A 144,179-nucleotide genomic window follows, 5' to 3' on the forward strand; every position below is an offset into this window, starting at 1 on the left:
AGATCTGGGTCGGAGTGGAACCGTCAGGAGCCAGGCTGATCTCCACGTCTCCTCTGCCCGGAGAAAAACAAGAAAAGGCGACTCAGATTCACATTCAAACCTCATGAACTGAAACTACTTTCCACAAATGTTCACACAAAGTGTCGCAGCTTTCAGCTCAGGAATATCTGAGGAATCTTAACTAAACTGAAATATTTCCTGGTTCAGGATTTCTCTTCTGCACGTCACAATTACCCCAGTGAAAACCTTTTCCAGTGAAAACCTTTTCCAGTGAAAACCTTTTCCAGTGAACTGACACATCAACACCAGCAGCAGGTTTTCGTTTTTCTCACTCTGCCAGTTACTGATTTGGGACTTTTCTTCAACATCCTGGAAACAGAACTGCAGTGAAGAACAGAAACAAATGATTCATCAGAGCAGTAGATGGCTGTTCAAGAAGTCCAAATGGAAACCTGGACCTGGTCGTCCGCTTCCTGCTGGGTCTGTCGCTGCAGACCAATCAGAGACTCGTACACACAGACAGGAAGCAGCTCAGACCAATGAGGAGACAGTTCAGTACATAAAGAAGAACATCAGCGACAATCTGCCTGTAGAGAAGATCATCAACCTTTTCCACTGTCTGAATGAACTGAACCATCGTTCTCTAGTGGAGGAGATCCAACAGTCTCTGAGTTCAGGACGTCTGTCCTCTGGTAAACTGTCTCCTGCTCAGTGGTCGGCTCTGGTCTTCATCTTACCGTCATCAGAAAAAGATCTGGATGAGTTTTGATCTGGAAAAGGATTCTCCTTCAGAGGAGACTCTTCTCAGACTGAGAGGTCAAAGCTGCTAACAAAGTCATACAAGTACAAACAGAGCCAGATACATCTGGTTCATCAGGCTCAGCTTGCTTTATTTGTTCAATCATTTGTTTTTGGAGCGATTTCAGTTCTTAGATTCTTTATACTTTAGTTTTGAAGTCGTTCTTTAAACTTGAACATGTGAGTATTTGAGGCTGGAAGCTCTCAGCCCTGAACTCCATCACCTTACAGAGCTACAACCATCTGGAGGCGGGAATGAAGACGCTCTCCTTTGGGAGAGACGGTGAAAATGGCAGACTGGAAACTGAAAAATGATTTAAATATAGTTATTCAAAGAGAAACTCTTCTTTAAGTCCAACAGACCTAAAGCTGTTGGCCTGAACAGCAAAGTGCCAAAGTTTGAACCGATTCTGTTTTTACTGGATGCTGCAGCAAGTATGAAGTCAATCGACATCCTGAGGAGTTGAGGACACATGAAATCACTTCCTGTCTCCTCCGGTGGGTTTCAGGTGAGGTACCGCTCACCTGAACAGCGCCCTCTGCTGCACTGGTGCTGCTTCTCTTCTGGCTGTTGCATCCAGTGGAGACCACAGCTCACCTGGAAAGAGATGAACAAGTCATTATTGATAATTATATATGGCAGATGAAATGCAGCAATACTGTGAAAAGTTCATTACTAAATAACTAAAAACTCTCCAGAGTTTCTCCTCCTGCATCTTATGAATCGTAGCTTCAGAACCTTGAGCTGCTTTTAGCCTCTATTTAGCTCAGAGTTTTGAGCCGAGGCTCCAGAAATCAGGTCATTGTCGTGTTACTTCATGTCTCTGTTAGGAAGGACTCAGTTTTTCTAAAACTTGTTGAATTCCAGCGTGTAAATGAGTCTTTGTCTGTGAAATGTTTGCTACCTTCAGGGTGAGTCCTTTGCGGCAGCCATCTTGGGATTCTGCTAAAGAAGAGGCCCGCCTCAAACACAGCTCTTTAATAGAACCGGCTGCACTTTGATTGGCCGGGCAAATTGAGAGGCGGGGCTTCACTGGTTAATTGATGGACTGCTGGATGTAAGGGCGGCCATTTTGAAAGCTGCTTTGGTGCAAATGACTCAATAAATAAACTTTGTTGGCAGAACAGCAAAAGTTTGACTGGATTCTTCTTTCCACACCTTTTAGTGTAAAGTCACATTCTTTAACAAATTATCACAAACTCTTGTCTCATAATTCAAACTGTTGACCTTTGTTATTCCAACTGTAATTTTCTGTTTTCTCTCCAGAGAATCTCTAAAAATTGAGACTTTAGAGAGAATCTAAAATCTCTCTAATTCTATATTAGAGAGATTTAATCTTTAATTTTTAGATTAAATCTAAAAAACATCGACATGACGGCACCAGGTCCAGTTCTGGTTCTGCCCTCTGACCTCTTGGCCTCAACCGGCCTGCACAGGTAGAGATAGGCCAGGTTCTGGAGCCACAGTGATGCTGATCGTGATACGAACTGGATTCTGATCCGAATCCTGAGACGGATTCAAGCTGCAGCTTCAACATCAGAACCAGATGAAGTTTCTTCTTCACTAAAGAACATTTCAGTTTGAGTCTCTGAATGAAGGAACTGATTTCATGAACACAAGAGAGTCAGAGGAAACCGGGTCAGAGAGGGAACCGGGTCAGAGAGGAACCGGTCAGAGAGGGAACCGGGTCAGAGATGGAACCGGGTCAGAGAACCGGGTCAGAGAGAACCGGTCAGAGATCGGCTTTTAATATTATTAAAATACTTTTATGAATTGATAATTATTTCAGTTTGAGGTGAGTAAAATTTAATTTGCTGCTTTTGAATAAAGCAGCAAACAAATGAATGAAAGCTAACAAAGGAACTCGTTTCTATGGCTCTTAATGTGAAAGTACGCACCGGAAGTGAATGTAGTTTGTAAACGCTCTAACTTTATCAAGTAGGTGTAATTATCATCTGTGTCCGCTAGAGGGCAGAAACCGCCCTGCTCTGATATTAATAGTTCAGTTCGCGGCTCTGCAGCTAAAATATCAACATTATTCTGACTGTTTGCAGGATAATTAAACTTTTCATAAATATTTTCCTACCTTCAGACCGGAAGCTCAGCATCTTATCGCCTAAACCAGAGTTTGTTTCAGCTCTGTTTGAGCTGAAGCTCCAGTTTTAAGAACCACAGCTCCTCTGAAGCCGCTGCTAGTCAGTTAGCATCGTTAGCTCCGCTCAGAGTCTCTGCGGGATGTTTTCGTCTCTGTGGAGATGCTTCTAGTTCACACTGACAGATAAAACACTGATTTCCAGAAACCAGCTGCAGCTCTTCAAACTCACCTCTATATTCAGAGCGGGGTATTTACGCCCTCTGGTGGCCATAGTGGGAACTACAGCCCTGATAATGCCGCATTATTTATGTTTAATATCCATTAATGTGGAGTTTAGAGAAAAACTAAAAGACATCCTGAGTCATTATCACAGATTTCTGACTCGTATATTATTCAGACATATTTTGATTCACTGTTTGGAGTTAACTTTGATCTGACGTTATAAAATTTTACATTAAAACAAACATCCGGTTTAACAATTTATACGAATAATGTCTGTAGTTATGATAGTTCACCACCAGAGGGCAGTAAGAACTCAATCAATCATCATAAAATTAATACTTTAACCTTTTCACTAGTTTCTAATAACAGTTATATTAACTTAATCCTGTGAATGATAATTTATATATTTCATACATGTATTATTAGAGATGGAGATTAATTATTAGAATAATTTAGACACAAAGTGAACAACAACTACTTATAAAGTAATATTTTATTTTACAATAGATGGAAATTTAGTTTGAAAAAATCCTACATTTTATTGTGTAACAATCCCAGAAATATTAACTGTTGTTAATTTTGAGAATGAAAGTGTGAAAAAGCTTCAAATATCAAGAAAAAACAACCAGCTGACATAAGAATAACTGTTCTTTATTATTTTAAAAACTGTTTAAAATTAAAAATAAAGCTGCTGTATTAAACTCTTTACAAGACGTTTTATTTCTGATCAGACTGAATAAAATCCTGCAGTGACTCTTATTTAACAACAGTAATGTAAGCTGACTTGATCTGACTTTATAACAGTGAAAATTAAAACAAAGAGAAACTGGTTGAACAATTTCTATTGATGATGTAAATAATGAATAAATCCAGAACGACGGCAGGATGACCGATGGAGAATGTCCTGATATGTGAGGAAAATTAACTGTTTCATCTCATGAACATATAAACTTTTTCGCAGAGGTGGAGTCGCTCGTCCCGTCTGTATCAGCGCTGAATTTTCCTGCGTACCTGAACACATCTTCAGTAAAACCAGCCTCACTGAAGCCAATAGACCAGAGCTACGTTGCAGAAAAACTCTGAAGTTCTTGCTGGTTTTGGCCTCTAAACTGAGACGCGCTCTCATAAGAAGTGAAATGTTGCACTAGGTGCAGGAGATGACCTTTAACCCCTGGTCCCAGGTTTTAGGCGGTGTTGAGGTGAAGAGCGAGGCTCCTGATCTGCTGTGAGTGACGTGACGCTCGGTGGAAGTTCTGCATCCTGTTGCAGCTTCATGTTGGAGACGTGAGGTTTTGCTTCTCCTGTCAGGGATTTGATGGGAAACGAGTCACAACATTCAGATGATTTCGTCACTTTGACGATGCAAACTCTGGTTCCTCAGTGTTTGGTCTGTCAGAACGCTGGCTCAGGTTTCTCCTCTAGTTTTTCTTTAAACTTGTTCCACTTTAAATCCACACAAATAAACCACAGAAAGTTATTTTCTCATCTTCTGATGCAAATTTGCATCCATCAACAAAAGCTGGAAAATAAAACTTCTCCTTGAACAACAGCTGTGCAAACTGATCCCATCACATCTGTGAGCAACATGGAGTCGATCTCTGGTTCACCTTTGACCTTTTCTTCCTTCTTGTTGCATCAGAAACTTAAAGTGAATAAAGACGTTTGAGTGAAACCAGGTTTCAGGTGGACTGAAGTCGTCTTCACTGTGAACTTCATCAACTTTCTGCTTCACAACAAAACCTTTCAAATCCAAACACACATCCAAGCAGCCGAGTCCAAATGATCCACGTTCAAATATTGTTTCTTTTCTCTGCAGGATCTGGTCAGGACGTCTGGATCTCAAGTGGATTTAATGCCACAGATCCAGAGGAAGTTTTACTGTTTGGCTCTGAATCTATAGAGCTGCTATCATGTCTGATTTTAGATCAACTTTTTTCACCTCAACAGAATAAAATGACATTTTGTCCCATTAACAAACTCTTTAAAGCTTTTTAATGAAATTTATGATTCATGTTTTTGCTCAATTCAACTTTTCTAACAAACTCAGAGTATTTTTCTCTCTTTTGTTCCTGCAGATCATCAAACAGATCAGATGAAAAATAAAACTGAAAATCTTCAACAATAGACGTCTGGAAAATATTTGAAATAGAAAATGTTCTGAGGTCAGAGGTCATCATTATGATCCAGAGTCTCTTTAGACTCAAACTGCTGCAGCTTCAACCTGTGAGGATCAGCAGGACACAGAGACGTTCTCTACTTTACAGAGATCATCAATATGTCTTCCCACCTGCAGAGAGAAGAAGGAAGGAGAGCAGATCAGTGAGTGTTTCCAGTAGCAGTCAGTGACGCAGCACATCCAGTAGATGGTTTCCAGTCAGACTGATCTCAGAGCTGTGACCAAGATGAACCTGATCAGTTGTTTCCTGTTGAACTGAGAGAACAAGCAGGTCTGAGATCAGATCTGCTGCTGTTTGATGAATGAGGACCACTGTCTCTAGACATGTTGGACGCTGGAGTCCAGCTGGACGTCCTGGAGACATGGACACAGCAACAACACAGCAAGCTGCTGCTCCTCTGATTGGCTGATTGCTGTGTCCAATCAGGAAGCCTGAACCATTCTCCTCCCACTGAGAAGCTGCAGCTTTACTGGGAACACTGGATCTTTGCTTTGATGCTGACTGGGTTTAGTTCAATATGCTGACAGCAGCTGGACTCACTGCAAACATTTACTTACAATAAAGTCTCTACAAGATCCTTCAGCTGCTGAACATCTGATTCCTCCAGGTTGTTTCCTTGCAGGTCCAGTCTTGTCAGACGGGTCGGGTTGGACTTCAGAGTCGAGGCCAAATAATCACAGCTGATCTTTGACAAACTGCAGTCATGCAACCTGCATAAAAAATAAAAGATGTGAACCAACAGGATGCAGGTTAACCAGTCCAACAGAACCAGTTAAAGATTCTCATGAATATTAATGCCAACAAGCTGCTGCTCCAATAAAGACCTGCTGACTTCAGAACCAGAACCAGAACCAGAACCTGGTACTGGGTCATGATGTGTTGGAGGATTTTAGTCAGTAAAATCATTCCAGGTTCTGATCAAAGTGTTGAAGCATCAATCATTGATTATTGATTTGTTCCTGTCAGATTCCAGGAATTCCTTTTCTAGACTGGATGACCTTTGACCTGCTTGACCTGAGGGGATTTCTACACACTGGGGTCCGAATGCTGTCCTGTTCTGACCTCAGATCAGCAGGTCCAACTCAGTTACACAGAGAAACTAAATTAAACTCTGGATCCAGGAACAAACTCAGAAAATATTGATTAGATCAGAAGAAATGAACTTTGATTGATGATCAATTATATTGAATTATTCACAGAAATATCAATAATTATATCATTACATACACCAATGTCTCCAGTCTGCAGCCTTCAGTCTGTAGAAAACCACAGAGATCCTTCAGTCCAGAACCTTCCAGGTTGGTTCTGTTCAGGCCCAGTTTGTCAGATGGGTCGGGTTGGACTTCAGAGCTGAGAACAGAGACGTCCAGCTGGTCTCTGAGAAACTGCAGAACCACAATCTGAATAAAGAATAAAAGATGTGAACCAACAGGATGCAGTTAAAACTGAAATATGAACAAATCAATAATAAAATGTATAAATTAATTTCCCTGAATGTAAAAGAAACATGATGAACTGATTCTAACATCTGATCCAGTCAAACTGGTTTAAAGAGTCCAAACCAGCAGAACCAGAACATTTCAACAAAGAAAGTCAAAGTTTGTCTCAAAGTTTCTGAGGATCTTAAACTCAGTGGATGTTTTTCTCTCCATGTTTCCTTCCAGGCTCTGGATTCTCCGACTGCTCTGTCCATCATTGATCTGCTGATATTTTATGGCTCCAGTTTTTCTTCATTAATCTATTAATGATGTTTTTCTTGCTGCTTGTATTTGAACTGCAGCTCATTGCTCAGTATGACAGATGGAAACGGGTTGATTTCAATCCTTTTATCATATCATCACATTCTGAAAGTTGATCATTTTGTGCTGATTCAGTTTCTGAACCATCAACTAGAAAATATTGATCCTTTTCTCTGTGAGGTCATTGTGGGTCATTTGGTTCTGGTTCTGAATCGTTCATCAGAGACGCTGCAGAAATGGGAATATTGATCAGGATATCAGCATCTTTAATCTGGTCTAGTTAAAGCACTGCAACACCTGGACTCTGTAAACCTGGACTGGATCATCATCAACTAATAGCAGAAGATTTAAAGCTAATGTGGGATTTATGGATCTTCAATAAAGGGACATTTCATGTTGACCTTTGACCTGCTTGACCTGAGGGGGATTTCTACACACTGGGGTCCGAATGCTGTCCTGTTCTGACCTCAGATCAGCAGGTCCAACTCAGTTACACAGAGAAACTAAATTAAACTCTGGATCCAGGAACAAACTCAGAAAATATTGATTAGATCAGAAGAAATGAACTTTGATTGATGATCAATTATATAGAATTATTCACAGAAATATCAATAATTATATCATTAAAATACCTCAATGTCTCCAGTCTGCAGCCTTCAGTCTGTAGAAAACCACAGAAATCCTTCAGTCCAGAACCTTCCAGGTTGGTTTTCCAGGTCCAGTTCTGTCAGATGGGTCAGGTTGGACTTCAGAGCTGAGAACAGAGACGTCCAGCTGGTCTCTGATAAACTGCAGTCCCACAATCTGAATAAAAAATAAAAGATGTGAACCAACAGGATGCAGTTAAAACTGAAATATGAACAAATCAATAATAAAATGTATAAATTAATTTCCCTGAATGTAAAAGAAACATGATGAACTGATTCTAACATCTGATCCAGTCAAACTGGTTTAAAGAGTCCAAACCAGCAGAACCAGAACATTTGATCAACAAAGAAACTCAAAGTTTTCTATCAGTCTGGATGAGTTGAGCTATTTCTGCTGGTTCCTGATCATCAGACCGACTTGGTAACTGGATCAGAACCAGTCAGGTTCTTCATTAATGGCCTTTGGGTTCCTATTAAAGCTGCTGAAAGCCAATGGAGGCCATTATTTCCTCAGGAGACGGTTCCTCTCTGACCCGGCCCAACAGAACCACAGCCTCAGGACAAAGCTGAGGAACCTGCTGCTGCTGCAAACCTCACTTTCATTCATTGCATCTAGATTTGCTTTTCTACAATCAGTGGTTTCTTAGACGTTCATTAATGAGGATTTGAACTCGTCAGTGTTTGTGGCTCTGGAGGATCAACATTTCATTCTGATGTAAAGAATCAGAAATAAAAGCATCTGAATCTTTACCAAACTGAAACATCTCCATCATTCATTCACAGCATTTCAATTATTTTACTCATTTTGTTCATCAAAAACATTTTAAAGAGAAAAACTGAAAAACAAAGTTCAATAATCTCAAAGTCTGAAATAAGAAAATAATTAATAAGGTCAAAAGTTTTAGAGATTTTATTCTGATGATTAAACAGGTTGTTTTAAAATAATATATATTAACATTAAATTGATTAACTATTGATTAAAGTATCAATAAATGATTTTATTGCATAAATAGAGAAAACAAACCTCAGTTTCTTCACTTTACTGACTGAATTCTCCAGGATCTCAACCAGATGCTTCATATCAGATTCTCCATCATAACTTATGAAGATCTCACTGATTTCCAGTTCAGTCAGATCTGGGTTGGACTTCAGAGCCGAGGCCAAAACTTCACATTCAGCCTTTAGGAGCGAACAGCCACCAAGTCTGTGATTAGAGAAGAAATAAATTCAGTTCTAATGAAATCAATCTGGATCATAAACAGACTAAAATATGATAACAGTGATGTCATCATCTGATCATCATCTGATCAATATCTGATCATCATCTGATCATCATCTGATCAATATCTACTGAGTTTAACCCCACAGAGAATCTGTGCAGTTCCTGGTTCTGGTCCAGGTTCTGGTTCTGGTTCTGGTTCTGGTTCTGGTCCAGGTTCTGGTTCTGGTTCTGGTTCTGGTCCAGGTTCTGGTTCTGGTCCAGGTTCTGGTTCTGGTTCTGGTTCTGGTCCAGGTTCTGGTTCTGGTTCTGGTCCAGGTTCTGGTTCTGGTTCTGGTCCAGGCTTCATGTCCTCACCTTCAGCTGCAGTCAGATGTTGAAGATCTTCATCATCAGTGAAGGAAAGTTCAGTTTCTCTGCAGCAGCTGATGAAGAGGCTGACTGAGCTGAATGAAGGAAACGACTGGAGATGATGGAGAGGAGGAGGAACTGCTCACAGCTCTGACTTGGACTAGACCGTTTAGATCAAGCAGGAAGTGAGTTATAAATGAAGTGAGCAGAACAGGAAGTCCAGCTGCTGTGGACCTCTGGCATCTCTGGGTTTGTTGAGCCAATATCTGCTGCATCATCATGAATAATAGTAATATATTGTATAGAAACATGTTTCCCAGCAGCAGGTTATTAAATGCTGCCACAGAGGAAACTGGGAGCAGAACAAACACATGATGCTCCAGTTCTGTCTCTGTTCATCTGCTGGATTTGATGCTTTAACAAAGTAGAAAGTGGACAGTCGTCAACCTGCTGCAGCTAAAAGCTTCACGTTGTTCTGGTCGTCCTGCAGAGCAGCAGCAGAACCGGTTCTGCTGCTCCTTCCGGTCTGAACCGTCTGGACTGGGTCAGAACCGGGTCCAGGTGACCCAGGATCTGCAGATGATCCTCATTAATATGTCTGCACACATTGAGATGAGACAGACTGATAAACTCTCAGTCCATCAGTCTGATCTACTATAGTGATGATATGGATCATGGTGGACAGAACCAGAACCAGAGTGTTTGGGTCCATTTTTCATGATGAAGCAGTGAAATTTCTCCAGTAACTAGAAGATGTTGGGATCCATTTTCTGCTGCATGGATCATAGAGAATCTCCTGATTCAATGTGTTGACAGTAAGTAATGATTATTAGGAACATTTTGGACTCAAAGTATCAGATATTGATATGAAACTGGAACTTTCACTAAAATCATTTTCTGGTCTCCAGCAAAATTAAAACGTCTCAGACAGCAGAGGCGGAGACAGAGGGGTGGCAGGGATTGCATTTGCCACCCCCAACAGAGGCCTTGCCACCCCTACTGCCACCCCACCGGAAATGGTCATTTTAAAATATACTTATGAGATCGGCAAAGACCCGGGCCGGACCAGGGACGGACCAGCGCCAGACCAGGACCGGACCCGGGCCAGACCAGGACCGGACCCAGGCCAGACCCGAGCCAGACCAGCGCAAGACCAGGGACAGACCCGTGCCAGGAAAGGCCGGACCAGCGCCGGACCAGCGCCTGACCAGCGCCAGACCAGGGCCGGACCAGGGCCAGCCCAGGGCCAGATCCGGGCCGGACAAGGGCAAGACCAGGGATAGACCCTGGCCAGGAAAGGGCCGGACTCGGGCCGAACCTGGGCCGGATCCGGGCCGGACCAGGGCCGGGCCACGGCAAAACCAGGGCCAGGAAAGGGCCGGATCCGGGCCGGAGCCAGGCCAGACCAGCGCAAGACCAGGGACAGACCCGGGCCAGGAAAGGGCCGGATCCGGGCCAGACCAGGGCCTGGAAAGGGCCTGATCCGGGCCGGACCACGGCCGGACCCGGGCCGGACCAGGGCCGGACCAGCGCCGGACCAGCGCCAGACCAGGACCGGACCCGGGTCAGACCAGGTCCGGACCCGGGCCAGACCAGGCCGGACCAGGGCCAGCCCAGGGCCAGATCCGGGCCGGACCAGCGCAAGACCAGGGATAGACCCGGGCCAGGAAAGGGCCGGACTCGGGCCGAACCTGGGCCGGATCCGGGCCGGACCAGGGCCGGCCACGGCAAAACCAGGCCAGGAAAGGGCCGGATCCGGGCCGGACCCGGGCCAGACCAGCGCAAGACCAGGGCCAGCCCAGGGCCAGATCCGGGCCGGACAAGGGCAAGACCAGGGATAGACCCTGGCCAGGAAAGGGCCGGACTCGGGCCGAACCTGGGCCGGATCCGGGCCGGACCAGGGCCGGGCCACGGCAAAACCAGGGCCAGGAAAGGGCCGGATCCGGGCCGGAGCCGGGCCAGACCAGCGCAAGACCAGGGACAGACCCGGGCCAGGAAAGGGCCGGATCCGGGCCAGACCAGGGCCTGGAAAGGGCCTGATCCGGGCCGGACCACGGCCGGACCCGGGCCGGACCAGGGCCGGACCAGCGCCGGACCAGCGCCAGACCAGGACCGGACCCGGGCCAGACCAGGACCGGACCCGGGCCAGACCAGGGCCGGACCAGGGCCAGCCCAGGGCCAGATCCGGGCCGGACCAGCGCAAGACCAGGGATAGACCCGGGCCAGGAAAGGGCCGGACTCGGGCCGAACCTGGGCCGGATCCGGGCCGGACCAGGGCCGTGCCACGGCAAAACCAGGGCCAGGAAAGGGCCGGATCCGGGCCGGACCCGGGCCAGACCAGCGCAAGACCAGGGCCAGACCAGGGCCGGACCCGAGCCGGATCAGGGCCGGACCAGGGCCAGGCCACGGCAAAACCAGGGACGGACCGGGCCAGGAAAGGGCCGGACCCGGGCTAGACCAGCGCAAGACCAGGGACAGACCCGGGCCAGGAAAGAGCCGGACCCCGGCCAGACCAGGACCGGACCAGGGCCAGGCCAGTGCCAGATCCGGGCCGGACCAGCGCAAGACCAGGGATAGACCCGGGCCAGGAAAGGCCGGACTCGGGCCGAACCTGGGCGGGATCCGGGCCGGACCAGGGCCGGGCCACGGCAAAACCAGGGCCAGGAAAGGGCCGGACCCGAGTCAGACCAGCGCAAGACCAGGGACAGACCCGGGCCAGGAAAGGGCCGGATCCGGGCCAGACCAGCGCCGGACCAGCGCCAGACCAGGACCGGACCCGGGCCAGACCAGGACCGGACCCGGGCCAGACCAGGGCCAGATCCGGGCCGGACCAGCGCAAGACCAGGGATAGACCCAGGCCAGGAAAGGGCCGGACTCTGGCCGAACCTGGGCCGGATCCGGGCCGGACCAGGCCGGGCCACGGCAAAACCAGGGCCAGGAAGGGCCGGATCCTGGCCGGACCCGAGCCAGACCAGCGCAAGACCAGGGACAGACCCGGGCCAGGAAAGGGCCGGATCCGGGCCAGACCAGGGCCTGGAAAGGGCCGGACCAGCGCAAGACCATCATTTGTATATGGACCCCTGTGATAAAGCCTTGCTCACCCTTTGGCCACCCCTTGAAAAAAAGTCGAGCTCCGCCACTGCAGACAGAAACAGTTTATTTAAAATCCTGTTTTATGAATCATGTTTGGTGGATGAATCATAAATGTGACAGATGAGAGACGTCTGATCATGCAGAGTGTTTCTGACTCCATTTGGGTCATCCAAAGAAACCCTGTGGAGAATCAACAATAATTATAGTTTATTAATGACACTAAATTTAACAGATTTCAGGAAAAACGACTCAAAGATGATTTGAACCAGAACAACACAGAGGATTTTTCTCCCTGGATTTTATGGGACGAAGCAAAAACTTTAATTATCTGGTTCTCTAACGAGAAAGAGAGAAATGTTTAAAAGATTAGAAAACTAAAATCTCTACAAATACAACGTATGGAAAATAATAATAATAACAAATCAGAGAAACAAGGAGAAACTGTTTCTATGAAACCAGATGGAGGAAAAGGATAAATTTATTCAACTCAACTATTATGGAAATAGATCAAAGCAAAGAAACTGATAGCAAACTAATAGATTTATCAATAATTAAAATCCAACAGATAAAGACACCGATCTCTAAAACACATGAGAATCTGTTGAATGATCCTCCACTCAGTTCTGCTCTCAGCCTCATGCAGTTTTTGCTGCTGCTCTGGATTCACCATCGATAGGAACAGATCAAAATCATCCACTAACAACTAATCACTGATCAATAAAGTCATTAAAGACTGAAAGGGAATCAGACGGCAGGTGAGGAGGCGACCCGGCAGAGCGCTGCTGAAGGATTGATTAGATCAGAACTTTGTGGAGGGAAACGCCGCCATCTTGGATCAGAGCAGAGATGTCAGTGATTCCTAAACCTGGTAAAGATGAACTGGATGTGGTTCATAAACACCATCAGTTTGAAACATTGATTACAGGATCACTGCAGCAACACTGGATAAATATTATAATCCCAGGAATTACAGACACAGATCAGATTTAATCTGGTTTTATCATCAACATTCAAACCCATGACAACGTGGGCTCCTGACCTCACAGGTCAAAGGTTAAACAGAATCAATAAAGTCATTTAGATGCTGAAAAGGCTTTTGATTCAATGTGTTGGAAATATCTTTATTGAGCTCTGGACAGATTTGGCTTTAATAATCAGATTATAGGTTGTTTCAGTCTGTATGAATCACATTCTGCCAGGATTAAGATTAATGTGGATTATCAGATTCAGGAAAGGGTCTGTGGCCGAGGCTGAACCCTCATCGCCACGTTGCTGCTTTTATTGATCCATCAGAGAACAACAACATTATGGGAGGAACTATTAAGGAACAAGACCAGACGATGAGCTGCTAACGCTAACTGCTAACGCTAACTGCTAATGCTAACTGCTAACGCTAACTGACCCAGAGTTAGCCGACCTGATAGCACAGGATGCTACGTCAACGATGGATTATAGTCAGAATGGTTGATTTCTGGTCCATAATCAATGATCAATCAGCAAACAATCATCCAATTCTAGTCAGAACCAAAGTTGAAAATGTGTCAACGAATCATTTGAGGTTGAAATTGATGAATCAAACGCCGATAACTGATCAATATCTGTTATCGGCAGATATTGATCGAGTCAATATCTGATCTATATTAAATCAATAAATGCTTTCCCAACTCCCTCTTCAGTACTTTGGTTCTTGGTTTGGTGAAACTGAACTGGATCTTTATCAGCATTTGGACATTTTTAATGAATTTAATCAACTTATTTTTCAGTGTTTGTGATTAATGGAGGTTTGAACCAGTTTTGATGAACTTTAACCCTGTATATATTGTCAATAATTGTTTCCAACTGCAGTTCAAATCACCTTTTGCTCTATTTTTCTGTCTCTGGTGTTAAATCAATCCTGATTTGATCTTTAGGTTTTCTGATAAACACTTTATTTTAAAAAATTGACTCATTTTTACCACGAGCTGCAGCATCATAAATGCTGCAGCATAGTGCAGCATTTATGATGCTGCACTATGCTGCAGCATTTATGATGCTACAGCATAGTGCAGCATCATAAAGCTGCAGCTTGATAGCTAAATGTAACTGTATGTGTCGACTAGCATAAGATAAATATTCATGAATATTCCTCATTAACTTAGCAGTGAGTGTACATCAATCAATCAGATTGATTGTTTGATTGATTGATTGAGTGTACATGGGGAACCGAACGCTTTGTGTTTGTTCTCAGACCTGTAACCAGTTCCCTACTTAATATTTCTGCTTGTTACAAAACGTCTCTCTTGCTCTGCAGAACCTGGTTTCTTTAGCAGAATGCTCTCAGAGTCAAGATAAGCAACCAGCAGCTTCTGCATGCTGAGTTTTTAAATTAACACCACAAAGGAGCAGCAGACACGAACAGACAGTCAGTTTGACACAAACTTATTTTAATCTCATCAGAGAACATGTGAAATTTCCTCCCCAGAATGTTTTAATGTTTTCCTGGGCGAATAACATGCAACACTGATGATGATGATGATGATGATCAGAACATTCACATTAGACTGGAAGGAAATAATTAAGGAAATTCATCCAGTGGAGAGACTGACTGTCATGAAGACTTTCTGCTGATCAATAAAAATATTGGAAGAGAAGAAACCTGAACCTGGAACCAACAGGAGGATCAATGTAATCATCTAGTTTTTATTGTGAAAGTTCTCACTTTGGGTTTTATTGTTTTATTATTTGATTGTCTTTGTTCAACAAGATACTTTGCAGCTTTTGTTAGTGGAGGTTTGAATGTTCAAAGTATTTATTTCTGAAACTGTAAAAACAACAAAATATAAAGTTTATGAAAAATAATCCAGAGGATGAAGGAAGTAGATAAGAGCAAAAACATCCAGAATCAACTTGAAGACAGAAGAAGAAACAGGAGGACAATAGAGCTGAATCAGCATCACACAATGAAAACATCTGGACTCACCGAGCCTTTCTGCAGTTCCTCACAGCTGGAAGCAGTCTCTGTCGTCCATCTGATGATGTGTTGTACTTCTCCAGGTCCAACTCATCCAGAACCTCTGACATCTGCAGCATGAAGGCCAGAGCTGAACAGTCAGTCTCTGAGAGCTTCTTCCCTGAATCCAGCAGCCGTTGGATCTCCTGATAAAATGAGACGTCGTTCATCTCCACCAGACAGTAGAAGATGTTGATGCTTCTGGCAGGAGAGATTCTATCAGAGTTCATCTCCTTCAGGTTGGTGATGATTCTCTGGATGGTTTCTGGACTGGTCTCTGTCTGACCCAGCAGATCTTCTAAGACTCTCTGGTTGGACTCCACAGTGAGACCATGAAGGAAGCGGACAAACAGGTCCAGGTGGCCATTTTGACTCCTGAGGGATTTCTCCATGACTTTCTTCATGAACTCATCTAGAGATGTTTCTCTGTATTCGTCTCCCAGGAACGTCTTGATCTCCTCTGACTTCCTGCTGGTGAAGCAGTGGAGCATGTAGACTGCAGCCAGAAACTCCTGGATGCTCAGATGAACAAAGGAGTAGACGGAGACGTCGCGTGTCCCTCTCTCTCTTTTAAACATCTCAGTGAAAACTCCTGAGAACAACGCAGCATCTTGGATGTTGATGCCGCACTGTGTGAGATCTTTGTCATAGAAGATCAGGTTTCCCTTCAGCAGCTGATCAAAAGCCAGTTTTCCTAGAGACTCAATCAGCTTCCTGTTCTCTGGACTCCATAGATTTGCTCTTTTTTCCTCCATCAAACTTTTCCTCCTTGATGTTGAGTAGAACCAGCAGGAACTCTATGTACATCTCAGTCAGAGTCTTGGGTAGTTTCTCTCTCTCTCTGGTCTCCATCACATCCTCCAGAACTTTAGCAGTGATCCAGCAGAAGACGGGGATGTGACACATGATGTGGAGACTTTTGGATTTCTGGATGTGGGAGATGATCCTGCTGGCCTTCTCTTCATCATCTCTGAATCTCTTCCTGAAGTATTCCTCCTTCTGGGGTCAGTGAACCCTCTGACCTCTGTCACCATGTCAACACTGAGCAGGGATCTGATTGGCTGCTGCAGGTCGTGTGGTTATCCAGGAGAGCAGAGGGAAGCAGTTCCTTCCTGATGAGGTTTGTCAGCAGAACATCCACTGAGCTGGACTCTGTAACATCAGTCAGGATCAGATTGTTGTTGAAATCCAGATTAAATCGACTTTCATCCAGACCATCAAAGATGAACAGAACCTGGAACGATTCAAAGTTTCTGATTCCTTTGGTTTTAGTGAATCGTTCATGAATCAGTTCTAATAAGCTGAACTTTTCTCTCTCAGTAAATTCAGTTCTTTGAAGGTGAATGGAAATATGAACTCAATGTTCTGGTTGGTTTTGCCTTCAGCCCAGTCCAGAGTGAACTTCTGTGTTAACAGTGTTTTTCCCAATGCCAGCCACGCCATGGTCATCACTGTTCTGATTGGTTGATCTCCTCCAGGTGGGACTTTAAAGATGTCTTCTCTTCTGACTGTTTCTTGTTTCCTGGATGCTGTTTCAATCTGTCTGACCTCATGTTCCTGGTTGACCTCTCTAGTTGACCCCTCTGTGATGTAGAGCTCAGTGTAGATCTGGTTCAGATCGGTTTTATTTCCAAGTTCAGCGACGCCTTCAGAGAGACTCTGGATCTTCATCTTCAGATGGTTTTTAAGTTCCTGTTGACACCGAACATCAAAATCTAAAAAATAAACAAGAGCAGACACTTCAGCTAAACATAATGAAAATAGTTATTTTGATATTCTCAAAGGACATTAATATATTTAACTTTTTCTCTGTGGTGAAAAATTTTGAAATCAGGAACTATTAGAAGAGATCAGATTTATTTATCATTTATAGTTTAATCAAAACCAGTAGAGGTTGTAATAGCAGCTTTAATGAACTTTGTCTCTCACCTGGACCAAAGGAGGCAGAGGACAAACCCAGCTGGTTGGACAGAGTTGGATCCATGTGAAGATGTTTGATCATCAACCTGCAGGCTCTCTGTCCTTTCTTTCTCACAGCATCTATGGTGTCGCGGGCCTTGTCTGCTCTGGTTCGGTTCATCTGCAGTATACCCTCATCCTCCAAATCACCAAACCCTCATCTGATAGAAGCTCATCAAGGAGCCGTTTCAGGATTTCCTCAGAAACTTTCTTCACAAACTCAGAGCGAACCTTGAAAAGTTTTTTTCTCTGCAGGCAGAAACAGAAACAGGATTAATTTACATCTGAGAGACAAACCTGATGAAGATCAACTCTTCCTGTTGCTCCATCCAGAGATTCTCCTCAGAGTCTGTTGATCAGCTCCTCAGGTCTGAACCTGCTGTTGTGTTTCTGCCTCATATCTGAGAGACGACACTGATTCTGTCTACATGAGAACAAATGAAGCTTCTGTTCATCATTTGTTTCCTCACTGCAGGAAGAACAATAAAACAAACACCTTCTAAATATAGAGCTGAACTATTTCAGGAAACAGGAAACTCTGATGTTATTGATGAAAATATCGACTGATTAACATTTTCATCATTTTTCTGTCTTTTACTTTCAACAAGTTTTTAATCTCCATCTCTAAGCTTCAGCATCTCTGTCACCAAATGTTGGGATAATAGAAACAGCAAGTCTTTGATAATAAATTAGTAATAAATGATGTGATTACTGGATAAATTAATTAGTGTATATAGTAAATATTCCTGAAGATGTTCTTCACTTTGGTTCCTTTTAGTTCTGTTTCCATCTGAGTTCAGTTTTTATCTTCAGGTTTCACAGAAACTCAGTTTCCAGCAGATCTTCACTGAACAGGAAGCATGAAAACAATAAATACTCTGAGGCTGAGGTTCATCACATGGCAGCAACACGGGCTGTGATTGGTCCGTTTGTTCCTTCATGATGGTTCATTTCTGCTTCTGATCACTTACCAAAATCCACTTCCTGCTGGACTTCCTGCTGGACTTCCTGCTGGACTTCCTGCTGGACTTCCTGCTGGACTTCCTGCTGCTGCGCCATCTTTTATCTGGAAAAATGAAGGATTTATTATGTTTCAGACTTTATCTCATAAATAATCTACTGTGATTTAAATGATAAACTAGATGGAAAAATACCAGATTAGAGATAAAAATATTCATTTAAATCACACAATAACACACCACTGAAAAACACAATTTCTTTAATCCTTAAAACTAAAATTTGTCTTTTTGAAACTGACTTGATTCTTCCAGAACATCTGAAATCAACACTATTGAACCAAATGTTTGTATTTAAGGATGGAAAGCGACTGTGAGTCATTCTAGGATCAGATTTCCTTCAGACTGAAATGAAAACATCTTTAAATCCTGTTTGTTGCCATTGAACAGTAATGTGTTGCTGCCATCACCAGCTGATTAAATGTCCTCCAGAAATGCGTCTGGCCTCCTGCTCAGGCGTTTAGTTTTCAGGTGACCAGTTGTCCTCACCGTCTCTGCCGTCTTCCTCTGAGTGATGATGAGAAGCAGCAGAAATAAAGACACAGAGGGATGAGAGGGACGAATCTGGACTGACAGAGTTTCATCCTGTTGAAACAAACCAAGTTCTGACTGGTTCTGCTGAAGCTGCTGACTGGGACCAAAACTGGAGAACTTAGTGGAATTAAAACCTCTACAACCCTAAAGGCGACCCAATCAAACGACTCACTGTACATATTTGAAACTTGCTACACAAAGCCTTCAACACAGGAAATAAACTATTGGAGGGAGGGTCAAAGGTCATTTTGACATGTCACATGATGAATTTAGTCCAAGGAATTTAGAGTATTGGCTTCTTACAGCAGGTATTGTTGTTGCGCAACCTCGGCCCCCCTCCTTCACTCTCTCTCTCTCAGTCACTACTTCCTCTTCAGAGAGGGGAGATGTGCTACCAGCTCTCTGTCTAACAGGTGAATTGAGTTTCCTAAATCTGTCCAGAACTGAAGTAAACTCTGTTTTAGCTGCATCCAGAAAGGATTCGCCTGGTTACTGACGGCCTCCATCCAGATGTCTCGTCCTCTTCCCCCTGTGAATCAGCCAGACTGAGCAGCAACTGGTTCCACAGAGCACATCTGTTAACGGTCGCTCCTTCTCTTTGTTACAACTTGCACTTGTTATGAATCAGGTGGTTTAGTGACTCTGACGAGTCCCAAGGATGTTGTTTTAGATTTGGGCTAAAGCAACCCTATAAAACATGACCTAGTTTTCTTCCCCAGAATCAAACATCACAGCTATTTTCTACCATCAAAGAACTTTGAGGTGACTCATTAATTGAATGTCCACATCTTTTACATTTTCTTTAGGCTAAATATTTTATTAGTAAAGCACTTTGCAAGAGTCAGTACAGCTTAATTCAGTAGCAGAAATAATCAAATAAGTAAAATCAATCATCTAGTTTGTCTTTCCCTAACGCTGATACTAAGAACTAAAAAGGGAATCTGTTGTGGACAGGCGTAGAGGGGATCACGTGATGTCGTTAGTGATTATAGATCAGCTGTTGCTCACCTGGGTGAAGTAGTGAGTGGGTGATGGAGGAAGGTTTACTTTTTGCTGACCGCTTCAATTTAGCACATTTTGTCTTTATTCACTGTTTTTTCTACGGATCCGTTTTTTTTTTTTTTTTAACTTTATTTTTATTTATTTTTAACAACACATGTCCACAGTTGCATTCGTCTGTCTCTTACTGACATTTATCTTCTGCATTATAACTTGACAAAAGATGAGACATCAAATGATCTAACATAGGCAATAAGGAATACATACCAGTACAAACATCACACAAGAAAACAAATAAAAATAAAAAATAATACAAGACACACAATTAAATCCCCTCTGACATAAGATGGTCCTCACATTCTTAAACACCATGGTATTCTAACTGACCCATGGGTACATAAAGGTACCAACAAGCAATCCTGTAAGGGCGTCATTGAATTAGTAACGGTAAGACCGGGCTCCACCTTATATCAAAAACTGTTTTTTGAAGCCTTAAGGAATATGTGATTCCTTCCATCAGATAAATGTCCCAGATTTTTTGTATCCATGTGTTATATGTAGGAGGCCCTGGTTTCAGCCACCTGATAGTTATACATTTCAAGGCTGCTGTGAGCAAGATACTTAGAAGATATCTATCACCCTTCCTGTCCATTCCATCGGGTATTACTCCCAGAACTGCCACCAAGGGAGTTTTTGGAACATTTCTCCTGAAAATAACACTGAGAGCTTCAAAAGTGTCCTTCCAGAAATCACTTAGTTTAGGACAAGACCAGAAGCTACGGATCCGTTTTTATGCTGTGTGGACACTGACGCTTTGGATATTGGCAAAATAAATCAACTTAAATGCAACTTGGATTGCGTTTTTGATCAGCTGGCGCGTCAACAAAGATTCCCTATTCAGCCGCTCAGCGACCCTGGTTTGACAGTCGCTGATAGAACCTCTGAGAGAGATGGACGATCACACAAAGTGACCTCTCAGGTTCTGGTTCCCCAGAACCAGAACCAACAGAGGAGAAGCAGCTTCAGCATCTATGCACCACAAATCTGGAACAAACTTCCAGAAAACTGTAAAAACAGCTGAAACCCTGACATCCTTTAAATCTCAACTAAAAACTCACCTGTTTAGAATTGAATTTGAAATGTAATCAATACTCACTGATTATTGGCTGAAAGTGCTGCAAGTGTATCCAATACTGACTGCATTGTCTGCATAAAGTAGGTTCATGTTTATTAACAGAGATTTTGAAGGGCCCAGTAGATCAAAGTCCATTGGCTGAGTTAAATATTATAAATGTTTTATTTGCATGTTATGGCATTGACTTAATGTAGTTTTTGATATTGATTCTATGTTGCATCACTTTGTGTTTTTTGTGTTTATTATGTCAGGAAAATCTGAGATCATCCCACTTCCCCATGCTGGAGATTTCAGTTAATAGTAATGTTATGTTCTTTGGGCACTCTCTAATTATTTTTATTTTCTTAAATAATTTTGTATTGATTTAAGTTGAGTGGTTTGTGTTTAATATATTTTAGGGTAGTGATTCTTTTTGTAATTAGTTTGGCTTTAATTGGTGGGCGAGGACGGCCTATATATAGGCTGGGTTGTAATGGTTGCCGCCCAGCCGCTCTCTCTCTCTCTCGCTCATCCACCTCCATCTCCACCTCCAAGAGGAATGCGCCGGAGGAGGCTCCTCCAACTTTGTCGGCCTTTGGACCCTTGTGATGCCTCCTGCCTGCCATGGGGATTTTTTTGGTTGTTTTTTGGTCTGTTTTGGCCTGTGAGTCCGGTTGTCCTGTTTTCGGTCATTTTGTGTTAATAGCTTATATATTTTTTTCCCTATTTTCTTTAGTCTGGTACTAGCAGGGGCTTCGGCGGCCTGTATAGGGTTGGCCCCCTGCTGTACCTTTTGTTTCTTTGGACCGGCTCACCAGGTCCACCTTTCTGTTGAACTTTTTTCTCTTACTTTTTTGTTACGTTTTGGACACGGGAAGAGGGGTTCTTTCCTTCCTTTACAGAAAAAAACAAGTAGAAAAGGACAAGGAAGTCTAAAAGAAAATAAAAAAAATGAATAAAGGAATATTTTTCTTGGAATCCTTTTGTCTACGTGTCCTTTTAAATATGGCGTCCTGGCGGACGTAACAAGTAACAACAAATAAAGTTACCTTTAAAAATCAGTCACACAAGCGACATCTGGACCCAACAGTAGAGCCAGACTGCAATAAAATAAATCTGGTTGTGTGTGTTGTTTTTGTCTCCTGCAAACTTTGCTTTAATTATAATTATCTTTTTTATCTAATCTTAAGAAATCATAGAGAGAGATGAGACAGGAAGAGCAGGTTTCCTGGAAACTGAGGAAGGAAGTTTCCAGCCTGCAGATTTATAAAAAATCTGAGATTATTCCTTATTAAAAAGCATAAAAGTTTGAAAGGATGAAATCTAAACATTTTGAGTAATTAGATAAGATTTAAAGTAAAGTACTTATATTAATATTGTTTACTTATAACAATACTTACTGACACTTGTGGAAAAACGTACAAAGTAAGACAAGTAACTGTAACTTTGGTATTAAATAATTACAATAATAGATTATTCTTGGTTTCTTTTCAGAACATGTATAATAACCACATTATAATTATAATAAGAGTAATAAGTTGTGATTATCATAAAATTATAAATTAATGCTAAATTAAAGGAACTAAAAGGATTATAACATTGAACTTGAAATGGTGTAAAATGTGTAACTGCTATTAAAGATCACTGATGATGTGTTGGAGGTAGATAGAAGGTGAAAGGTCAAGGTCAAAGAGGACTAACAGGAGAGCAGAGATGACCAACGCCTCATTTGAAGATAGATGATTGAACAACTTAAACGTCTCAGAGACATGGGAGCATCGTTGAGCAACCCTGAGACATTAGCCAAGACATCAGGACAAAATGTCTCCAAGACAGTGATGGATATGAGGTCATCTGTCCATCAGCCAATGAAACAAGCACAGCAACAGTGTTAGCCAATGCTAATGCACCAAAATGGTGGATAAACCAATAAAGGGTGAGAGCAAAAAGAGGAACCTTTGGTTGGATCAGGGTTGCTCAACTTATTACTCTTGTATTATAATGTGAGTTATTACAGAAGTTACAGTTACTTGTCTTACTTGTACGTTTTTCCACAAGTGTCAGTAAGTATTGTTATAAGTAAACCAATATTAATATAAGTACTTTACTCTAAATCTTATCTAATTACTCAAAATGTTTACATTTCATCCTTTCAAACTTTTATGCTTTTTAATAAGGAATAATCTCAGATATTTTTATAAATCTGCAGGCTGGAAACTTCCTTCCTCAGTTTCCAGGAAACCTGCTCTTCCTGTCTCATCTCTCTCTATGATTTCTTATGATTAGATAAAAAAGATAATTATAATTAAAACAACACACACAACCAGATTTATTTTATTGCAGTCTGGGTCTACTGTTGGGTCTAGATGTCACTTGTGTGACTGATTTTAAAGGTAACTTTATTTATTGTTACTGTTAAATTAAACTCTCCAGCATGGGGAAGTGGGATGATCTCAGATTTTCTTGACAGTATTCTTGTAAACCTTGGAGAATTAAAAGTTATCAAAATTGAATGTTTTGATCCAGGCCTCAAACTTTGATGTTTCACCAATAAAATTATGTCAGAGTCAAACAGTTTGACTTTAACTTGATTGTGCAGGAGGAATTAAGACTTCAGGTTGTTTTTCCCCATAAACAGAGACGTAGACCAGAACTCATTTCTTCAGAGGAACCAACTTCACACGGATCTGAATGATTGGTAGAAGAAAAGAGCAAGAACTGAAGCTCTGCATATCTGAATCCTGAGACAAGATCAGACATGCAGGTAATCAACGTCTTCAGTTTCTCACTCTGGAGAATCACAGATGGATTAAAGTGAGATGCTGAAACCTGCTGAGGCTTGAAATATTCCTCCACTCCTCAGTGGAACAAGAAGAGCTTCATAAAAACAGAAAACAAACCGTCTCTGGAGTCTGACAATAATGAGAGGATTAATATGTGAACATCTGCTGTACAGAGATGATAGATGATTGTAATAAGATCAATATTCATTCAACAAACACCATCATGTAATCTGAGATTATTTGGTTTGGTTGGGACAGATTGAGATTCCTGATAATTAGTTTCATCTCTCAGGATGATTCATCTCAGAACACAAACATTCAAAGTCAATGATTCTCATGTTTAGGTTCTGATTATAATCACTTAAATAAGTTTCAACAAACTGCTTCTGTAAACTCTGAGTTAACTTAGCCTGAAACTGAGATCCTGGTTCTAAAACTTTTTACCTAAAGATCAACAAACTGCACTAATCAACAACCACAGGAAGTGGATTTGTGATGTCACCAGGTTCAGATGTCATTAGACTGTTGTTCCTCTGGAGGGCGCTGTTGATTCTTTACAGCTTGATCAGCTTTCAACTGAACCACCTGCAGCCTGGACTGAAATGATTGATCAATAATTTGGTGAAAATCTGAAAACTGTTCATCAGATTTTATCTAATTAAGCAACAACTTAAATAATATCATTAATATTAAACTTTGTTTTGGTTTCACATGAATATCAGGAAACTGGGAAATGAAAATATGATGATGTTTAAAGGGTGTAAAAACTTTCAGATGGTTTTGGATTTAAAGTCAGACTTTAATCTCAGTTTCTGCTTTAAAAGTTTAGATAAATTATCCAATCTTATTAAAGCAACTATAAAACTTTTATTGTGATTGTTTCACTGATAAACAGTGAATGATCTCCTGATCTTATGATTCCTGACTCACCTCAGGCTCCGCCCCTTCTCACTACTGGACAATAAAAAACTGTGGAAAGATGTTGATCGTGTTGGAGTCACTCTAGGTGGCGCCGTTTTGTCTCTTTCACAATCAAGTTTGCTACATTTTTACAGAGAAGGGAAACAACTGAACCACTAGGGTCAAAGGTCAAAATCCTGCCACCAGACTCAGTTTATTTATATAAAATATAAAAATCCAAACATTTAACAATGAATCAAAAACAGAGTAAAAAAAAACTCTAAAGATTCACAGATAGCCGAACTTCTGTAAATTTCTCTCATTCACCAAAATTTAAAACAATTTAAAACTTTGTTAAAAACAACAAAATTATTTAATATCACTGTCATTGAAGTATGAAGTGACTGAAATATAAAATACACAACAGGTTTCCTTTTAAGTGTTAGCAGTGATATAGATTATTAGAAATCGCTGTGATTCAACCAATAGTTTAGCAGATTTGTGATTTAATATTAATCAATCATTTAAAAATCAAAATGAGAGAAAATGAATGACGATCAGAGTGGAGGACAGTTTTCTTCTGCTTAAACCTCTGAGCTCTCCAGGACAAATCTGACATTTTTTATTTGTTTTACATTAAAAAACAACAAACAAGACATTTGATCCAAAATGGCCGACTTCCTGCTGGGAGTGTAAACGGGTCCAATAGTCATTTTTCTCAGTTCTGATGGTTTGATGTTTTAACTCAGTTCAGGTCTAAATAACAGCAGTGGATGTTTTTAATACTCTAGGGGGCGCTGTGTTGATATTTCACCATAATCACTTCTTACTGATCAATAATTGATTGAATGTGATCAGCTGTCCTCTGGCTCCTCTCTGATCAATAAATTATTGACTTCATATCGAAATATTTTCATCCACCAACCAGGAACCAGATATCTCAGCTGAACCAGAACCAAACCAGAACCAGCAGCTCAGAGAGAGAAACCAGTCAGGACTGGAAACCAGAAGATTGTGGAGTTAAAACTCACCTGATCAGATCTTTGCTTCTCCTTCTGTTCACACAAACCCAGTGGGAGCAACTGGAGAACCGCACCCGATTCTCCAGAACTTTAATGGGACCACCTGAGGCTCCGCCCCCTGACAGCAGAGGTGTGTTCACCTGTTGAATAACAAGAAACCAGGAAATAAATGTTAAACAACAAGTTCACGTTTCAGTTTAAAGCTTCTTTAAGTTTGAAACATATTCAGGATTTTAATCAATATTTTATTAAATTAATGGAGATTTTCAGATTCATCTATAAAGAAATTTAACAAATAAAAGTAATAATAGTTGCTGCTTGTTATGATCTGAGCCAACAGAACCAAGAACCTTGAAATGTTGATGTTTCTCCATCTGACATGTTCATATTAAATACAGATTTTATTCATTTATTTAATCTTGTTTAATGTTGATATGAAGGAAACTTTCCATGATGATTCTCACCTGATCCTCCTTCACTGCTGAACATAAACTTCTTTAATCTTTGTCTCTTTTAGCCTGGAGGCTTTAAGTTGTTCAAATAGTTTGTCTCAAACGTTTCCAACGAAAATTAAAACCTCCTGAACAGGTTTTAAGTTGCTGCAGCCGTTCACTGGAAGATGTTTATGAGTTTCTGTCTCTGCTGTGCAGGAATGTTTCCTCCTTCCTCAGTTTGCTCATTTAGTTTTAAAATAATTTTCTTTCTATTGGTGCCTGGTTCTGGTTCTGGTTCTGATCAGGACAGATTGATGGTTTTCCAGCCTGTTGGCTCTGCAGCCTCCAGTTCTTCATGAACAACATTTAAAAATGAACATTACTGTGTAAAAGTTTTAAAGACGTCAGTTTGTTTTGTTTTCTTTCCCTCCAAAGATTCAATTTTGGTGTAAAAACGTCTTTTGACTGTGATCAGCTTTACAGGAACATTATTATCTCCTCTGCATCTCCACTGTATTGATCCAGATATTAATCAATGATCTGGGCAGAAGAAAAAGACCCAGAAAGGAGGAAATAGTTTTTATCATCCAGTAACTTGTGGATGTTTGTTGTTAAAGTTTCAGTCAGTCGGATCCATCCAGTCGTCTTTCACTACATGACCGACTTCAGTTCCTGATCCTGTTTAAAATAGTTTTTGTTTACTTTTAGAAATAAAAAAAACAAACATTTCAGAATAACTCAAACCCTGGCAGGAAGGTCAAAGGTCACCATAGACATTAATTAGCATTAGCATTAGCTAACATCATTCAACTGCTACACATTTAATTATCTTTTTAGCTCTGATGCTAAATTTTGGCCAGAAAGTTCATTTAAAAGTCAAATAATAATAATAATAATAATAATAATAATAATAAATAAAGAATCTGAAACATAGTCCACAACATTTTTTAAAGTTTAACATTTTCCTAAATGGCAAAGATTTCACAACTTTTTCAGTTTCTAATCTTTTTATTTTTCATTTTATCTTTGGTCTTTCCATGATGATTCTCACCTGATCCTCCTTCACTACTGAACATAAACTTCTTTAATCTTTGGCCTCTCTTAGATGGAGGCTTTAAGTTGTTCAACTAGTTTGTCTCAAACGTTTCCAACGAAAATTAAAAACCTGCAGAGTACAAACAGGTTTTAACTTGCTGCAGCCGTTCACTGGAAGATGTTTACCAGTTTCTGTCTCTGCTGTGCAGGAATGTTTCCTCGTTGCCAACATGCCTGAAAAAAAAAGGTTCAACCTCCAAACATTAAGATCCGTCCAGCAGGAACCTTTTCTGATGTGTCATAAATGGAAGGTGAAGGTTTCAGATCAATGTTAATCAAACTAGTAAATATCATTTAACACAAAATTCCTGATGCAGGAATTTCCTGGGAACACTTCAGGGTGGGGTCATAAGGTCGTCCATCAGCGGCCCGCTGCGTTTTTGGTTAAAATATTACAAAGTTTTGAGTGTCATAATTCAGAGGAGGGTTGTGAAGCCCTCCTCTGATTGTTTTACTGATAAAAAGTGAATAATCTGTTTCTCCTGATCTTATTGTTCCTGACTCACCTCAGGCTCCGCCCTTCTCACTACAGTACAACAGTATCAGCCCGGCAGGCTGATGAAGCAGAGGAAACCCTGACTTCTAGTTCTAGTTGGTCTCTTGCTGCTCTTGTTCTGGTCCCCTCACTGGGAGCCAGTGACTAATAACTTCAGCAAAACACATGAGCTTCTTTTCAGTCAATTATTTCTTAATATTGATGAATCATGCAGATTATTTCACTTATAACATTTATATAACATTTACCCAAATTATGAGTGAAACAATCTTCCAATTAAATAAGTAACTAATTCTACTGGCAAATTGAATAAATTATAGGTAAATCTTTATTATTGCAAACCTTCATTCTGTCCACCAGGAGGCAGAAATGAGTAACAGATGTTTATTTAAGACTCATTTAATATCAGATAAAAGCTTTACATTTAATAACATTCTAAAAACAGCAGAAATTCTCAGAAAACATAAAAAAACAACAAAAAGTTAATAAAAATGAGTCATAGGAGACAAGAATATGATTAAAACCAGCAGAATAACAATTAAATGATCATAATGTCCATCATATTAATGTTAACCTAAATATCTATTTTCATTTGATTTTATCTCTGATTTGACTAAATGTGTTTAAATTGTCCTTCTTGTGTTTCCATCCAGTTCAAACTGACTTCAGGTTCTTCAGACTTCACACAGTCAGACATTAGAAGCAGAAACTATTGAGCAGGTTTCCTCTGTTTCTCATCCTCATACAAATATTTACACAACAGTGAAACTTCTCGGCATAGAATGCTAATTAATGAGTGGAATTATTGATTTCCCTTTAAACTAATCAAAACTATTGATCACATTGATGAGCTCTAAATAAAAAACTGTCATATTTCAGAATTTTAAAGCTCCAAATCTGGTGGGAAAAGCCTTAAATTCCAGATGTTGAGGAGCCGTCGGGTCCAATCAGAGTAAAACTTGGTGCTGATCTGCAGGATTCTTCAGAACCGACCCGGTTAGCGGGCCGGAAGCGGCTGCATCTGCAGGGAGTCGTAGGTGTCTCTGGTGACCGAGCTCAGACCCTGAAAGCAGCCCATCATTAATCAATCAGCTGATCAGAGCAGATGTTGGACGGGTCGGTCCGGTCCGGTCCGGTCGGTACTCACCTGGTAAACCTGCTCGTTCTTCCGCTGACGCTGCAAAAACAAGAGTTTTTAATGCAACCGGTTCCAGAACCTGACAGAACCTCATCGTGTTCAGACGCTCACCTCTCTCCTCACAGGAAGCTCTTTATACGTCGGTTCTGATCGTTTCTGCAGGCCCTGAAACCCAAACAGAACCAGTTAGATAAACATCCAGAGGTCACTGCGGTTCTGTTCTGGACGGTTCGTCTGGTACCGTGTAGGTGGAGTCATCCGGCGCTCGGCGGTTCTGAGAGACACAATGAGAAGAAACAAGATGAAGCATCTGAACAGAACCAGAACCTTCAGAACCGGACATCTGGACTCACCCGTCCTCGCTCCGGGTCGGTCATCAGCGGCTCGTAGTGTCGCCCGTCGCTCTGCTGAGAGACTGAACACAAAAACACATGAAGACGAATTCAAGAGAAAATCTGAGCTGCGACACGACGAGACGACGGGACTCACAGCGTAGGTTCCATCGTCTGAGCCCTTCGCTTTGGTTCTGAAGAACTGGAACACAGAAGGTCCAGAATAAGTTCTGAAAACTCACAAACCGTCTGAAAGAACGAATTTATAAAAATATGTTTGTGATGACAGTTTGTTATGAAGCTGATCGACTGTGAAAATATCGACCTGCAGCAAAAACCACCAATCAGAGCCAGGAGGAGGGGCTTAGTGCTGTCAATCATCCTCATGTATTCACTGCTGAATGTGTTAAAGGCAGAAAAATGACTTAATGTTTCAGGAAAACTGTTTATTGTTTTCCTTTTTCTACCAAACAAACAGGTTTTAATCTCAACCAGAATTTTATTGAAGGATAGTTTTTGATATTTTATTTCACTTGTTTTATTGATTTTAGATATTTAAAATGTTTTCCAGTTCTAGAGCTAAATGGTCATTAAAATGTAAAGTTTACTGATCTGTCTTCTTGATTATGATAATCTTGGTCTTAAATAATAATGTGTTCCTGGTTTGACCCGTCATGGAAACATGTTCTGCCTGGTTCTGCCTGGTTCTGTTGGGTTTGGACCCACCTTCTCCTTGATGAACATGCCGGTCATGATGAGGCCGTAGAGACCCAGAAACCCGTCCAGGTCTGGCTGCAGCTGCTAGAATATGTGTGTGTGTATGTGTGTGTGTGTGTGTGTGTGTGTGTGTGTGTGTGTGTGTGTGTGTGTGGTGTGTGTGTGTGTGTGTGTGTGTGTGTGTGTGTAGAGGGGATGTTGATTTAATGCTTAGGAACATTTTCCATCAGCAACAAACTCAGCAAGATTTAAAGAACAATGGCTACAGAGGAGGAGGAGGAGGAGTCTCTGTGGTTACTAACCAACAGCGGATGAGGAAGAGTGAGGATGGGGACACAATGCAGACTCAGCAGATTGTAACGTTTTCCACGTACCGTTCCTCCAGCGGTTCAGTTCAGCCTCCAGCCTCTGGATGGCGCTCTTCAGGCTCTTGTTCTTCTCCTTCTCGTATTTCTTCTTCCACTCCTCTGCGGTCAGCTCCAGGTTCACACACACCGTGTTCTTGATGGTCTTCGCCCTGAACCAGACAAGATGGCCACCATCAGTCCATCACAACATCTGCACATCAGGAGGGTTCAAATGTATTTGGGACAAAATAACTGAAAGCCAAAAAAATGACATTTTTAACAAATAAATCACAAAAATTGTTGTGATTCTTTTAATATACTCAACAATAAACAAAGCATAAATATTTAAATTTAAAAAGTAAAATTACTCAGAGGGTTTTTTGTAAATTGAAAAAAACTGAAAAAGTATTTATCTACTCTTGCTAATAAAAATAAAATGTCCTGGAAGCTTGAATCCAGCAACTAAAAGCAGATTTTAGTTCATAGATGTGAAGTTTTGTGTAAAAGACAATGAGTGCATGTTCTAGATACCATGACAATAGAAGGGAACCAAAAGCTAGAAACAGATGATCACTGTGTGATGCATCTAACATGATTTTCATTTAAAAGTTGTAGTTTTGTCCTGATTTATTTTCTTTTTGTGCTTTGAGTCCCGCACTAAATCAGTCCTCGGGCCGTAAATGGCCGCGTCCCTCACTTTGAACACCTGAGTTAGTTTGCAGAACTGACATCAACTTTCACCTGCACACGACCCAAAGATCTGAAACACTGCAGGCGAACATACATGACATCTGACACGCATGGTGGTGGCAGTATCATGATGTGGAGCTGATTACACTCTCAATTCATTGCAGAGAGAGGACACAATAAAAAAGGGAGCATCACTTTTAAATTCCCCAACTTTACTTCAAATCAACATCTACAGATGGGGTGTCCAAACTGCGGCCTGAGGGCCATTTGAGGCCCCTGAAATGATATTTGTCGGCCTCCAGACAACAAGTCAAGAAGAGCCTCCAGCACAAGCAACAAGAATGCAGCGAATGGTTTCTGGATGGTAAGACAACAACAAACACTTGTCTTTTCCAGCAGCCATTGTATCAAACATACTGAAGCTCAGCTTGGGTTGCTAGGTAACTGTTTGCTAATTTGTGACGTTACATTCTGGAGGTTTTTAGTAAACCAAAGAAAACAACAACAAAATAACATTAACATTTAGTTTTTCGCAGCGTTTGGACTGTTCTTAGAAGCAGCCGAGATCCAAACCTGAATGTGTTTCCTTTAGCTGTCGCTCCAGAGAAGAAGCCAGGAGTACCTCTGTCCAAACATGAGCGTGGACTTGGTCTCGGCCTCGTTGTAGACGGACGGCGAGCAGCAGATGATGATGGTGGTGCGGCAGTTTCCTCCCAGGGAGTCCTGCAGGATCCGGGTCATCTTGCTGTCTCTGTACGGCACGTGGGTTTTCTGGGGGAACCGGGATCAGATCAACCATCTCCAACTCGCTCCATCAGAACCTCAGGGAGAACCAACTCACCGTTCCCTCAGCCAGAGCCGAGATGACGTTCCCCAACGCCGACAGAGATTTGTTGATGCACCGCCCCCTCTGCTCCGGTCTTGCTGACCTGTCAAACAATCGGACTTTATGAATCTCACAGCTCAGCAGAGGAATGCGACCTCATTAATCTCAGACTGACCTTCTCGCTGCCGGCCAGATCCACCAGGTAAAGCTTCCCTGACAGTTTCTTCTCCGTTTCCACGTTTTCCTGCTTGATGTTGATCAGAAAGATGCTGTGGCTGCGAGAGCTGTGCTCATTCATGTCTGCAGCAGAAAACAGAAAAATCATTCATTAAAAAAATATATATCAGTCATAAATCATCTTCTGCTCATTTTATGTAAAGAAAGTCCCTTTTAAATAAGCCAACGCCACATAGGCAATGATGACAGAAGATAAAAAAGTCAATCAAATGTTGTTTTAATCCATTTTCTGCAGCAGTTGCACATATAATCATTTTACCAGATTGTGTTTTTTGGTGAGAAAAACTCAATTTCCCAAAAGATCGTCTGATTTTACTCCATCCAACAACATAATAAAGATATTTAGTAGGAAAAATAAACCCTAACAGGAAATATTTTACCAGCAAAAATATGTTTTTGAACAAGATTTTTGATATCTTTATGGAAATATAATTTTTAACCAAATATTTTTTTGCAAATGCATTTTAAATGCTCTCGGGCTTACTGCACCCTACTGGCCAACAGTAGGTAGTTCAGGGTTATTTTTGTACTTTTTGATGTGAAATTTCATTTTGCCACAGAAAATCCACAGTATAGCAGCTGAAACTGAGAGAAAATGTGTTATTTGTCTAAATGATATCAATAAAGTCATGCAGCAACAAAACACAGATCAAAAATTTCATGATTGCAGAATTAACTTCAGTATAAAACAAAAAATGGTAAATCTGCAGCAGGCACAAAACATGTCTTAGACTTGTTCTACATATTTTCTGTTTTTGTAAAAAGTTATAATTGAATAAATGTGATAAATAAATATGTTTACGTACTTGTCACTGCCACGTGCCGATTGGCCTTTCCCTCGTCGATGACGTCCATCACTTCCTCAGGACTGGACACGAAGCGCTCAGTGCAGCCCTGAAACAGAGAGCAGCCGTTACAGCTGGAACAACATCATTTACAGATAAAAACATCGAAAATATGTTTGTGTCAAACCAGATCTAACCCTCATTGAAGAAGTTGAAACTCGTCTTACTGACCTTCACATAGGGCACTCTGTTCTTGTCTTCATGCAGCGAGGTTCGTCTTCGACACTGAAAGCAAGACAAAGATCTCAAAACTCAGCTGGTGCTAGAATTGAGAAAGATCCTCAGTAAAATGTGGTTTTCTGAAGGTCAGAACGTGGAAGTGGGAGAACAGACTCACCGTCCAGCAGGTCTCTGATTTTACCCAGGTAGATTTCAAAATAAGAAACCTGCAGAGAGAACACACAAATTTAGAGTCTGGTCACTGCTTACTGAGAATTTAAACATTTTGTATTTATTATTACTCTAATCATAAATGTAAGGTCTACTAACCTGGTAGTCACGTACGACAAGGGAATCAGTGACTATAAATCTTTATGATCAATTAGCGTATCAGAAACTAGGTTCATCTCAGGAGGAAAAAGTGAAACAAAGAGTTGAACAAAACACATATTTATTACACATTTTGGCAATAACACGAACAGAACAAAATAGTCAATGTTTTCCTCTAGGAGTCCTAAGTCAAGTCAGTCAAGTTCAGGGTTTCTTTTCCTTTGATTCGGTTTCAGTTCAGTTTTCAGATCTGAATGTCATGTTGTAGCTAACCCTAACCCAATCCCACCCATCTAGTGGAACAGAAGGTTCTTCTTTGGCATCGTAGTGGACACAATGTGAATCTGATCTTGTGGATCCTGGCTCGCTGTTTTTCATGTGTTGTTCCTCAACACAAAAAACCTAACAACCTGCATGTAGCAGAAATATCTTTCACTATAGTGTTATTATGCAACTCTAAGTCACCTCAGTGAAATTTTATCTCCTCTCCGTGTAGATAAAATTATTTGTACTTGTGATAAATAACTTTTGTCTTTTAACTCAACAAACATCACAAAAATAATATTCACTGAATTGATATCAATATCTTATTTTTTAGCACTCTTAAATTCCTTACAGCGAAATAAATTAAATACCTCATCAGTGTCACCATTTCAAAAGAAAAGGTGCAATATTAGCAGAATATTAGCGAGAAACATTTCTAATTCACTTACAAACATCATGTAGAAACATGCATTCTGACCCATAAACAAGTATCGCCGATTGTTTTTTTCCTTTCAACTTTAAACTATAAAATTTCATGACAATCCAACCTTTAATACAAAACAGCAAAACATTAGCTTGTGGCTAATCGATAGCTAACGAGCTAATTGTAGCACAGAACTCACCGGAGATTCGCAGCAAGAAAAAGAAATACATTAAATCTCAAAATCTAATTCTACATTAGATAGATTTAATCTAAAAATTCTTTAATTTTTAGATTAAATCTAAAAAACATCGACATGACGGCACCAGGTCCAGTTGTGTTTCTGCCCTCTGACCTCTTGGCCTCAACCGGCCTGTAGGTAGAGATAGGCCAGGTTCTGGAGCCACAGTGATGCTGATCGATGATACGAACTGGATTCTGATCCGAATCCTGAGACGGATTCAAGCTGCAGCTTCAACATCAGAACCAGATGAAGTTTCTTCTTCACTAAAGAACATTTCAGTTTGAGACTCTGAATGAAGGAACTGATTTCATGAACACAAGAGAGTCAGAGGAAACCGGGTCAGAGAGAACCGGGTCAGAGAGGGAACCGGGTCAGAGAGGGAACCGGGTCAGAGATGGAACCGGGTCAGAGATGGAACCGGGTCAGAGAGGGAACCGGGTCAGAGATGGAACCGGGTCAGAGAGGGAACCGGGTCAGAGATGGAACCGGGTCAGAGAGGGAACCGGGTCAGAGATGAAACCGGGTCAGAGATGGAGCCGGGTCAGAGAGGGAACCGGGTCAGAGATGAAACCGGGTCAGAGATGGAGCCGGGTCAGAGAGGGAACCGGGTCAGAGATTGATTGTTAATGTTATTTAAATACTTTTATGAATTGATAATCATTTCAGTTTGAGATGAGTAAAATTTAATTTGCTGCTTTGAATAACAGTTTATTGTTTCAGAGAGAAAAACAACAGAAGTAAAATGTATTATTTCAAATGAAAGCTAACAGAGGAACTCGTTTCTATGGCTCTTAATGTGAAAGTACTCACCGGAAGTGAATGTAGTTTGTAAACGCTCTAACTTTATCAAGTAGGTGTAATTATCATCTGTGTCCACTAGAGGGCAGAAACCGCCCTGCTCTGATATTAATAGTTCAGTTCGCGGCTCGGCAGCTAAAATATCAACATTATTCTGACTGTTTGCAGGATAATTTAACTTTTCATAAATATTTTCCTACCTTCTGACCGGAAGCTCAGCATCTTATCGCCTAAACCAGAGTTTGTTTCAGCTCTGTTTGAGCTGAAGCTCCAGTTTTAAGAACCACAGCTCCTCTGAAGCCGCTGCTAGTCTGTTAGCATCGTTAGCTCCGCTCAGAGTCTCTGCGGGATGTTTTCGTCTCTGTGGAGATGCTTCTAGTTCACACTGCAGCTCTTCAAACTCACCTCTATATTCAGAGCGGGGTATTTACGCCCTCTGGTGCCCATAGTGGGAACTACAGCCCTGATAATGCTGCATTATTTATGTTTAATATCCATTAATGTGGAGTTTAGAGAAAACTAAAAGACATCCTGAGTCATTATCACAGATTTCTGACTCGTATATTATTCAGACATATTTTGATTCACTGTTTGGAGTTAACTTTGATCTGACGTTATAAAATTTTACATTAAACAAACATCCGGTTTAACAATTTATATGAATAATGTCTGTAGTTATAGTTCACCACCAGAGGGCAGTAAGAACTCAATCATCATCATAAAATTAATACTTTAAACTTTTCATTAGTTTCTAATGACAACAGTTATATTAACTTAATCCTGTGAATAATAATTTATATATTTCATACATGTATGTTATTAGAGATAGAGATTAATTAGAATAATTTAGACACAAAGTGAACAACTACTTATAAAGTAATATTTTATTTACAATAGATGGAAATTTAGTTGAAAAATCCTACATTTTATTGTGTAACAATCCCAGAAATATTAACTGTTGCTAATTTTGAGAATGAAAGTATGAAAAAGCTTCAAATATCAAGAAAAAAACAACCAGCTGACATAAGAACAACTGTTCTTTATTATTTTAAAAACTGTTTAAAATTATAAAATAAAGCTGCTGTATTAAACTCTTTACAAGACGTTTTATTTCTAATCAAAACTGAATAAAATCCTGCAGTGACTCTTATTTAACAACACTAATGTAAGCTGACTTGATCTGACTTTATAACAGTGAAAATTAAAACAAAGAGAAACATCTGGTTGAACAATTTCTATTGATGATGTAAATAATGATAAATCCAGAACGACGGCAGGATGACCGATGGAGAATGTCCTGATATGTGAGGAAAATTAACTCTTTCATCTCATGAACATATAAACTTTTATCCAAGCATCATCAGAGGTGGAGTCGCTCGTCCCGTCTGTCTCAGCGCTGAATTTTCCTGCGTACCTGAACACATCTTCAGTAAAACCAGCCTCACTGAAGCCAGTAGACCAGAGCTACGTTGCAGGAAAACTCTGAGGCTTCTTGCTGGTTTTGGCCTCTAAACTGAGACGCGCTCTCATAAGAAGGAAATGTTGCACTAGGTGCAGGAGATGACCTTTAACCCCTGGTCCCAGGTTTTAGGCGGTGTTGAGGTGAAGAGCGAGGCTCCTGATCTGCTGTGAGTGACGTGACGCTCGGTGGAAGTTCTGCATCCTGTTGCAGCTTCATGTTGGAGACGTGAGGTTTGCTTCTCCTGTCAGGGATTTGATGGGAAACGAGTCACAACATTCAGATGATTTCATCACTTGACGATGCAAACTCTGGTTCCTCAGTGTTGGTCTGTCAGAACGCTGGCTCAGGTTTCTCCTCTAGTTTTTCTTTAAACTTGTTCCACTTTAAATCCACACAAATAAACCACAGAAAGTTATTTTCTCATCTTCTGATGCAAATTTGCATCCATCAACAAAAGCAGGAAAATAAAACTGTTCTCCTTGAACTACAGCTGTGCAAACTGATCCCATCACATCTGTGAGCAACATGGAGTCCATCTCTGGTTCACCTTTGACCTTTCTTCCTTCTTGTTGCATCAGAAACTTAAAGTGAATAAAGACGTTTGAGTGAAACCAGTTTCAGGTGGACTGAAGTCGTCTTCACTGTGAACTTCATCAACTTTCTGCTTCACAACAAAACCTTTCAAATCCAAACACACATCCAAGCAGCCGAGTCCAAATGATCCACGTTCAAATATTGTTTCTTTTCTCTGCAGGATCTGGTCAGGACGTCTGGATCTCAAGTGGATTTAATGCCACAGATCCAGAGGAAGTTTTACTGTTTGGCTCTGAATCTATAGAGCTGCTATCATGTCTGATTTTAGATCAACTTTTTCACCTCAACAGAATAAAATGACATTTTGTCCCATTAACAAACTCTTTAAAGCTTTTTAATGAAATTTATGCTTCATGTTTTTGCTCAATTCAACTTTTCTAACAAACTCAGAGTATTTTTCTCTCTTTTGTTCCTGCAGATCATCAAAACAGATCAGATGAAAAATAAAACTGAAAAATCTTCAACACGACGAGTCTGGAAATATTTGAAATAGAAAATGTTCTGAGGTCAGAGGTCATCATCTTGATCCAGAGTCTCTTTAGACTCAAACTGCTGCAGCTTCAACCTGTGAGGATCAGCAGGACACAGAGACGTTCTCTACTTTACAGAGATCATCAATATGTCTCCCACCTGCAGAGAGAAGAAGGAAGGAGAGCAGATCAGTGAGTGTTTCCAGTAGCAGTCAGTGACGCAGCACATCCAGTAGATAGTTTTCCAGTCAGACTGATCTCAGAGCTGTGACCAAGATGAACCTGATCAGTTGTTTCCTGTTGAACTGAGAGAACAAGCAGGTCTGAGATCAGATCTGCTGCTGTTTGATGAATGAGGACCACTGTCTCTAGACATGTTGGACGCTGGAGTCCAGCTGGACGTCCTGGAGACATGGACACAGCAACAACACAGCAAGCTGCTGCTCCTCTGATTGGCTGATTGCTGTGTCCAATCAGGAAGCCTGAACCATTCTCCTCCCACTGAGAAGCTGCAGCTTTACTGGGAACACTGGATCTTTGCTTTGATGCTGACTGGGTTTAGTTCAATATGCTGACAGCAGCTGGACTCACTGCAAACATTACTTACTCTAAAGTCTCTACAAGATCCTTCAGCTGCTGAACATCTGATTCCTTCAGTTTGTTTCCTCTCAGGTCCAGTTCTGTCAGACGGGTCGGGTTGGACTTCAGAGCTGAGACCAAATAATCACAGCTGATCTTTGACAAACTGCAGTAATTCAACCTGAATAAAGAATAAAAGATGTGAACCAACAGGATGCAGGTTAAACCAGTCCAACAGAACCAGTTAAAGATTCTCATGAATATTAATGCCAACAAGCTGCTGCTCCAATAAAGACCTGCTGACTTCAGAACCAGAACCAGAACCTGGTACTGGGTCATGATGTGTTGGAGGATTTTAGTCAGTAAAACCATTCCAGGTTCTGATCAAAGTGTTGAAGCATCAATCATTGATTATTGATTTGTTCCTGTCAGATTCCAGGAATTCACTTTTCTAGACTGGATGACCTTTGACCTGCTTGACCTGAGGGGGATTTCTACACACTGGGGTCCGAATGCTGTCCTGTTCTGACCTCAGATCAGCAGGTCCAACTCAGTTACACAGAGAAACTAAATTAAACTCTGGATCCAGGAACAAACTCAGAAAATATTGATTAGATCAGAAGAAATGAACTTTGATTGATGATCAATTATATAGAATTATTCACAGAAATATCAATAATTATATCATTAAAATACATCAATGTCTCCAGTCTGCAGCCTTCAGTCTGTAGAAAACCACAGAGATCCTTCAGTCCAGAATCTTCCAGGTTGGTTTCGATCAGGCCCAGTTCTGTCAGATGGGTCGGGTTGGACTTCAGAGCTGAGAACAGAGACGTCCAGCTGGTCTCTGAGAAACTGCAGTCAATCAATCTGAATAAAGAATAAAAGATGTGAACCAACAGGATGCAGTTAAAACTGAAATATGAACAAATAAATAATAAAATGTATAAATTAATTTCCCTGAATGTAAAAGAAACATGATGAACTGATTCTAACATCTGATCCAGTCAAACTGGTTTAAAGAGTCCAAACCAGCAGAACCAGAACATTTGATCAACAAAGAAACTCAAAGTTTTCTATCAGCCTGGATGAGTTGAGCTATTTCTGCTGGTTCCTGATCATCAGACCCGACTTGGTAACTGGATCAGAACCAGTCAGGTTCTTCATTAATGGCCTTTGGGTTCCTATTAAAGCTGCTGAAAGCCAATGGAGGCCATTATTTCCTCAGGAGACGGTTCCTCTCTGACCCGGCCCAACAGAACCACAGCCTCAGGACAAAGCTGAGGAACCTGCTGCTGCTGCAAACCTCACTTTCATTCATTGCATCTAGATTTGCTTTTCTACAATCAGTGGTTTCTTAGACGTTCATTAATGAGGATTTGAACTCGTCAGTGTTTGTGGCTCTGGAGGATCAACATTTCATTCTGATGTAAAGAATCAGAAATAAAAGCATCTGAATCTTTACCAAACTGAAACATCTCCATCATTCATTCACAGCATTTCAATTATTTTACTCATTTTGTTCATCAAAAACATTTTAAAGAGAAAACTGAAAAACAAAGTTCAATAATCTTAAAGTCTGAAATAAGAAAATAATTAATAAGGTCAAAAGTTTTAGAGATTTTATTCTGATGATTAAACATGTTGTTTTAAAATAATATATATTAACATTAAATTGATTAACTATTGATTAAAGAGTCAATAAATGATTTTATTGAATAAATAGAGAAAACAAACCCCAGATTCTTCACTTTACTGACTGAATTCTCCAGGATCTCAACCAGATGATTCATATCAGATTCTCCACCTTTATATATGTTGATCTGATTTATTTCCAGTTCAGTCAGATTTGGGTTGGACTTCAGAGCCGAGGCCAAAACTTCACATTCAGCCTTTTGGATCGAACAGCCACCAAGTCTGTGATTAGAGAAGAAATAAATTCAGTTCTAATGAAATCAATCTGGATCATAAACAGACTAAAATATGATAACAGTGATGTCATCATCTGATCATCATCTGATCAATATCTACTGAGTTTGACCCACAGAGAATCTGTGCAGTTCCTGGTTAAAGTCCAGGTTCTGGTTCTGGTCCAGGTTCTGGTTCTGGTCCAGGTTCTGGTTCTGGTCCAGGTTCTGGTTCTGGTCCAGGTTCTGGTTCTGCTTCTGGTCCAGGTTCTGGTTCTGGTTCTGGTCCAGGTTCTGGTTCTGCTTCTGGTCCAGGTTCTGTTCTGGTTCTGGTTCTGGTCCAGGTTCTGGTTCTGGTTCTGGTCCAGGTTCTGGTTCTGGTTCTGGTCCAGGCTTCATGTCCTCAGACCTTCAGCTGCAGTCAGATGTTGAAGATCTTCTATCATCAGTGAAGGAAAGTTCAGTTTCTCTGCAGCAGCTGATGAAGAGGCTGACTGAGCTGAATGAAGGAAACGACTGGAGATGATGGAGAGGAGGAGGAACTGCTCACAGCTCTGACTTGGACTAGACCGTTTAGACCAAGCAGGAAGTGAGTTATAAATGAAGTGAGCAGAACAGGAAGTCCAGCTGCTCTGGACCTCTGGCATCTCTGGGTTTGTTGAGCCAATATCTGCTGCATCATCATGAATAATAGTAATATATTGTATAGAAACATGTTTCCCAGCAGCAGGTTATTAAATGCTGCCACAGAGGAAACTGGGAGCAGAACAAACACATGATGCTCCAGTTCTGTCTCCGTCCATCTGCTGGATTTGATGCTTTAACAAAGTAGAAAGTGGACAGTCGTCAACCTGCTGCAGCTAAAAGCTTCACGTTGTTCTGGTCGTCCTGCAGAGCAGCAGCAGAACCGGTTCTGCTGCTCCTTCCGGTCTGAACCGTCTGGACTGGGTCAGAACCGGGTCCAGGTGACCCAGGATCTGCAGATGATCCTCATTAATATGTCTGCACACATTGAGATGAGACAGACTGATAAACTCTCAGTCCATCAGTCTGATCTACTATAGTGATGATATGGATCATGGTGGACAGAACCAGAACCAGAGTGTTTGGGTCCATTTTTCATGATGAAGCAGTGAAATTTCTCCAGTAACTAGAAGATGTTGGGATCCATTTTCTGCTGCATGGTTCATAGAGAATCTCCTGATTCAATGTGTTGACAGTAAGTAATGATTATTAGGAACATTTTGGACTCAAAGTATCAGATATTGATATGAAACTGGAACTTTCACTGAAATCATTTTCTGGTCTCCAGCAAAATTAAAACGTCTCAGACAGCAGAGGCGGAGACAGAGGGGTGGCAGGGATTGCATTTGCCACCCGCAACAGAGACCTTGCCACCCTACTGCCACCCCACTGGAAATGGTCATTTTAAAATATACTTATGAGATCGGCAAAGACCCGGGCCGGACCCAGGACGGACCCGGGCGGACCAGGGCCGGACCAGCGCCAGACCAGGGATAGACCCTGGCCAGGAAAGGGCCGTACTCGGGCCGAACCTGGGCCGGATCCGGGCCGGACCAGGGCCGGGCCACGGCAAAACCAGGGCCAGGAAAGGGCCGGATCCGGGCCGGACCAGCGCAAGACCAGGGCCAGACCAGGGCCAGATCCGGGCCGGACCAGCGCAAGACCAGGGATAGACCCAGGCCAGGAAAGGGCCGGACTCGGGCCGAACCTGGGCCGGATCCGGGCCGGACCAGGGCCGGGCCACGGCAAAACCAGGGCCAGGAAAGGGCCGGATCCTGGCCGGACCCGAGCCAGACCAGCGCAAGACCAGGGACAGACCCGGGCCAGGAAAGGGCCGGATCCGGGCCAGACCAGGGCCTGGAAAGGGCCGGATCCGGGCCGGACCAGTGCCGGACCAGGGCCGGACCCGGGCCGGACCAGCGCCAGACCAGGGCCAGCACAGGGCCAGATCCGGGCCGGACCAGCGCAAGACCAGGGATAGACCCAGGCCAGAAAAGGGCCGGACTCGGGTCGAACCTGGGCGGGATCCGGGCCGGACCAGGGCCGGGCCACGGCAAAACCAGGGCCAGGAAAGGGCCGGATCCGGGCCGGACCCGAGCCAGACCAGCGCAAGACCAGCGACAGACCCGGGCCAGGAAAGGGCCGGATCCGGGCCGGACCAGGGCCAGGCCACGGCAAAACCAGGGACGGACCCGGGCCAGGAACGGGACGGACCCGGGCCAGTAAAGGGCCGGACCCGGGCCAGACCAGCGTAAGACCAGGGACATACCTGGGCCAGGAAAGGGCCGGATCCGAGCCAGACCAGGGCCTGGAAAGGGCCGGATCCGGGCCAGACCAGGGCCTGGAAAGGGCCGGATCCGGTCCGGACCAGGGCCGGACCCGGGCCGGACCAGCGCAAGACCATCATTTGTATATGGACCCCTGTGATAAAGCCTTGCTCACCCTTTGGCCACCCCTTGAAAAAAGTCGAGCTCCGCCACTGCAGACAGAAACAGTTTATATTAAAATCCTGTTTTATGAATCATGTTTGGTGGATGAATCATAAAATGTGACAGATGAGAGACGTCTGATCATGCAGAGTGTTTCTGACTCCATTCGGGTCATGAACCAAAGAAACCCTGTGGAGAATCAACAATAATTATAGTTTATTAATGACACTAAATTTAACAGATTTCAGGAAAAAACGACTCAAAGATGATTTGAACCAGAACAACACAGAGGATTTTTCTCCCTGGATTTTATGGGACGAAGCAAAAACTTTAATTATCTGGTTCTCTAACGAGAAAGAGAGAAATGTTTAAAAGATTAGAAAACTAAAATCTCTACAAATACAACGTATGGAAATAATAATAATAACAAATCAGAGAAACAAGGAGAAACTGTTTCTATGAAACCAGATGGAGGAAAAGGATAAATTTATTCAACTCAACTATTATGGAAATAGATCAAAGCAAAGAAACTGATAGCAAACTAATAGATTTATCAATAAATTAAAATCCAACAGATAAAGACACCGATCTCTAAAACACATGAGAATCTGTTGAATGATCCTCCACTCAGTTCTGCTCTCAGCCTCATGCAGTTTTTGCTGCTGCTCTGGATTCACCATCGATAGGAACAGATCAAAATCATCCACAAACAACTAATCACTGATCAATAAAGTCATTAAAGACTGAAAGGGAATCAGACGGCAGGTGAGGAGGCGACCCGGCAGAGCGGCTGCTGAAGGATTGATTAGATCAGAACTTTGTGGAGGGGAAACGCCGCCATCTTGGATCAGAGCAGAGATGTCAGTGATTCCTAAACCTGGTAAAGATGAAACTGGATGTGGTTCATAAACCAACATCAGTTTGAAACATTGATTACAGGATCACTGCAGCAACACTGGATAAATATTATAATCCCAGGAATTACAGACACAGATCAGATTTAATCTGGTTTTATCATCAACATTCAAACCCATGACAACGTGGGCTCCTGACCTCACAGGTCAAAGGTTAAACAGAATCAATAAAGTCATTTAGATGCTGAAAAGGCTTTTGATTCAATGTGTTGGAAATATCTTTATTGAGCTCTGGACAGATTTGGCTTTAATAATCAGATTATAGGTTGTTTCAGTCTGTATGAATCACATTCTGCCAGGATTAAGATTAATGTGGATTATCAGATTCAGGAAAGGGTCTGTGGCCGAGGCTGAACCCTCATCGCCACGTTGCTGCTTTTATTGATCCATCAGAGAACAACAACATTATGGGAGGAACTATTAAGGAACAAGACCAGACGATGAGCTGCTAACGCTAACTGCTAACGCTAACTGCTAACGCTAACTGCTAACGCTAACTGACCCAGAGTTAGCCGACCTGATAGCACAGGATGCTACGTCAACGATGGATTATAGTCAGATGGTTGATTCTGGTCCATAATCAATGATCAATCAGCAAACAATCATCCAATTCTAGTCAGAACCAAAGTTGAAAATGTGTCAACGAATCATTTGAGGTTGAAATTAATGAATCAAACGCCGATAACTGATCAATATCTGTTATCGGCAGATATTGATCGAGTCAATATCTGATCTATATTAAATCAATAAATGCTTTCCCAACTCCTCTTCAGGTCTTTGGTTCTTGGTTTAGTGAAACTGAACTGGATCTTTATCAGCATTTGGACATTTTTAATGAATTTAATCAACTTATTTTTCAGTGTTTGTGATTAATGGAGGATTGAACCAGTTATTGATTAACTTTAACCCCTGTATATATTGTCAATAATTGTTCCAACTGCAGTTCAAATCACCTTTTGCTCTATTTTTCTGTCTCTGGTGTTAAATCAATCCTGATTTGATCTTTAGGTTTTCTGATAAACACTTTATTTTAAAAAATTGACTCATTTTTACCACGAGCTGCAGCATCATAAGTGCTGCAGCATAGTGCAGCATTTATGATGCTACAGCATAGTGCAGCATCATAAATGCTGCAGCTTGATAGCTAAATGTAACTGTATGTGTCGACTAGCATAAGATAAATATTCATGAATATTCATCATTAACTTAGCAGTGAGTGTACATCAATCAATCAGATTGACTGATTGATTGATTGATTGATTGACTGATTGATTGATTGATTGATTGATTGATTGATTGATTGATTGATTGATTGATTGATTGATTGATTGATTGATTGATTGATTGATTGAGTGTACATGGGGAACCGAACGCTTTGTGTTTGTTCTCAGACCTGTAACCAGTTCCCTACTTAATATTTCTGCTTGTTACAAAACGTCTCTCTTGCTCTGCAGAACCTGGTTTCTTTAGCAGAATGCTCTCACAGTCAAGATAAGCAACCAGCAGCTTCTGCATGCTGAGTTTTTAAATTAACACCACAAAGGAGCAGCAGACACGAACAGACAGTCAGTTTGACACAAACTTATTTTAATCTCATCAGAGAACATGTGAAATTTCCTCCCAGAATGTTTTAATGTTTTCCTGGGCGAATAACATGCAACACTGATGATGATGATGATGATGATGATCATCAGAACATTCACATTAGACTGGAAGGAAATAATTAAGGAAATTCATCCAGTGGAGAGACTGACTGTCATGAAGACTTTCTGCTGATCAATAAAAATATTGGAAGAGAAGAAACCTGAACCTGGAACCAACTGGAGGATCAATGTAATCATCTAGTTTTATTGTGAAAGTTCTCACTTTGGGTTTTATTGTTTTATTATTTAATTGTCTTTGTTCAACAAGATACTTTGCAGCTTTTGTTAGTGGAGGTTTGAATGTTCAAAGTATTTATATTTCTGAACTATAAAACAACAAAATATAAAGTTTATGAAAAATAATCCAGAGGATGAAGGAAGTAGATAAAGAGCAAAAACATCCAGAATCAACTTGAAGACAGAAGAAGAAACAGGAGGACAATAGAGCTGAATCAGCATCACACAATGAAAACATCTGGACTCACCGAGCCTTTCTGCAGTTCCTCACAGCTGGAACCAGTCTCCATCGTCCTGATTCTGATGTGTTGTACTTCTCCAGGTCCAACTCATCCAGAACCTTCTCTGACATCTGCAGCATGAAGGCCAGAGCTGAACAGTCAGTCTCTGAGAGCTGCTGCCCTGAATCCAGCAGCCGTTGGATCTCCTGATAAAATGAGACGTCGTTCATCTCCACCAGACAGTAGAAGATGTTGATGCTTCTGGCAGGAGAGATTCTATCAGTGTTCATCTCCTTCAGGTTGGTGATGATTCTCTGGATGGTTTCTGGTCTGGTCTCTGTCTGACCCAGTAGATCTTCTAAGACTCTCTGGTTGGACTCCACAGTGAGACCATGAAGGAAGCGGACAAACAGGTCCAGGTGGCCATTTTGACTCCAGAGGGATTTCTCCATGACTTTCTTCATGAACTCATCTAGAGATGTTTCTCTGTATTCGTATCCCAGGAACGTCTTGATCTCCTCTGACTTCCTGCTGGTGAAGCAGTGGAGCATGTAGACTGCAGCCAGAAACTCCTGGATGCTCAGATGAACAAAGGAGTAGATGGAGACGTCGCGTGTCCCTCTCTCTCTTTTAAACATCTCAGTGAAAACTCCTGAGAACAACGCAGCATCTTGGATGTTGATGCCGCACTGTGTGAGATCTTTGTCATAGAAGATCAGGTTTCCCTTCAGCAGCTGATCAAAAGCCAGTTTTCCTAGAGACTCAATCAGCTTCCTGTTCTCTGGACTCCAGATAGATTTCTCTTTTTTCCTCCATCATACTTTTCCTCCTTGATTTTGAGTTGAACCAGCAGGAACTCTATGTACATCTCAGTCAGAGTCTTGGGTAGTTTTCTCTCTCTCTGGTCTTCATCACATCCTCCAGAACTTTAGCAGTGATCCAGCAGAAGACGGGGATGTGACACATGATGTGGAGACTTTTGGATTTCTGGATGTGGGAGATGATCCTGCTGGCCTTCTCTTCATCATCTCTGAATCTCTTCCTGAAGTATTCCTCCTTCTGGGGGTCAGTGAACCCTCTGACCTCTGTCACCATGTCAACACACTGAGCAGGGATCCGATTGGCTGCTGCAGGTCGTGGTTATCCAGAGGAGAGCAGAGGGAAGCAGTTTCCTCCTGATGAGGTTTGTCAGCAGAACATCCAGTGAGCTGGACTCTGTAACATCAGTCAGGATCAGATTGTTCTTGAAATCCAGATTAAATCGACTTTCATCCAGACCATCAAAGATGAACAGAACCTGGAACGATTCAAGTTTCTGATTCCTTTGGTTTTAGTGAATCGTTCATGAATCAGTTCTAATAAGCTGAACTTTTTCTCTCTCAGTAAATTCAGTTCTCTGAAGGTGAATGGAAATATGAAATCAATGTTGTGGTTGGTTTTGCCTTCAGCCCAGTCCAGAGTGAACTTCTGTGTTAACAGTGTTTTCCCAATGCCAGCCACGCCCATGGTCATCACTGTTCTGATTGGTTGATCTCCTCCAGGTGGGACTTTAAAGATGTCTTCTCTTCTGACTGTTTCTTGTTTTCCTGGATGCTGTTTCAATCTGTCTGACCTCATGTTCCTGGTTGACCTCTCTAGTTGACCCCTCTGTGATGTAGAGCTCAGTGTAGATCTGGTTCAGATCGGTTTTATTTCCAAGTTCAGCGACGCCTTCAGAGAGACTTGGAACATCATCTTCAGAGACTCTTTAAGGTCACGTTGACACCGAATATCAAAATCTGAAAGAAGAGACAAAGACAGGAGATGAGACATTTCAGCTGAACATAAGGAAAACAATAATTTTTATATTCTCAGAGACGATTTATGCATCACCTTTAATGAATGAGAAAAAAGTAAATCAATAAATAACCTCAAATTGTTAAAATTTCTGCATGGTAAGAAAAACCATAAACTTGGTTCTTACTGAACAGAGCTGATTTGAATTAGTTGTGATCATTAAAACTCTTTCACGGTTTTTTCTGGTTGAAGGTTGAACCAGACTAACAGATGTGATAAAAGCCTTAAGATGAAAATTTTAAACATTTTCTTTTGCACCTAAAGCTAAAGAGATTCTCAGTAACACATACGCCTCCTCTGATATTCTACGTAAATGTTTTGTCTTTGAACACATCAATCATCTATCCTGTAGTGACCATGCTGCAACCACTAACCACCTTTCTATGATTGTATATATGCTCATGCCTTCTTGGAATATTTACATCAATGTTGATCTGAATATATTCAAGATTTGAGTTTGTTACTCTGAGGAACAGAAAGCAATAAAAAAGAGAGAAATGATGCGACTGTGTCAGGGTTCTGTCGGAGCTGCCATTTGCACAAACATGAAAGACCAAACTATGTAATATTTTTTTTTTTTGTAATATATTTATTGTTATCAACAAATGAACAAAACTGCAGGACAGTTATCAAAATACAATGAAATCCGGATCGTCGATCAGACCGTGATGACCAGTTGGCGTAGGTTGACACTGGAATTGGGATCTTCTATATTGTCATCATCAGTAAGTGAGTCCAAAACAGATCGCAGTTACAAATAGATTCCAGATCACGACTGTCCTTATGTATCCAGAAAAATAGACAACACAAACAGTGATACCCCAACCCAACCCACCCCAGGTTATTAAGGATAGAAGATAGAACAACAAATAGATAGATGGGGAAACGGAAAAGAAAAAAAAAAAAAAAAGTAAATAAATAATAAAAGAAGGGTTAATATGAACAAAATAAAACAAGTAAGAACTAAATAAAATATTCAGCTCCTTCGCAGACTGCTGGAAAATGAATGCATCAGGGTGCATTAAGTCACTTGTGCACCAACCGGGAGGCCCCCACCACTGTCACAGAGCAGACGTTAGCCTGCACTAACCGTGTCCAGTGGTATTACTCAAATGTTCAAGGAATGGCCCCCATGTCCCAGCATATCTGGGTACATTATTATCGAGAGTGTAGCGTATTTTTTCAAGGTGTAAACAAGAAGCCATGCTATTAAGCCAACATTTAAAGGAGGGAGGTGAGGCAGACTTCCACTCTGTAAGAATGACACGTTTAGCCACAACCATCCCAAAAGCGAGAGCCTCTCGAGTAGACAAGGGCAGAGCAGAGCAGGAGTCAGATACCCCAAACAGAGCAAACAAGACAGTCCAAAGGAATCTGTTGTTTGTACGCAGTTTGGTAGAGACAGAATATGTCAGACCAAAAGGTTGTTAAATAATGGCAGTGCCAAAATTGATGTCCAAGAGTAGCCTTAGGGTGTCCACATCTGTCACAAGTACTTGAATGACTTGGGAATATTTTATTCAATCTCGCTTTAGAGTAGTGCAGACGATGCACCACTTTAAACTGGATTAGTTGCAATTTGGCATTAATGGAGCAGTTTTTTATCCCCAACAGCACACGGTCCCAGAGCGCAGTGGAAATTGTAACTCCCAAATCTTTGGACCAGGCATCTCTGATATGAATGGACGACTCCGGCTTAGAGAAAACATTCACAAACAGTGAGATTAGATGTCTGGAGGTGGGGGGTTTAATAAGAAGATCATAAAAACATGTTGCGCTGAATGCTGATTTGTGCTTAAAGCAAGTTGGTTTGCAAACTCCTAGCTTGCAAATAGCGAAAACAATTATTTGGGGACAAATTGAATTTAGACTGTAGCTGAGGTATGATGCGATCTTTTTGTTGATAAAAGATCCTTGAGAGAGGAGAGGCCCCTGCCTGACCAGAGTTTGAAGGCAGGATCCAAGAGGCCCGGTTTAAGCAGGGGTTATGACACAAGGGGCATAAATAGACAAGTTGGGAGTTTCAAGACTCTTTATTTGTGTCAATTTTACTGAGTTCCAAAGTATGAAGTCAGACGTGAGCCTCTTGAGGGGGATATCTGGTTTAGAGAATAATATTGCAGGCAATGAAGCAGAAGTTTGTAGTAACAAGTTATGAGATTCAATCTGAGGCCAGCCAGGGAGGGAGACGGAAGGAGTCCCCGCCTCGGCAGATGACGTCCCAGAATGTCCAAACTCTGGCATTGCGGCCCAGTAGTAGTGCCGAAAATCGGAAGGCCAAAGCCACCCTCCCATCTAGATTTCTGCAAATGCGCTTTAGAGATTCGGGAAGGTTTGTATGCCCAAATGAATGGCATAATCATTGAGTCCAATGTATTAAAAAAGGAAGAAGGAATAAAAATTGGAATATTTGGAAGAGATAAATAAACTTAGGAAGTACAACCATTTTGATAATATTAATACGACCAATTAATGAGAGTGGGAGTAACCGCCAATTGTCAATCCATTTTCTTAGCTTAGAGAGTAACTCTAAATAATTTAATTGGAATAGTAACTTGGAGTTTACGGGAATTTTGATACCGAGATACATAAAGTGGTCATGGGCGATTTTTAATGGTAAACTATTCAGAAAACCAGAGTCAAGTCCGTTAGACAGAGGCACAAAGACAGACTTATTCCAGTTGATTGTGAAACCAGAGAGCTGCCCAAAGCTCTGCAGCACTTCGAGAAGCGGTGGAAGAGAGGCTCTAGCGTCAAGCAATGTCAAGACTACATCATCCGCATATAAGCCTATGACGTGCTCTAGTGTACCACATGTGATACCCGTGATAAGTTGATTAGACCTGATGGCAGCCGCCAAGGGTTCCAAAGCCAACGCAAATAGCATGGGAGACAAGCAGCAGCCCTGCCTAGTGCACGTTTCAGTACAAAGGCAGTGATCTGTCTCTATTGGTCAAACACCGAGACCTGGATGAGCATAAAGCATTTCTATCAGAGACAGAAAACCTGTGCCAAAGCCAATCTTCTGAGAACAGCGAACATGTATCCCCACTCCACACCTGGTCGAAAGCTGCTGAGCATCCAAAGATATGACTGCTGAGTGGTAAGAGCGTGAGAATACATAATGTTGAGTAGTCGTCTTGTGTTGGAAAAAGAGAATCTTTCTGGAATGAATCAGATTGATCTGGATGTACAGAGCACTGATGTGGGAGGACAGTCGGTTAGCTAAGACCTTAGCAATAATTTTCTGATCAGAGTTAAGCAGGCTCAAGGGGCGATATGAAGCCACATTAGTAGGGTCTCTGTCCTTTTTAAGTAAAGACAAATACTAGCATCATATAGAGACTCAGGAAATGCCCAACCTCCACGGAAGACCTGACCATACGCAGTATGAGTGGCGCCACCACGTCAATATGAGTCTTGTAAAACTCGATACCAAAGCCGTCAGGACCGCATGCCTTTCCACTAGGAAAAGAGCGGATTGCTGCCCTTATCTCCTCCAGAGTAACATCACCATCTAGTTCCAGCCTTGCGGCATTTGTAAGAGTCGGAATGTCCAATGGTTGAATAAAGCGTGCGATATCCTCTGTAGATGCAGTTGTATTGGAGGCATAAAGTTTATTGTAGTACTGAAAGAAAGTTTTGTTTATTAGCTTATGATCTGTCAGAAGCTGGCCTGATGGAGAGAATATCTTATTAATGGCTCGCTCGGCCTGCATTCCCTTCAACTGCCTGGATAGTATTTGATCTGCTTTGTCCCCCAGTTCGAAATACCTCTGACGCAGCCTCTGAATATCATCCATGACCCGCTCACCCAAAATACAGTTATATTCATACTTTAGATTCACAATCGAGGTAATATGTGGTCTGAATTGGCGAGGAGTGTGTCTTCCAGTGTGGTTATTTGTTTCTCAATTTCCGCCAGACGATTACGTCTGACTCTCTTAAGATTGGATTGGTATGATATAATATCACCTCTTATCACAGCTTTGAAAGATTCCCAAAGTGTGGAATCCGAGACAGTGCCATTATCATTGTAAGCCAAAAAGTCTGAGATCTTATTAGAGACAAACTTGCAAAAGGAGCTGTCCAAGTACAGGGAGGGATTAAGTTTCCAATTGTACTGTGCTCTTTGGGTATCAAAATTAAATTCAACTGACAATGGTTCATGATCAGAGATGAGAATAGGGTGGTAGGTGATTTGAGAACACGGGGTAATAAGTTTGAGTCAGCCAAAAAATAGTCAATTCTTGTTGAGGATTTGTGCACCGAGGAAAAAAAAGAATATTGGCTCTCTATGGGATGTTGATGCCGCCAGACATCAACCAGATCCAAAGATGCTGCTAACTTGGTTATAACCGATGTGGACTGCGATGGCGAGGCAGGTTTAGGAGAAGACCTGTCGAGGACAGGGTTGAGGTAGCAATTAAAATCACCCCCAACAATGATCCTATATTCAGTGTGTTCCGCTACAAGATTAAATACTTTTTTATAAAAGTCTGGACAGTCAAAGTTAGGTGCATAGATGTTAAGAAGGGCCAGGGGGACAGAATTAATGATGCCAGTAATAAGAATGTATCTCCCGAATGGATCAGTAACCTGTGACTTAAATATGAATGGAACGGTTTTAACGGATGAGAATGGCCACTCCTCTCGCCCTGGAGGTGAAGTTGGATTGATACACACACGACACCCATGATGTCCTCAAACGTCTCTGTTCCGTAGGTGAGATATGTGTCTCCTGCAGGAACACAACATCAGCAGACAGATCCTTCAAGTGAGAAAAAACTTTGCCCCTCTTGAGCGCCCCACCCACACCCCTGCAGTTCCAGGTGATGAAGGTAATCGGATTCATAGCTGGCATGAAAGGAGCACCGTCAGAGAAAATTCAGAACGGTGGACAAAAAAGTGTTGTCTGAGCTGAATAAGGGAGAAAAAGAAAAGGAAAAGAAGAAAGAAAGGGAGAAAAGAGAAGAAAGAAAAAAACACCCACCCACTCGTCCCTCCCCTCCGTGCCCCCCATTCTAGAACTAAGTGACCAAATACCGAACCAACCCCCTCCCACTCCCACCGCAATGTAAAAACAAACAGTGCTTCCCTTAAGCTAAGGGAGGCTGCTGGGAGCTGACCCGAGCAGTACACTACGGGAACTACCATAACCACTCCTAAATAGGGAGCAAGAACCCGGAGATCTCCAAAATACAATGAACAGTACAAATAAAACACCTGGACAATTCTAAGTTTCAGATTCAGGTATATAAAGACCACAAGGGGATATACAAACTAGTGAGAATTCAAGCTAACAAGAAGTTAAGTACTTTATGTATACCGGAATGACCTCAGAGAATATAACATACAAGGAAACATAACCAAACCTATTGTGCTTTAAGGTACAGGAATTTACAATTTCTGAACAAGTACAACCAGTGAGCCTAGGTTGGGACATCTGCTGCGGCCGAGATGGAATCAGCGAAATGTTCAGCCTCCGCCGGGGAGAGAAAAGTCTTAACTATGTTGTTGTGTACAACCTGCAGCTTGGCTGGATAGCGTAGCGAGCACTTAGCGCCCGTGTCGGTTAGCTTCTTCCTCACGCTGTTGTAGGCCATCCGTTGCGCCACGACTTCAGCTGTGTAGTCAGGAAAGATTGACACACGGGCTCCGTTGTACATCAGGAGTGAATGCAAGCGGCTGAGTCGCAGAATGTTAGCCACGTCTCTGTCGTTGTGAATCTTTGCGATGATGGCGCGTGGTCGCTCCACAGGTGACGGTTTCGGCCTAAGACTACGGTGAGCGCGGTCAATCTTGATGGGCTTGACAAAATTATCCTTTCCGAGTACCTCCGGTAAGAGCCGTGAAATAAAGTCAGTAGGGCGACCTTGTTCTGCACCTTCCTTGATGCCAAGCACCCTTATATTACATCTGCGGGACCGACCTTCCAGATCACTTAGCTTCTCTCTCAGCAGAGCGTTAGCATCCCGGAGCTGACCACAGGAGGCTTCGAGGGCCGAGATGCGGCCATCATCAGACGACATGGCTTCATCAATGGTGTCGACTCGCTCTCTATCTCCCGTCGTTGAGTTTGCACGGCGGAGAGAGAAGATTCAATAGTGTTGTAACGGCCCTCCATTGTCTTCTTTAGGTCATCAATAAGATCGAAAAGCTTAGCAACTTGCACCCCCTGAGCTGTGATAGCACCTAGGATAGCTTCGTTGCTAGCTCCGTAACTCGGCTGGGCTGTCTCCTTCTGTGCGCCGTCCTTCTTCCCCATTTTGAGAGAGAAGAGTAAAAAAAATATTCCCAATCTCTTGAAGAAAAACAATATTGAATAAAGGGCCAGGTGTATTATGTTAGAGGCGAAGTTTGGGAGATAATACGGAGCCTCACAAAAAAGCGCCTACTCCATTGCAGCGTCCCTACAATTCCAGACTACGTAATATTAACTGTTTTTGTTGGAGAATAGAAAGGTGGCTAAACTCTTATATTTTATATATATATATACACGTAAAGGAAATAACGCACTCCAGACTCAGGTTCTTTTGCTGCTTCAGGCCATGGCGAGTTGGGAGATTTATCATTCTTACATGGACATGTCTTACAACTTCATCAGTACAAAAAACAAAAATCTCATATTCCTAACATCACCCTTTTTTATACAATCTCATCTTTTCTGATGTGAGTTGGAAAGTTTCAACCAACAGCATTACAACCCTTGACTGATGTAAGGATCCTGGCAAGTCCTAGACTGATTGTGTGTTGGACCTCCTTAAGAATATTTGGGACCTCTTGACCTCAACATCTGCTCCATTTCAGATTGGCAGAATAAGCCAATTCATCACAGATTGGTGTTCTTATCTGTCCAAACCACATCTTTTCCCAAGTCACATTTGGTCCAACTTTGCGATTCGTATGCGAGGGAAAGGAGAGCACCAGGTCAGTTTGACCCAGGGCGGTGCCAAGAATCCTTTCGCAAAAACAACTCCATAAATAGTATTTCCTCTCTCACATTTTTCCTTTGGATGTAAAGAAATGAAATTCACAAGTGGCTATTGGTTTACATCTTCTTACTTTATGACCTAAATTCAAAAGGGCTTTCAAGTGTCAGAATGTAGTTATATTTATACATCATCATAATCAGCTGATCTGAGTTTTATCATTATGTTTGGCTCAGCAATGAATTTCTATAAAACAATTTCTATTTGAGCCCAACAGAACCAGAACCTGGAGGTTCTCCATCGCTGAGTGTTGATGCACCACAGCTGCTTCTCTTCATTTTGAAGTAAATCAACAGAACCATTCATTTTATCTCTGTTGGCTGTACAAGTTGTACAAAACCTTTTCATCAAAAAATTTCATTATAATCCATATTAACCTATGAATTTCTAAACTTGAATATGGCATAGTAATTACATATTCAAATGAATTTAGTTTTCATTGGTTTCATTAATATTCAACAAGCTGAACCGAGAATCCATTGTCTTCAGACATTCAGCAGATTAATTTATTTAACTTTTTTTTTTGTGGTGACAAATTGAAATCTTGTCAACTCAGGCTGTCTCACCTGGACCAAAGGAGTCAGAGGACAAACCCAGCTGGTTGGACAGAGTCAGATCCATGTGATGAAGATGTTTGATCATCAACCTGCAGGCTCTCTGTCCTTTCTTCATCACAGCATCTATGGTGTCGCGGGCCTTGTCTGCACTGGTTTGGTTCTTCTGCAGTATATCTTCTATCTCCGAATGTTTAAAGACCCCATCTGATAGAAGACCATCGAGGAGCTGAATCAGGATTTCCTCAGAAACTTTCTCCACAAACTCAGGGCAAACCTTGAACAGTTTTTCCTCTGCAGGCAGAAACAGAAACAGGATTAATTTACATCTGAGAGACAAACCTGATGAAGATCAACTCTTCCTGTTGCTCCATCCAGAGATTCTCCTCAGAGTCTGTTGATCAGCTCCTCAGGTCTGAACCTGCTGTTGTGTTTCAAATTTGTTTCAAATTTGTATTATAATTTGTACATTTATCTTGTGGACATTTTTTGAACAGGGTCAAATTAAATGAATAGTTTATTAAGCCGAGTTACAGAGACATAAGTTCCAGTTACACCAGCTGGAAAAAGTCAGATTCAGTTGAAACAACTGACCACAAAAAGACTTTTAATCCTTAAATGTCCAAATCTCAACTAAAGACGTGGATCTGGAAGGAAGAAGCTCTGATTGGACATGTTCAGTCTCACCTGGAGTATGGCTGCTCTGATTGGCTGTCGGTCCAGATCCTGTTCTGGGTCGTTTCCCACACTGGGGGCAGCTGGTCCAGCCCGGATCCATCAGAACATTCTGACCCAAAGCACAGCAGGATGGAAGCTCCTCCTCACTAAAGCTGCTCTGTGAAGACATTTCCTCATCACTGAAATATTCACTAGCAACAGGCTGGAGCTGAACATGTTCAGTTCTGCTCTCCATCTGTGGTTCTGTCCTCTGAAACACAAACATGTTGTATTCAGATCATCAATCAGTGAGAAACTGAGATAAAAACCAGAGAAGAAGCTCTGAACACAAACTGCTGCAGAGAAGCAGAAGGTTTAAAGCTCCAGAATGAAACATTCAGACTATTTATTGGGTCAAACTCAACATTTTCTGGGTCACAGCAGAACCTGCAGAACAACAGGCTCATGTTCCAGTTTGATGGAGCTGATCATATTATATTTCTAGGAATTATTCCACAAAGTTCTTCTGTCGTATCCATTGATAAAACTCCAATACCCAGAATGCACTGCAAAGAGTCTCACTGCTGCCATCTAGTGGTAGAAGGTGGAGAGCAGAGGATCAGAACTAAAGCTGTTCATCTGGTCTGAAGAGCCGATGTGGATCATGAAAGACCAGAACCCAAGAACCGACCAGGAAGAAGAACCTCAGAACCAGAAGTCCAGCCCAGTCCTCTGGAGCCGCTTTGACCTTTGACCTTTCTGTTTGGAGCTGCTGAGGCTCAGTGGGCGTGGCCAGGTTATCAGCCTACCTGGATCAACTGGACCCAGTGTTCCCAGTATATAAACTGGACCATTGCTCTTCACATTCTTGGTTGGTTTTGTTTTCATGCAACATTTTCATCATTGATCATTCAGACCTTCATTCAAACTCTGATTTTTCTGACCAACATCCTTCATGTTTATTCAGCTTTAAATTAATTTACAATAAAAAATACTTTTTATTCAAACACTGAGATCAACCAGTTAACATCATTTATATTTTATCTCTATAGATTCACATAAATCAATTAGAAACTGGTTTCTTACTTTCTGTTTGATGATCTCGATTCATTACTGAATTCTGAAGGTTTTCCTTTGGACCGGTCACTCCTCATAGATGGACTGATGGATCCTGGAGGTTCTGCTCTCTCCTTCTTTTGATGCCGATATTCCATCTTCTGGACTTCTGGAGAGAGAAATCAGAACCAGTCATTCCAGTGATCCAGTCCCAGTAACTGTCCTGTGAAGCAGAAAGCTGGTTCCCATCATCAGAGGAACCAGATTCCAGCAGGTAACATCTGGTTTGAATTGTTCTCTCCTTCAGTCCTTCATGACCTTCTGATGTCTGCTGGCTCATCTCCTCACAAACATCTGCAGAACTTCTGAGTCCAGGAAGGAAATTAGAGATAGAACTGAGTTTAAACCTTTTCAGGTCTAAACTGGAATCATGTTTGTGTCTTTACTTTGTTTCCTTTAAAGTGAATAAAATAGAAACTAAACCTGTTAGTGTCTGTTCTCTGGGTTCTGACCCGATCAGCTCTCTGTCTGTAGGACCTACAGCTGAGATGGTCACACACACACACACACCACACACACACACACACACACACACACACACACACACACACACACACACACACGCACACACACACACACGCACACACACACACACACACACACACACGCACACACACACACGTTTGTCAGACTATCTTTGTGGAGACTTTCCATTGACTTCCATTGATTTCTACTGCCTAACCTTTACCTCATATTACATAGCTGAACATTTTTAACTTGCTCTCACGCCTACAAACATGCTCTATTGGTGAAAATTTTGATCGTTGCATCGAGTGTCAGCTTCCCTACAATCTTTTGAAATTGCTCTGGGGTTTTCTGTCAAGGTCCTCCAGAGCGTACTGGTGTCACTGGGATATCTTGGGCTCCTAACTATTAATTTTCATTCTTTTGTCAAAAATATCAGCACTCAGTGCATAACATTTCTCTCTCATCGCTGCTATTACTGTGAGTGAGGTACAGATACAAATCACGGTACTACTGAATATGAGAACTGGCCTTCTCATTTACTTGAAACGGTTTAGGATCGGTCTAATGGATCCTAAGTGGAAGCAGCTGTTTGCTTTTTCAAAATAAAAGACCAGTTTTGTTTCACGGGATGTTTCATCAGCATGGACCAGTTTATTCTGAGGCTGTGAATGTGTTCAGTTTTTATCTGTGAACTGAACTTTAAGGCAGTTCTAGGTCAGAAAGAGGAGTCATGACCTCTGTCTGACCTATTGGTGAAAATATCGACTGATTAACATTTTCATCACTTTTCTGTCTTTTACTTTCAACAAGTTTTTAATCTCCATCTCTAAGCTTTAGCATCTCTGTCACCAAATGTTGGGATAAAAGACAGAGACAGCCTTTGATAATAAATTAGTAATAAATGATGTGATTATTGGATAAATTTTTATCTTCAGGTTTCACAGAAACTCAGTTTCCAGCAGAGCTTCACTGAACAGGAAGCATGAAAACAATAAATACTCTGAGGCTGAGGTTCATCACATGGCAGCAACACGGGCTGTGATTGGTCAGTTTGTTCCTTCATGATGGTTCATTTCTGCTTCTGATCACTTACTGAAATCCTGCTGGACTTCCTGCTGCTGCGCCATCTTTTATCTGGAAAACATGAAAGATTTATTATGTTTCAGGCTTTATTTCATAAATAATTAACTTTATCTTATGCAGTTGGAATGGAAACTAAAAGTACCCCAAAAGTATTTATTTAAAACACACAGCACAAAGGTCAAAGGTCAAAATCTTGCCACCAATTGAACTGGAAATATCCGTCAGTGGAATAATTCAATAATTCAGACTTACTATTAAGGGTTTGTAAAAATGATTACTGTGGTTGAACCAATAATTCATCAGATATTAGCTGAATTAATAAAAAACAGAGTGAGACTCAGAAATAGAGCGACGGTCGGAGTGGAGGAAAGTTTTCTTGGTTTTTAAGAAGCTCAAACATCTGAGCTTTCACAAACAAACCTCAGATTTTTAGTTCACTTTTTACTTGGAAGGTCAAAATGTCAAAAATAGTGATGGGTCCAGCAACACGATGTGTTGGCGCATACATGAAGCCCTTAGACGAAACATCGTGTCGGTGCGGTTGCTTTCATCCAGTCACATGACCAAGAGGAACTGAAATGACACTGAGGCGCCTAACTGTGTTTATAAGGAAGCAAATCTGTCAACTTGATGCATTTCCAAACTAATTCTTGATCTTTTACGGTACAGCGACAACTATGAAACCTTTCAAAGCAAACAAAAGGTTTTGTAATTTTGACCATTTTGATCTTAATTAGAAATAAGGAATTGGTTTTCACTTTGTCGTTGTTTCATCCGGTTCTTTCCACTTTCTACTTGATCTATCTGAATCCAAATTCAGCTGTTAGTTTACTTTCATATTATGCTCTGCAGGTTTAGAGTTGCACATTTTTGACAGAAATGACTTATTTCAATAAATTCACCTTCTCAATGCTGAGGCATCACAGGGCATCAGAATGAATCCCAGACACACCTGGAGAAACTCAGGTATATAATCATTCTACTAATTACTCAGTGGCTTTTATAAATATTTCATATAAATGTATTGTTTACTTCATTTTTTTCTACAGTAGAAGTTGTGTCAAAAAAGCGTAACAAACTAAACTTCAAAATATTTGAAAAACTTTTTTTCTTTTTTATGAAAATTTGTGAAGAAACAAAAATAAAAACACTCAGTCTTTAAGCATCCTCATTCCAAACACATTCAATTAAATTTTCACTTTATGGTCCATGTTCACTTCATTTATTGACTGAATCAAAGAATATCAAATTTAGAATCTAAGATTTAGAATTTAACTGATGACATAATACAATTTATAATATACAATAAAATACCATGATTTAAGTCTTATTATATAGACCAGGTCATGAAATATGTCTGTCAACTGCTTTGCCTGTAGGGATGTTTAATGTCCAGCAGGTGTCACTATTGAGTGACACATTATCAATACAGTTTTGTAAAGGGGTGGAAACGTTTCATGACGCGTCATTTACGCATCACTATTGAAACAAACAAACAAAAAAACAAGACATTTGATCCAAAATGGCCGACTTCCTGCTGGGTGTGCAAACGGGTCCAATAGTAATTTTTATTGTTCTGATGGTTTGACGTTTTAACTCAGTTCAGGTCTAAATAACAGCAGTGGATGTTTTTAAAAAACTCTAGGGGGCGCTGTGTTTATATTTCACCATAATCACTTCTTACTGATCAATAATTGATTGAAATGTGATCAGCTGTCTTCTGGCTCCACAGACTGATTCAATCTGGAGAAATCCTCCCTGATCAATAAATTATGACTTCATATTGAAATATTTTCATCCACCAACCAGGAACCAGATATCTCAGCAGAACCAGAACCAGAACCAAACCAGAACCAGCAGCTCAGAGAGAGAAACCAGTCAGGACTGGAAACCAGAAGAATGTGGAGTTAAAACTCACCTGATCAGATCTTTGCTTCTCCTTCTGTTCACACAAACCCAGTGGGAGCGAACTGGAGAACCGGACCGATTCTCCAGAACTTTAATGGGACCCACCTGAGGCTCCGCCCCCTGACAGCAGAGGTGTGTTCACCTGTTGAATAACAAGAAACCAGGAAATAAATGTTAAACAACAAGTTCACGTTTAGGTTTAAAGCTTCTTTAAGTTTGAAACATATCAGGATTTTAATCAATATTTTATTAAATTAATGGAGATTTTCAGTTTCATCTATAAAGAAATTTAACAAATAAAAGTAATAATAGTTGCTGCTTGTTATGATCTGAGCCAACAGAACCAAGAACCTTGAAATGTTGATGTGTCTCCATCTGACATGTTCATATTAAATACAGATTTTATTCATTTATTTAATCATGTTTAATGTTGATGATTTTCACCTGATCCTCCTTCATTGCTGAACATAAATGTCTTTAATCTTTGTCTCTTTTAGCCTGGAGGCTTTAAGTTGTTCAACTAGTTTGTCTCAAACGTTTCCAACGAAAGTTAAAACCTCCTGAACAGGTTTTAAGTTGCTGCAGCCGTTCACTGGAAGATGTTTATCAGTTTCTGTCTCTGCTGTGCAGGAATGTTTCCTCCTTCATCAGTTTGTTCATTTAGTTTTTGTAAACTAAATGATTTGCTCTCTATTGGTGCCTGGTTCTGGTTCTGGTTCTGATCAGAAGATCTGGACAGATTGATGGTTTCCAGCCTGTCAGCTCTGCAGCCTCCAGTTCTTCATCCACCAGTTCAACCAGTTTGAAACATTATAACCTGAGCAGCAAAGAGAGGAAACCATTTTAATTACTGCAGATTAAAGGTAAAAATAATCGTGTGGCAACACGAGTATATGAATCGACTCCTCTGCCCCTTCAAACCAGGGTGACCAACAGGTGTCAACGCCACGTTGGGAGTTGCACCCAAGAAACTTGGTCAGTAAGGCACTTAAGGTTCGTAAACAACGAGAACAAAACTTTATTCCTCCATAAAATAGTTAATATCATTGATCCATGTTTTAAAAACAAAAATTAAAGAACCACAATGGGAAGAGATTTGCATCGTACTGAGGTTTACCAGCCCAAATGTGGGGTCCTGGTTCCTAAAACAAAATAAATCACCGAGCTCTTGTGAACAGACACTTGATCGTGAAGAAATCCCAACACTGGTCACTGCACATCACACGGGTCCAGGCCCCTGATGCCCCCCCACCACCCTTACTGCCTTCAGCCTGGAGACAAGAGGATGGGGTCAAACAAAGCAAATTTAATCAAAAATGATAAACCCAGAAACCAAACCAATAGTTGAAAACAAAGCAGGATATAAAAAACAAAAAAACAAAGCAGCAGGGCCTCCAGTGAGCTGCAGCAGCTTTATGTCTGAAATGAAGTTAGATTAATAGGAGAGATTTAGAAAAATGGCAGGAGGAAGAGGAAGCCATTGTCACCTAGCAGACCTGGATGACTCCACCCCGACCAGAGAGCTTCCAGCCAAATGGCAGGAGGATTCGATTGCCAGTATGTTTAATATAGAAAATAATTGTCATTTCATGTTATTGAACTGCATGAGTACAATATAAACTACTGAGCCGTTTCTGTTGCCAAGCTGAACTGGGGAGGGTAAATTACAGCCACACCCCACCATCAAACAGGAGACTTCAGGCAGCTTCTAGATTTAAACTATTTGAATTATCCAGCTCAAGTTACAGGCCTTATACAGAAGGAGAAACATTACTTACTGATTTCAGAGTTTCGACCACTGCAAGTCAACCAGGTGACCTTCCACTGAAGAGAGTCTCCTTTATGCTCACACTGATTATGAGGCAATAGGTGCCACATGTCCTCAATCCTGAGGGCAGGCTTCATTCTGCTACAATAATAATGAAAGACAACATCTAAAAATGAAACATTACTGTGTAAAAGTTTTAAAGTCGTCTGTTTGATTCAATCTTGGTGTAAAAACGTCTTTTGACTGTGATCAGCTTTACAGGAACATTATTATCTCCTCTGCATCTCCACTGTATTGATCCAGATATTAATCAATGATCTGGCAGAAGAAAAAGACCAGAAAGGAGGAAATAGTTTTTATCATCCAGTAACTTGTGGATGTTTGTGTTAAAGTTTCAGTCAGTCGGATCCATCCAGTCGTCTTTCACTACATGACCGACTTCAGTTCCTGATCCTGTTTAAAATAGTTTTTGTTTACTTTTAGAAATAAAAAACAAATGATTAATAAATTACAAACATTTCAGAATAATTCAAGAACCCTGGCAGGAAGGTCAAAGGTCACCATAGACATTAATTAGCATTAGCATTAGCTAACATCATTCAACTGCTACACATTAATTATCTTTTTAGCTCTGATGCTAAATTTTGGCCAGAAAGTTCATTTAAAAGTCAAATAATAATAATAATAATAATAATAATAATAATAATAATAATAATAAATAAGAATCTGAAACATAGTCCACAACATTTTTTAAGTTTAACATTTTCCTAAATGGCAAAGATTTCACAACTTTTTCAGTTTCTAATCTTTTTATTTTTCATTTTATCTTGGTCTTTCCATGATGATTCTCACCTGATCCTCCTTCACTACTGAACATAACTTCTTTAATCTTTGGCCTCTCTTAGATGGAGGCTTTAAGTTGTTCAACTAGTTTGTCTCAACGTTTCCAACGAAAATTAAAAACCTGCCAGAGTTACAAACAGGTTTTAATTTGCTGCAGCCGTTCCCTGGAAGATGTTTATGAGTTTCTGTCTCTGCTGTGCAGGAATGTTTCCTCGTTGCCAACATGCCTGAAAAAAAGGTTCAACCTCCAAACATTAAGATCCGTCCAGCAGGAACCTTTTCTGATGTGTCATAAATGGAAGGTGAAGGTTTCAGATCAATGTTAATCAAACTAGTAAATATCATTTAACACAAAATTCCTGATGCAGGAATTTCCTGGGAACACTTCAGGGTGGGGTCATAAGGTCGTCCATCAGCGGCCCGCTGCGTTTTTGGGTTAAAATATTACAAAGTTTTGAGTGTCATAATTCAGAGGAGGGTTGTGAAGCCCTCTCTGATTGTTTTACTGATAAAAAGTGAATAATCTGTTTCTCCTGATCTTATTGTTCCTGACTCACCTCAGGCTCCGCCCTTCTCACTACAGTACAACAGTATCAGCCCGGCAGGCTGATGAAGCAGAGGAAAACCTGACTTCTAGTTCTAGTTGGTCTCTTGCTGCTCTTGGTCTGGTCCCTCACTAGGAGCCAGTGACTAATAACTTCAGCAAAACACATGAGCTTCTTTCAGTCAATTATTTCTTAATATTGATTAATCATGCAGATTATTTCACTGATAACATTTATAACATTTACCCAAATTATGAGTGAAACAATCTTCCAATTAAATAAGTAACTAATTCTACTGGCAAAATTGAATAAATTATAGGTAAATCTTATTATTGCAAACCTTCATTCTGTCCACCAGGAGGCAGAAATGAGTAACAGATGTTTATTTAAGATCATTTAATCATCAGATAAAAGCTTTACATTTAATAACATTCTAAAAACAGCAGAAATTCTCAGGAAAATAAAAAAACAACAAAAGTTAATAAAAATGAGTCATAGGAGACAAGAAATATGATTAAAAACAGCAGAATAACAATTAAATGATCATAATGTCCATCATATTAATGTTAACCTAAATATCTATTTTCATTTGATTTTATCTCTGATTTGACTAAATGTGTTTAAATTGTCCTTCTTGTGTTTCCATCCAGTTCAAACTGACTTCAGGTTCTTCAGACTTCACACAGTCAGACATTAGAAGCAGAAACTATTGAGCAGGTTTCCTCCTGTTTCTCATCCTCATACAAATATTTACACAACAGAGAAACTTCTCGGCATAGAATGCTAATTAATGAGTGGAATTATTGATTTCCCTTTAAACTAATCAAAACTATTGATCACATTGATGAGCTCTAAATAAAAAACTGTCATATTTCAGAATTTTAAAGCTCCAAATCTGGTGGGAAAAGCCTTAAATTCCCAGATGTTGAGGGAGCCGTCGGGTCCAATCAGAGTAAAACTTGGTGCTGATCTGCAGGATTCTTCAGAACCGACCCGGTTAGCGGGCCGGAAGCGGCTGCATCTGCAGGGAGTCGTAGGTGTCTCTGGTGACCGAGCTCAGACCCTGAAAGCAGCCCATCAGTTAATCAATCAGCTGATCAGAGCAGATGTTGGACGGGTCGGAGCGGTCCGGTCCGGTCCGGTCGGTACTCACCTGGTAAACCTGCTCATTCTTCCGCTGACGCTGCAAACAAGAGTTTTTAATGCAACCGGTTCCAGAACCTGACAGAACCTCATCGTGTTCAGACGCTCACCTCTCTCCTCACAGGAAGCTCTTTATACGTCGGTTCTGATCGTTTCTGCAGGCCCTGAAACCCAAACAGAACCAGTTAGATAAACATCCAGAGGTCACTGCGGTTCTGTTCTGGACGGTTCGTCTGGTACCGTGTAGGTGGAGTCATCCGGCGCTCGGCGGTTCTGAGAGACACAACGAGAAGAAACAAGATGAAGCATCTGAACAGAACCAGAACCTTCAGAACCGGACATCTGGACTCACCCGTCCTCGCTCCGGGTCGGTCATCAGCGGCTCGTAGGTGTCGCCCGTCGCTCTGCTGAGAGACTGAACACAAAAACACATGAAGACGAATTCAAGAGAAAATCTGAGCTGCGACACGACGAGACGACGGGACTCACGGCGTAGGTTCCATCGTCTGAGCCCTTCGCTTTGGTTCTGAAGAACTGGAACACAGAAGGTCCAGAATAAGTTCTGAAAACTCACAAACCGTCTGAAAGAACGAATTTATAAAAATATGTTTGTGATCACAGTTTCTTATGAAGCTGATCGACTGTGAAAATATCGACCTGCAGCAAAAACCACCAATCAGAGCCAGGAGGAGGGGCTTAGTGCTGTCAATCATCCTCATGTATTTGCTGCTGAATGTGTTAAAGGCAGAAAAATGACTTAATGTTTCAGGAAAACTGTTTATTGTTTTCCTTTTTCTACCAAACAAACAGGTTTAATCTCAACCAGCTTTTTATTGAAGGATAGTTTTGATATTTTATTTCACTTGTTTTATGATTTTAGATATTTAAAATGTTTTCCAGTTCTAGAGCTAAATGGTCATTAAATGTAAAGTTTACTGATCTGTCTTCTTGATTATGATAATCTTGGTCTTAAATAATAATGTGTTCCTGGTTTGACCCGTCATGGAAACATGTTCTGCCTGGTTCTGCCTGGTTCTGTTGGTTTGGACCCACCTTCTCCTTGATGAACATGCCGGTCATGATGAGACCGTAGAGACCCAGAAACCCGTCCAGGTCTGGCTGCAGCTGCTAGAATATGTGTGTGTGTGTGTGTGTGTGTGTGTGTGTGTGTGTGTGTGTGTGTGTGTGTGTGTGTGTGTGTGTGTGTGTGTGTGTGTGTGTGTGTGTGTGTAGAGGGGATGTTGATTTAATGCTTAGGAACATTTTCCATCAGCAACAAACTCAGCAAGATTTAAAGAACAATGGCTACAGAGGAGGAGGAGGAGTCTCTGTGGTTACTAACCAACAGCGGATGAGGAAGAGTGAGGATGGGGACACAATGCAGACTCAGCAGATTGTAACGTTTTCCACGTACCGTTCCTCCAGCGGTTCAGTTCAGCCTCCAGCCTCTGGATGGCGCTCTTCAGGCTCTTGTTCTTCTCCTTCTCGTATTCTTCTTCCACTCCTCTGCGGTCAGCTCCAGGTTCACACACACCGTGTTCTTGATGGTCTTCGCCCTGAACCAGACAAGATGGCCACCATCAGTCCATCACAACATCTGCACATCAGGAGGGTTCAAATGTATTTGGGACAAAATAACTGAAAGCCAAAAAATGACATTTTTAACAAATAAAATCACAAAAATTGTTGTGATTCTTTTAATATACTCAACAATAAACAAAGCATAAATATTTAAATTTAAAAAGTAAAATTACTCAGAGGGTTTTTTGTAGAATTTTTTGTAAATTGAAAAAAACTGAAAAAGTATTTATCTACTCTTGCTAATAAAAATAAAATGTCATGGAAGCTTGAATCCAGCAACTAAAAGCAGATTTTAGTTCATAGATGTGAAGTTTTGAGTAAAAGACAATGAGTGCATGTTCTAGATACCATGACAATAGAAGGGAACCAAAAGCTAGAAACAGATGATCACTGTGTGATGCATCTAACATGATTTTCATTTAAAAGTTGTAGTTTTGTCCTGATTTATTTTCTTTTTGTGCTTTGAGTCCCGCACTAAATCAGTCCTCGGGCCGTAAATGGCCGCGTCCCTCACTTTGAACACCTGAGTTAGTTTGCAGAACTGACATCAACTTTCACCTGCACACGACCCAAAGATCTGAAACACTGCAGGCGAACATACATGACATCTGACACGCATGGTGGTGGCAGTATCATGCTGTGGAGCTGATTACACTCTCAATTCATTGCAGAGAGAGGACACAATAAAAAAAGGGAGCATCACTTTTAAATTCCCCAACTTTACTTCAAATCAACATCTACAGATGGGGTGTCCAAACTGCGGCCTGAGGGCCATTTGAGGCCCCTGAAATGATATTTGTCGGCCTCCAGACAACAAGTCAAGAAGAGCCTCCAGCACAAGCAACAAGAATGCAGCGAATGGTTTCTGGATGGTAAGACAACCACAAAACACTTGTCTTTTCCAGCAGCCATTGTATCAAACATACTGAAGCTCAGCTTGGGTTGCTAGGTAACTGGCAGTGTTTGCTAATTTGTGACGTTACATTCTGGAGGTTTTTAGTAAACCAAAGAAAACAACAACAAAATAACATTAACATTTAGTTTTTCGCAGCGTTTGGACTGTTCTTAGAAGCAGCCGAGATCCAAAACCTGAATGTGTTTCCTTAGCTGTCTCCAGAGAAGAAGCCAGGAGTACCTCTGTCCAAACATGAGCGTGGACTTGGTCTCGGCCTCGTTGTAGACGGACGGCGAGCAGCAGATGATGATGGTGGTGCGGCAGTTTCCTCCCAGGGAGTCCTGCAGGATCCGGGTCATCTTGCTGTCTCTGTACGGCACGTGGGTTTTCTGGGCGAACCGGGATCAGATCAACCATCTCCAACTCGCTCCATCAGAACCTCAGGGAGAACCAACTCACCGTTCCCTCAGCCAGAGCCGAGATGACGTTCCCCAACGCCGACAGAGATTTGTTGATGCACCGCCCCCTCTGCTCCGGTCTTGCTGACCTGTCAAACAATCGGACTTTATGAATCTCACAGCTCAGCAGAGGAATGCGACCTCATTAATCTCAGACTGACCTTCTCGCTGCCGGCCAGATCCACCAGGTAAAGCTTCCCTGACAGTTTCTTCTCCGTTTCCACGTTTTCCTGCTTGATGTTGATCAGAAAGATGCTGTGGCTGCGAGAGCTGTGCTCATTCATGTCTGCAGCAGAAAACAGAAAAATCATTCATTAAAAAAATATATCATTCATAAATCATCTTCTGCTCATTGTATGTAAAGAAAGTCCCTTTTAAATAAGCCAACGCCACATAGGCAATGATGACAGAAGATAAAAAAGTCAATTAAAAGATTGTTTTAATCCATTTCTGCAGCAGTTTGCACATATAATCATTTTACCAGATTGTGTTTTTTGGTGAGAAAAACTCAATTTCCCAAAAGATCGTCTGATTTTACTCCATCCAACAACATAATAAAGATATTTAGTAGAAAAAATAAACCCTAACAGGAAATATTTTACCAGCAAAAATATGTTTTTGAACAAGATTTTTGATATCTTTATGGAAATATAATTTTTAACCAAATATTTTTTTGCAAATGCATTTTAAATGCTCTCGGGCTTACTGCACCCTACTGGCCAACAGTAGGTAGTTCAGGGTTATTTTTGTACTTTTTGATGTGAAATTTCATTTTGCCACAGAAAATCCACAGTATAGCAGCTGAAACTGAGAGAAAATGTGTTATTTGTCTAAATGATATCAATAAAGGCATGCAGCAACAAAACACAGATCAAAAAGTTCATGATTGCAGAATTAGACTTCAGTATAAAACAAAAAATGGTAAATCTGCAGCAGGCACAAAACATGTCTTAGACTTGTTCTACATATTTTCTGTTTTTGTAAAAAGTTATAATTGAATAAATGTGATAAATAAATATGTTTACGTACTTGTCACTGCCACGTGCCGATTGGCCTTTCCCTCGTCGATGACGTCCATCTTCCTCAGGACTGGACACGAAGCGCTCAGTGCAGCCCTGAAACAGAGAGCAGGCCGTTACAGCTGGAACAACATCATTTACAGATAAAAACATCGAAAATATGTTTGTGTCAAACCAGATCTAACCCTCATTGAAGAAGTTGAAACTCGTCTTACTGACCTTCACATAGGGCACTCTGTTCTTGTCTTCATGCAGCGAGGTTCGTCTTCGACACTGAAAGCAAGACAAAGATCTCAAAACTCAGCTGGTGCTAGAATTGAGAAAGATCCTCAGTAAAATGTGGATTCCTGAAGGTCAGAACGTGGAAGTGGGAGAACAGACTCACCGTCCAGCAGGTCTCTGATTTTACCCAGGTAGATTTCAAAATAAGAAACCTGCAGAGAGAACACACAAATTTAGAGTCTGGTCACTGCTTACTGAGAATTTAAACATTTTGTATTTATTATTACTCTAATCATAAATGTAAGGTCTACTAACCTGGTAGTCACGTACGACAAGGGAATCAGTGACTATAAATCTTTATGATCAATTAGCGTATCAGAAACTAGGTTCATCTCAGGAGGAAAAAGTGAAACAAAGAGTTGAACAAAACACATATTTATTACACATTTTGGCAATAACACGAACAGAACAAAATAGTAAATGTTTTCCTCTAGGAGTCCTAAGTCAAGTCAGTCAAGTTCAGGGGTTTCTTTTCCTTTGATTCGGTTTCAGTTCAGTTTCAGATCTGAATGTCATGTTGTAGCTAACCCTAACCCAATCCCACCCATCTAGTGGAACAGAAGGTTCTTCTTTGGCATCGTAGTGGACACAATGTGAATCTGATCTTGTGGATCCTGGCTCGCTGTTTTTCATGTGTTGTTCCTCAACACAAAAAAAAACAACCTGCATGTAGCAGAAATATCTTTCACTATAGTGTTATTATGCAACTCTAAGTCACCTCAGTGAAATTTTATCTCCTCTCCGTGTAGATAAAATTATTTGTACTTGTGATAAATAACTTTTGTCTTTTAACTCAACAAACATCACAAAAATAATATTCACTGAATTGATATCAATATCTTATTTTTTAGCACTCTTAAATTCCTTACAGCGAAATAAATTAAATACCTCATCAGTATCACCATTTCAAAAGAAAAGGTGCAATATTAGCAGAATATTAGCGAGAAACATTTCTAATTCACTTACAAACATCATGTAGAAACATGCATTCTGACCATAAACAAGTATCGCCGATTGTTTTTTTCCTTTCAACTTTAAACTATGAAATTTCATGACAATCCAACCTTTAATACAAAACAGCAAAACATTAGCTTGTGGCTAATCGATAGCTAACGAGCTAATTATAGCACAGAACTCACCGGAGATTCGCAGCAAGAAAAAGAAATAAATTAAATCTCAAAATCTAATTCTACATTAGATAGATTTAATCTAAAAAATTCTTTAATTTTTAGATTAAATCTAAAAAACATCGACATGACGGCACCAGGTCCAGTTCTGGTTCTGCCCTCTGACATCTTAGCCTCAACCGGCCTGTAGGTAGAGATAGGCCAGGTTCTGGAGCCACAGTGATGCTGATCGGTGATACGAACTGGATTCTGATCCGAATCCTGAGACGGATTCAAGCTGCAGCTTCAACATCAGAACCAGATGAAGTTTCTTCTAAAGAACATTTCAGATTGAGTCTCTGAATGTAGGAACTGATTTCATAAACACAAGAGAGTCAAAGAGAACCGGGTCAGAGAGAACCGGGTCAGAGATAGAACCGGGTCAGAGATTGGTTGTTAATGTTATTTAAATACTTTTATGAATTGATAATCATTTCAGTTTGAGATGAGTAAAATTTAATTTGCTGCTTTTGAATAAACGTTTATTGTTTCAAAGAGAAAAACAACAGAAGTAAAATGTATTATTTCAAATGAAAGCTAACAAAGGAACTCGTTTCTATGGCTCTTAATGTGAAAGTACTCACCGGAAAAGAATGTAGTTTGTAAACGCTCTAACTTTATCAAGTAGGTGTAGTTATCATCTGGGTCCGCTAGAGGGCAGAAACCGCCCTGCTCTGATATTAATAGTTCAGTTCGCGGCTCTGCAGCTAAAACATCAACATCATTCTGACTGTTTGCAGAATAATTTAACTTTTCATAAATATTTTTCTACCTTCAGACCGGAAGCTCAGCATCTTATCGCCTCAACCAGACTTTGTTTCAGCTCTGTTGGAGCTGAAGCTCCAGTTTTAAGAACCACAGCTCCTCTGCAGCCGCTGCTAGTCAGTTAGCATCTTTAGCTCCGCTCAGAGTTTCTGCGGGATGTTTTCAACTCTGTGGAGATGCTTCTAGTTCACACTGACAGATAAAACACTGATTTCATGTTAAAATATGAAGAAGATTTAAGAAATAAGAACAGAAACACCGAGAGCAACAAGGGCTTTATTAGCGGGAATCTAGCTAACTGCTAACTTAGCCTTCTGGCCCCCTAGTGGACACAGTCTGCAACTACAACAAGAGTAAAGCCAGAGAGCATTTATGTGAATAGCACTTCCTTTGGATTCTTTCAAAATAAAACATTGACCTAAATTCTCCCGTATGTACATTTTAGCTTGTTAGTTTATTATTCTATCAGAAAGCATGAGTGGGTAATTTACTTAGGAGATATAGATGAGTTATCAATATGTTAATAACACATCTATATATCAGTCAATTAGACCGACTATAATAATATTAATAATAATATTAATATTTATAATGAAAATGACATAAATGTGATCAACTTAAAAAACGTCTGAAACCAGCTGCAGCTCTACAAACTCACCTCTATATTGAAAGCGGGGAATTTCCGCCCTCTCGTGTCCATAGTGGGAACTACAGTACTGATAATGCTGCATTTACTTTTAATATCAATTAATGTGGAATTTAGAGAGAAACTAACAGTCTTCCTGAGACATATCCGCAGTTTTCTGACTCATATATTATACTGACACATTTTACTTCACTGGTTGGAGTTATATATGAAATGAAAATAGATGTAAATCATAAAATCAAGCTGCTGTTTTAAACGTTTTTTCTAATAAGATTTTTTTTCTAATAAAATCCTGCAGTGACTTTTATTTCACAACAGTAATGTAAATCTGACTTGATCTGACTTCATAAACTAAAACTTAAAACAAAAATAAACATCAAAATGACTGTAGTTATGACAGTTCACCACCAGAGGGCAGTAAGAACTCAATCAACCATCATAAAACTGATAAACTTTAAACTTTTCACTAAATTGTTTCTAATGACAACAGCTTTATTAACTCAATCCTATGAATAATAATCAATATATTTTATACTTGTATGTTATTAGAGATGGAGATAAATTGTTAAAATCATTTAGACACAAAGAGAACAACAACTACTCAGAAAGTTATCATTTCTATTACTCTTGATAAAAATGTAGCTGAAAAAACATTACATTTCATTCTGTAAAAAATATATATATATATTAACTGTGGCTAATTTTGAGAATCAAAGTGTCAAAAAGCTACAAATATTAACAAAATCATATTTATTAGTGATAAGCTTAATCAGCTGAGATCAGAGCATCAAGCTGGATAAAATCATCGAAATGACAATTAATAAAATGGAAAAGCCAATAAATGTTTTGATAAATAAATAAAAAATATCCGCGCACTGTAGCAAACAGATTAACTTTTAATTTTATTTTCTGGAAGAGACTCGCTTTCTAACGCCCTCTTGTGGTCACACATTGTAACTACACACTAAAATCATTTACGCTACTTTAATAATAAATCTATGAGCGATTATTAATTTCCTTAATCCTTTATATAAGTTTAATAATACATTAGTGAGTGATTATCAGTGAACTGAAGACACTCGCTGCTGTTCAGCATCAGAGTTTAAATCTGCAGCTGCTGATAATCAGTTTTTGTGTAAAACAAGATGCTGCTAGTCAGTTAGCATCGTTAGCTCCGCTCAGAGTCTCTGCGGGATGTTTTCATCTCTGTGGAGCTGCTTCTAGTTCACACTGACAGATAAAACACTGATTTCATGTTACAATAGGAAGAAGATTTGAGAAATAACAACAGAAACACCAAGAGAGCAACAAGGGCTTCATTAGCCGATCGGGAGCGGGAAACCAGCTAACTGCTAACTTAGCCTTCTGCCCCCTAGTGGACACAGTATGTAACGACAAACAGAGTAAAGTTAGAGAACTAATATGTGATTAGCACTTCCTTTGGATTCTTTCAAAGTAAAACACAAGGAACTAAATTCCCCCGTAAGTACATTTTAGCTTATTAGTTTATGAATGTATCAGAAAGCATAAGTATGTCATTTTCTTCCGGTATGGTATATATTACATTACTGGGCTCTGAAGCCAAATTATCGTAATTATTCTGTTTTCCAGAAAAAATAAATATTTCAAAAATATTCTCCTGACAAAACAGAAAACAAAGCATCTTGGCGAAAAACCCGTGAATTATTTAATCAGGAAACATTAATATGTAATTTACTTGATATATAGATGAGTTATCAATATGTAAATAACACATCTATATGTCAAATCAACTATCAGTTCGTTAGACAGACCATAATATTAATATTTATAATGACAACTCGCCTCTATATTCAGAGCGGGGTATTTCCGCCCTCTGGTGGCCATAGTGGGAACTACAGTCCTGATAATGCTGCAGTAGTTACGTTTAATATCCACTTAGTGTGGAGTTTTGAGAAAAACTAACAGTCTTCCTGAGTCCTATCCACAGTTTACTAACTCAAATATTATTCTGACATATTTAAATTCGGTGTTTGGAATTATATATGAAATGAAGACAGATTTAAAACGAAAATAAAGCTGCTGTATTAAACTCTTTTCAGGACGTTTTTCTGATCAGATTGTGTAAAATACTGAAGTGACTTTAAATTAAAAACAGTAATGTAAGCTGACTTGATCTGACTTTATAAAATGTAAAATTAAACTAAAGATTAACATCCAGTTGAACAATTTACAAGAAGAATGTCTGTAGTTATGATAGTTCACCACCAGAGGGCAGTAAGAACTCAATCAACCATCATAAAACTGATAAACTTTAAACTTTTCACTAAATTGTTTCTAATGACAACAGCTTTATTAACTCAATCCTATGAATAATAATCTATATATTTTATACTTGTATGTTATTAGAGATGGAGATAAATTGTTAAAATCATTTAGACACAAAGTGAACAACAACTACTCAGAAAGTAATCATTTTTATTACTCTTGATAAAAATGTAGCTGAAAAAACATTCATTTCATTCTGTAAAAAAATAATATATTAACTGTGACTAATTTTGAGAATCAAAGTGTCAAAAAGCTACAAATATCAACAAAAACATATTTATTAGTGATAAGCTTCAACCAGCTGAGATCAGAGCATCAAGCTGGATAAAATCATCGAAAGGACAATTAATAAAATGGAAAAGCCAATAAATGTTTTGATAAATAAATAAAAAATATCCGCGCACTGTAGCAGATTAACTTTTAATTTTATTTTCTGGAAGAGACTCGCTTTCTACCGCCCTCTTGTGGTCACACATTGTAACTACACACTAAAATCATTTACGCTACTTTAATAATAAATCTATGAGCGATTATTAATTTCCTTAATCCTTTATACAAGTTTAATAATACATTAGTGAGTGATTATCAGTGAACTGAAGACAGTCGCTGCTGTTCAGCATCAGAGTTTAAATCTGCAGCTGCTGATAATCAGTTTTTGTGTAAAACAAGATGCTGCTAGTCAGTTAGCATCGTTAGCTCCGCTCAGAGTCTCTGCGGGATGTTTTCATCTCTGTGGAGCTGCTTCTAGTTCACACTGACAGATAAAACACTGATTTCATGTTACAATAGGAAGAAGATTTGAGAAATAACAACAGAAACACCAAGAGAGCAACAAGGGCTTCATTAGCCGATCGGCAGCGGGAAACCAGCTAACTGCTAACTTAGCCTTCTGCCCCCTAGTGGACACAGTATGTAACGACAAACAGAGTAAAGTTAGAGAACTAATATGTGATTAGCACTTCCTTTGGATTCTTTCAAAGTAAAACACAAGGAACTAAATTCCCCCGTAAGTACATTTTAGCTTATTAGTTTATGAATGTATCAGAAAGCATAACTATGTCATTTTCTTCCGGTATGGTATAAATTACATTATTGGGCTCTGAAGCCAAATTATCGTAATTATTCTGTTTTCCAGAAAAAATAAATATTTCAAAAATATTCTCCTGACAAAACAGAAAACAAAGCATCTTGGCGAAAAAACCCGTGAATTATTTAATCAGGAAACATTAATATGTAATTTACTTGATATATAGATGAGTTATCAATATGTAAATAACACATCTATATGTCAAATCAACTATCAGTTCGTTAGACAGACCATAATATTAATATTTATAATGACAACTCGCCTCTATATTCAGAGCGGGGTATTTCCGCCCTCTGGTGGCCATAGTGGGAACTACAGTGCTGATAATGCTGCAGTAGTTACGTTTAATATCCACTTAATGTGGAGTTTTGAGAAAAACTAACAGTCTTCCTGAGTCCTATCCACAGTTTACTAACTCAAATATTATTCTGACATATTTAAATTCGGTGTTTGGAATCTCTGCGGGATGTTTTCATCTTTCTGCTTCTAGTTCACACTGAAAATCCAAACATTAAACATGAAAAAACCTTACGGGGAATAATTTAATGTGAAAAATTGATACAGTTTAAAATATTACGAGTGGTTGGATTCAATGAAAATTTGTTGCCGAGTCTGCAATTAATTTTTTGCAATCAATCAGAAAACCATGACTGAGTTAATCTGTGAATTGATGTATCACACACATTAATGTTATTTAAATACTTTTATCTGTCTGAAGAAATAAGAAAATTACATGTGGAAAAAACCTCAGCGGAGTTTAATTTGCTGCTTTTGTGTATGGTTTTGTTGTTTAATAAAAGTTAAATATTCATTTCAAATAAAAGCAAACAGTAAAATGACCCGTTTCTATCGATCTTAATGTGAAAGAACAGCCGGAAGTGAATGTGCAACGTTAACTCTCTAACTTTATGACGTGGCTGTAGTTACTATCTAGATCCACTAGAGGGCAAATACCGCCCTAAAATGATATTAATAGTTTAGGAGCCACAGCTCCTCTGAAGCTCCTGCTGGTCTGGTAGCATCGTTAGCTCCTCTCAAAGTCTGCGATCTGGTTCATCTCTGTGAAGCTGCTTCTTCTTCACAAACAAAACATTGATTTTATGTTAAAATATGAAACAGATTTAAGAAATAACAGTAGAAACACCAAGAGAGCAACAAGAGATTCATTAGCTGATCAGGAGCGGGAAAGTAGCTAACTACTAACTTAGCCTTTTGCCCCCTAGTGGACACAGTGTGTAACGACAGCAAGAGTAAAGCTAGAGAGCAGATATGTGAAAAGCACTTCCTCTGGTTCTTTCAAAGTAAAACACAAGGAACTAAATTCTCCTGAAAGTACATTTTAGCTTGGAAGTTTATTATATTGTAAGAAAGCTTAATTGTGCAATTTTCTTACGATATTATTATTATTATATAATTGGGCCAAATTATAGTAATTATTCTGTTTTCCAGAAATAATTATTTCTTAAAAATTCTCCTGACTAAACCGGAAACTCAGCATCTTGGCAAACAAACCTGTTATTGTATTAATATGTACCTTATTTGGTAGATATAGAGTTATTTGTATGTAAATAACACATCTATATATTAAAGTCCATTAGACAGACCACAATATCAATATTTATAATGAGAAAGATATAAACGTGATCAACTTAACAGAAGTCAGAAACCAGCTGCAGCTCTACAAACTCACCTCTATATTCAGAGCGGGTATTTCCGACCTCTGGTGGCCATCGTGGGAACTAAGTCTGATAATGCTGCATTATTTACATTTAATGTGGAGTTTAGATAAAAACGAAGTTTTCCTCAGTCATATTGACAGTTTACTAACTCAAATATTATTCTGATATATTATAATTCATTGTTTGGAGTTATATGTAATGAAGACAGATTTAAAAAGAAACTAAAGCTGCTGTGTTAAACTCTTTACAGAGTTTAGGACAAAAAATTTGATCATGTCAGAAAACGGCCACATGACCATGATAGCGATTGAGTATGCAGATCAATCAAAACCCAAATTAACGAAAGGTTTTCATCACGGGAAAATTGGACAGATAAAGTTCTCTGAGCCACAAAGAAATCCCACAAAACAATGTGGCACATCCAGTTCACTTCAGAACAATACGCTTATTGCTTGTTGTTGTTGAGCTTTCTTGCAGATTCGTGATTTTTCTGATCAGACTGAATAAAATCCTGCAGTGACTCTTATTTAACAACACTAATGTAAGCTGACTTGATCTGACTTTATAACAGTGAAAATTAAAACAAAGAGAAACATCTGGTTGAACAATTTCTATTGATGATGTAAATAATGAATAAATCCAGAACGACGGCAGGATGACCGATGGAGAATGTCCTGATATGTGAGGAAAATTAACTGTTTCATCTCATGAACATACAAACTTTTATCCAAGCATCATCAGAGGTGGAGTCGCTCGTCCCGTCTGTATCAGCGCTGAATTTTCCTGCGTACCTGAACACATCTTCAGTAAAACCAGCCTCACTGAAGCCAATAGACCAGAGCTACGTTGCAGGAAAACTCTGAAGCTTCTTGCTGGTTTTGGCCTCTAAACTGAGACGCGCTCTCATGAGAAGTGAAATGTTGCACTAGGTGCAGGAGATGACCTTTAACCCCTGGTCCCAGGTTTTAGGCGGTGTTGAGGTGAAGAGCGAGGCTCCTGATCTGCTGTGAGTGACGTGACGCTCGGTGGAAGTTCTGCATCCTGTTGCAGCTTCATGTTGGAGACGTGAGGTTTTGCTTCTCCTGTCAGGGATTTGATGGGAAACGAGTCACAACATTCAGATGATTTCGTCACTTTGACGATGCAAACTCTGGTTCCTCAGTGTTTGGTCTGTCAGAACGCTGGCTCAGGTTTCTCCTCTAGTTTTTCTTTAAACTTGTTCACTTTAAATCCACACAAATAAACCACAGAAAGTTATTTTCTCATCTTCTGATGCAAATTTGCATCCATCAACAAAAGCAGGAAAATAAAACTGTTCTTGAACTACAGCTGTGCAAACTGATCCCATCACATCTGTGAGCAACATGGAGTTCGATCTCTGGTTCACCTTTGACCTTTTCTTCCTTCTTGTTGCATCAGAAACTTAAAGTGAATAAAGACGTTTGAGTGAAACCAGGTTTCAGGTGGACTGAAGTCGTCTTCACTGTGAACTTCATCAACTTTCTGCTTCACAACAAAACCTTTCAAATCCAAACACACATCCAAGCAGCCGAGTCCAAATGATCCACGTTCAAATATTGTTTCTTTTCTCTGCAGGATCTGGTCAGGACGTCTGGATCTCAAGTGGATTTAATGCCACAGATCCAGAGGAAGTTTTACTGTTTGGCTCTGAATCTATAGAGCTGCTATCATGTCTGATTTTAGATCAACTTTTTCACCTCAACAGAATAAAATGACATTTTGTCCCATTAACAAAATCTTTAAAGCTTTTTAATGAAATTTATGCTTCATGTTTTTGCTCAATTCAACTTTTCTAACAAACTCAGAGTATTTTTCTCTCTTTTGTTCCTGCAGATCATCAAACAGATCAGATGAAAAATAAAACTGAAAATCTTCAACATCCTGATCGACGTCTGGAAAACATTTGAAATAGAAATAGAAATGTTCTGAGGTTGGTGACGGCCTCGTCCGTCGGTTGTTGCTACACCTGCACATGAAACCAGCGGAAACGCTGTCGCCATGGAAACGACACCTTGGTCCAAACACGGAGGAGGCAGCATCATGCTGAGGGGAAGCTGGTCCCAGTGGATGCTTGTCAAGGTCATAGTGAAAGTAAAAAGCTTCAACATATAAAACATTATTTTATTAAGAAAATAAAACCTTCTCAAAAATAAAAAACTTTTTACTCTGAAGAATTTTAAAGAAGCAATAAAATGATAATTAGTTTCATTAGAATGAAAACTATTTTGGATAAAAATCTAATTAAAAACTAATACTTTTCATAATAACGACGAAAAAGAATCTGAATTTGTAATAAAATCTTTTCCTATCAAAATAAAACCCAATAAAAAGAGAAAAGTGTTTTGAAGCCATACAGTAGAAAGATAAATAAAGCGTACTTCTAGAGGAGGAGTCGGTCCAGCGCTCCGGCAGAGGTCGTCTCCATGGTGACCTTCAGCGTCTCCTCGACCTCTTTGAGCCGAGACGGCGAGGCGGTCGGCGTCTCCGTCCTCTGGAGACTCACTGGGACGTCCTCCTGTCCCTCTGCCTGGTGGAGGACAGCAGATGCTGCAGGACGCCGCCTTCCTTCTCCTGCAGGAAACACAGAGCCCGCAGCATGACGCTGCCACCGCCGGGCCCCCAGGGGCCGCTGGAGTCTGGCTGCTGCAGCAGCAGCACAACAAGCTGCGGCGATGAAGGCCTGGAGGCGTCTTCATCACTCTCTGTCAGCAGATCTCAGTCCGTTTTCTGCTGATGTGAAGAAAAACAAACAATTTGACTGAAGCAACGTTTCCATGAAATGAAAATCAGGTGAATCATTTAGAGAAGTCATTAATATTCATGGCAGACACCATGGAAACAGTTTCTGAATAAACTTTATTCCCAATAAAGAAAATACAGCAGCAGGCAGTAATATGCTGGAGATGCTGAGGGAACAAATCCACAGTTTACAAATCAAATTCAGGTTAGAAGTTTCATAGCTTTAGAGTCGATGCACATCTTTAAAGAGTCCATAAAACATCTTAGAGAAACTGTAAAAACTCTGAAGTTGGTTTGTTTTCAGCTCATTTACAGCATGTAGAGAAACTTGGCCAACAGGATCACAACGTTTACAATATTTTCTTTCCAACCAGATTATTATTGGAAATACCAAAGCAAACATGTTGAACAGTCAAAGGAATAAATATATTACATTTCAACTAAAGACAATATTGAAGACACAGAAAAACGTTTTTCGAAAATTCCCAAAAAAGGGTGAAAGTTTCTGGTTCCAAGTTCCTCTTTGGCCGAAAGGCAGCAAATATTCACCAGGATGATGATAATAATCATATTTATTGATTCTCTGCTAGCTTTATCTTGTGGTTGTGTCCCACAGAGGGGATCACAGCAAACATTAAGTGCCTCAAACAAAAACCAACCAACAATGAAAAGTTGTTGGCCCCGCCCTCACAGCTGCTACTAAAGACAAACAATCAGAACAAAAGGAAAACAAAACTCTAAAAGACAGCAGGCGGCACTGCAACCACTGTAAAAACATAAAACGACTGAATACTTATTCAATCATTTTAATCAAGTCAATCTAAACACACATTAAAAACGCTGCCTGCCTGCATGGCACAAATCACCATCAGCTCAAATCTGGTGGATCCACCAAATAAGAACAAAACATAAAAAACATGCAATTCATCTTTAATAAAACAACAGTATAAAACGTACCTACAGCGTCGAGCACCAACACCCAGGTAACGTGACTCCGACCATCAACCAACAACGTGTGACCCAACCACACCTGAATCAACCAGGAAATCAACACCTGACCTCCAGTTTCCCCTTGATGGAGCCTCAGGCTGCGGGGAGAGCGACACCTAGTGGCGCCACCTGTTAATGACAAAAGGAGCAAAGAGGATCGATATTTGGAAAATATTTATTCAGTTCTGAATTTACAATATTTAAAACCTGCAGAAAACTTTGACGCCTCCCGTACTTTATTATAGACACAAAACACTTTCTTGGCAATAACCATGTTGTTCCCAATCAATATCTGAATAAAGATTGTTCCAATAAAAGATTGAAGCAGCTTTGCTAATATTATTCATCTGAATTATTTCTCTAATATGTTGATTTCTGGTTTTCATACTAAAGAACGGCTCTGAATGACCAATAAATGACTCTGGAAATCTGGAATATTGGATCTGGTCTCAACTTGAGGTTGATATGAGAAACTTGATAGAAAACAACAGAAAATTCTGCAGGGAAAATTATATTTCCTAATAAATTAACCATCATTAAACAATTGTTTACAGATAGAACATCATTTCCCACATAGTTCTAAAGAAATAGGGATTTATGCTTGAAGCTAATGTTTGGTTTTTCCCAATAAAACAGTTATGAGGGGAAAGTTATGCTTATGATAATGTCCAGGATAAAAGTTGTTGTTTATGGAAGCTGTATAAATGAACTGGGAGCTTTTCTATTTTCTTGATAAAAGTCTTTAAACCAAAGATTTAAAGACTCTGTAGGAAGATTAGAGTCTAATGAACAAAAACACAAAGTTTATAAAACCTGATGATCATTAAAACTGTTTGAATCCAAATGTTTCCATCATCAACACATCGATGCTCTGAGCTGCAGCTTCAAATACAAACATTATTTTCACATCATTTATGTGAAACTTTTGCTAAAATCATTCCGGCCTCAGAACCGACCCGGTACCGGTACTGTTATCGGTACCGGTCCACATTCTCGAGAGAAAGGATAATAATGGAACCATCAGTTTCTAGCAGGTGTGTATATTATCGCTCGGTACCAGAGTTACAGAGACAGAACCGGGTCCCGGACGGAACCGGGTCGGTCGGTACCAGAGAGCAGGCCGATGAGCAGCATTACCACCCATCCGGACCAGGCGTCCAGGAGGCTCTTGATCAGCTCCCAGATGGACTCTTTGCTCTTGCTGGTGATCTGCGGGACAAACACGCACACGGTGAGCGGGTCGGCATCGCCCCACGCTCCGAACCCAGCCCTCCAGAACCTTTCGGTGCCGGTCCGTGTCCCTGGACTTCTCCCTCAGCCAGTCGATGGTGTGGAAGTCCTCGTAGGTCCCCACGTCGGGGAACGGCTCGTCCAGGAAGTCCATGAGCGACCCGGCCCCGTTCATGTCCTCCGTGGGAGTGGGGAGGGGGACACCTGTCCACGGAGGACATCAGCAAGCTGCGCTCGGTACCGTGTTGCCATGACAACGGGCCTTACCTTCTGCCGCCGCCGCCATGTTGTCCTCTTGGACGCGTGGACTAATCCCGGCAGAACATCACGCAGGACATTTACACAACAAACCCACGAAGAGACCAGCAGCGACACAGACTGAGGCACCAGCCCGCAGCTCTCGCGATACCTACCAGATCTCGCGTTACTTCACAGCAAAAGCTCGTTCAGCAGTGAAATGAGCGATAAATACCGGAAGCAGGTTTTTAATAAATTGATGGGTCACAAATTAATATTTTATTCTCTACAATAAATATTACATCAGATTATTTATGTTTGACTTAAACATTAGAAACGAAAACAGCAAAATAAAACCAGGAGTTATTCTGACATCTAGTGGTCAAAATCTGAAACTACATCATCATTAATGGCCACAAATATTTTAGTTAAACTGAATTAAAATATCAAAATATGGAGATATATTATTCTTGGAGTATTTGTGATTAAAACTTGTTATAATTTCCATATTTGTATAGTATTTATATTCAGCCTGCATTAGAAATTCCTCCAAAGAGAATTATTACACTGATGATATTTTAATTTATGTCTTTATTTTGAAAAGCAACAGCGCCGCTCAGCCACTGACGTTTTATTAGAGCAGCTGATTAAAGTTCACTGCTTAGAGGCGAATCAAACGGATGAACTGAACGTTCACTTGTTATTCTCATTTATTTCACACAAACATATTTTCATAGAAATTATTTATAAAGTTTGATTAGTTCTAACTGCCATCTGGTGGAGATCTGTGGTAACTACAGATATCCTTTATCGATCATTTATTGATATTTGTTCTAATTATCACTTTGATCAAGTCATAAAAATGAGCTTCTAATAATGTTGTTAAATAAGAGTCACTATAAGTGAAAAGAAAACTAAACTAAAAATCCTCCCTGAAAATTGAACTGGTTGAGAATTAAAGGCTGAAAAAATATAATCATTAAAAATATTTACGTTCAAATCCAAACATTAAACATTAAGCAGGATGAAAAAACTGGGGAAAAATTTAAAAATTAATACAGTTTAAAATATTACGAGTGGTTGGATTTAATTAAATTTTTTGTTAATTGAAAATTTGTTAATCTCATAATTAATAAAAAAAAAATGACTGAGTTTAATCTCTGAATTAAGGTATCACACATTAATGTTATTTAAATACTTTTATCTGAAGAAATAAATAATTACATGTGGGTGGAAAAAACCTCAGCAGCGTTTAATTTGCTGCTTTTGTGTATAATGTTTTGTTTCATAAAAGTTAAATATATTATTTGAAACAAAAGCAAACAGTAAAACACCCCGTTTCTATCGGTCTTAATATGAAAGTACTCGCCGGAAGTTTATGTGTAATGTAAACTTTCTAACTTGATGAAGTAGTTGTAGTTACCATCTGGGTCCACTAGAGGGCGAATACCGGCCTAATCTGATACTAATAGTTTAGGAGCCACAGCTCCTCTGAAGCTGCTGCTAGTCTGTTAGCATATTCTAACAGACTAGCAGGACTCTGAGACTCCGCTAGCTCCGCTCAGAGTCTCTGCGGTGTTCATCTCTGTGGAGCTGCTTCTAGTTCACATTGACAGATAAAACATTTATTTCATGTTAAAATAGGAAGAAGATTTAAGAAATAACAACAGAAACACCAAGAGAGCAACAAGAAAGCCTCATCAAGAGCTGGAAACTAGCTATCTGCTAACATAGCCGTCTGCCCCTAGTGGACACAGTGTGTAAATACAAGAGTAAAGTTAGAGAGCTGATGTATGAAAAGCACTTCCTTTGGATTCTTTCAAAATAACAATGACCTAAATTCTCTGTGTTTTATTGAGAATTTAATAAAACACTTAAGTACATTTTAGCTTAATGTACTTAAGCTAAAAGTACATTAGCTTAAGTACTTAACTAATGTACAGTAAGTACATTAACATTTTTATGTACTTAATGTAACTATCAGCATAACTATCAGAACTTATGCTTTCTCTTATTATCTTTCTTATCAGAAAGCAAAAGTATGTAATTTTCTTACGATTTGATGTAAATATATTATTGGGCTCTGAAGCCAAATTATCGTAAAACAGAAATATTTAAAACATATTCTAACTAAACAGGAAACTCAGCATCTTGGCGAACAAACCTGTTAAGTATTTCATCAGGGAATATTAATATGTAATTTATTTAGGAAATATAGATGAGTTATCTGTATGTAAATAACATCTATATATTAAATCAACTGTCAGTCCTTTAGACAGACCATAATAATATGAATATTTATCATGAAAATGATATAAACATAATCAACTAAACAAACGTCTGAAATCAGCCGCAGCTCTGCAAACTCACCTCTATGTTGAGAGCGGCATATTTCCGCCCTCTGGTGGCCATAGAGGGAACTACAGTCTTGATAATGCTGCATTATTTACATTTAATGTGGAGTTTAGAGAAAAACTAACAGTCTTCCTGAGTCATATTGAAACTTTACTGACTCAATTATCCTGATATATTTTTATTCACTGTTTGGAGTTATATATGTCATAAAACTGTTTTAGATATAAAACAAAGCTGCTGTAATAAACTCTTTAAGACGTTTTATTTCTAATCAAACTGAATAAAATCCTGCAGTGACTCTTATTTAACAAGTAATGTAAGCTGACTTGATCTGACTTTATAACAGTGAAAATTAAAACAAAGAGAAACATCTGTTGAACAATTTCTATTGATGATGTAAATAATGAATAAATCCAGAACGACGGCAGGATGACCGATGGAGAATGTCCTGATATGTGAGGAAAATTAACTGTTTCATCTCATGAACATATAAACTTTATCCAAGCATCATCAGAGGTGGAGTCGCTCGTCCCGTCTGTATCAGCGCTGAATTTTCCTGCGTACCTGAACACATCTTCAGTAAAACCAGCCTCACTGAAGCCAACAGACCAGAGCTACGTTGCAGGAAAACTCTGAAGCTTCTTGCTGGTTTTGGCCTCTAAACTGAGACGCGCTCTCATGAGAGTGAAATGTTGCACTAGGTGCAGGAGATGACCTTTAACCCCTGGTCCCAGGTTTTAGGGTGTTGAGGTGAAGAGCGAGGCTCCTGATCTGCTGTGAGTGACGTGACGCTCGGTGGAAGTTCTGCATCCTGTTGCAGCTTCATGTTGGAGACGTGAGGTTTTGCTTCTCCTGTCAGGGATTTGATGGGAAACGAGTCACAACATTCAGATGATTTTGTCACTTTGACGATGCAAACTCTGGTTCCTCAGTGTTTGGTCTGTCAGAACGCTGGCTCAGGTTTCTCCTCTAGTTTTTCTTTAAACTTGTTCCACTTTAAATCCACACAAATAAACCACAGAAAGTTATTTTCTCATCTTCTGATGCAAATTTGCATCCATCAACAAAAGCTGGAAAATAAAACTGTTCTCCTTGAACAACAGCTGTGCAAACTGTTCCCATCACATCTGTGAGCAACATGGAGTCGATCTCTGTTCACCTTTGACCTTTTCTTCCTTCTTGTTGCATCAGAAACTTAAAGTGAATAAAGACGTTTGAGTGAAACCAGGTTTCAGGTGGACTGAAGTCGTCTTCACTGTGAACTTCATCAACTTTCTGCTTCACAACAAAACCTTTCAAATCCAAACACACATCCAAGCAGCCGAGTCCAAATGATCCACGTTCAAATATTGTTTCTTTTCTCTGCAGGATCTGGTCAGGACGTCTGGATCTCAAGTGGATTTAATGCCACAGATCCAGAGGAAGTTTTACTGTTTGGCTCTGAATCTATAGAGCTGCTATCATGTCTGATTTTAGATCAACTTTTTTCACCTCAACAGAATAAAATGACATTTTGTCCCATTAACAAACTCTTTAAAGCTTTTTAATGAAATTTATGATTCATGTTTTTGCTCAATTCAACTTTTCTAACAAACTCAGAGTATTTTTCTCTCTTTTGTTCCTGCAGATCATCAAACAGATCAGATGAAAAATAAAACTGAAAATCTTCAACAATCGACGTCTGGAAAACATTTGAAAAGAGATGGAAATGTTCTGAGGTCAGAGGTCATCATTATGATCCAGAGTCTCTTTAGACTCAAATTGCTGCAGCTTCAACCTGTGAGGATCAGCAGGACACAGAGACGTTCTCTACTTTACAGAGATCAGACCTGCAGAGAGAGAAGGAGAGCAGATCAGTGAGTGTTTCCAGTAGCAGTCAGTGACGCAGCACATCCAGTAGATGGTTTCCAGTCAGACTGATCTCAGAGCTGTGACCAAGATGAACCTGATCAGTTGTTTCCTGTTGAACTGAGAGAACAAGCAGGTCTGAGATCAGATCTGCTGCTGTTTGATGAATGAGGACCACTGTCTCTAGACATGTTGGACGCTGGAGTCCAGCTGGACGTCCTGGAGACATGGACACAGCAACAACACAGCAAGCTGCTGCTCCTCTGATTGGCTGATTGCTGTGTCCAATCAGGAAGCCTGAACCATTCTCCTCCCACTGAGAAGCTGCAGCTTTACTGGGAACACTGGATCTTTGTTTGATGCTGACTGGGTTTAGTTCAATATGCTGACAGCAGCTGGACTCACTGCAAACATTTACTTACTTTAAAGTCTCTACAAGATCCTTCAGCTGCTGAACATCTGATTTCTTCAGGCTGTTCCATCCCAGGTCCAGTTCTGTCAGACGGGTCGGGTTGGACTTCAGAGCTGAGACCAAATAATCACAGCTGATCTTTGACAAACTGCATCTCCTCAACCTGAATAAAGAATAAAAGTGAACCAACAGGATGCAGGTTAACCAGTCCAACAGAACCAGTTAAAGATTCTCATGAATATTAATGCCAACAAGCTGCTGCTCCAATAAACCTGCTGACTTCAGAACCAGAACCAGAACCAGAACCTGGTACTGGTCATGATGTGTTGGAGGATTTTAGTCAGTAAAATCATTCCAGGTTCTGATCAAAGTGTTGAAGCATCAATCATTGATTATTGATTTGTTCCTGTCAGATTCCAGGATTTCACTTTTCTAGACTGGATGACCTTTGACCTGCTTGACCTGAGGGGGATTTCTACACACTGGGGTCCGAATGCTGTCCTGTTCTGACCTCAGATCAGCAGGTCCAACTCAGTTACACAGAGAAACTAAATTAAACTCTGGATCCAGGAACAAACAGAAAATATTGATTAGATCAGAAGAAATGAACTTTGATTGATGATCAATTATATAGAATTATTCACAGAAATATCAATAATTATATCATTAAAATACTTCAATGTCTCCAGTCTGCAGCCTTCAGTCTGTAGAAAACCACAGAGATCCTTCAGTCCAGAATCTTCCAGGTTGGTTATGCTCAGGTCCAGTTCTGTCAGATGGGTCGGTTGGACTTCAGAGCTGAGAACAGAGACGTCCAGCTGGTCTCTGATAAACTGCAGCTCCACAATCTGAATAAAAATAAAAGATGTGAACCAACAGGATGCAGTTAAAACTGAAATATGAACAAATCAATAATAAAATGTATAAATTAATTTCCCTGAATGTAAAAGAAACATGATGAAGTGATTCTAACATCTGATCCAGTCAAACTGGTTTAAAGAGTCCAAACCAGCAGAACCAGAACATTTGATCAACAAAGAAAGTCAAAGTTTGTCTCAAAGTTTCTGAGGATCTTAAACTCAGTGGATGTTTTTCTCTCCATGTTTCCTTCCAGGCTCTGGATTCTCCGACTGCTCTGTCCATCATTGATCTGCTGATATTTTATGGCTCCAGTTTTTCTTCATTAATCTATTAATGATGTTTTTCTTGCTGCTTGTATTTGAACTGCAGCTCATTGCTCAGTATGACAGATGGAAACGGGTTGATTTCAATCCTTTTATCATATCATCACATTCTGAAAGTTGATCATTTTGTGCTGATTCAGTTTCTGAACCATCAACTAGAAAATATTGATCCTTTTCTCTGTGAGGTCATTGTGGGTCATTTGGTTCTGGTTCTGAATCGTTCATCAGAGACGCTGCAGAAATGGGAACATTGATCAGGATATCAGCATCTTTAATCTGGTCTAGTTAAAACATTGCAACACCTGAACTCTGTAAACCTGGACTGGATCATCATCAACTAATAGCAGGAGATTTAAAGCTAATGTGGGATTTATGGATCTTCAATAAAGGGACATTTCATGTTGACCTTTGACCTGCTTGACCTGAGGGGGATTTCTACACACTGGGTCCGAATGCTGTCCTGTTCTGACCTCAGATCAGCAGGTCCAACTCAGTTACACAGAGAAACTAAATTAAACTCTGGATCCAGGAACAAACTCAGAAAATATTGATTAGATCAGAAGAAATGAACTTTGATTGATGATCAATTATATAGAATTATTCACTGAAATATCAATAATTATATCATTAAAATACTTCAATGTCTCCAGTCTGCAGCCTTCAGTCTGTAGAAAACCACAGAGATCCTTCAGTCCAACCTCCAGGTTGGTTTCGATCAGGTCCAGTTCTTTCAGACGGGTCGGGTTGGACTTCAGAGCTGAGAACAGAGACGTCCAGCTGGTCTCTGATAAACTGCATTCATTCAATCTGAATAAAGAATAAAAGATGTGAACCAACAGGATGCAGTTAAAACTGAAATATGAACAAATCAATAATAAAATGTATAAATTAATTTCCCTGAATGTAAAAGAAACATGATGAAGTGATTCTAACATCTGATCCAGTCAAACTGGTTTAAAAGTCCAAACCAGCAGAACCAGAACATTTGATCAACAAAGAAACTCAAAGTTTGTCTCAAAGTTTCTGAGGATCTTAAACTCAGTGGATGTTTTTTCTCTCCATGTTTCCTTCCAGGCTCTGGATTCTCCGACTGCTCTGTCCATCATTGATCTGCTGATATTTTATGGCTCCAGTTTTTCTTCATTAATCTATTAATGATGTTTTCTTGCTGCTTGTATTTGAACTGCAGCTCATTGCTCAGTATGACAGATGGAAACGGGTTGATTTCAATCCTTTTATCATATCATCACATTCTGAAAGTTGATCATTTTGTGCTGATTCAGTTTCTGAACCATCAACTAGAAAATATTGATCTTTTTCTCTGTGAGGTCATTGTGGGTCATTTGGTTCTGGTTCTGAATCGTTCATCAGAGACGCTGCAGAAATGGGAATATTGATCAGGATATCAGCTTCTTTAATCTGGTCAGAAACTTTGAGACAAACTTTGACCTGGACTGGATCATCATCAACTAATAGCAGGAGATTTAAAGCTAATGTGGGATTTATGGATCTTCAATAAAGGGACATTTCATGTTGACCTTTGACCTGCTTGACCTGAGGGGGATTTCTACACACTGGGGTCCGAATGCTGTCCTGTTCTGACCTCAGATCAGCAGGTCCAACTCAGTTACACAGAGAAACTGAATTAAACTCTGTATCCAGGAACAAACTCAGAAAAATATTGATTAGATCAGAAGAAATGAACTTTGATTGATGATCAATTATATAGAATTATTCACAGAAATATCAATAATTATATCATTAAAATACTTCAATGTCTCCAGTCTGCAGCCTCAGTGTAGAAAACCACAGAGATCCAGTCCAGAATCTTCCAGGTTGGTTCTGTTCAGGTCCAGTTCTGTCAGATGGGTCGGGTTGGACTTCAGAGCTGAGAACAGAGACGTCCAGCTGGTCTCTGATAAACTGCAGTCATTCAATCTGAATAAAGAATAAAAGATGTGAACCAACAGGATGCAGTTAAAACTGAAATATGAAACAAATCAATAATAAAATGTATAATTAATTTCCCTGAATGTAAAAGAACATGATGAACTGATTCTAACATCTGATCCAGTCAAACTGGTTTAAAGAGTCCAAACCAGCAGAACCAGAACATTTGATCAACAAAGAAACTCAAAGTTTTCTATCAGCCTGGATGAGTTGAGCTATTTCTGCTGGTTCCTGATCATCAGACCCGACTTGGTAACTGGATCAGAACCAGTCAGGTTCTTCATTAATGGCCTTTGGGTTCCTATTAAAGCTGCTGAAAGCCAATGGAGCCATTATTTCCTCAGGAGACGGTTCCTCTCTGACCCGGCCCAACAGAACCACAGCCTCAGGACAAAGCTGAGGAACCTGCTGCTGCTGCAAACCTCACTTTCATTCATTGCATCTAGATTTGCTTTTCTACAATCAGTGGTTTCTTAGACGTTCATTAATGAGGATTTGAACTCGTCAGTGTTTGTGGCTCTGGAGGATCAACATTTCATTCTGATGTAAAGAATCAGAAATAAAAGCATCTGAATCTTTACCAAACTGAAACATCTCCATCATTCATTCACAGCATTTCAATTATTTTACTCATTTTGTTCATCAAAAACATTTTAAAGTGAAAAACTGAAAAACAAAGTTCAATAATCTCAAAGTCTGAAATAAGAAAATAATTAATAATGTCAAAAGTTGTAGAGATTTTATTCTGATGATTAAACAGGTTGTTTTAAAATAATATATATTAACATTAAATTGATTAACTATTGATTAAAGAATCAATAAATGATTTTATTGCATAAATAGAGAAAACAAACCTCAGTTTCTTCACTTTACTGACTGAATTCTCCAGGATCTCAACCAGATGCTTCATATCAGATTCTCCAGCTTTTTCTATGTTGATCTGATTTATTTTCCAGTTCAGTCAGATCTGGGTTGGACTTCAGAGCCGAGGCCAAACTTCACATTCAGCCTTTTGGATCTCACAGCCACCAAGTCTGTGATTAGAGAAGAAATAAATTCAGTTCTAATGAAATCAATCTGGATCATAAACAGACTAAAATATGATAACAGTGATGTCATCATCTGATCATCATTTGATCATCATCTGATCAATATCTACTGAGTTTGACCCCACAGAGAATCTGTGCAGTTCCTGGTTAGAGTCCAGGTTCTGGTTCTGGTTCTGGTCCAGGTTCTGGTTCTGGTTCTGCTGCAGCTAAAAGCTTCACGTTTGTTCTGGTCGTCCTGCAGAGCAGCAGCAGAACCGGTCCTGCTGCTCCTTCGGGTCAGAACCGTCCTCTCAGACTGTGGATCTGAGAGGAACTGGACAAACTGGTTGGAAGAGGGACGCATGTCTCTGCAGTGGTCTGTCCATTGTCTCAGAGGAACAAGGTTTGGATGTCAGGAGAAATTGTTGCTAAACTCCTAAAGAGCTGAAGAGCAAAACCCCTGGAGGAGACGGAGATTCTCAAAAAGATGTCAAAATAAACCAGTTTAAACTCTGAACTCCCAGTAAAAAGCTGTGGTCTGCAACATTAAACATGGATAAAGCATTTATATCAGTCATAATCTTCTTCTCTCACTGTCAGTTTCCTGTGCTGCAGCACCGTGTTGCCTTCAGGCAAATGGGACATCAGAGTATCATCTATTAATTTTTACCATGTTGTGTTCACAGTGCGTTAGAAATATTAGGTCATGTTATCACTATTACATTAGCAGTTTTTACTTTACTAGTTTGTTTTCCATGAAGGTTTGAGTGTTCTCGCCTGAGGGAGGAAGAACTTGATGAACTGGATATAAAGACAAAACTTTTTTTCCCTGAACCTTGAACATGTTTTTGCAGCTGCTTCCTGATCTACCAGAAAACTCCTGACTTGTGAAACTGACTGTGTGCAGAAGTTAGTTTCTGTTCCCCCTCCCTGCTTACAAGGGAGGGAAGCAGAGAGGAGGAGCAGAGAGGAGCAGAGAGGAGGAGGATCGAGGAGTAGTAGAGAGGAGGAGCAGAGAGTAGGAGGAGAGAGGAGGAGTTCTCCCTTGTCTCCAGCAGCAGTACCAGACCTCTCTGGTACCAGCTGGAGTACCAGCACCCTGGTGTTGGTTCTCCCTTCCCTGGAGCACCAACATCAGGGATGGGAGTGTTTTATTTGCACTTCCTTCCCTGCAAATAAAAGAGCAGCTCTAACTGAAGGTTTTCAGAGCAGACGGTCTGCAGCTTGTAGAAGCTGATTGCTTTGTCTCTTTCTGCAAAATGTTGGTTGAAAACTAATAAATGTTTAGGTTCTTTAATGTAGGTTGAGAAAATACCTCCAGTGTGAACCAGAGATTTAAGAGGAAACATCAGGGCCAAATCTTCTTAATGTTATTGAAACATGGACGATAGTTTTATATTAACCTGTATATCGACTCATGGATCAATAGTTTTACTGCAGAACAATTATAAACAACAAATCCAGTCAAATTCAGCCTGTGGAAAAAACACTGACAAGAAAAATAACATTAAAATAAGGATAAAATAAAGTTTCATTAAAAAGCTTAAGAAGTTGATAAGTCCATTATTACCATTATGATATGTAAAGTATATCACAGTATTAGTTTGGTCTCAACAAACCATCAATAAAATCTAATATTTTATTTAAAGAATTAAATCTCAGTTATTGCCATATTCTGATCAGTCAAGTGTATTGATTATTGATCAAAATGTCTTTCCATATCAGTACGTTCCTTTGTATTTAGTTTAGTTTCTATGTTTATTTTTACATTTTGTTGTTTGTTCATTTCTGTTTAGTTTTATTAGATCAGATTTATTCTTTCTTGGTTTATTGTTGTTTCCTCTTTAACTCCTGTTATTATTATTCTAGTTTTTTTACTTTCAAACTAAAACATGATTTCAAACCTTAAATATTTTATTGTGCAGAGAGGATTCTGTAGAAAACCACAGAGATCCTTCAGTCCAGAATCTCCCAGGTTGGTCCAGCTCAGGTCCAGTTCTGTCAGATGGGTCGGGTTGGACTTCAGAGCTGAGAACAGAGACGTCCAGCTGGTCTCTGAGAAACTGCAGTTATTCAATCTGAATAGAGAATAAAAGATGTGAACCAACAGGATGCAGTTAAAACTGAAATATGAACAAATCAATAATAAAATGTATAAATTAATTTCCCTGAATGTAAAAGAAACATGATGAAGTGATTCTAACATCTGATCCAAACTGGTTTAAAGAGTCCAAACCAGCAGAACCAGAACATTTGATCAACAAAGAAACTCAAAGTTTTCTATCAGTCTGGATGAGTTGAGCTATTTCTGCTGGTTCCTGATCATCAGACCCGACTTGGTAACTGGATCAGAACCAGTCAGGTTCTTCATTAATGGCCTTTGGGTTCCTATTAAAGCTGCTGAAAGCCAATGGAGGCCATTATTTCCTCAGGAGACGGTTCCTCTCTGACCCGGCCCAACAGAACCACAGCCTCAGGACAAGCTGAGGAACCTGCTGCTGCTGCAAACCTCACTTTCATTCATTGCATCTAGATTTGCTTTTCTACAATCAGTGGTTTCTTAGACGTTCATTAATGAGGATTTGAACTCGTCAGTGTTTGTGGCTCTGGAGGATCAACATTTCATTCTGATGTAAAGAATCAGAAATAAAAGCATCTGAATCTTTACCAAACTGAAACATCTCCATCATTCATTCACAGCATTTCAATTATTTTACTCATTTTGTTCATCAAAAACATTTTAAAGAGAAAAACTGAAAAACAAAGTTCAATAATCTCAAAGTCTGAAATAAGAATAATTAATAAGGTCAAAAGTTTTAGAGATTTTATTCTGATGATTAAACAGGTTGTTTTAAAATAATATATATTAACATTAAATTGATTAACTATTGATTAAAGAATCAATAAATGATTTTTATTGAATAAATAGAGAAAACAAACCTCAGTTTCTTCACTTTACTGACTGAATTCTCCAGGATCTCAACCAGATGCTTCATATCAGATTCTCCAGCTTTTTCTATGTTGATCTGATTTATTTCCAGTTCAGTCAGATCTGGGTTGGACTTCAGAGCCGAGGCCAAAACTTCACATTCAGCCTTTTGGAGCGAACCAAGTCTGTGATTAGAGAAGAAATAAATTCAGTTCTAATAAAATCAATCTGGATCATAAACACACTAAAATATGATAACAGTGATGTCATCATCTGATCATCATCTGATCAATATCTACTGAGTTTGACCCCACAGAGAATCTGTGCAGTTCCAGGTTCAGGTTCAGGTTCAGGTTCTGGTCCAGGTTCAGGTTCAGGTTCAGGTTCTGGTCCAGGTTCAGGTTCTGGTCCAGGTTCTGGTTCTGGTTAAAGTCCAGGTTCTGGTTCTGGTTCTGGTTCTGGTCCAGGTTCTGGTTCTGGTTCTGCTGCAGCTAAAAGCTTCACGTTGTTCTGGTCGTCCTGCAGAGCAGCAGCAGAACCGGTCCTGCTGCTCCTTCGGGTCAGAACCGTCCTCTCAGACTGTGGATCTGAGAGGAACTGGGACAAACTGGTTGGAAGAGGGACACATGTCTCTGCAGTGGTCTGTCCATTGTCTCAGAGGAACAAAGGTTTGGATGTCAGGAGAAATTGTTGCTAAACTCCTAAAGAGCTGAAGAGCAAAACCCCTGGAGGAGACGGAGCGTTTGGGTCCAGCAGCATTTCATGGTGAAGCAGTGAAAGTTCTCCAGTCACTAGAAGAGGCTGGATGTCTCCAGAGTTGAAGCTCATGTCTCTGCAGGTCTTCATGGAGGACAGCTAACAGCTTCAACAAGGCTGCAGATGAAGAGTTGATGAGGAAAATGGTTCCAGCTCTGGAAGCAGATTCTCAGAGCTTTGGGAGGATCTGACAGAAACTAGAACTTTTTCTGGAACCAGACGACAAAAACCACATTTTGGTCTCATTTACAAACTCAGAGGAAACTAGAGGGAGGAGGAAGAGGAAGATGAAGATCAACACTGTTCACATAGTTTATAATTAATGCAATGATTTATTTCAATGGTCAACATTTTTATTAAACCCAACAATAATTTAATAAAAACATTCAAAGATCCTAAAATGTGAATGATGGAGCAGCGGCTCAATGAGTGAAGAGTTTAAAGTTTAAAAGTTTCTCAGGCTGATTGGATCTTAGAGAAAATAGATTTTCTAGAGTTCAGGGTTTTCTATTCATTTTATCCTGAAAACTGATAAAAAGTTAAATATTTTTAAAATGATCAAAATGTGTAAAACCAGAAGCTGCATCTGTCCTGGATGAGCTGAATGTTTAGATGTTTGATTGGCTGAAATAATCCAGAGGATGAAGGAAGTAGATAAAGAGCAAAAACATCCAGAATCAACTTGAAGACAGAAGAAGAAACAGGAGGACAATAGAGCTGAATCAGCATCACACAATGAAAACATCTGGACTCACCGAGCCTTTCTGCAGTTCCTCACAGCTGGAACCAGTCTCTGTCGTCCATCTGATGATGTGTTGTACTTCTCCAGGTCCAACTCATCCAGAATCTCTGACATCTGCAGCATGAAGGCCAGAGCTGAACAGTCAGACTCTGAGAGCTTCTTCCTGAATCCAGCAGCCGTTGGATCTCCTGATAAAATGAGACGTCGTTCATCTCCACCAGACAGTAGAAGATGTTGATGCTTCTGTCAGGAGAGATTCTATCAGTGTTCATCTCCTTCAGGTTGGTGATGATTCTCTGGATGGTTTCTGGACTGGTCTCTGTCTGACCCAGCAGATCTTCTAAGAGTCTCTGGTTGGACTTCACAGTGAGACCATGAAGGAAGCGGACAAACAGGTCCAGGTGGCCATTTTGACTCCAGAGGGATTTCTCCATGACTTTCTTCATGAACTCATCTAGAGATGTTTCTCTGTATTCGTCTCCCAGGAACGTCTTGATCTCCTCTGACTTCCTGCTGGTGAAGCAGTGGAGCATGTAGACTGCAGCCAGAAACTCCTGGATGCTCAGATGAACAAAGGAGTAGACAGAGACCTCGCGTGTCCCTTTCTCTCTTTTAAACATCTCAGTGAAAACTCCTGAGAACAAAGCAGCATCTTGGATGTTGATGCCGCACTGTGTGAGCTCTTTGTCATAGAAGATCAGGTTTCCCTTCAGCAGCTGATCAAAAGCCAGTTTTCCTAGAGACTCAATCAGCTTCCTGTTCTCTGGACTCCAGATAGATTTGCTCTTTTTTCCTCCATCATATTTTTCCTCCTTGATGTTGAGTTGAACCAGCAGGAACTCTATGTACATCTCAGTCAGAGTCTTGGGTAGTTTCTCTCTCTCTCTGGTCTTCATCACATCCTCCAGAACTTTAGCAGTGATCCAGCAGAAGACGGGGATGTGACACATGATGTGGAGACTTTTGGATTTCTGGATGTGGGAGATGATCCTGCTGGCCTTCTCTTCATCATCTCTGAATCTCTTCCTGAAGTATTCCTCCTTCTGGGGGTCAGTGAACCCTCTGACCTCTGTCACCATGTCAACACACTGAGCAGGGATCTGATTGGCTGCTGCAGGTCGTGTGGTTATCCAGAGGAGAGCAGAGGGAAGCAGTTCCTTCCTGATGAGGTTTGTCAGCAGAACATCCAGTGAGGTCGACTTTTCAGGGTCAGTCAACATTTTAGTGTTGTAGAAATCCAGACAAAGTCGACTTTCATCCAGACCATCAAAGATGAACAGAACCTGGAACGATTCAAAGTTTCTGATTCCTTTCGTTTTAGTGAATCGTTCATGAATCAGTTCTAATAAGCTGAACTTTTCTTCTCTCAGTAAATTTAGCTCTCTGAAAGTGAATAGAAATATGAAATCAATGTTGTGGTTGGTTTTGCCTTCAGCCCAGTCCAGAGTGAACTTCTGTGTTAACAGTGTTTTCCCAATGCCAGCCACGCCCATGGTCATCACTGTTCTGATTGGTTGATCTCCTCCAGGTGGGACTTTAAAGATGTCTTCTCTTCTGACTGTTTCTTGTTTCCTGGATGCTGTTTCAATCTGTCTGACCTCATGTTCCTGGTTGACCTCTCTAGTTGACCCCTCTGTGATGTAGAGCTCAGTGTAGATCTGGTTCAGACCGGTTTTATTTCCAAGTTCAGCGACGCCTTCAGAGAGACTCTGGATCTTCATCTTCAGATGGTTTTTAAGTTCCTGTTGACACCGAACATCAAAATCTAAAAATAAACAAGAGCAGACACTTCAGCTAAACATAATGAAAAGAGTTATTTTGATATTCTCAAAGGACATTAATATATTTAACTTTTTCTCTGTGGCGACAAATTTTGAAATCAGGAACTATTAGAAGAGATCAGATTTATTTATCATTTATAGTTTAATCAAAACCAGTAGAGGTTGTAATAGCAGCTTTAATGAACTTTGTGTCTCACCTGGACCAAAGGAGGCAGAGGACAAACCAGCTGGTTGGACAGAGTTGGATCCATGTGATGAAGATGTTTGATCATCAACCTGCAGGCTCTCTGTCCTTTCTTTCTCACAGCATCTATGGTGTCGCGGGCCTTGTCTGCTCTGGTTTGGTTCATCTGCAGTATACCCTCATCCTCCAAATCACCAAACACCTCATCTGATAGAAGCTCATCAAGGAGCCGTTTCAGGATTTCCACAGAAACTCTCTTCACAAACTCAGAGCGAACCTTGGAAAGTTTTTTCTCTGCAGGCAGAAACAGAAACAGGATTAATTTACATCTGAGAGACAAACCTGATGAAGATCAACTCTTCCTGTTGCTCCATCCAGAGATTCTCCTCAGAGTCTGTTGATCAGCTCCTCAGGTCTGAACCTGCTGTTGTGTTTCTGCCTCATATCTGAGTGACGACCACTGATTCTGTCTACATGAGAACAAATGAAGCTTCTGTTCATCATTTGTTTCCTCACTGCAGGAAGAACAATAAAACAAACACCTTCTAAATATAGAGCTGAACTATTTCAGGAAAACAGGAAACTCTGATGTTATTGATGAAAATATCGACTGATTAACATTTTCATCACTTTTCTGTCTTTTACTTTCAACAAGTTTTTAATCTCCATCTTTAAGCTTCAGCATCTCTGTCACCAAATGTTGGGATAATAGAAACAGCAAGTCTTTGATAATAAATTAGTAATAAATGATGTGATTATTGGATCAATTAATTAGTGAATATAGTAAATATTCCTGAAGATCTTTTTCACTTTGGTTCCTTTTAGTTCTGTTTCCATCTGAGTTCAGTTTTTATCTTCAGGTTTCACAGAAACTCAGTTTCCAGCACAGCTTCACTGAACAGGAAGCATGAAAACAATAAATACTCTGAGGCTGAGGTTCATCACATGGCAGCAACACGGGCTGTGATTGGTCCGTTTGTTCCTTCATGAAGGTTCATTTCTGCTTCTGATCACTTACCAAAATCCACTTCCTGCTGGACTTCCTGCTGGACTTCCTGCTGGACTTCCTGCTGCTGCGCCATCTTTTATCTGGAAAACATGAAGGATTCATTATGTTTCAGACTTTATCTCATAAATAATCTACTGTGGTATAAATGATAAACTACATGGAAAAATACCAGATTAGAGATGAAAATACTCATTTAAATCACACAATAACACACCACTGAAAAACACCATTTCTTTAATCCTTAAAACTAAAATTTGTCTTTTTGAAAACTGACTTGATTCTTCCAGAACATCTGAAATCAACACTATTGAACCAAATGTTTGTATTTAAGGATGGAAAGCGACTGTGAGTCATTCTAGGATCAGATTTCCTTCAGACTGAAATGAAAACATCTTTAAATCCCGTTTGTTGCCATTGAACAGTAATGTGTTGCTGCCATCACCAGCTGATTAAATGTCCTCCAGAAATGCGTCTGGCCTCCTGCTCAGGCGTTTAGTTTTCAGGTGACCAGTTGTCCTCACCGTCTCTGCCGTCTTCCTCTGAGTGATGATGAGAAGCAGCAGAAATAAAGACACAGAGGGATGAGAGGGACGAATCTGGACTGACAGAGTTTCATCCTGTTGAAACAAACCAAGTTCTGACTGGTTCTGCTGAAGCTGCTGACTGGGACCAAACTGGAGAACTTAGTGGAATTAAAACCTCTACAACCCTAAAGGCGACCCAATCAAAACGACTCACTGTACATATTTGAAACTTGCTACACAAAGCCTTCAACACAGGAAATAAACTATTGGAGGGAGGGTCAAAGGTCATTTTTGACATGTCACATGATGAATTTAGTCCAAGGAATTTAGATGTATTGGCTTCTTACAGCAGGTATTGTTGTTGCGCAACCTCTGCCCCCCTCCTTCACTCTGTCCTCTCTCAGTCACTACTTCCTCTTCAGAGAGGGGAGATGTGCTACCAGCTCTCTGTCTAACGGGTGAATTGAGTTTCCTAAATCTGTCCAGAACTGAAGTAAACTCTGTTTTAGCTGCATCCAGAAAGGATTCGCCTGGTTACTGACGGCCTCCATCCAGATGTCTCGTCCTTCTTCCCCCTGTGAATCAGCCAGACTGAGCAGCCAACTGGTTCCACAGAGCACATCTGTTAACGGTCGCTCCTTCTCTTTGTTACAACTTGCACTAGTTACTGAATCAGGTTAGTTTTAGTGACTCTGGCGAGTCCCAAGGATGTAGTTTTAGATTTGGGCTAAAGCAACCTATAAAACATGACCTAGTTTTCTTCCCCAGAATCAAACATCACAGCTATTTTACTACCATCAAAGAACTTTGAGGTGACTCATTAATTGAATGTCCACATCTTTTACATTTTCTTTAGGCTAAATATTTTATTAGTAAAGCACTTTTGCAAGAGTCAGTACAGCTTAATTAAGAAGCAGAAATAATCAAATAAGTAAAATCAATCATCTAGTTTGTCTTTCCCTAACGCTGATACTAAGAACTAAAAAGGGAATCTGTTGTGGACAGGCGTAGAGGGGATCACGTGATGTCGTTAGTGATTATAGATCAGCTGTTGCTCACCTGGGTGAAGTAGTGAGTGGGTGATGGAGGAAGGTTTACTTTTTGCTGACCGCTTCAATTTAGCACATTTTGTCTTTATTCACTGTTTTTTCTACGGATCCGTTTTTTTATTTTTTTTTAACTTTATTTTTATTTATTTTTAACAACACATGTCCACAGTTGCATTCGTCTGTCTCTTACTGACATATATCTTCTGCATTATAACTTGACAAAAGATGAGACATCAAATGATCTAACATAGGCAATAAGGAATACATACCAGTACAAACATCACACAAGAACAACAAAATAAAAATAAAAAATAATACAAGACACACAATTAAATCCCCTCTGACATAAGATGGTCCTCACATTCTTAAACACCATGGTATTCTAACTGACCCATGGGTACATACAGGTACCAACAAGCAATCCTGTAAGGGCGTCATTGAATTAGTAACGGTAAGACCGGGCTCCACCTTATATCAAAAACTGTTTTTTGAAGCCTTAAGGAATATGTGATTCCTTCCATCAGATAAATGTCCCAGATTTTTTGTATCCATGTGTTATATGTAGGAGGCCCTGGTTTCAGCCACCTGATAGTTATACATTTCAAGGCTGCTGTGAGCAAGATACTTAGAAGATATCTATCACCCTTCCTGTCCATTCCATCGGGTATTACTCCCAGAACTGCCACCAAGGGAGTTTTTGGAACATTTCTCCTGAAAATAACACTGAGAGCTTCAAAAATGTCCTTCCAGAAATCACTTAGTTTAGGACAAGACCAGAAGCTACGGATCCGTTTTATGCTGTGTGGACACTGACGCTTTGGATATTGGCAAAATAAATCAACTTAAATGCAACTTGGATTGCGTTTTTGATCAGCTGGCGCGTCAACAAAGATTCCCCTATTCAGCCGCTCAGCGACCTGGTTTGACAGTCGCTGATAGAACCTCTGAGAGAGATGGACGATCACACAAGTGACCTCTCAGGTTCTGGTTCCCCAGAACCAGAACCAACAGAGGAGAAGCAGCTTTCAGCATCTATGCACCACAAATCTGGAACAAACTTCCAGAAAACTGTAAACAGCTGAAACCCTGACATCCTTTAAATCTCAACTAAAAACTCACCTGTTTAGAATTGAATTTGAAATGTAATCAATACTCACTGATTATTGGCTGAAAGTGCTGCAAGTGTATCCAATACTGACTGCATTGTCTGCATAAAGTAGGTTCATGTTTATTAACAGAGATTTTGAAGGGCCCAGTAGATCAAAGTCCATTGGCTGAGTTAAATATTATAAATGTTTTATTTGCATTGTTATGGCATTGACTTAATGTAGTTTTGATTATTGATTCTATGTTGCATCACTTTGTGATGTTTGTGTTTATTATGTCAGGAAAATCTGAGATCATCCCACTTCCCCATGCTGGAGATTTCAGTTAATAGTAATGTTATGTTCTTTGGGCACTCTCTAATTATTTTTATTTTCTTAAATAATTTTGTATTGATTTAAGTTGAGTGGTTTTGTGTTTAATATATTTTTAGGGTAGTGATTCTTTTTGTAATTAGTTTGGCTTTAATTGGTGGGGGGAGGACGGCCTATATATATATAGGCTGGGTTGTAATGGTTGCCGCCCAGCCGCTCTCTCTCTCGCTCGCTCATCCACCTCCATCTCCACCTCCAACAGGGATGCGCCCAGAGGAGGCTCCTCCAACTTTGTCGGCCTTTGGACCCTTGTGATGCCTCCTGCCTGCCATGGGGATTTTTTTGGTTGTTTTTTTGGTCTGTTTTGGCCTGGTGAGTCCGGTTGTCCTGTTTTCGGTCATTTTGTGTTAATAGCTTATATTATTTTTCCCTATTTTCTTTAGTCTGGTACTAGCAGGGGCTTCGACGGCCCTGTATAGGGTTGGCCCCCTGCTGTACCTTTTTGTTTCTTTGGACCGGCTCACCAGGTCCACCTTTCTGTTGAACTTTTCTCTTACTTTTTTGTTACGTTTTGGGACACGGGAAGAGGGGTTCTTTCTTCCTTTACAGAAAAAAACAAGTAGAAAAGGACAAGGAAGTCTAAAAGAAAAGAAAAAAATGAATAAAGGAATATTTTTCTTGGAATCCTTTTGTCTACGTGTCCTTTTAAATATGGCGTCCTGGCGACGTAACAAGTAACAACAAATAAAGTTACCTTTAAAATCAGTCACACAAGTGACATCTAGACCCAACAGTAGAGCCAGACTGCAATAAAATAAATCTGGTTGTGTGTGTTGGTTTTGTCTCCTGCAAACTTTGCTTTAATTATAATTATCTTTTTTATCTAATCTTAAGAAATCATAGAGAGAGATGAGACAGGAAGAGCAGGTTTCTGGAAACTGAGGAAGGAAGTTTCCAGCCTGCAGATTTATAAAAATATCTGAGATTATTCCTTATTAAAAAGCATAAAGTTTGAAAGGATGAAATCTAAACATTTTGAGTAATTACATAAGATTTAAAGTAAAGTACTTATATTAATATTGGTTTACTTATAACAATACTTACTGACACTTGTGGAAAAACGTACAAGTAAGACAAGTAACTGTAACTTTGGTATTAAATAATTACAATAATAGATTATTCTTGGTTTCTTTTCAGAACATGTGTAATAACTCACATTATAATTATAATAAGAGTAATAAGTTGTGATTATCATAAAATTATAAATTAATGCTAAATTAAAGGAACTAAAAGGATTATAACATTGAACTTGAAATGGTGTAAAATGTGTAACTGCTATTAAAGATCACTGATGATGTGTTGGAGGTAGATAGAAGGTGAAAGGTCAAGGGTCAAAGAGGACTAACAGGAGAGCAGAGATGACCAACGCCTCATTTGAAGATAGATGATTGAACAACTTAAACGTCTCAGAGACATGGGAGCATCGTGAGCAACCCTGAGACATTAGCCAAGACATCAGGACAAAATGTCTCCAAGACAGTGATGGATATGAGGTCATCTGTCCATCAGCCAATGAAACAAGCACAGCAACAGTGTTAGCCAATGCTAATGCACCAAAATGGTGGATAAACCCAATAAAGGGTGAGAGCAAAAGAGGAACCTTTGGTTGGATCAGGGTTGCTCAACTTATTACTCTTGTTATTATAATGTGAGTTATTACAGAAGTTACAGTTACTTGTCTTACTTGTACGTTTTTCCACAAATGTCAGTAAGTATTGTTATAAGTAAACCAATATTAATATAAGTACTTTACTTTAAATCTTAATTACTCAAAATGTTTACATTTCATCCTTTCAAACTTTTATGCTTTTTAATAAGAATAATCTCAGATATTTTTATAAATCTGCAGGCTGGAAACTTCCTCAGTTTCCAGGAAACCTGCTCTTCCTGTCTCATCTCTCTCTATGATTTCTTAAGATTAGATAAAAAGATAATTATAATTAAAACAACACACACAACCAGATTTATTTTATTGCAGTCTGGGTCTACTGTTGGGTCTAGATGTCACTTGTGTGACTGATTTTAAAGGTAACTTTATTTATTGTTACTGTTAAATTAAACTCTCCAGCATGGGGGAAGTGGGATGATCTCAGATTTTCTTGACAGTATTCTTGTAAACCTTGGAGAATTAAAAGTTATCAAATGTTAAATGTTTTGATCCAGGCCTCAAACTTTGATTTTCACCAATAAAATTATGTCAGAGTCAAACAGTTTGACTTTAACTTGATTGTGCAGGAGGAATTAAGACTTCAGGTTGTTTTTCCCCATAAACAGAGACGTAGACCAGAACTCATTTCTTCAGAGGAACCAACTTCACACGGATCTGAATGATTGGTAGAAGAAAAGAGCAAGAACTGAAGCTCTGCATATCTGAATCCTGAGACAAGATCAGACATGCAGGTAATCAACGTCTTTTCTCACGTTGGAGAATCACAGATGGATTAAAGTGAGATGCTGAAACCTGCTGAGGCTTGAAATATTCCTCCACTCCTCAGTGGAACAAGAAGAGCTTCATAAAAACAGAAAACAAACCGTCTCTGGAGTCTGACAATAATGAGAGGATTAATATGTGAACATCTGCTGTACAGAGATGATAGATGATTGTAATAAGATCAATATTCATTCAACAAACACCATCATGTAATCTGAGATTATTTGGTTTGGTTGGGACAGATTGAGATTCCTGATATTAGTTCATCTCTCAGGATGATTCATCTCAGAACACAAACATTCAAAGTCAATGATTCTCATGTTTAGGTTCTGATTATAATCACTTAATAAGTTTCAACAAACTGCTTCTGTAAACTCTGAGTTAACTTAGCCTGAAACTGAGATCCTGGTTCTAAAACTTTTTACCTAAAGATCAACAAACTGCACTAATCAAGAACCACAGGAAGTGGATTTGTGATGTCACCAGGTTCAGATGTCATTAGACTGTTGTTCCTCTGGAGGGCGCTGTTGATTCTTTACAGCTTGATCAGCTTTCAACTGAACCACCTGCAGCCTGGACTGAAATGATTGATCAATAATTTGGTTGAAAATCTGAAAACCGTTCATCAGATTTTATCTAATTAAGCAACAACTTAAATAATATCATTAATATTAAACTTTGTTTTGGTTTCACATGAATATCAGGAAACTGGGAAATGAAAATATGATGATGTTTAAAGGGTGTAAAAACTTTCAGATGGTTTTGGATTTAAAGTCAGACTTTAATCTCTTTCTTTAAAAGTTTAGATAAATTATCCAATCTTATTAAAGCAACTATAAACTTTTATTGTGATTGTTTCACTGATAAACAGTGAATGATCTCCTGATCTTATGATTCCTGACTCACCTCAGGCTCCGCCCCTTCTCACTACTGGACAATAAAAAACTGTGGAAAGATGTTGATCGTGTTGGAGTCACTCTAGGTGGCGCCGTTTTGTCTCTTTCACAATCAAGTTTGCTACATTTTTACAGAGAAGGGAAACAACTGAACCACAAGGGTCAAAGGTCAAATCCTGCCACCAGACTCAGTTCATTGATATGAAATAGAAAAATCCAAACATTTAACAATGAATCAAAAACAGAGTAAAAATAAAACTCTAAAGATTCACATATAGCCAAACTTCTGTAAATTTCTCTCATTCACCAAAATTTAAAACTATTTAAAACTTTGTTAAAAACAACAAAATTATTTAATATCACTGTCATTGAATGTATGAAGTGACTGAAATATAAAATACAAACAGGTTCCCTTTTAAGTGTTAACAGTGATATAGATTATTAGAAATCGCTGTGATTCAACCAATAGTTTAGCAGATTGTGATTTAATATTAATCAATCATTTAAAAATCAAAATGAGAGAAAATGAATGACGATCAGAGTGGAGGACAGTTTTCTTCTGCTTAAATCTCTGAGCTCTCCAGGACAAATCTGACATTTTTTATTTGTTTTTACATTAAAAAACAACAAACAAGACATTTGATCCAAAATGGCCGACTTCCTGCTGGGAGTGTAAAACGGGTCCAATAGTAATTTTTATTGGTTCTGATGGTTTGATGTTTTAACTCAGTTCAAGTCTAAATAACAGCAGTGGATGTTTTAAATACTCTAGGGGGCGCTGTGTTTATATTTCACCATAATCACTTCTTACTGATCAATAATTGATTGAAATGTGATCAGCTGTCCTCTGCCTCCTCTCTGATCAATAAATTATTGACTTCATATCGAAATATTTTCATCCACCAACCAGGAACCAGACATCTCAGCTGAACCAGAACCAGAACCAGAACCAGAACCAGCAGCTCAGAGAGAGAAACCAGTCAGGACTGGAAACCAGAAGATTGTGGATTAAACTCACCTGATCAGATCTTTGCTTCTCCTTCTGTTCACACAAACCCAGTGGGAGCGAACTGGAGAACCGCACCCGATTCTCCAGAACTTTAATGGGACCCACCTGAGGCTCCGCCCCTGACAGCAGAGGTGTGTTCACCTGTTGAATGACAGAAACCAGGAAATAAATGTTAAACAACAAGTTCACGTTTAGGTTTAAAGCTTCTTTAAGTTTGAAACATATTCAGGATTTTAATCAATATTTGATTAAATTAATGGAGATTTTCAGTTTCATCTATAAAGAAATTTAACAAATAAAAGTAATAATAGTTGCTGCTTGTTATGATCTGAGCCAACAGAACCAAGAACCTTGAAATGTTGATGTGTCTCCATCTGACATGTTCATATTAAATACTGATTTTATTCATTTATTTAATCTTGTTTAATGTTGATATAAGGAAACTTTCCATGATGATTCTCACCTGATCCTCCTTCACTACTGAACATAAACTTCTTTAATCTTTGTCTCTTTTAGCCTGGAGGCTTTAAGTTGTTCAACTAGTTTGTCTCAACGTTTCCAAAAAAATTAAAACCTCCTGAACAGGTTTAACTTGCTGCAGCCGTTCACTGGAAGATGTTTATCAGTCTGTCTCTGCTGTGCAGGAATGTTTCCTCCTTCCTCAGTTTGCTCATTTAGTTTTAAAATAATTTTCTTTCTATTGTGCCTGGTTCTGGTTCGGTTCTGATCAGGACAGATTGATGGTTTTCCAGCCTGTTGGCTCTGCAGCCTCCAGTTCTTCATGAACACATCTAAAAATGAAACATTACTGTGTAAAAGTTTTAAAGTCGTCAGTTTTGATTCAATCTTGGTGTAAAAACGTCTTTTGACTGTGATCAGCTTACAGGAACATTATTATCTCCTCTGCATCTCCACTGTATTGATCCAGATATTAATCAATGATCTGGGCAGAAGAAAAAGACCCAGAAAGGAGGAAATAGTTTTTATCATCCAGTAACTTGTGGATGTTTGTTGTTAAAGTTTCAGTCAGTCGGATCCATCCAGTCGTCTTTCACTACATGACCGACTTCAGTTCCTGATCCTGTTTAAAATAGTTTTTGTTTACTTTTCTAAATAAAAAGACAAACATTTCAGAATAACTCAAGAACCCTGGCAGGAAGGTCAAAGGTCACCATAGACATTAATTAGCATTAGCATTAGCTAACTTCATTCAACTGCTACACATTTAATTATCTTTTTAGCTTTGATGCTAAATTTTGGCCAGAAAGTTCATTTAAAAGTCAAATCAATAATAATAATAATAATAATAATAATAAAATAAAGAATCTGAAACATAGTCCACAACATTTTTTAAAGTTTAACATTTTCCTAAATGGCAAAGATTTCACAACTTTTTCAGTTTCTAATCTTTTTATTTTTCATTTTATCTTTGGTCTTTCCATGATGATTCTCACCTGATCCTCCTTCACTACTGAACATAAACTTCTTTAATCTTTGGCCTCTCTTAGATGGAGGCTTTAAGTTTTTCAACTAGTTTGTCTCAAACGTTTCCAACAAAGTTAAAAACCTGCAGAGTTACAAACAGGTTTTAACTTGCTGCAGCCGTTCACTGGAAGATGTTTACCAGTTTCTGTCTCTGCTGTGCAGGAATGTTTCTCGTTGCCAACATGCCTGAAAAAAAAAAGGTTCAACCTCCAAACATTAAGATCCATCCAGCAGGAACCTTTTCTGATGTGTCATAAATGGAAGGTGAAGGTTTCAGATCAAATCAAACTAGTAAATATCATTTAACACAAAATTCCTGATGCAGGAATTTCCTGGGAACACTTCAGGGTGGGGTCATAAGGTCGTCCATCAGCGGCCCCCACTGCGTTTTTGGGTTAAAATATTACAAAGTTTTGAGTGTCATAATTCAGAGGAGGGTTGTGAAGCCCTCCTCTGATTGTTTTACTGATAAAAAGTGAATAATCTGTTCTCCTGATCTTATTGTTCCTGACTCACCTCAGGCTCCGCCCTTCTCACTACAGTACAACAGTATCAGCCCGGCAGGCTGATGAAGCAGAGGAAACCCTGACTTCTAGTTCTAGTTGGTCTCTTGCTGCTCTTGGTCTGGTCCCTCACTAGAGGAGCCAGTGACTAATAACTTCAGCAAAACACATGAGCTTCTTTTCAGTCAATTATTTCTTAATATTGATGAATCATGCAGATTATTTCACTGATAACATTATAACATTTACCCAAATTATGAGTGAACAATCTTCCAATTAAATAAGTAACTAATTCTACTGCAAAATTGAATAAATTATAGGTAAATCTTTATTATTGCAAACCTTCATTCTGTCCACCAGGAGGCAGAAATGAGTAACAGATGTTTATTTAAGACTCATTTAATCATCAGATAAAAGCTTTACATTTAATAACATTCTAAAACAGCAGAAATTCTCAGGAAAACATAAAAAAACAACAAAAGTTAATAAAAATGAGTCATAGGAGACAAGAAATATGATTAAAAACAGTAGAATACAATTAAATGATCATAATGTCCATCATATTAATGTTAACCTAAATATCTATTTTCATTTGATTTTATCTCTGATTTGACTAAATGTGTTTAAATTGTCCTTCTTGTGTTTCCATCCAGTTCAAACTGACTTCAGGTTCTTCAGACTTCACACAGTCAGACATTAGAAGCAGAAACTATTGAGCAGGTTTCCTCCTGTTTTCATCCTCATACAAATATTTACACAACAGTGAAACTTCTCGGCATCGAATGCTAATTAATGAGTGGAATTATTGATTTCCATTTAAACTAATCAAACTATTGATCACATTGATGAGCTCTAAATAAAAAAACTGTCATATTCAGAATTTTAAAGCTCCAAATCTGGTGGGAAAAGCCTTAAATTCCAGATGTTGAGGAGCCGTCGGGTCCAATCAGAGTAAAACTTGGTGCTGATCTGCAGGATTCTTCAGAACCGACCCGGTTAGCGGGCCGGAAGCGGCTGCATCTGCAGGGAGTCGTAGTGTCTCTGGTGACCGAGCTCAGACCCTGAAAGCAGCCCATCAGTTAATCAATCAGCTGATCAGAGCAGATGTTGGACGGGTCGAGCGTCCGTCCAGAGCGGTCCGGTCCGGTCCGGTCGGTACTCACCTGGTAAACCTGCTCGTTCTTCCGCTGACGCTGCAAAAACAAGAGTTTTTAATGCAACCGGTTCCAGAACCTGACAGAACCTCATCGTGTTCAGACGCTCACCTCTCCTCACAGGAAGCTCTTTATACGTCGGTTCTGATCGTTTCTGCAGGCCCTGAACCCAAACAGAACCAGTAGATAAACATCCAGAGGTCACTGCGGTTCTGTTCTGGACGGTTCGTCTGGTACCGTGTAGGTGGAGTCATCCGGCGCTCGGCGTTCTGAGAGACACAACGAGAAGAAACAAGATGAAGCATCTGAACAGAACCAGAACCTTCAGAACCGGACATCTGGACTCACCCGTCCTCGCTCCGGGTCGGTCATCAGCGGCTCGTAGGTGTCGCCCGTCGCTCTGCTGAGAGACTGAACACAAAAACACATGAAGACGAATTCAAGAGAAATCTGAGCTGCGACACGACGAGACGACGGGACTCACAGCGTAGGTTCCATCGTCTGAGCCCTTCGCTTTGGTTCTGAAGAACTGGAACACAGAAGGTCCAGAATAAGTTCTGAAAACTCACAAACCGTCTGAAAGAACGAATTTATAAAAATATGTTTGTGATGACAGTTTGTTATGAAGCTGATCGACTGTGAAAATATCGACCTGCAGCAAAACCACCATCAGAGCCAGGAGGAGGGGCTTAGTGCTGTCAATCATCCTCATGTATTCACTGCTGAATGTGTTAAAGGCAGAAAAATGACTTAATGTTTCAGGAAAACTGTTTATTGTTTTCCTTTTTCTACCAAACAAACAGGTTTTAATCTCAACCAGCTTTTTATTGAAGGATAGTTTTGATATTTTATCACTTGTTTTATTGATTTTAGATATTTAAAATGTTTTCCAGTTCTAGAGCTAAATGGTCATTAAAATGTAAAGTTTACTGATCTGTCTTCTTGATTATGATAATCTTGGTCTTAAATAATAATGTGTTCCTGGTTTGACCCGTCATGGAAACATGTTCTGCCTGGTTCTGCCTGGTTCTGTTGGGTTTGGACCCACCTTCTCCTTGATGAACATGCGGTCATGATGAGGCCGTAGAGACCCAGAAACCCGTCCAGGTCTGGCTGCAGCTGCTAGAATATGTGTGTGTGTGTATGTGTGTGTGTGTATGTGTGTGTGTGTGTGTGTGTGTGTGTGTGTGTGTGTGTGTGTGTGTGTGTGTGTGTGTGTGTGTGTGTGTGTGTGTGTGTGTGTGTGTGTGTGTGTAGAGGGGATGTTGATTTAATGCTTAGGAACATTTTCCATCAGCAACAAACTCAGCAAGATTTAAAGAACAATGGCTACAGAGGAGGAGGAGGAGTCTCTGTGGTTACTAACCAACAGCGGATGAGGAAGAGTGAGGATGGGGACACAATGCAGACTCAGCAGATTGTAACGTTTTCCACGTACCGTTCCTCCAGCGGTTCAGTTCAGCCTCCAGCCTCTGGATGGCGCTCTTCAGGCTCTTGTTCTTCTCCTTCTCGTATTTCTTCTTCCACTCCTCTGCGGTCAGCTCCAGGTTCACACACACCGTGTTCTGATGTCTTCGCCCTGAACAGACAAGATGGCCACCATCAGTCCATCACAACATCTGCACATCAGGAGGGTTCAAATGTATTTGGGACAAAATAACTGAAAGCCAAAAAATGACATTTTTAACAAATAAAATCACAAAATTGTTGTGATTCTTTTAATATACTCAACAATAAACAAAGCATAAATATTTAAATTTAAAAAGTAAAATTACTCAGAGGGTTTTTTGTAGAATTTTTTGTAAATGAAAAAAACTGAAAAAGTATTTATCTACTCTTGCTAATAAAAATAAAATGTCTGGAAGCTTGAATCCAGCAACTAAAAGCAGATTTTAGTTCATAGATGTGAAGTTTTGAGTAAAAGACAATGAGTGCATGTTCTAGATACCATGACAATAGAAGGGAACCAAAAGCTAGAAACAGATGATCACTGTGTGATGCATCTAACATGATTTTCATTTAAAAGTTGTAGTTTTGTCCTGATTTATTTTCTTTTTGTGCTTTGAGTCCCGCACTAAATCAGTCCTCGGGCCGTAAATGGCGCGTCCCTCACTTTGAACACCTGAGTTAGTTTGCAGAACTGACATCAACTTTCACCTGCACACGACCCAAAGATCTGAAACACTGCAGGCGAACATACATGACATCTGACACGCATGGTGGTGGCAGTATCATGATGTGGAGCTGATTACACTCTCAATTCATTGCAGAGAGGACACAATAAAAAGGGAGCATCACTTTTAAATTCCCCAACTTTACTTCAATCAACATCTACAGATGGGGTGTCCAAACTGCGGCTGAGGGCCATTTGAGGCCCCTGAAATGATATTTGTCGGCCTCCAGACAACAAGTCAAGAAGAGCCTCCAGCACAAGCAACAAGAATGCAGCGAATGGTTTCTGGATGGTAAGACAACCACAAAACACTTGTCTTTTCCAGCAGCCATTGTATCAAACATACTGAAGCTCAGCTTGGGTTGCTAGTAACTGTTTGCTAATTTGTGACGTTACATTCTGGAGGTTTTTAGTAAACCAAAGAAAACAACAACAAAATAACATTAACATTAGTTTTTCGCAGCGTTTGGACTGTTCTTAGAAGCAGCCGAGATCCAAACCTGAATGTGTTTCCTTTAGCTGTCGCTCCAGAGAAGAAGCCAGGAGTACCTCTGTCCAAACATGAGCGTGGACTTGGTCTCGGCCTCGTTGTAGACGGACGGCGAGCAGCAGATGATGATGGTGGTGCGGCAGTTTCCTCCCAGGGAGTCCTGCAGGATCCGGGTCATCTTGCTGTCTCTGTACGGCACGTGGGTTTTCTGGGGGAACCGGGATCAGATCAACCATCTCCAACTCGCTCCATCAGAACCTCAGGGAGAACCAACTCACCGTTCCCTCAGCCAGAGCCGAGATGACGTTCCCCAACGCCGACAGAGATTTGTTGATGCACCGCCCCCTCTGCTCCGGTCTTGCTGACCTGTCAAACAATCGGACTTTATGAATCTCACAGCTCAGCAGAGGAATGCGACCTCATTAATCTCAGACTGACCTTCTCGCTGCCGGCCAGATCCACCAGGTAAAGCTTCCCTGACAGTTTCTTCTCCGTTTCCACGTTTTCCTGCTTGATGTTGATCAGAAAGATGCTGTGGCTGCGAGAGCTGTGCTCATTCATGTCTGCAGCAGAAAACAGAAAAATCATTCATTAAAAAAATATATATCATCATAAATCATCTTCTGCTCATTTTATGTAAAGAAAGTCCCTTTTAAATAAGCCAACGCCACATAGGCAATGATGACAGAAGATAAAAAAGTCAATTAAAAGATTGTTTTAATCCATTTTCTGCAGCAGTTGCACATATAATCATTTACCAGATTGTGTTTTTTGGTGAGAAAAACTCAATTTCCCAAAAGATCGTTTGATTTTACTCCATCCAACAACATAATAAAGATATTTAGTAGGAAAAATAAACCCTAACAGGAAATATTTACCAGCAAAAAATATGTTTTTTGAACAAGATTTTTGATATCTTTATGGAAATAATTTTTAACCAAATATTTTTTTGCAAATGCATTTTAAATGCTCTCGGGCTTACTGCACCCTACTGGCCAACAGTAGGTAGTTCAGGTTATTTTTGTACTTTTTGATGTGAAATTTCATTTTGCACAGAAAATCCACAGTATAGCAGCTGAAACTGAGAGAAAATGTGTTATTTGTCTAAATGATATCAATAAAGGCATGCAGCAACAAAACACAGATCAAAAAGTTCATGATTGCAGAATTAGACTTCAGTATAAAACAAAAATGGTAAATCTGCAGCAGGCACAAAACATGTCTTAGACTTGTTCTACATATTTTCTGTTTTTGTAAAAAGTTATAATTGAATAAATGTGATAAATAAATATGTTTACGTACTTGTCACTGCCACGTGCCGATTGGCCTTTCCCTCGTCGATGACGTCCATCACTTCCTCAGGACTGGACACGAAGCGCTCAGTGCAGCCCTGAAACAGAGAGGCCCGTTACAGCTGGAACAACATCATTTACAGATAAAAACATCGAAAATATGTTTGTGTCAAACCAGATCTAACCCTCATTGAAGAAGTTGAAACTCGTCTTTCTGACCTTTACATAGGGCACTCTGTTCTTGTCTTCATGCAGCGAGGTTCGTCTTCGACACTGAAAGCAAGACAAAGATCTCAAAACTCAGCTGGTGCTAGAATTGAGAAAGATCCTCAGTAAAATGTGGATTCTGAAGGTCAGAACGTGGAAGTGGGAGAACAGACTCACCGTCCAGCAGGTCTCTGATTTTACCCAGGTAGATTTCAAAATAAGAACCTGCAGAGAGAACACACAAATTTAGAGTCTGGTCACTGCTTACTGAGAATTTAAACATTTTGTATTTATTATTACTCTAATCATAAATGTAAGGTCTACTAACCTGGTAGTCACGTACGACAAGGGAATCAGTGACTATAAATCTTTATGATCAATTAGCGTATCAGAAACTAGGTTCATCTCAGGAGGAAAAAGTGAAACAAAGAGTTGAACAAAACACATATTTATTACACATTTTGGCAATACACGAACAGAACAAAATAGTCAATGTTTTCCTCTAGGAGTCCTAAGTCAAGTCAGTCAAGTTCAGGGGTTTCTTTTCCTTTGATTCGGTTTCAGTTCAGTTTTCAGATCTGAATGTCATGTTGTAGCTAACCCTAACCCAATCCCACCCATCTAGTGGAACAGAAGGTTCTTCTTTGGCATCGTAGTGGACACAATGTGAATCTGATCTTGTGGATCCTGGCTCGCTGTTTTTCATGAGTTGTTCCTCAACACAAAAAAAACAACCTGCATGTAGCAGAAATATCTTTCACTTTAGTGTTATTATGCAACTCTAAGTCACCTCAGTGAAATTTTATCTCCTCTCCGTGTAGATAAAATTATTTGTACTTGTGATAAATAACTTTTGTCTTTTAACTCAACAAACATCACAAAAATAATATTCACTGAATTTACATCAATATCTTATTTTTTAGCACTCTTAAATTCCATACAGCGAAATAAATTAAATACCTCATCAGTGTCACCATTTCAAAAGAAAAGGTGCAATATTAGCAGAATATTAGCGAGAAACATTTCTAATTCACTTACAAACATCATGTAAAACATGCATTCTGACCCATAAACAAGTATCGCCGATTGTTTTTTTCCTTTCAACTTTAAACTATAAAATTTCATGACAATCCAACCTTTAATACAAAACAGCAAAACATTAGCTTGTGGCTAATCGATAGCTAACGAGCTAATTATAGCACAGAACTCACCGGAGATTCGCAGCAAGAAAAAGAAATAAATTAAATCTCAAAATCTAATTCTACATTAGATAGATTTAATCTAAAAAATTCTTTAATTTTTAGATTAAATCTAAAAAACATCGACATGACGGCACCAGGTCCAGTTGTGGTTCTGCCCTCTGACCTCTTGGCCTCCTCCGGCCTGTAGGTAGAGATAGGCCAGGTTCTGGAGCCACAGTGATGCTGATCGGTGATACGAACTGGATTCTGATCCGAATCCTGAGACGGATTCAAGCTGCAGCTTCAACATCAGAACCAGATGAAGTTTCTTCTAAAGAACATTTCAGATTGAGTCTCTGAATGTAGGAACTGATTTCATAAACACAAGAGAGTCAAAGAGAACCGGGTCAGAGAGAACCGGGTCAGAGATAGAACCGGGTCAGAGATTGGTTGTTAATGTTATTTAAATACTTTTATGAATTGATAATCATTTCAGTTTGAGATGAGTAAAATTTAATTTGCTGCTTTTGAATAAACGTTTATTGTTTCAAAGAGAAAAACAACAGAAGTAAAATGTCTTATTTCAAATGAAAGCTAACAAAGGAACTCGTTTCTATGGCTCTTAATGTGAAAGTACTCACCGGAAAGAATGTAGTTTGTAAACGCTCTAACTTTATCAAGTAGGTGTAGTTATCATCTGGGTCCGCTAGAGGGCAGAAACCGCCCTGCTCTGATATTAATAGTTCAGTTTCGCGGCTCTGCAGCTAAAACATCAACATCATTCTGACTGTTTTGCAGAATAATTTAACTTTTCATAAATATTTTTCTACCTTCAGACCGGAAGCTCAGCATCTTATCGCCTCAACCAGACTTTGTTTCAGCTCTGTTTGAGCTGAAGCTCCAGTTTTAAGAACCACAGTTCCTCTGAAGCCGCTGCTAGTCTGTTAGCATCTTTAGCTCCGCTCAGAGTTTCTGCGGGATGTTTTCAACTCTGTGGAGATGCTTCTAGTTCACACTGACAGATAAACTCTGATTTCATGTTAAAATATGAAGAAGATTTAAGAAATAACAGAAACACCAAGAGAGCAACAAGGGCTTCATTAGCGGGAATCTAGCTAACTGCTAACTTAGCCTTCTGGCCCCCTAGTGGACACTAGGGGCCCATACTGTCCAACGTCTGCAACTACAACAAGAGTAAAGCCAGAGAGCATTTATGTGAATAGCACTTCCTTTGGATTCTTTCAAAAATAAAACATGACCTAAATTCTCCCGTATGTACATTTTAGCTTGTTAGTTTATTATTCTATCAGAAAGCATAAGAGGGGAATTTACTTAGGAGATATAGATGAGTTATCAATATGTTAATAACACATCTATATATCAAATCAACTGTCAGTCCATTAGACCGACCATAATAATATTAATATTTATAATGAAAATGACATAAATGTGATCAACTTAACAAACGTCTGAAACCAGCTGCAGCTCTACAAACTCACCTCTATATGAAAGCGGGGAATTTCCGCCCTCTCGTGTCCATAGTGGGAACTACAGTATGATAATGCTGCATTTACTTTTAATATCAATTAATGTGGAATTTAGAGAGAAACTAACAGTCTTCCTGAGACATATCCGCAGTTTTCTGACTCATATATTACTGACACATTTTACTTCACTGGTTGGAGTTATATATGAAATGAAAATAGATGTAAATCATAAAATCAAGCTGCTGTTTTAAACGTTTTTCTAATAATTTTTTTTCTAATAAAATCCTGCAGTGACTTTTATTTCACAACAGTAATGTAAATCTGACTTGATCTGACTTCATAAACTAAAACTTAAAACAAACTAAACATCAAAATGACTGTAGTTATGATAGTTCACCACCAGAGGGCAGTAAGAACTCAATCAACCATCATAAAACTGATAAACTTTAAACTTTTCACTAAATTGTTTCTAATGACAACAGCTTTATTAACTCAATCCTATGAATAATAATCTATATATTTTATACTTGTATGTTATTAGACGGAGATAAATCGTTAAAATCATTTAAACACAAAGAGAACAACAACTACTCAGAAAGTAATCATTTCTATACTCTTGATAAAAATGTAGCTGAAAAAACATTACATTTCATTCTGTAAAAAATATATATATATTAACTGTGGCTAATTTTGAGAATCAAAGTGTCAAAAAGCTACAAATATTAACAAAAACATATTTATTAGTGATAAGCTTCAACAGCTGAGATCAGAGCATCAAGCTGGATAAAATCATCGAAAGGACAATTAATAAAATGGAAAAGCCAATAAATGTTTTGATAAATAATAAAAAATATCCGCGCACTGTAGCAAACAGATTTTTTTAATTTTGTTTTCTGGAAGAGACTCGCTTTCTACCGCCCTATTGTGGTCACACATTGTAACTACACACTAAAATCATTTACGCTACTTTAATAATAAATCTATGAGCGATTATTAATTTCCTTATTCCTTTATACAAGTTTAATAATACATTAGTGAGTGATTATCAGTGAACTGAAGGACAGTCGCTGCTGTTCAGCATCAGAGTTTAAATCTGCAGCTGCTGATAATCAGTTTTTGTGTAAAACAAGATGCTGCTAGTCAGTTAGCATCGTTAGCTCCGCTCAGAGTCTCTGCGGGATGTTTTCATCTTTGTGGAGCTGCTTCTAGTTCACACTGACAGATAAAACACTGATTTCATGTTACAATAGGAAGAAGATTGAGAAATAACAACAGAAACACCAAGAGAGCAACAAGGCTTCATTAGCCGATCGGCAGCGGGAAACCAGCTAACTGCTAACTTAGCCTTCTTCCCCCTAGTGGACACAGTATGTAACGACAAACAGAGTAAAGTTAGAGAACTAATATGTGATTAGCACTTCCTTTGGATTCTTTCAAAGTAAACACAAGGAACTAAATTCCCCCGTAAGTACATTTTAGCTTATTAGTTTATGAATGTATCAGAAAGCATAACTATGTCATTTTCTTCCGGTATGGTATAAATTACATTATTGGGCTCTGAAGCCAAATTATCGTAATTATTCTGTTTTCCAGAAAAATAAATATTTCAAAAATATTCTCCTGACAAAACAGAAAACAAAGCATCTTGGCGAACAAACCCGTGAATTATTTAATCAGGAAACATTAATATGTAATTTACTTGATATATAGATGAGTTATCAATATGTAAATAACACATCTATATGTCAAATCAACTATCAGTTCGTTAGACAGACCATAATATTAATATTTATAATGACAACTCGCCTCTATATTCAGAGCGGGGTATTTCCGCCCTCTGGTGGCCATAGTGGGAACTAGAGTCCTGATAATGCTGCAGTAGTTACGTTTAATATCCACTTAATGTGGAGTTTTGAGAAAAACTAACAGTATTCCTGAGTCCTATCCACAGTTTACTAACTCAAATATTATTCTGACATATTTAAATTCGGTGTTTGGAATTATATATGAAATGAAGACAGATTTAAAACGAAAATAAATCTGCTGTATTAAACTCTTTTCAGGACGTTTTTCTGATCAGATTGTGTAAATACTGAAGTGACTTTAAATTAAACAGTAATGTAAGCTGACTTGATCTGACTTTATAAAATGTAAATTAAACTAAGATTAACATCCAGTTGAACAATTTACATGAAGAATGTCTGTAGGTGTGATAGTTCACCACCAGAGGGCAGTAAGAACTCAATCAACCATCATAAAACTGATAAACTTTAAACTTTTCACTAAATTGTTTCTAATGACAACAGATTTATTAACTCAATCCTATGAATAATAAGCTATATATTTTATACTTGTATGTTATTAGAGACGGAGATAAATCGTTAAAATCATTTAAACACAAAGTGAACAACAACTACTCAGAAAGTAATCATTTCTATGACTCTTGATAAAAATGTAGCTGAAAAAACATTTCATTCTGTAAAAAAAAAAATTAACTGTGGCTAATTTTCAGAATCAAAGTGTCAAAAAGCTACAAATATCAACAAAAACATATTTATTAGTGATAAGCTTCAACCAGCTGAGATCAGAGCATCAAGCTGGATAAAATCATCGAAAGGACAATTAATAAAATGGAAAAGCCAATAAATGTTTTGATAAATAAATAAAAAATATCCGCGCACTGTAGCAAACAGATTAACTTTTAATTTTATTTTCTGGAAGAGACTCGCTTTCTACCGCCTCTTGTGGTCACACATTGTAACTACACACTAAAATCATTTACGCTACTTTAATAAAAAATCTATGAGCGATTATTAATTTCCTTAATCCTTTATACAAGTTTTAATAATACATTAGTGAGTGATGATCAGTGAACTGAAGGACAGTCGCTGCTGTTCAGCATCAGAGTTTAAATCTGCAGCTGCTGATAATCAGTTTTTGTGTAAAACAAGATGCTGCTAGTCAGTTAGCATCGTTAGCTCCGCTCAGAGTCTCTGCGGGATGTTTTCATCTCTGTGGAGCTGCTTCTAGTTCACACTGACAGATAAACACTGATTTCATGTTACAATAGGAAGAAGATTTGAGAAATAACAACAGAAACACCAAGAGAGCAACAAGGGCTTCATAGCCGATCGGCAGCGGAAACCAGCTAACTGCTAACTTAGCCTTCTGCCCCCTAGTGGACACAGTATGTAACGACAAACAGAGTAAAGTTAGAGAACTAATATATGATTAGCACTTCCTTTGGATTCTTTCAAAGTAAAACACAAGGAACTAAATTCCCCCGTAAGTACATTTAGCTTATTAGTTTATGAATGTATCAGAAAGCATAAGTATGTCATTTTCTTCCGGTATGGTATAAATTACATTATTGGGCTCTGAAGCCAAATTATCGTAATTATTTTGTTTTCCAGAAAAAATAAAATTTCAAAATATTCTCCTGACAAAACAGAAAACAAAGCATCTTGGCGAACAAACCCGTGAATTATTTAATCAGGAAACATTAATATGTAATTTACTTGATATATAGATGAGTTATCAATATGTAAATAACACATCTATATGTCAAATCAACTATCAGTTCGTTAGACAGACCATAATATTAATATTTATAATGACAACTCGCCTCTATATTCAGAGCGGGGTATTTCCGCCCTCTGGTGGCCATAGTGGGAACTACAGTGCTGATAATGCTGCAGTAGTTACGTTTAATATCCACTTAATGTGGAGTTTTGAGAAAAACTAACAGTCTTCCTGAGTCCTATCCACAGTTTACTAACTCAAATATTATTCTGACATATTTAAATTCGGTGTTTGGAATCTCTGCGGGATGTTTTCATCTTTCTGCTTCTAGTTCACACTGAAAATCCAAACATTAAACATGAAAAAACCTTACGGGGAATAATTAAATGTGAAAAATTGATACAGTTTAAAATATTACGAGTGGTTGGATTCAATGAAAATTTGTTGCCGAGTCTGCAATTAATTTTTCGCAATCAATCAGAAAACCATGACTGAGTTAATCTGTGAATTGATGTATCACACACATTAATGTTATTTAAATACTTTTATCTGTCTGAAGAAATAAGAAAATTATATGTGGAAAAAACCTCAGCGGAGTTTAATTTGCTGCTTTTGTGTATGGTTTTGTTGTTTAATAAAAGTTAAATATATTATTTCAAATAAAAGCAAACAGTAAAATGACCCGTTTCTATCGATCTTAATGTGAAAGAACACGCCGGAAGTGAATGTGCAACGTTAACTCTCTAACTTATGACGTGGCTGTAGTTACTATCTGGGTCCACTAGAGGGCGAATACCGGCCTAATCTGATACTAATAGTTTAGGAGCCACAGCTCCTCTGAAGCTGCTGCTAGTCTGTTAGCATCGCTAACATCGTTAGCTCCGCTCAAAGTTTGCGATCTGGTTCATCTCTACTTCACAAACAAAACATTGATTTCATGTTCAAATAGGACGAAGATTTAAGAAATAAAAATAGAGACACCAAGAGAGCAACAAGGGCTTCATTAGCAGATCAGGAGCGGGAAACCAGCTAACTGCTAACTTAGCCTTCTAGCCCCCTAGTGGACACAGTGTGTAACGACAGCAAAAGTAAAGCTAGAGAGCAGATATGTGAAAAGCACTTCCTCTGGGTTCTTTCAAAGTAAAACACAAGGAACTAAATTCTCCTGAAAGTACATTTTAGCTTGGAAGTTTATTATATTGTAAGAAAGCTTAATTGTGCAATTTTCTTACGATATTATTATTATATAATTGGGCCAAATTATAGTAATTATTCTGTTTTCCAGAATAATTATTTCTTAAAAATTCTCCTGACTAAACCGGAAACTCATCATCTTGGCAAACAAACCTGTTATTGTATTAATATGTACCTTATTTGGTAGATATAGAGTTATTTGTATGTAAATAACACATCTATATATTAAAGTCCATTAGACAGACCACAATATCAATATTTATAATGAGAAAGATATAAACGTGATCAACTTAACAGAAGTCAGAAACCAGCTGCAGCTCTACAAACTCATCTCTATATTCAGAGCGGGGTATTTCCGACCTCTGGTGGCCATCGTGGGAACTACAGTCTTGATAATGCTGCATTATTTACATTTAATGTGGAGTTTAGATAAAAACGAAGTTTTCCTCAGTCATATTGACAGTTTACTAACTCAAACATTATTCTGATATATTATAATTCATTGTTTGGAGTTATATGTAATGCAGACAGATTTAAAAAGAAACTAAAGCTGCTGTGTTAAACTCTTTACAGAGTTTAGGACAAAGAATTTGATCATGTCAGAAAACGGCCACATGACCATGATAGCGATTGAGTATGCAGATCAATCAAAACCCAAATTAACGAAAGGTTTTCATCACGGGAAAATTGGACAGATAAGTTCTCTGAGCCACAAAGAAATCCCACAAAACAATGTGGCACATCCAGTTCACTTCAGAACAATACGCTTATTGCTTGTTGTTGTTGAGCTTTCTTGCAGATTCGTGATTTTTCTGATCAGACTGAATAAAATCCTGCAGTGACTCTTATTTAACAACACTAATGTAAGCTGACTTGATCTGACTTTATAACAGTGAAAATTAAAACAAAGAGAAACATCTGGTTGAACAATTTCTATTGATGATGTAAATAATGAATAAATCCAGAACGGCAGGATGACCGATGGAGAATGTCCTGATATGTGAGGAAAATTAACTGTTTCATCTCATGAACATATAAACTTTTGTCCAAGCATCATCAGAGGTGGAGTCGCTCGTCCCGTCTGTATCAGCGCTGAATTTTCCTGCGTACCTGAACACATCTTCAGTAAAACCAGCCTCACTGAAGCCAACAGACCAGAGCTACGTTGCAGGAAAACTCTGAAGCTTCTTGCTGCTTTTGGCCTCTAAACTGAGACGCGCTCTCATAAGAAGTGAAATGTTGCACTAGGTGCAGGAGATGACCTTTAACCCCTGGTCCCAGGTTTTAGGCGGTGTTGAGGTGAAGAGCGAGGCTCCTGATCTGCTGTGAGTGACGTGACGCTCGGTGGAAGTTCTGCATCCTGTTGCAGCTTCATGTTGGAGACGTGAGGTTTTGCTTCTCCTGTCAGGGATTTGATGGGAAACGAGTCACAACATTCAGATGATTTCGTCACTTTGACGATGCAAACTCTGCTTCCTCAGTGTTTGGTCTGTCAGAACGCTGGCTCAGGTTTCTCCTCTAGTTTTTCTTTAAACTTGTTCCACTTTAAATCCACACAAATAAACCACAGAAAGTTATTTTCTCATCTTCTGATGCAAATTTGCATCCATCAACAAAAGCAGGAAAATAAAACTGTTCTTGAACAACAGCTGTGCAAACTGATCCCATCACATCTGTGAGCAACAAGGAGTTAATCTCTGGTTCACCTTTGACCTTTTCTTCCTTCTTGTTGCATCAGAAACTTAAAGTGAATAAAGACGTTTGAGTGAAACCAGGTTTCAGGTGGACTGAAGTCGTCTTCACTGTGAACTTCATCAACTTTCTGCTTCACAACAAAACCTTTCAAATCCAAACACACATCCAAGCAGCCGAGTCCAAATGATCCACGTTCAAATATTGTTTCTTTTCTCTGCAGGATCTGGTCAGGACGTCTGGATCTCAAGTGGATTTAATGCCACAGATCCAGAGGAAGTTTTACTGTTTGGCTCTGAATCTATAGAGCTGCTATCATGTCTGATTTTAGATCAACTTTTTCACCTCAACAGAATAAAATGACATTTTGTCCCATTAACAAACTCTTTAAAGCTTTTTAATGAAATTTATGCTTCATGTTTTGCTCAATTCAACTTTTCTAACAAACTCAGAGTATTTTTCTCTCTTTTGTTCCTGCAGATCATCAAACAGATCAGATGAAAAATAAAACTGAAAATCTTCAACAATAGACGTCTGGAAAATATTTGAAATAGAAAATGTTCTGAGGTCAGAGGTCATCATCTTGATCCAGAGTCTCTTTAGACTCAAACTGCTGCAGCTTCAACCTGTAAGGATCAGCAGGACACAGAGACGTTCTCTACTTTACAGAGATCAGAACCTGCAGAGAGAAGAAGGAAGGAGAGCAGATCAGTGAGTGTTTCCAGTAGCAGTCAGTGACGCAGCACATCCAGTAGATGGTTTCCAGTCAGACTGATCTCAGAGCTGTGACCAAGATGAACCTGATCAGTTGTTTCCTGTTGAACTGAGAGAACAAGCAGGTCTGAGATCAGATCTGCTGCTGTTTGATGAATGAGGACCACTGTCTCTAGACATGTTGGACGCTGGAGTCCAGCTGGACGTCCTGGAGACATGGACACAGCAACAACACAGCAAGCTGCTGTTCCTCTGATTGGCTGATTGCTGTGTCCAATCAGGAAGCCTGAACCATTCTCCTCCCACTGAGAAGCTGCAGCTTTACTGGGAACACTGGATCTTTGCTTTGATGCTGACTGGGTTTAGTTCAATATGCTGACAGCAGCTGGACTCACTGCAAACATTTACTTACCATAAAGTCTATACAAGATCCATCAGCTGCTGAACATCTGAATACTTCAGGTTGTTCCATCTCAGGTCCAGTTCTGTCAGACGGGTCGGGTTGGACTTCAGAGCTGAGACCAAATAATCACAGCTGATCTTTGACAAACTGCAGTAATTCAACCTGAATAAAGAATAAAGATGTGAACCAACAGGATGCAGGTTAACCAGTCCAACAGAACCAGTTAAAGATTCTCATGAATATTAATGCCAACAAGCTGCTGCTCCAATAAAGACCTGCTGACTTCAGAACCAGAACCAGAACCAGAACCTGGTACTGGGTCATGATGTGTTGGAGGATTTTAGTCAGTAAAATCATTCCAGGTTCTGATCAAAGTGTTGAAGCATCAATCATTGATTATTGATTTGTTCCTGTCAGATTCCAGGATTTCACTTTTCTAGACTGGATGACCTTTGACCTGCTTGACCTGAGGGGGATTTCTACACACTGGGGTCCGAATGCTGTCCTGTTCTGACCTCAGATCAGCAGGTCCAACTCAGTTACACAGAGAAACTAAATTAAACTCTGGATCCAGGAACAAACTCAGAAAATATTGATTAGATCAGAAGAAATGAACTTTGATTGATGATCAATTATATAGAATTATTCACAGAAATATCAATAATTATATCATTAAAATACCTCAATGTCTCCAGTCTGCAGCCTTCAGTCTGTAGAAAACCACAGAGATCCTTCAGTCCAGAACCTTCCAGGTTGGTTCTGATCAGGTCCAGTTCTGTCAGATGGGTCGGGTTGGACTTCAGAGCTGAGAACAGAGACGTCCAGCTGGTCTCTGATAACCTGCAGTCAAACAATCTGAATAAAGAATAAAAGATGTGAACCAACAGGATGCAGTTAAAACTGAAATATGAAGAAATAAATAATAAAATGTATAAATAATTTCCCTGAATGTAAAAGAAACATGATGAACTGATTCTAACATCTGATCCAGTCAAACTGGTTTAAAGAGTCCAAACCAGCAGAACCAGAACATTTGATCAACAAAGAAAGTCAAAGTTTGTCTCAAAGTTTCTGAGGATCTTAAACTCAGTGGATGTTTTTCTCTCCATGTTTCCTTCCAGGCTCTGGATTCTCCGACTGCTCTGTCCATCATTGATCTGCTGATATTTTATGGCTCCAGTTTTCTTCATTAATCTATTAATGATGTTTTTCTTGCTGCTTGTATTTGAACTGCAGCTCATTGCTCAGTATGACAGATGGAAACGGGTTGATTTCAATCCTTTTATAATATCATCACATTCTGAAAGTTGATCATTTTGTGCTGATTCAGTTTCTGAACCATCAACTAGAAAATATTGATCCTTTTCTCTGTGAGGTCATTGTGGGTCATTTGGTTCTGGTTCTGAATCGTTCATCAGAGACGCTGCAGAAATGGGAATATTGATCAGGATATCAGCTTCTTTAATCTGGTCTAGTTAAAGCACTGCAACACCTGGACTCTGTAAACCTGGACTGGATCATCATCAACTAATAGCAGGAGATTTAAAGCTAATGTGGGATTTATGGATCTTCAATAAAGGGACATTTCATGTTGACCTTTGACCTGCTTGACCTGAGGGGGATTTCTACACACTGGGGTCCGAATGCTGTCCTGTTCTGACCTCAGATCAGCAGGTCCAACTCAGTTACACAGAGAAACTAAATTAAACTCTGGATCCAGGAACAAACTCAGAAAATATTGATTAGATCAGAAGAAATGAACTTTGATTGATGATCAATTATATAGAATTATTCACAGAAATATCAATAATTATATCATTAAAATACTTCAATGTCTCCAGTCTGCAGCCTTCAGTCTGTAGAAAACCACAGAGATCCTTCAGTCCAGAACCTTCCAGGTTGGTTCTGATCAGGTCCAGTTCTATCAGATGGGTCGGGTTGGACTTCAGAGCTGAGAACAGAGACGTCCAGCTGGTCTCTGATAAACTGCATTCCCTCAGTCTGAATAAAGAATAAAAGATGTGAACCAACAGGATGCAGTTAAAACTGAAATATGAAGAAATAAATAATAAAATGTATAAATTAATTTCCTGAATGTAAAAGAAACATGATGAACTGATTCTAACATCTGATCCAGTCAAACTGGTTTAAAGAGTCCAAACCAGCAGAACCAGAACATTTGATCAACAAAGAAAGTCAAAGTTTTCTATCAGTCTGGATGAGTTGAGCTATTTCTGCTGGTTCCTGATCATCAGACCCGACTTGGTAACTGGATCAGAACCAGTCAGGTTCTTCATTAATGGCTTTGGGTTCCTATTAAAGCTGCTGAAAGCCAATGGAGGCCATTATTTCTCAGGAGACGGTTCCTCTCTGACCCGGCCCAACAGAACCACAGCCTCAGGACAAAGCTGAGGAACCTGCTGCTGCTGCAAACCTCACTTTCATTCATTGCATCTAGATTTGCTTTTCTACAATCAGTGGTTTCTTAGACGTTCATTAATGAGGATTTGAACTCGTCAGTGTTTGTGGCTCTGGAGGATCAACATTTCATTCTGATGTAAAGAATCAGAAATAAAAGCATCTGAATCTTTACCAAACTGAAACATCTCCATCATTCATTCACAGCATTTCAATTATTTTACTCATTTGTTCATCAAAAACATTTTAAAGAAAAAACTGAAAAACAAAGTTCAATAATCTCAAAGTCTGAAATAAGAAAATAATTAATAAGGTCAAAAGTTTTAGAGATTTTATTCTGATGATTAAAACAAGTTGTTTTAAAATAATATATATTAACATTAAATTGATTAACTATTGATTAAAGAATCAATAAATGATTTTATTGAATAAATAGAGAAAAACAAACCTCAGATTCTTCACTTTACTGACTGAATTCTCCAGGATCTCAACCAGATGATTCATATCAGATTCTCCAGCTTTCAGTATTTCGATCCAATTTATTTCCAGTTCAGTCAGATCTGGGTTGGACTTCAGAGCCGAGGCCAAAACTTCACATTCAGCCTTTTGGAGCAAAACCAAGTCTGTGATTAGAGAAGAAATAAATTCAGTTCTAATGAAATCAATCTGGATCATAAACAGACTAAAATATGATAACAGTGATGTCATCATCTGATCATCATCTGATCAATATCTGATCAATATCTACTGAGTTTGACCCAACAGAGAATCTGTGCAGTTCCTGGTTCTGGTCCTGGTTCTGGTTCTGGTTCTGGTTCTGTTCCTGGTTCTGGTTCTGATTATGGTTCTGGTTCTGGTCCAGGTTCTGGTTCTGGTTCTGGTTCTGGTCCAGGTTCTGGTTCTGGTTCTGGTTCTGGTCCAGGCTTCATGTCCTCAGACCTTCAGCTGCAGTCAGATGTTGAAGATCTTCTATCATCAGTGAAGGAAAGTTCAGTTTCTCTGCAGCAGCTGATGAAGAGGCTGACTGAGCTGAATGAAGGAAACGACTGGAGATGATGGAGAGGAGGAGGAACTGCTCACAGCTCTGACTTGGACTAGACCGTTTAGACCAAGCAGGAAGTGAGTTATAAATGAAGTGAGCAGAACAGGAAGTCCAGCTGCTGTGGACCTCTGGCATCTCTGGTTGTTGAGCCACTATCTGCTGCATCATCATGAATAATAGTAATATATTGTATAGAAACATGTTTCCCAGCAGCAGGTTATTAAATGCTGCCACAGAGGAAACTGGGAGCAGAACAAACACATGATGCTCCAGTTCTGTCTCCGTTCATCTGCTGGATTTGATGCTTTAACAAAGTAGAAAGTGGACAGTCGTCAACCTGCTGCAGCTAAAAGCTTCACGTTGTTCTGGTCGTCCTGCAGAGCAGCAGCAGAACCGGTCCTGCTGCTCCTTCCGGTCTGAACCGTCTGGACTGGGTCAGAACCGGGTCCAGGTGACCCAGGATCTGCAGATGATCCTCATTAATATGTCTGCACACATTGAGAGACAGACTGATAAACTCTCAGTCCATCAGTCTGATCTACTATAGTGATGATATGGATCATGGTGGACAGAACCAGAACCAGAGTGTTTGGGTCCATTTTTCATGATGAAGCAGTGAAATTTCTCCAGTAACTAGAAGATGTTGGGATCCATTTTCTGCTGCATGGATCATAGAGAATCTCCTGATTCAATGTGTTGACAGTAAGTAATGATTATTAGGAACATTTTGGACTCAAAGTATCAGATATTGATATGAAACTGGAACTTTCACTAAAATCATTTTCTGGTCTCCAGCAAAATTAAAACGTCTCAGACAGCAGAGGCGGAGACAGAGGGGTGGCAGGGATTGCATTTGCCACCCCCAACAGAGGCCTTGCCACCCCTACTGTCACCCCACTGGAAATGGTCATTTTAAAATATACTTATGAGATCGGCAAAGACCCGGGCCGGACCCGGGACGGACCAGCGCCAGACCAGGACCGGACCCGGGCCAGACCAGGACCGGACCCGGGCCAGACCCGAGCCAGACCAGCGCAAGACCAGGGACAGACCCGGGCCAGGAAAGGGCCGGATCCAGGCCGGACCAGCGCCGGACCAGCGCCGGACCAGCGCCAGACCAGGGCCGGACCAGGGCCAGCCCAGGGCCAGATCCGGCCGGACAAGCGCAAGACCAGGGATAGACCCTGGCCAGGAAAGGGCCGGACTCGGGCCGGACTCGGGCCGAACCTGGGCCGGATCCGGGCCGGACCAGGGCCGGGCCGGATTTCCTGGCCTCGGCAAAACCAGGGCCAGGAAAGGGCCGGATCCGGGCCGGACCCGGGCCAGACCAGCGCAAGACCAGGGACAGACCCGGGCCAGGAAAGGGCCGGATCCGGGCCAGACCAGGGCCTGGAAAGGGCTGGATCCGGGCCGGACCGGGCCGGACCAGCGCCGGACCAGCGCCAGACCAGGACCGGACCCGGGCCAGACCAGGTCCGGACCCGGGCCAGACCAGGGCCAGATCCGGGCCGGACCAGCGCAAGACCAGGGATAGACCCGGGGCAGGAAAGGGCCGGACTCGGGCCGAACCTGGGCCGGATCCGGGCCGGACCAGGGCCGGGCCACGGCAAAACCAGGCCAGGAAAGGGCCGGATCCGGGCCGGACCCGGGCCAGACCAGCGCAAGACCAGGGCCAGACCAGCGCCGGACCCGGGCCAGACCAGGCCGGACCAGGGCCAGGCCAGGGCCAGATCCGGGCCGGACAAGCGCAAGACCAGGGATAGACCCGGGCCAGGAAAGGGCCGGACTCGGGCCGAACCTTGACGGGATCCGGGCCGGACCAGGGCCGGGCCACGGCAAAACCAAGGCCAGGAAAGGGCCGGATCCGGGCCGGACCCGAGTCAGACCAGCGCAAGACCAGGGACAGACCCGGGCCAGGAAAGGGCCGGATCCGGGCCAGACCAGGGCCTGGAAAGGGCCGGATCTGGGCCGGACCGGGCCGGACCAGCGCCGGACCAGCGCCAGACCAGGACCGGACCCGGGCCAGACCAGGGCCGGACCAGGGCCAGCCCAGGGCCAGATCCGGGCCGGACCAGCGCAAGACCAGGGATAGACCCAGGCCAGGAAAGGGCCGGACTCGGGCCGAACCTGGGCCGGATCCGGGCCGGACCAGGGCCGGGCCACGGCAAAACCAGGGCCAGGAAAGGGCCGGATCCTGGCCGGATCCTGGCCGGACCCGAGCCAGACCAGCGCAAGACCAGGGACAGACCCGGGCCAATAAAGGGCCGTATCCGGGCCAGACCAGGGCCGGATCTGGGCCAGACCAGGGCCTGGAAAGGGCCGGACCCTTTTGGGTCATGAACCAAAGAAACCCTGTGGAGAATCAACAATAATTATAGTTTATTAATGACACTAAATTTAACAGATTTCAGGAAAAACGACTCAAAGATGATTTGAACCAGAACAACACAGAGGATTTTTCTCCCTGGATTTTATGGGACGAAGCAAAAACTTTAATTATCTGGTTCTCTAACGAGAAAGAGAGAAATGTTTAAAAGATTAGAAAACTAAAATCTCTACAAATACAACGTATGGAAAATAATAATAATAACAAATCAGAGAAACAAGGAGAAACTGTTTCTATGAAACCAGATGGAGGAAAAGGATAAATTTATTCAACTCAACTATTATGGAAATAGATCAAAGCAAAGAAACTGATAGCAAACTAATAGATTTATCAATAAATTAAAATCCAACAGATAAAGACACCGATCTCTAAAACACATGAGAATCTGTTGAATGATCCTCCACTCAGTTCTGCTCTCAGCCTCATGCAGTTTTTGCTGCTGCTCTGGATTCACCATCGATAGGAACAGATCAAAATCATCCACTAACAACTAATCACTGATCAATAAAGTCATTAAAGACTGAAAGGGAATCAGACGGCAGGTGAGGAGGCGACCCGGCAGAGCGGCTGCTGAAGGATTGATTTGATCAGAACTTTGTGGAGGGGAAACGCCGCCATCTTGGATCAGAGCAGAGATGTCAGTGATTCCTAAACCTGGTAAAGATGAAATGGATGTGGTTCATAAACCAACATCAGTTTGAAACATTGATTACAGGATCACTGCAGCAACACTGGATAAATATTATAATCCCAGGAATTACAGACACAGATCAGATTTAATCTGGTTTTATCATCAACATTCAAACCCATGACAAGGTGGGCTCCTGACCTCACAGGTCAAAGGTTAAACAGAATCAATAAAGTCATTTAGATGCTGAAAAGGCTTTTGATTCAATGTGTTGGAAATATCTTTATTGAGCTCTGGACAGATTTGGCTTTAATAATCAGATTATAGGTTGTTTCAGTCTGTATGAATCACATTCTGCCAGGATTAAGATTAATGTGGATTATCAGATTCAGGAAAGGGTCTGTGGCCGAGGCTGAACCCTCATCGCCACGTTGCTGCTTTTATTGATCCATCAGAGAACAACAACATTATGGGAGGAACTATTAAGGAACAAGACCAGACGATGAGCTGCTAACGCTAACTGCTAACGCTAACTGCTAACGCTAACTGACCCAGAGTTAGCCGACCTGATAGCACAGGATGCTACGTCAACGATGGATTATAGTCAGAATGGTTGATTTCTGGTCCATAATCAATGATCAATCAGCAAACAATCATCCAATTCTAGTCAGAACCAAAGTTGAAAATGTGTCAACGAATCATTTGAGGTTGAAATTAATGAATCAAACGCCGATAACTGATCAATATCTGTTATCGGCAGATATTGATCGAGTCAATATCTGATCTATATTAAATCAATAAATGCTTTCCCAACTCCCTCTTCAGTACTTTGGTTCTTGGTTTGGTGAAACTGAACTGGATCTTTATCAGCATTTGGACATTTTTAATGAATTTAATCAACTTATTTTTCAGTGTTTGTGGTTAATGGAGGATTGAACCAGTTATTGAACTTTAACCCCTGTATATATTGTCAATAATTGTTCCAACTGCAGTTCAAATCACCTTTTGCTCTATTTTTCTGTCTCTGGTGTTAAATCAATCCTGATTTGATCTTTAGGTTTTCTGATAAACACTTTATTTTAAAAAATTGACTCATTTTTACCACGAGCTGCAGCATCATAAATGCTGCAGCACAGTGCAGCATTTATGATGCTGCACTATGCTGCAGCATTTATGATGCTACAGCATAGTGCAGCATCATAAATGCTGCAGCTTGATAGCTAAATGTAACTGTATGTCGACTAGCATAAGATAAATATTCATGAATATTCCTCATTAACTTAGCAGTGAGTGTACATCAATCAATCAGATTGACTGATTGATTGATTGATTGATTGATTGATTGATTGATTGATTGATTGATTGATTGATTGATTGATTGATTGATTGATTGATTGGAGTACATGGGGAACCGAACGCTTTGTGTTTGTTCTCAGACCTGTAACCAGTTCCCTACATTTCTGCTTGTTACAAACGTCTCTCTTGCTCTGCAGAACCTGGTTTCTTTAGCAGAATGCTCTCAGAGTCAAGATAAGCAACCAGCAGCTTCTGCATGCTGAGTTTTTAAATTAACACCACAAAGGAGCAGCAGACACGAACAGACAGTCAGTTTGACACAAACTTATTTTAATCTCATCAGAGAACATGTGAAATTTCCTCCCCAGAATGTTTTTAATGTTTTCCTGGGCGAATAACATGCAACACTGATGATGATGATGATGAGATCATCCAGAACATTCACATTAGACTGGAAGGAAATAATTAAGGAAATTCATCCAGTGGAGAGACTGACTGTCATGAAGACTTTCTGCTGATCATAAAAATATTGGAAGAGAAGAAACCTGAACCTGGAACCAACTGGAGGATCAATGTAATCATCTAGTTTTATTGTGAAAGTTCTCACTTTGGGTTTTATTGTTTTATTATTTAATTGTCTTTGTTCAACAAGATACTTTGCAGCTTTTGTTAGTGGAGGTTTGAATGTTCAAAGTATTTATATTTCTGAAACTGTAAAAACAACAAAATATAAAGTTTATGAAAAATAATCCAGAGGATGAAGGAAGTAGATAAAGAGCAAAAACATCCAGAATCAACTTGAAGACAGAAGAAGAAACAGGAGGACAATAGAGCTGAATCAGCATCACACAATGAAAACATCTGGACTCACCGAGCCTTTCTGCAGTTCCTCACAGCTGGAACCAGTCTCTGTCGTCCTGATTCTGATGTGTTGTACTTCTCCAGGTCCAACTCATCCAGAACCTTCTCTGACATCTGCAGCATGAAGGCCAGAGCTGAACAGTCAGTCACTGAGAGCTTCTTCCCTGAATCCAGCAGCCGTTGGATCTCCTGATAAAATGAGACGTCGTTCATCTCCACCAGACAGTAGAAGATGTTGATGCTTCTGTCAGGAGAGATATCATCAGTGTTCATCTTCTTCAGGTTGGTGATGATTCTCTGGATGGTTTCTGGACTGGTCTCTGTCTGACCCAGTAGATCTTCTAAGTCTCTCTGGTTGGACTCCACAGTGAGACCATGAAGGAAGCGGACAAACAGGTCCAGGTGGCCATTTTGACTCCTGAGGGATTTCTCCATGACTTTCTTCATGAACTCATCTAGAGATGTTTCTCTGTATCCCAGGAACGTCTTGATCTCCTCTGACTTCCTGCTGGTGAAGCAGTGGAGCATGTAGACTGCAGCCAGAAACTCCTGGATGCTCAGATGAACAAAGGAGTAGACGGAGACGTCGCGTGTCCTCTCTCTCTTTTAAACATCTCAGTGAAAACTCCTGAGAACAACGCAGCATCTTGGATGTTGATGCCGCACCGTTTGAGCTCTTTGTCATAGAAGATCAGGTTTTCCTTCAGCAGCTGATCAAAAGCCAGTTTTCCTAGAGACTCAATCAGCTTCCTGTTCTCTGGACTCCAGATAGATTTGGTCTTTTTTCCTCCATCATACTTTTCCTCCTTGATTTTGAGTAGAACCAGCAGGAACTCTATGTACATCTCAGTCTGAGTCTTGGGTAGTTTCTCTCTCTCTCTGGTCTTCATCACATCCTCCAGAACTTTAGCAGTGATCCAGCAGAAGACGGGGATGTGACACATGATGTGGAGACTTTTGGATTTCTGGATGTGGGAGATGATCCTGCTGGCCTTCTCTTCATCATCTCTGAATCTCTTCCTGAAGTATTCCTCCTTCTGGGGGTCAGTGAACCCTCTGACCTCTGTCACCATGTCAACACACTGAGCAGGGATCTGATTGGCTGCTGCAGGTTGTGTGGTTATCCAGAGGAGAGCAGAGGGAAGCAGTTCCTTCCTGATGAGGTTTGTCAGCAGAACATCCAGTGAGGTCGACTTTTCAGGGTCAGTCAACATTTTAGTGTTGTAGAAATTCAGACTAAATCGACTTTCATCCAGACCATCAAAGATGAACAGAACCTGGAACGATTCAAAGTTTCTGATTCCTTTGGTTTTAGTGAATCGTTCATGAATCAGTTCTAATAAGCTGAACTTTTTCTCTCTCAGTAAATTCAGTTCTCTGAAGGTGAATGGAAATATGAAATCAATGTTCTGGTTGGTTTTGCCTTCAGCCCAGTCCAGAGTGAACTTCTGTGTTAACAGTGTTTTCCCAATGCCAGCCACGCCCATGGTCATCACTGTTCTGATTGGTTGATCTCCTCCAGGTGGGACTTTAAAGATGTCTTCTCTTCTGACTGTTTCTTGTTTCCTGGATGCTGTTTCAATCTGTCTGACCTCATGTTCCTGGTTGACCTCTCTAGTTGACCCCTCTGTGATGTAGAGCTCAGTGTAGATCTGGTTCAGATCAGTTTTATTTCCAAGTTCAGCGACGCCTTCAGAGAGACTCTGGATCTTCATCTTCAGAGACTCTTTAAGGTCATTCTGGCACTGATCAACAATATCTGGAAAAAGAAAGAAAACAAACAAAATAAAAACAATTTGCAATTCTCAGAAGGATTTGTGTGTGAAATTCAATGAAGGAAACAAAATTCAATTTTCACAGAAAACTATTCCAAACAAGAAAGTCAGATTTTCTCCCTCCTCACAGTTGAAATAACATTTTAAATGAATAAATATCAGAGAAAAGTAAATAAATAAATAAAAAGCTGAAACCTGATTAAAACTCTGTGAGGCAACAAAAACCAGGTTCTTGCTGCATAAAAATGATCAGAATCAGTTTTGTTCATTTTTCATTGTTTTCTCTGATTGAAGGTTTCAGTTAATCAGACATGTTTCCCAAAGAGTGACCTCTGACCTTTGAGCCTTGGAGATTAATCAGAGCGTTTCATTTGAAATGTCATTCTTTTAGTCGAGTCTGCAATCTTGAAACAAAGAGAGAAACTTTCCACTTTATTAGGTACAGCTGTCCAGTTACTAGTTAATGGTTGGAGGTGATATAAAGGCAGCAGAAGCTGAGATGAAATCTTGTTCCAGCCAAAAACATGGAACCATGAAGGATCCAAGATCAACTGGAACAGCTTTTATCTCAGAAATATTTATTTTAGTCACTTGGAAGTCAGCATGTTGTTGGTGCTGCAATGCATTCTGGGTAGGTGACACAGGCTAGGTGCTAGGAATAAACTCTTTCCAGCCACATCAGTGATTTTTGCAGATAGTGTTGGATTTTCAATGAAATCCAGAAATGACAAGTGTAAGTGAAGATGAGGAGGACCAAAGAGATGAAGAGGAGAGAAACTTTGTTGTTTAGCTTGGAAATGCCAAACTGAAAGGAGTTTATGCTTCAAAGAGCCTCAGTTTCTATCTCAAGCTGTTGACTGTCAGCATCTGATCAAAACATTTTCTCAAATATATTAGAATGATGAGACACAAAGCCTGAAAAATGATTCATTGTGAACTATAACATCAATTCATTACCTTCATTTTTTATCTTACATTATCTAAGATAATGTGTGTTTGCCCAGCTAATAAATTAAACTGGTTTACTGCTGATCACATTAAGAAAATGTTTGTTGTATTTAATAAAACAAATCTAAAGTATCCAGGGCAGCGAGGGTTGGAGACCAGAGCTGAAAAACACTGAATAAAGTGATAAGACCCAATAAGACCAAAGAAGCTTCAAACACATGTAGCTATCAGGGATGCACCGATTTATCGGCCGGCCCATTTATCGCTGCCGGTTTCATTAAGTTTGAGAGATCAGTAATCTGCTGATTTTTACATGTGAACTGGATCTTAGCCACCAATATTATCAACTTTTTCTTTTCTCCTGTGAGAAGTTTGACTGACAAACCGGACAACCAGGTCATGTCTGCACATTTACAGTGAACAATAATCTCCCCATCGTTGCCAATTCAGCAACTTTCTTGATATATAGAGCAACTTTTCAGACAAAAAACTGGAATCTGAATAACTCAAGATGTCCAAGTACGAGTTTATGCCTTTGTCATGGCGAGTCACATTTACCAAACATCACCAGAACAATATGTGAGTAAAGAGATTAATATTTTCATTTATATTGAGATGTGTTATTTCAGGTTAGATGGTCTGAGACTGTTTGTTAAATTTGTGAAGGGGTGCTCAGCCTGAAAAAGTTTGAGAAACACTGTCTTATGACATGATGAGCCAGAAGAACGTTTCAAAAGCCTGGAGAATGCAACATTTAGTTTCAAGTTGGGTAAAATTTTGGGTTAAAAAAATCATTAAATGACTTGTTTCTGCTGGGTAAGTAGTGAATTCTGCCATTTTAAGTAATTAGTCTATGATAACGATGCTATCGCTAACAACAAACTAACCCATGTGCTTGGATCCCCTGGTAAATCATTTATTTAGCTTCTGCAAACCCAAATTGCAGCTGGAGTTGAGTTAATGTTGAGTCGTTGTTGGATTCAGCTCCAGTGTAGCTCAGCCATTCTGTGATCTACAGAAAAGCCATTAAAACATGATTTATATATATCATTTAAATAATTTACATATGTCCTTCTAAGTAACTGTCCAATAAAACATCTGAGAATATAATTTAAATGATGAGATTGTTTGCTGTAAACTCTGGCATTGTTAGTTTCTGCACCTCCAGTTTTCAGCTGTAGATTCTTGATCCACTTTTCTCCTCTTTTTTCGGTAAGTTTGTTCAAATTTCCTCCCCTGTGACCGACTGCCTTTGAAACACAAAAATAAGGTTTATCTTTCTCTCTATGAGGACGGTTGGAACAACAGTACAGGACTCAGACTTTAGGCATTTTGATGCTGGATCAGCAGAAATAATCGGGCTGCATTTACTTCCTGCCCTCCATCTGCTTTGGGTGACATCGGTGCTGCGTCGTCTGAAACCCAGCAGTAGTAATTTTCCTAACAGTTAGATAAATAGAGCAGAAATTTTGAGTTTTGTGTTATATTTCTGATTTCTATTTTTGCATTATGTATTAACACATCTACTGATGTTAAACTTGTACTAAAGTTTATTTTTCTTCATTCCATTTGTTGGAATGAAGAATATATTCCAGCAAATATATTCTTTGTGCCTTACAGGAGTAACCCTGTGTAGGTCCTGGTTCCTGTGTGGTGAAATTGTTTAACCTTTGCAAAACTGCAACAATAACAACCCCACCAGGAAATCCTGATGGTTTCTTTGTTTTGTCAGGGAAAAATCCAAAGAGGAACAGAAACAGCAAATAAAGAAGTCTCCAGAAACCATAATTTAAGGTGTTGGTCGCTCTGAGTGAAATTAGAACAGAAAACAAAATAAATATTTGGTTTTTAGAGTTGAATCAAAGACAGTAGAGGCTGTAAAAGCAGCTTTAATGAACTGTGTGACCTCACCTTGATCATCAGAGGACAAACCCAGCTGATTGAACAGGGTAGGATCCATGTGGTGAAGATGTTTAATCATCAATCTGCAGGCTCTGTTCCCTTTCTTCAGAACAGCATCTATGGTGTCACGGGCCTTGTCTGCTCTGGTTTGGTTGTTTTCAAGTATCGCCTGTTTCTCCGAATCACCAAAGACACCATCGGTCTGAAGGCCATCAAGGAGCTCAATCAGAAGTTCTTCAGAAACACTTTCCACAAACTCACTGCGAACCTCAGACAGCATTTTCTCTGCAGACAGAAAAGGAATTAATTCAAAATGAAATGTGAGAGGAAAATGTGAGCAAGAGCAACTAGACATGTTGCAGAATCCCAGCACAGTCTGTTGGTCACAGCTCCTTATGTCTGAACCTGTGACCTGCATCATGTCTGAGTGATGACAACTTTAAAGTTTATTTCCGCCATGGTTTGGGAGAACCGCAAAAAGTCCATTTTGAATCTGAAGCTGAACAATTTTAGTAAAAATCAAGTAATGAAAAAGAGTGATCAACATATTTTCTTCTAGTTTCTCTTTCTTTACCATCATCACAACGTGTGGCATCTAAAATCTTATATTTTAGGCTACTGGTGGTTGCTTCTGGGGGTAGTTTGTTTTACGTGTTCAGTTTAAGATTCAGGATGCCGATCTTCTTGGATTTATAACAAAGTCTTTTATTACCATTGCCATTGAAATACACATAAATTTGCCATCCAACCCAAACCAAACAGTAGAAAAACTGTGTCCCTCTTCCAGTGGCGGAGCCAGAGGGTGGCCGGGGTGGTACTTGCCACCCCCAACAGACCCCTGGCCCCCCCTACTGCCACCCCACTGGAAATTGCCATTTTAAAATATGAGATTGGCAAAGATTTGCCAGGAAATTGTAATTTCCCATTGTCCCTGAAGGCAGCCCGATGCCCGACGCTGTTCATTGGTTAAACTGACATGTGGTTCCTGCTTGATCCAAAACACATCAACGGCTTTAGAGTTACACCGTCAGGAGTTTAGCAGGTATTTCCAACATTTTACCGCTCAGCAGTAACCGCTGTTACCTTCCTAATGAGAGGCGGCACTTGTCATACATTTCTAAAAAGAAAAAAATGGTTGTGTACCGCTGCATAGTGCCTCATTTATTATATTAGCCATGCTAGTGCTGATAGATCGTATTTTAGACAGATTCTTTTAACATAATGTTTTAGTGACATGCTGCCCTCTAATGTTTTATATCTCCCAGCTCTTGCTTGAAATGTGTGGTAAGAATATGAGAAAAACCATTAAGTTTTATAATGACTGAAATGTAAGTAGGCTATGTCATATGAAAGCTTTGAATTATAACCTCACTAGTTATATTAATTAATTTTAATTAATCTATTTTTTAATTTAGTATTTCAGCTAGCTACAGAAAACTAAAAACTATAGTTTAAATAATAGTTAAAATAGTGTCTCTGCCAAACAGTCATGGAGTCTAAATACCAGGCTCTTATTTTGTGTAGAGCCCAAATGAAGAGAGAAGGGAATATCTCCCAGTTCTTCTTAAAGAGGCAAAAACCAGGACCAGACAGAACCCTGCAGCAGTGACCAGGACCAGACAGAACCCTGCAGCAGTGACCAGGACCAGACAGAACCCTGCAGCAGTGACCAGGACCAAACAGAACCTGCAGCAGTGACCAGGACCAGACAGAACCCTGCAGCAGTGACCAGGACCAGACAGAACCCTGCAGCAGTGTCCAGGACCAGACAGAACCCTGCAGCAGTGACCAGGACCAGACAGAACCCTGCAGCAGTGACCAGGACCAGAACAGAACCTTGCAGCAGTGACCAGGACCAGACAGAACCTTGCAGCAGTGACCAGGACCAGACAGAACCCTGCAGCAGTGTCCAGGACCAGACAGAACCCTGCAGCAGTGACCAGGACCAGACAGAACCCTGCAGCAGTGACCAGGACCAGACAGAACCCTGCAGCACTGACCAGGACCAGACAGAACCCTGCAGCAGTGACCAGGACCAAACAGAACCCTGCAGCAGTGACCAGACCAGACAGAACCCTGCAGCAGTGACCAGGACCAGACAGAACCCTGCAGCAGTGACCAGGACCAGACAGAACCCTGCAGCACTGACCAGGACCAGACAGAACCCTGCAGCAGTGACCAGGACCAGACAGAACCCTGCAGCAGTGACCAGGACCAGACAGAACCCTGCAGCAGAGACCAGGACCAGACAGAACCCTGCAGCAGTGACCAGGACCAGATAGAACCCTGCAGCAGTGACTAGGACCAGACAGAACCCTGCAGCAGTGACTAGGACCAGACAGAACCCTGCAGCAGTGTCCAGGACCAGACAGAACCCTGCAGCAGTGTCCAGGACCAGACAGAACCCTGCAGCAGTGACCAGGACCAAACAGAACCCTGCAGCAGTGACCAGGACCAGACAGAACCCTGCAGCAGTGACCAGGACCAGACAGAACCCTGCAGCAGTGACCAGGACCAGACAGAACCCTGCAGCAGTGACCAGGACCAAACAGAACCCTGCAGCAGTGACCAGGACCAGACAGAACCCTGCAGCAGTGACCAGGACCAGACAGAACCCTGCAGCAGTGACCAGGACCATACAGAACCCTGCAGCAGTGACCAGGACCAGACAGAACCCTGCAGCAGTGACCAGGACCAACAGAACCCTGCAGCAGTGACCAGGACCAGACAGAACCCTGCAGCAGTGACCAGGACCAACAGAACCCTGCAGCAGTGACCAGGACCAGACAGAACCCTGCAGCAGTGACCAGGACCAGATAGAACCCTGCAGCAGTGACTAGGACCAGACAGAACCCTGCAGCAGTGACCAGGACCAGACAGAACCCTGCAGCAGTGACCAGGACCAGACAGAACCCTGCAGCAGTGACCAGGACCAGACAGAACCCTGCAGCAGTGACCAGGACCAGACAGAACCTGCAGCAGTGACCAGGACCATACAGAACCCTGCAGCAGTGACCAGGACCAGACAGAACCCTGCAGCAGTGTCCAGGACCAGACAGAACCCTGCAGCAGTGACCAGGACCAGACAGAACCCTGCAGCAGTGACCAGGACCAAACAGAACCCTGCAGCAGTGACCAGGACCAGACAGAACCCTGCAGCAGTGACCAGGACCAAACAGAACCCTGCAGCAGTGACCAGGAAGACAGAACCCTGCAGCAGTGTCCAGGACCAGACAGAACCCTGCAGCAGTGACCAGGACCAGACAGAACCCTGCAGCAGTGACCAGGACCAGACAGAACCCTGCAGCAGTGACCAGGACCAGACAGAACCCTGCAGCACTGACCAGGACCAGACAGAACCCTGCAGCAGTGACCAGGACCAGACAGAACCCTGCAGCAGTGACCGGACCAGACAGAACCCTGCAGCAGAGACCAGGACCAGACAGAACCCTGCAGCAGTGACCAGGACCAGACAGAACCCTGCAGCAGTGACCAGGACCAGACAGAACCCTGCAGCAGAGACCAGGACCAGACAGAACCCTGCAGCAGTGACCAGGACCAGATAGAACCCTGCAGCAGTGACTAGGACCAGACAGAACCCTGCAGCATGACTAGGACCAGACAGAACCCTGCAGCAGTGACCAGGACCAGACAGAACCCTGCAGCAGTGACCAGGACCAGACAGAACCCTGCAGCAGTGACAAGGACCAGACAGAACCCTGCAGCAGTGACCAGGACAGACAACCCTGCAGCAGTGACCAGGACCAGACAGAACCCTGCAGCAGTGACCAGGACCATACAGAACCCTGCAGCAGTGACCAGACCAGACAGAACCCTGCAGCAGCGACCAGGACCAGACAGAACCCTGCAGCAGTGACCAGGACCAGACAGAACCCTGCAGCGGTGACCAACCTGGAGAATCCAGCCAGGAGACTCCAGGCCCAAGTGGATCACCAGCAGGTTAGAGGCTGACAGAGAGTTATTAAGTATTAAAATCCAATAAGCGTAATTCTAAAGGTTAGCATGATGCTGTTTGCATTTTTTATTGTGTCTGTTTATGCATTTCCAATGAAGTTCCAGAGAGAGATGAGGGTGATACAGATTCAGATTCAGACTCTGGGGAGGAAGACAGTGAAGCAGAAGGAAATGCACTGAACTGCCCCCACCCAGCACAACCTATTGCACACCAAAGCACCAGTTTATTTATTTATTTATGAGAATTAGTTTTTTGGTCATATTCTGGGCTCTGAGTTTACATTTACATGTTCACTGTTCATAGAGCCGTTTAACGTCTTGTTTGGTCTTGGCAAATCTTAGTTAATAAACCATTTTAATTTGAGTGTGTGAGAAAATATTTGTTTCCTTTTGTTCATCATTTGTATATGGACCCTCTGATAAAGCCTTGCTCACCCTTTGGCCACCGCTTGAAAAAAAGTCTAGCTCCGCCACTGCCTCTTCCCATTTGCCACACCTGAACAGAATTACGATTGACCTTAAATAACCCCTCCCCATCAGACAGAAAAAAAAAACACAATAAGCCCTCTGGTGGTGATAACAATGGCTCCTACACAACATCTTCATTTCTTTCAAGATTTGTATCATATTTATTTGTAGTTTCTTTTTCTTTGGACATTTTCAGCTGACAACAGAAAGAAGATAGCAGATCCTCCAGCTGTTACATATTTATGGGATTTTAGATGGAAATCTCTCATTAGTTGCTTTTTCTATCTATGTTAGATGAATGGCTGGACGGAGATTTGAGATGAAGGGGATTGGAAGTTAAAATTTACACCTGTGTTACACTAAGTTTAGATTTTAGTTTCACAGAGAGATTACCAGACCATCCTGGCATTTCAAACCTGCAACAACATTAACTTCTAGTTAACGCTAAAGATTCTGAGTCTGTGGGGAAAAAAGGACAGTCTATTCCTTAAAAGGGAGCACAACATATTAACTTGAACTTCTCATTTGGACAGATTATCTAGGAGAGGGGTCAGCAACCTTTACAATTCAGAGTCAAGTTTGCCATATCCACAACAAAATTAAATTTGTCTATAGCCACAAAACAAAAAAAGAACAGGTCAAAGACATGTCTTGATTTTCCATTCGGGTTCAGGACCCACATCACTACTCAGAAACAAAGATTTAGACACCTGCACCTTCAGGTGGCGCTGAGGTAGAAAATGTATGTTTCAGCATAAAACTCAAAATTGGAACATTAACAAAGCGGGCAAAGTTTCTCAGAAAGTTTCTCCAAAAGATGAGTCACTGTGCAAAAGTTATTGGTCTAATATTTTTTCACCAGAGATCCATGAACATTGCAGTGTCCAAAACCAATCTCATCCTCTGGGATCAACTCTGAGCCCAATAAAACCAGAAACAAAAAATGAAAAAGTGCTGAATGTTTGATTTTTTGATGTAAATTACCTCATAATAGATAATTAAATATGATTTTGTTCATAGATAAATAATTAAATTGATTAGAATTGTTGTGCTTTTTGGTTTCCGTTGTTAAGAAAGCGTGTCGGTACTTGAAGATACACGACAAAAAACGAAGGTCTCTTGCAGAAACTTTATCCTTCAGCACACGGAGGAATTACAACAAAAACTGAGCTGTTGCCACAATGAACTGTGCGGCTTCTGGCCTCTAGCTCTGGCACGGACAGCGTTCAGCGATGTCCGGGCAGCGAGCGGTGAGCGCCATATCCAACAACAGTCAAAACATAACGGATCAGCTGTTAGAACTGGTTGCTAAGGCAACCCCAGCTGTCAAGAACAGAATAAACAGACTTAAAACAACAAATCTCACGATGCGACCTTCCTTACAATATCCCCCCTTTAGGAATACTGAGTCCCTTCAGTACAGCTTATACAGCCAAAATTTAGAAAAAAGTAGTAGTTATAAGAACTTAATCTTTGCCATAAGGGCAAGAAAACAGAACTAAGTTATTTAAATTATCTAATTGTAACATTCAATTAACTCTCTAAATTAACTAGTGCCTAAATCTCTGTGGTCTTTTGACTAAACGACCACTAGCTGTTTTAACAGTCTTTTCAGACGCGTGTGAATCCCCCAGTCGTCCATCTGGATGGCATCCTGGGTCCTTGGGATGGAGGTCTTCATCCTGATCATCTGACAGCGGTAGCAGAGGAACCAGGGCGACATCCTCTTCTTTTGGTTGGAATTCTTGGTCTTGGCAATTTTGCAGCAGCCTGTTTCTTTGGCGTAAAACCCAGACTGGTATCACATCACTGTCATATGGCTTGAGCCGATCATGGTGCATCACTGTGCTGCGTTTGGGGCCCTGTATTTCATACAGCACAGGACCACGGCAAGCTGCAATAATTAATGGGCCTTTCCATTGTTTCTGAAGTTTAGGGCTTAACCCTTTCTTCTTTGCATCATCTTTGACAAACACCAGGTCTCCTACACTGTAGAAGTGTTCTTTGGCCCGGAGGTCATGCACCCTTTTCTGCCGCTCTTGTGCAGCACGAAGACGGACTCTTGCCAGGTCTTGTGCTTCTTTTAAGCTTTCTTCCAGGTTGTAGAGGAAATCTCCAGCTTGTAGTGCATCAACCTTGAGTTTTGCAGTGCCAGACTGGATGTCTTGTGGTTGGTGGACTTCCCTGCCAAGCATAAGCCTATTGGGTTTGAACCCTGTCACTGTGTGTCATGAGCTGCGATAAGCTGCTGTGAGTAGTGGCAGTTGTTCGTCCCAGTTCTTTTGGTCCTGATTCACATAACATCGAAGCATCTGTAATAAGGTCATGTTGAAACGTTCTACTTGTCCATTGGAGGAGGGGTGGTAAGGGGTAGTTCTGGTCTTAGTGATTTGCAGGAGCTTGCAGACATTCTGAAACAGACAGCTATCAAAATTACGACCTTGATCTGTGTGTAGCTCGAGTGGAGCTCCAAACCTGGCAATGAAGTCGTAGACTAGCTTCCTTGCAGTTGTTTCAGCACTTTGATCAGGAACAGGAAAAGCTTCAACCCATCTTGTGAACTGGTCAATAATAACAAGAATGTATTTGTTCCCAGTGCTGGACATGGGGAATGGCCCAAGGATATCAAGATGTAGGCGGTCCAGTGGTGCTCCAACTTGGTAGCTTTGCAGTTTTGCTCTCTTTGCTGGACCTGTGACCTTGCATGCACTACAATGTGGGCATCTCTTGACAAACAGGTGAACATCTCCACCCACGCCAAACCAATGGTAGCTCTGACGCACACGCTCCAGGGTTTTGGCTTCTCCTAGATGGCCAGAGTATGGAGGGTTATGGCATGATTCCAAGACTTCCTTCTGCATGGACGAGGGAACTAATAACAGCAAGTTTGGACGCTGATCTCCAATTCTCTCCCAGAAGTAATAGAGCACTCCTTGCCTCAGTGTGACTTGAGTCTACATAGGTATGTTTCTTGTTCTTCTGTTAAAATCTATAAATAAATGCTTCAAAAAAAAAAAAATCCACCACCAGATGGCGCTGCAAAATTTGTTACACAGAAACTGCTGATCAGATTTTCACCAAATTTTGCACAAACCTCCAAACCACAGATATGTTACATATCTAATATGATCCTGGTTGGTTAAAGTAGTGGGGGGACTTGTTTACAAACGTGAAAAATGCTTCATCTGACCTCTAAACTTTATAATATATACACTACCGTTCAAAAGTTTGGGGTCACCCCATTCAGTACTGTAGCTTTTGTGAGGAGCTAAACTGTTTTCAGATGTGTGCACATGGTTGCACAAGGGTTTTCCAATCATCAATTAGCCTTCTGAGCCAATGATCAATCACATTGTACCATTAGAACACTGGAGTGATAGTTGCTGGAAATGGGCCTCTATACACCTATGTAGATATTGCACCAAAAACCAGACATTTTTAGTTAGAATAGTCATTTACCACATTAGCAATGTATAGAGTGTATTTCTTTAAAGTTAGGACTGGTTTAGTTATTTTCATTGAAAAGTTTGGTGCTTTTAGTGACATTTCAATGTGACCCCAAACTTTTGAACGGTAGTGTATATAGATATACCATGTGTTCATCCAAATGAGCAAAATTTTCCAGGATTCTATCTTTGAATTGTTCTGAATACTGCATACTCTATGTATGGACATATTTTCATATTCCTCTCTCTGTTTTTTCACAAGTTTGTGTTTTAACACAAACATTTGACAATCTAAATTGCTGTCATTTGTTGAAGACATCAGTCTGAGTAATTCTTCAAAGTTTGCTAAGAATCTGAGCTTCTTTGTTTGAATAACACCGAATAAAACTTTAATCTTTGCCAATATAAAACTCCATAGATCCATGCCCCCATAGTACAGTGATCAT

The 144,179-nt window shown here is 40.3% G+C and overlaps 1 protein-coding gene, 3 long non-coding RNA genes and 6 pseudogenes across 4 annotated transcripts; all 10 read right to left on the reverse strand.

Moving 5' to 3' along the window:
- LOC129354792 (aurora kinase A-B-like) overlaps positions 1-1,728 on the reverse strand; it is a 3,051-nt pseudogene extending 1,323 nt beyond the window's left edge.
- Positions 1,729-17,834: 16,106 nt separating this feature from the next.
- LOC129354833 (uncharacterized) lies at positions 17,835-25,715 on the reverse strand. Its single transcript, XR_008605199.1, has 3 exons — positions 25,668-25,715; positions 18,717-18,813; positions 17,835-18,356 (listed from the first exon to the last, which is right to left on the reverse strand). It is a non-coding gene; the product is annotated as an uncharacterized LOC129354833 (long non-coding RNA).
- Positions 25,716-28,680: 2,965 nt separating this feature from the next.
- LOC129354849 (kinesin heavy chain-like) lies at positions 28,681-35,478 on the reverse strand (annotated as a pseudogene).
- Positions 35,479-38,494: 3,016 nt separating this feature from the next.
- LOC129354808 (ribonuclease inhibitor-like) lies at positions 38,495-46,305 on the reverse strand. The gene is made up of 3 exons (XM_055024353.1): positions 45,539-46,305; positions 39,874-40,053; positions 38,495-39,006 (listed from the first exon to the last, which is right to left on the reverse strand). The coding sequence occupies exons 1-3, from the start codon at positions 46,147-46,149 to the stop codon at positions 38,784-38,786; spliced, it is 1,014 nt and encodes a 337-aa protein (XP_054880328.1). The 5' UTR covers positions 46,150-46,305; the 3' UTR covers positions 38,495-38,783.
- An 8,802-nt stretch (positions 46,306-55,107) lies between these two features.
- Positions 55,108-60,264, reverse strand: LOC129354837 (uncharacterized). Its single transcript, XR_008605203.1, has 3 exons — positions 60,136-60,264; positions 58,228-58,268; positions 55,108-55,187 (listed from the first exon to the last, which is right to left on the reverse strand). It is a non-coding gene; the product is annotated as an uncharacterized LOC129354837 (long non-coding RNA).
- A 3,956-nt stretch (positions 60,265-64,220) lies between these two features.
- On the reverse strand, positions 64,221-79,026 carry LOC129354850 (kinesin heavy chain-like; annotated as a pseudogene).
- Positions 79,027-94,582: 15,556 nt separating this feature from the next.
- Positions 94,583-105,206, reverse strand: LOC129354795 (NLR family CARD domain-containing protein 3-like; annotated as a pseudogene).
- A 3,375-nt stretch (positions 105,207-108,581) lies between these two features.
- Positions 108,582-109,790, reverse strand: LOC129354835 (uncharacterized). Its single transcript, XR_008605201.1, has 3 exons — positions 109,672-109,790; positions 108,718-108,762; positions 108,582-108,644 (listed from the first exon to the last, which is right to left on the reverse strand). It is a non-coding gene; the product is annotated as an uncharacterized LOC129354835 (long non-coding RNA).
- A 1,131-nt stretch (positions 109,791-110,921) lies between these two features.
- LOC129354851 (kinesin heavy chain-like) lies at positions 110,922-120,152 on the reverse strand (annotated as a pseudogene).
- Positions 120,153-130,915: 10,763 nt separating this feature from the next.
- The window catches only part of LOC129354820 (NLR family CARD domain-containing protein 3-like), an 18,113-nt pseudogene continuing 4,849 nt past the window's right edge, over positions 130,916-144,179 (reverse strand).

Source organism: Poeciliopsis prolifica, unplaced genomic scaffold (assembly GCF_027474105.1).
Source record: "Poeciliopsis prolifica strain line A6 unplaced genomic scaffold, Auburn_PproV2 SCAFFOLD119, whole genome shotgun sequence".
NCBI lineage: Eukaryota > Metazoa > Chordata > Actinopteri > Cyprinodontiformes > Poeciliidae > Poeciliopsis > Poeciliopsis prolifica.

What these genes read in the sequence shown, in the direction of transcription:
- LOC129354808 (XM_055024353.1), bottom strand. Translation starts at nt 46,149, where the DNA reads ATGTTTAAAAGAGAGAGAGGGACACGCGACGTCTCCATCTACTCCTTT. An exon ending in AGGAACTGCAGAAAGGCTCG is followed by an intron (nt 40,054 to 45,538) that starts GTGAGTCCAGAT and finishes CTCTAATCACAG; the next exon opens with ACTTGGTGGCTGTTCGATCC. An exon ending in AGTAAAGTGAAGAATCTGGG is followed by an intron (nt 39,007 to 39,873) that starts GTTTGTTTTCTC and finishes TTCTTTATTCAG; the next exon opens with ATTGATTGACTGCAGTTTCT.